The sequence below is a fragment of the Carassius gibelio genome, chromosome A5 (genome assembly GCF_023724105.1).
Source record: "Carassius gibelio isolate Cgi1373 ecotype wild population from Czech Republic chromosome A5, carGib1.2-hapl.c, whole genome shotgun sequence".
Classification (NCBI taxonomy): Eukaryota; Metazoa; Chordata; class Actinopteri; order Cypriniformes; family Cyprinidae; genus Carassius; species Carassius gibelio.
The window spans coordinates 2354732-2498910 of NC_068375.1; positions in this window are offsets into that span (position 1 = coordinate 2354732).

Here is a 144179-nt window from a genome sequence, read left to right on the forward strand (position 1 = left end):
TCAGGAGCAGTTTATAAATACAGCTATAAATAGCTTGCCCTTGGTTTATAAGCACATTTATTAAAAAAGAGAGTAAAGGGTCAGTTATCTTCCTATGAAAAATAAAAGAAAAAACTAAACAAACAACAACACAGATTTATACAGAACTCAGAAATGTTATTGCGGATTTATGATAAAATCAGCTTGTAAATTAATTCATACTCCTCCTCATACTACTCCATACTCCCTTTTCAACATGATGCCAATATACTGAGATGTTAAATTGTGAATGGGTTTAGGATAGCTTAAATGGTGTTGCCATAGAGATTTATTAAAGTAACATAAAAAAATACAATAGTTATTTTACTATATCTTTAAATTTTTTCATTCTAACTCTTCATAATTTTTCATATAAGTAGAAGTCCTCATTTGAAGGAAGCACAGTAAGTTTCATAGCTTTATCATTTTCAAGAGCCAGCATAAAATTAAAACTATCATAACTTATAAATCAAGCTTGCAATTCTTAGTACCAATAATGGCCACCAGATGGAGATATAGGATTACTTTTAAATAATTATTGTAGAAACGAGTATGATTTAAATCATTTATAGAAATCTTTCAAATAAAATAATATGTATTTTAGGAATTTTACTGATAAAAATGACCCTCACTTAATTAGAATAACAAGCTGAAGTATTGTGAACTGTATATTAAGAATAATTCTTTATAGGCTTTATGGACAGATACGTTTTGAGTGACTCTTGAAGGTTCAGCACCACATCCTCTTTTACCACTGTTTAAATAATTTATCTTACAGAACAGGTGCGAATGAATTTTGGATAGCTTGAATGGTTTTGTCGTGGTGATTTTTTGAAATAATAGTAAAAAAGGAACCAGTAAATGTCTTTTTATTTTTTTAAAGTGCAGCTTCTAAACACTTCAAAAAAAAAAAATGTACACATAGAAGACCAGTCATTCTGAGGCATATTTCCTCAGAATGACAGGTCTCATGACAATAGTTTCATGACTATACAACACTATATTGATGATAGAAAATTAAAAAACTATCATACATCTGATGTCACTCAGTCCCACTGTCACTGTGGGTAATGTGTGTGTGTGTGTGTATGTGTGTGTGTTAAGTGAATTAGGTGTGAAACTATCAGGGAGCATTTAGTCTCCAGCGCCAACATTTTACAGAACTGCCACTTTCCTGGAGTCTCCAGAATTACTCGGTGTCAGGCTCTCAGAGACTTAAGATTCCAAAAAATGATTTAATTCGAATACCATGAAGTATTGTGAAATACTATATATTAAGGCTTTATATATAGGCTTTATGAACAGATTAGAGTGACTCGTGAAGGACCAGCACCACCTCCTCTTGTCCGATAGTTTGAGGAATATATCTTCCAGAATCCAGGATTAAGATTTAGGAGCTCAATTTTATTCCACCTCCTTTCCTGAAAGTCTGTCTTGCAGAATTGACTAAAAATTAATCTTCACATTAATTCCTAATTATTTTGCAATTCTTTTTGTCAGTTCTTCTTGACCTGTTTTTCTCTTCCAGCTTTCCTGGACTATTGTATAGCACTCATAAATGGTTAAATAAAAAATAATGGTAGTTATTAAGATTGATATGGTTTGGAATTGGTAAAATGTGCTTGGAAAAAAATCACAATAAAACAATGTTTTAATGTTTAAGTTTGGAATATTAACTGACATGAATGAATGCTATATAAATATTGTTCATGTTAACATAATGTTTATAAATGGAATCTTATTGTAAAGTGTTACTAAAGTTATATATATATATATATATATATATATATTGTTCTGTGAATGTGATTTTAAAGTCTAGATGATTCGGATTAACCCTTTAACTGCCATATCCTTTAAAACCTCACTGCCAGAGGGATATTGTGAATGCATGTGCCCGCTGGGCACAGTTTACCTGATGCCACCGGGGTGGCGATGGCATTGGTGGCTTGAGCCCGCCATCGCTGCTTGCAGCTATATTTAGGGCTCAAGCCTGGAGGGCGAGAGCCCTATTGTTTTCCTTAGGATTATTTTTAGGGCTCAAGCCTGGAGGGCGAGAGCCCTATTGTTTTCCTTAGGATTATTTGTTATTATTATTATTTTTCTTCAAGGTTTCGGGGGCTTTTGGGGCCCTTAACATGCTTAAAAAGTCTTGAAAATTGGCACATACATTGGAACCTGCGGCCATTAGGGCCGGGCAGAGACTGATACACGGGCGTGGCACAGGGGCTCTACAGCGCCCCCTGGAATACTGAGGGCCATATATCATACATACTTGCACGTAGACACACGAAACTCGGTACACATGTAGATCTCATCAAACCAAACAACTTTTGTACTGCATGTCATAGGCTCCGCCCAACAGGAAGTTGGATATTTAGGGTTTAGTATTCATATTTTTCGTCAAAGTTGTGGGGGCTTTTGGGGTCCTTAACATACTCAAAAACTCTTGAAAATTTGCGCACACTTTGGAATCTGTGGCCTTTAGGAGCCTGCAGAGGCTGGGACCCGGGCGTGGCACAGGGGCTCTATGGCGCCCCCTGGAACACAGTCATAAATGTTGATGTATAGCTCACACATACTTGCTCGTATTAATATGAAACTCAGTACACATATAGAGCTCATCGTGCTGAACAACTTTCGTACTGCATGTCATTCGGCTCCGCCCAACAGGAAGTCAGCTATTTAGAGTTATGTAAAAAGCGCATGCTCTGGAATTTGAAATACTTGTCATAGGTTTTTTTGCCGATTGCCACCAAATTCGGTCAACATGATCTCAAGACATTGGGGATGAAAAATTGCCAGGGGATTTTTGATATCTCGAACGGTTTGCTCGTGGCGAGGTGTTGAAATTATGGCGAGAAATGAGAAACAGGAAGTGTCTAATACCATCCACATACATTTCCTGATTTTAATCAAACTGCATCAGATTATTCGTTGTATGATGTCGATTGCATATATGTGACTATTAGGAGTCAAAGTTATAGCGCCACCAACTGGCAGCAGGAAGTGTGTCATTTTCAAAATGATTTGAATTCAGCATCTTATTTTTACTCTATTTGCTTCAAACTTCATCAGAATAATGTTAAAACACAGCCGATATAAATCTGCTGGGGGGATATTGATATCTAAAAATATTGTTGCCGTGGCAACATGTTAAACTGGAATACTTCTCAGGTGATTTTGAGGCATATAACATGCTTAGAATTTCATCAAACTCAGAACACATATCAGTATTTATGATAACTAGACACTGGCAAAAGTTCATAAGAGGGCGTGGAAGAGGCACTCTATAGCGCCACCTTTTGTCAAAAGTGGCGGGGTTAGTTTTAGCTACAGACACCAAACTCGGTACAAAAATTTTTCTTATCAAGACGGACAACTTTCTAATTCACAGTCATCAGCTACGATCAACAGGAAGTCAGCTATTTTGATTTGAATGTGGATTTTTTTTACATTTAGCTGTGAATTAATGCATACTGCTCAGAGGAGAGTAACACTATACACACCAAACTTTGTCTACATGATGCCAAAACATTTTAAACAACTTAAATTGCCAATGGATTTTGGATAGCTTAAACGGTTTTGTCGTGGTGATTTTTTTAAATGACAGTAAAAATGGAATTATTAATTTTCCTGCATTTTTAAATTCCAAACACTTCAAAACCTTTTTTCGTACAGAAAAAAAGTCATTCTGAGTAAATATGGATAGTTTCACGACTTTACAACACTGTATGGATAACAGAAAATTAAAAAACTGTCAGACATCTCATCTCACTCTGTCCCTCTGTTTGAGTATATGTGCTTCAGACTTCCATTGTCTGAGAGAAATAGCGCCCCTACAGGTTCAATTCCCGGACTTTTACTTTCACTTTTAAATCGGTTAAAAATACAAATAGATACTTAGATTTAATTCACACTGACAAGCTAAACCAACATATCTGATTATTACCGGTTCAGGGCTCATGGATAAATTATTTCTGGCCAGAGATACGTGAGAAATAGGAGAGATGAATCACCGCTGTGATCACGAGCGTCTGGAGTAAAGAGCTCAGAGAAAACGAATTTATTCCTGTTTTAAAGCTTTTAAAAATAAATTATTACAGCGATATCACACAATCAACCAATTAGAACACACCAAGAGCTAAATTCAGATGTTTTTGAACTGTTTGTGTGAAAATGAAATATTTGTGGCTGCCTATCTGAAACCACAGCTCCGATCAGCGCGTACAGTGTCGAGCTCAAAACAAACGAATTTATTCTTGTTTAAGAGCTTTTTTAAATAAAATATTACCACAAATGCACACAATAAACCCATTGTAACACTACAAGAGCTAAATGCAGGTGTTTGTGACCCGTTTAAGTGTGCAAGACTATTTGAAAGCGCGACTGGCAGAATAACACATCTCTCGAGCTGCAGGATTCTGCCTTTCGTCGTACGAACGAACACATCACGGACAAGATTATTTCAAAATACATAATAGCTTGGCGACCATAAACAACAACAGCCACGTGAACATAAACTGTTGAGAAATATATCTGAAACGGATCTACTGGATTTTAATATTAAGTGACCGCATATACCAGCTGCTTCTGTCTTCAATTTTAATCTATATAAAAAATGAAATTCATTCATCTTGGGTGCTTTTTTAATGTGTGTACGTATTTATTTATTTATTATTTTGCTCTAACAATAATTAATCTATATTTAATTAAATCAATTACATTTTATTTTACATTTGATTTGTCAATTTCTGCATCTAAACGCCTAAACACATAAAACATGCTCTATTATACTATTGTTAGCAATTTCTTTATCGTCCAATTTATCTGGTGTACACACTTTTATTTTCATAATAAACTTGTTTGTTAGATTATACACAGTTACAGTGGTCTATAATAAATATTAACAGGTTTTAGTCAAGCTGTTTAGAATGATTGCAGTAGGCTATTTTTTTTTAATGTAAATCCCAAAAAAAAAAAAAAATAAATAAATAAAAAACATTGGAAAACAATAACTGTTGTACTTTTTTATACATTTTGTATAATTTCATAGTTTATGCATTATAGTTATAAAAACAAATAAATTTAGCCACTCACATAGAAATCTTAGGCCTTATCCTTTTCTGACAGTTTTAGGGATTTTTAAAAATCCCAAAAAACCTTATTTGTGCTGCAAATAATAATTTCAAACTCAAAAAGTAAATAGTCAGTTCATGCTTTATAAAGCCTTGTCCCAATATTAATAGTCAGTAGTAAGCAGTTTATAAATACAGCTATAAATAGCTTGTTTTTGGTTTATAAGCACATTTATTAAAAAGGAGAGTAAAGGGTCAGTTATCTTCCTATGAAAAATAAAAAAATAAAAATAAACAAACAACAACACAGATTGATACAGAGCTCAGAAATTCTATTGTGGATTTATGATAAAATCAGCCTGTAAATTAATTCATACTCCTCCAAGAAGACACAAGTAGTTCACACCAAACTTTTTTTTTAACATGAAGCCAATATACTGAAAATGTTAAATTGCGAATGGGTTTAGGATACCTTAAATGGTGTGGCCATAGCGATTTATTAAAGTAACATAAAAAAATACAATAGTTATTTTACTATATCTTTAAATTTTTTCATTCCAAACTCTTCATAATTTTTTATATAGGTAGAAGTCATCATTTGAAGGAAGCACAGTAAGTTTCATAGCTTTATCATTTTCAAGAGCCAGCATAAAATTAAAACTATCATAACTTATAAATCAAGCTTACAATTCTTAGTACCAATAATGGCCACCAGATGGAGCTATAGGATTACTTTTAAATAATTATTGTAGAAACAAGTATGATTTAAATCATTTATAGAAATCTTTCAAAGAAAAATAATATGAATTTTATGTATTTTACTGATAAAATGACCCTGACTTAATTAGAATAACAAGCTGAAGTATTGTGAACTGTATATTAAGAATAATTCTTTATAGGCTTTATGGATAGACATGTTTTGAGTGACTCTTGAAGGATCAGCACCACATCCTCTTTTACCACTGTTTAAAGAATTTATCTTACAGAACAGATGCAAATGAATTTTGGATAGCTTGAATGGTTTTGTCGTGGTGATTTTTTGAAATAACAGTAAAAAAGTAACCAGTAAAAAAAAGTGCAGCTTCTAAACACTTCAAAAAAATGTACACATAGAAGACAAGTCATTCTGAGGAAATATGCATAGTTTCATGACTATACAACATTATATGGAAAACAGAAAATTAAAAAACATACATCTGATGTCACTCTGTCCCTCTGTCACTGTGTGTGTGTGTTTGTGTGTGTTTTAAGTGAATTAGGTGTGAAACTATCAGTGAGCATTTAGTCTCCAGCGCCAACATTTTACAGAACTGCCACTTTCCTGGAGTCTCAGAATTACAATGTGTCAGGTTCTGAGAGATCTAAGATTCCAAAAAATTATTTAATTAGAATACCATGAAGTATTGTGAAATACTATATATTAAGACTTTATATATATGCTTTATGAACAGATTAGAGTGACTCGTGAAGGACCAGCACCACCTTCTCTTGTCCGATGGTTTGAGGAATATATCTTCCAGAATCTGGGATTAAGATTTAGGAGCTCATTTTTATTCCACCTCCTTTCCTGAAAGTCTGTCTTGCAGAATTGACTAAAAATTAATCTTCACATTAATTCCTAATTCTTTTGCAATTCTTTTGTCAGTTCTTCTTGACCTGTTTTTCTCTTCCAGCTTTCCTGGACTATTGTATAGCACTCATAAATGATTAAATAAAAAATAATGGTAGTTATTAAGATTGATATGGTTTGGAATTGGTAAAATGTGCTTGGAAAAAAATCACAATAAAACAATGTTTTAATGTTTAAGTTTGGAATATTAACTGACATGAATGAATGCTATATAAATATTGTTCATGTTAACATAATGTTTATAAATGAAATCTTATTGTAAAGTGTTACTAAAGTTATATATATATGTATATATATTGTTCTGTGAATGTGATTTTAAAGTCTAGATGATTCGGATTAACCCTTTAACTGCCATATCAAGTTCAAGTTCTAGTTCAAGTTCAATTTATTTGTATAGCGCATTTACAACAGCCTCCTGGCTGACCAAAGTGCTTTAACATAAGAGCAAGAATATTACACATACATAAAAATAGACCAGACAAAAAATTTAAAACCACCCATTTCAAAATGTAGCATAACACAGTAGTCAGTACACTAAGGAAAATAAAAAAGTTTTTAGCAAAGATTTAAAAATAGACAAGGAAGGGGCCAGTCTGATCTCTAAAGGCAGGGTATTCCAGAGTCGTGGCCCAGCCACTGCAAATGCACGCTCCCCTCTACGCTCCCCTCTATCCTTTAAAACCTCACTGCCAGAGGGATATTGTGAATGCATGTGCCCGCTGGGCACAGTTTACCTGATGCCACCGGGGTGGTGATGGCATTGGTGGCTTGAGCCCGCCATCGCTGCTTGCAGCTATATTTTATTATTATTATTATTTTTTTCCAACGTTACGGGGGCTTTTGGGGTCCTTAACATGCTCGAAAACTCTTGAAAATTGGCACACACCTTGGAACCTGCGGCCATTAGGGCTGGGCAGAGACCGATACATGGGCGTGGCACAGGGGCTCTACAGCGCCCCCTGGAATACTGAGGGCCATATATCATACATACTTGCACGTAGACACACGAAACTCGGTACACATGTAGATCTCATCAAACCAAACAACTTTCGTACTGCATGTCATAGGCTCCGCCCAACAGGAAGTTGGTTATTTAGGGTTTAGTATTCATATTTTTCGTCAAAGTTGTGGGGGCTTTTGGGGTCCTTAACATACTCAAAAACTCTTGAAAATTTGCGCACAGTTTGGAATCTGTGGCCTTTAGGAGCCTGCAGAGGCTGGGACCCGGGCGTGGCACAGGGGCTCTACGGCGCCACCTGGATCACAGTCAGAAATGTTGATGTATAGCTCACACATACTCACACATATGCATATGAAACTCAGTACACATACAGATCTCATCGTGCCGAACAACTTTCGTATTGCATGTCATAGGCTCCGCCCAACAGGAAGTCAGCTATTTAGAGTTATGTAAAAAGCGCATGCTCTGGAATTTGAAATACTTGTCATAGGTTTTTTTGCCGAATGCCACCAAATTCGGTCAACATGATCTCAAGACATTGGGGATGAAAAATTGCCAGGGGATTTTTGATATTTCGAACGGTTTGCTCGTGGCGAGGTGTTGAAATTATGGCGAGAAATGAGAAACAGGAAGTGTCTAATACCATCCACATACATTTCCTGATTTTAATCAAACTTCATCAGATTATTCTTTGTATGATGTCGATCGCATATATGTGACTATTAGGAGTCAAAGTTATAGCGCCACCAACTGGCAGCAGGAAGTGTGTCATTTTCAAAATGCTTTGAATTCAGCATCTTATTATTACTCAATTTGCTTCAAACTTCATCAGAATAATGTTAAAACACAGCCGATATAAATTTGCTGGGGGGATATTGATATCTAAAAATATTCTTGCCGTGGCAACATGTTAAACTGGAATACTTCTCAGGTGATTTTGAGGCATATAACATGCTTAGAATTTCATCAAACTCAGAACACATATCAGTATTTGTGATAACTAGACACTGGCAAAAGTTCATAAGAGAGCGTGGAAGAGGCACTCTATAGCGCCACCTTTTGTCAAAAGTGGGGGGGTTAGTTTTAGCTACAGACACCAAACTCGGTACAAAAATTGTTCTCATCAAGACAGACAACTTTCTAATTCACAGTCATCAGCTACGATCAACAGGAAGTCAGCTATTTTGATTTGAATGTGGATTTTTTTTTACATTTAGCTGTGAATTAATGCATACTGCTTAGAGGAGAGTAACACTATACACACCAAACTTTGTCTACATGATGCCAAAACATTTTAAACAACTTAATTTGCCAATAGATTTTGGATAGCTTGAATGGTTTTGTCTCTGTGATTTTTTTAAATGACAGTAAAAAGGGAATTATTAATTGTTCTGCATTTTTAAATTCCAAACACTTCAAAACCTTTTTTCATACAGAAAAAAAGTAATTCTGAGTAAATATGGATAGTTTCACGACTTTACAACACTGTATGGATAACAGAAAATTAAAAAACTGTCAGACATCTCATCTCACTCTGTCCCTCTGTTTGAGTATGTGTGCTTCAGACTTCCATTGTCTGAGAGAAATTGCGCCCCTACAGGTGCAATTACCGGACTTTTACTTTCACTTTTAAATCGGTTAAAAATACAAATAAATACTTAGATTTAATTCACACTGACAAGCTACAACAACATATCTGATTATTACCGGTTCAGGGCTCATGGATAAATAATTTCTGGCCAGAGATACGTGAGAAATAGGAGAGATGAATCACCGCTGTGATCACAAGCGTCTGGAGTAAAGAGCTCAGAAAAAACGAATTTATTCCTGTTGTAAAGCTTTTAAAAATAAATTATTACAGCGATATCACACAATCAACCAATTAGAACACACCAAGAGCTAAATTCAGATGTTTTTTAACTGTTTGTGTGAAAATGAAATATTTGCGCTGCCTATCTGAAATCACTGCCTCCGATCAGCGCGTACAGTGTCGAACTCAAAACAAACGAATTTATTCTTGTTTAAGAGCTTTTTTAAATAAAATATTACCATGGGTTAATGCACACAATAAACCCATTGTAACACTACAAGAGCTAAATGCAGGTGTTTGTGACCCGTTTAAGTGTGCAAGACTATTTGAAAGCACGACTGGCAGAATAACATATCTCTCTCGAGCTGCAGGATTCTGCCTTTCGTCGTACGAACGAACACATCACGGACAAGATTATTTCAAAACACATAATAGCTTGGCGACTATAAACGAAAACAGCCACGTGAACATAAACTGTTGAGAAATAAATCTGAAGTGGATCTACTGGATTTGAATATTAAGTGACCTCATATACCAGCTGCTTCTGTCTTCAATTTTAATCTATATAAAAAATGAAATTCATTCATCTTGGCTGCTTTTTTAATGTGTGTACGTATTTATTTATTATTTTGCTCTAACAAGAATTAATCTATATTTAATTAAATCAATACATTTTATTTTACATTTGATTTGTCCATTTCTGCATCTAAACGCCTAAAAACATAAAACATGCTCTATTATACTATTGTTAGCAATTTCTTTATCGTCCAATTTATCTGGTGTACACTTTTATTTTCATAATAAACTCGTTTGTTAGATTATACACAGTTACAGTGGTCTATAATAAATATTAACAGGTTTTATTCAAGCTGTTTAGAATGATTGCAGTAGGCTAATTTAATTAAAAAAAAAAAAAAAATAATAAAAAACATTTGAAAACAATAACTGTTGTACTTTTTTATACATTTTGTATAATTTCATAGAAATATGCATTATAGTTATAAAAACAAAAATAAATTTAGCCACTCACATAGAAATAGCTTAGGCCTTATCCTTTTTCTGACAGTTTTAGGGATTTTTAAAAATCCTAAAAAAAAAACTTATTTGTGCTGCAAATAATAATTTCAAACTCATTTGATACTGACCTATGACATCCTGTGACATTATATTTATTTTAACTTACATAATCTCATGGATGTAACAGTAAATCTGTTCAGCTCACAGATCAATACTAAGCTGTAATGCAAGCAGAACTTTCACAAATGCTTATGAGTCATTTAAGGATTTGATAACACTGTAAAATAATGTCTAATTTGTTAACATTAGCAAATGCATTGATAACACTTTATAATAACTGCACTCATTAGTAAATAGTCAGTTCATGCTTTATAAAGCCTTGTCCCAATATTAATAGTCAGTAGTAAGCAGTTTATAAATACAGCTATAAATAGCTTGTCCTTGGTTTATAAGCACATTTATTAAAAAAGAGAGTAAAGGGTCAGTTATCTTCCTATGAAAAATAAAAGAAAAAACTAAACAAACAACAACACAGATTTATACAGAACTCAGAAATGTTATTGTGGATTTATGATAAAATCAGCTTGTAAATTAATTCATACTCCTCCTCATACTACTCCATACTCCCTTTTCAACATGATGCCAATATACTGAGATGTTAAATTGTGAATGGGTTTAGGATAGCTTAAATGGTGTTGCCATAGAGATTTATTAAAGTAACATAAAAAAATACAATAGTTATTTTACTATATCTTTAATTTTTTTCATTCTAACTCTTCATAATTTTTCATATAAGTAGAAGTCCTCATTTGAAGGAAGCACAGTAACTTTCATAGCTTTATCATTTTCAAGAGCCAGCATAAAATTAAAACTATCATAACTTATAAATCAAGCTTGCAATTCTTAGTACCAATAATGGCCACCAGATGGAGATATAGGATTACTTTTAAATAATTATTGTAGAAACGAGTATGATTTAAATCATTTATAGAAATCTTTCAAATAAAATAATATGTATTTTAGGAATTTTACTGATAAAAATGACCCTCACTTAATTAGAATAACAAGCTGAAGTATTGTGAACTGTATATTAAGAATAATTCTTTATAGGCTTTATGGACAGATACGTTTTGAGTGACTCTTGAAGGTTCAGCACCACATCCTCTTTTACCACTGTTTAAAGAATTAATCTTACAGAACAGGTGCAAATGAATTTTGGATAGCTTGAATGGTTTTGTCGTGGTGATTTTTTGAAATAATAGTAAAAAAGGAACCAGTAAATGTCTTTTTATTTTTTTAAAGTGCAGCTTCTAAACACTTCAAAAAAAAAAAATGTACACATAGAAGACCAGTCATTCTGAGACATATTTCCTCAGAATGACAGGTCTCATGACAATAGTTTCATGACTATACAACACTATATGGATGATAGAAAATTAAAAAACTATCATACATCTGATGTCACTCAGTCCCACTGTCACTGTGGGTAATGTGTATGTGTGTGTGTGTATGTGTGTGTGTTAAGTGAATTAGGTGTGAAACTATCAGGGAGCATTTAGTCTCCAGCGCCAACATTTTACAGAACTGCCACTTTCCTGGAGTCTCCAGAATTACTCGGTGTCAGGCTCTGAGAGACTTAAGATTCCAAAAAATGATTTAATTAGAATACCATGAAGTATTGTGAAATACTATATATTAAGGCTTTATATATAGGCTTTATGAACTGATTAGAGTGACTCGTGAAGGACCAGCACCACCTCCTCTTGTTCGATGGTTTGAGGAATATATCTTCCAGAATCCGGGATTAAGATTTAGGAGCTCATTTTTATTCCACCTCCTTTCCTGAAAGTCTGTCTTGCAGAATTGACTAAAAATTAATCTTCACATTATTTCCTAATTATTTTGCAATTCTTTTTGTCAGTTCTTCTTGACCTGTTTTTCTCTTCCAGCTTTCCTGGACTATTGTATAGCACTCATAAATGATTAAATAAAAAATAATGGTAGTTATTAAGATTGATATGGTTTGGAATTGGTAAAATGTGCTTGGAAAAAAATCACAATAAAACAATGTTTTCATTTTTAAGTTTGGAATATTAACTGACATGAATGAATGCTATATAAATATTGTTCATGTTAACATAATGTTTATGAATGGAATCTTATTGTAAAGTGTTACTAAAGTTATATATATATTGTTCTGTGAATGTGATTTTAAAGTCTAGATGATTCGGATTAACCCTTTAACTGCCATATCCTTTAAAACCTCACTGCCAGAGGGATATTGTGAATGCATGTGCCCGCTGGGGACAGTTTACCTGATGCCACCGGGGTGGCGATGGCACTGGTGGCTTGAGCCCGCCATCGCTGCTTGCAGCTATATTTATTCTTATTCTTCCGCTTCTCCAAAATGAATCGCATTTTTGAGGGCTTAAAAATGCTCAAAAAGTCATGAAACTTTGCACACGCATAAAACCAGGTGAAAATTTTCGTCTGATATAGGATTCAGAAGAGGGTGTGGCAACACCAATACCTGTAACACACCAATACCTACAAAAACGACTCTTGGAGCAAAATTCTAAAACCAACAGGAAGTCGGTTATTTGTAATATTATGAGCAAATTTTGTGTAATTTTGGTCATTTCCATATGTTGTATTTTAACGAACTCCTCCTAGAGATTTCTTCAAATCAACACCAAATTTGGTATGCCTAATCTAAAGGCCTTTGCGATTTTAAATTGCGAAGATCTTGAGTTTTCGTTGAAGGGCGTGTCCGTGGCCGCCTGGCGAATTTCGATGATTCGCCATGAAAAATGAAGTTGCTATAACTCAAACATACAATGTCCAATCTGCCCCAAACTTCACATGTTTGATGAGACTCCAAACCTGAACAGATTGACATGCCCATATTCAGTTTTAGTCATAGCGCTGTAAGGGAAACAGGTCAATTTAGCTCAAAGGGAATCATTTAAGATTTTAAAGGGAATTTGAACAGAATCACTGTTTCACGGCTGTTCACGGAGACGCGCCTGCGGTTCAGTGAACGAGCCGTTTAACATCAAATCTGCGCTGGATACTAATATCCAAACTATAGTGAAAACACTATCAATTAGCACAGTAACAAGATCGGCAGTTTAAGACATTAACTTGTAAGCACAAAACACAAGATACTTCTCTTTTCAATATGAATAAGGCTTTATTAGATAAATCTAAGACATATAAACTAATCTAACATAAACGCACGCACACACACATTCACACAAGTTGCAGGAAGGTCAAAAGTTAGGGAAAGATGAGTTTAAGAGAATGGAAATATGGAATCCCAAGTTAACAGCAATACGTTAAATTGCATAAACATGAACAACCATCAATCACGTAATTAGCCCTTGCATTGAGTTCCTCAATGTGACTAAAATTATATTAGATACACCAGCACAACAAATATCTGGGGATACGTTGCCTTAGTTTCCTGTGAAAGGGACTCCCGTTGAAAGGGTATCCCGGTGTCGCTGATTGGCTGGAAGTTCAGTTGGCTGAAGTGACGTCTTGGGGAGCCCGTGCTTGGGCGTTGGCTGAAGCTGGAGTTGTGTGGCTGGTCGGAGTTCAAACGCGCAGACGAGGTCGACGTTACAAAACTTAACTCAGAACACGAAACTCTCAAACGGAAAAGAAAAGAAATAAAGTTTGACGAGACTAGGTTGTGTTCCTTCTCATTGTGGCATAAGTAGCAGCAGGCAGGCACGCTGGAACCGCGCTCGAAGAACCATGATGACTAACCACATGGCTAGATGCTACAAGCTAAAGCTAGGTAGCAAAGCTACAAGCTAAGAGCAGGCATGACTGATAGCACGAGCAAGGCTGGAACTAAAAGCCGACATGGCTAATAGCAGCAGGCAGACTAGAACTAAAAGCAGACTAAAAGCAAGGCATGACTAAAAGCTAAATTACATCGTGTCCAAAGTATTTAAAACTTCCTGTTGGCCACCCCTCAAATGTTGCCTTGACCAATCAGATATGTTCTTGGGGTGGGTATCATAAATCATTTGTTTATCTTACCAAGCATGTGGTTCTTGCCTCACAGGGTCTAATTTTGGACATGATTCCTATAACATGATTATGATATATTTTACAAATAAATGATTGTCAGGACAATATCAAGCAAGAAAATGCGATTATTTGAATACTAGACATGACTAGGTATCCTATAGTTATCAAAAGACATACACAATAAGTGATTATACATGATAGTCAAATGTGTGGGTTACACGTAAATGAATATGGAGTTAAGCAATGGAATGATTCATTCATAAGTCTTTTTTGAGTTCATTCTGGTCCATATATAATGTATAAAAAGGGTTTCTTTGCCATTCTCTGGCAAAGGACTTTTCTGTGAAGACAAAGGTTTAAAGCCCTTCCCCCTTAGGAATTTCAGTCTGGTTTCACTGGCTGGGGGGGAAGTCAATGCAAGTATTTAACTTGATCTCCTGGGTTTACATGTGATGTCCAGCGTTGCATTCCAATCACGAACAATAAATTTGACAATCTCTTCTTCGAATTAAAATTGTCAATAATTGTTCTATTGGTGTTAATGTTGAAAGCTGTTGTGTGAACAAGTTGGTTCCTGTGGCACTAGAACTGATTTATGACTTCCTGAGGAATTCAGCTCATGTTTCAATGCACACAGCTCTGATAGACTCTTGGATTTGTCTGATTTGACTCATTTCTGCTACAGCGCCACCTATTGGCAACAGGAAGTGACATATTTTACGCTGTGACGAACTACTACTATAAATTTTTTGACATCAATGTCTTTTTTGTGGTCAGTCTAATCTAAAGGCCTGTGCGATGTTCAGTTGTGAAGATCTTGAGTTTTCGTTAAAAGGCGTGTCCACGGCACCATGGCGAAGTTCGATGTCTCGCCATGTGAATAAAAGATGTTATAACTCAGGCATAAAATGTCCGATCTTCCCCAAACTTCACATGTGTGATAAGAGTCCTATCCTGAACAGATCTGCAGGCCAATATTCCACCGGGTGTGGCAGAATGGCTCGATAGCGCCACCTATACACTTTCAACGGAGTGTGCCTCGAGCTATGTTTCACGTACATGTACAAAAATTGGTACACACATGTAAGTCACCAATATCTACAAAAAAGTCTCTTGGTATGAAATCCGAATCCCAACAGGAAGTCGGTTATTTTGAATTTTTCCTGCAAAATTGGTGTTGTTTTTGACATTTTCAGGGGTTGTACTTTAACGAACTCCTCCTAGAGATTTATTCAGATCAACACCAAACTTGGTCAGTGTAATCTAAAGCCATTTGCGATGATAAATTGCGAAGGACTTGAGGTTTCGTTAAAGGGCATGTCCATGGCAGCCTGACAAATTTCGATGTTTCGCCATGAAAAAGGAAGTTGCTGTAACTCAGACATACAATGTCCAATCTGCCCCAAACTTCACATGTTGGATGATACTCTTGACCTGAACAGATCTACATGCCCATATTCAGTTATAGTCATAGCGCCACCTATTGGCAACAGGAAGTGACATATTTTACACTGTGACAGACTATTTCTAGAAATTTTATGACATCAATGCCTTTTTTGTGGTCAGTCTAATCTAAAGACCTGTGTGATGTTTAGTTGTGAAAATCTTGAGTTTTTGTTAAAAGGCGTGTCCATTGCGCCGTGACGAAATTCGATGTCTCGTCATGGGAATAAAAGATGTTATAACTCAGGCATAAAGTGTCCGATCTTGCCAAAACTTCACATGTGTGATAAGGGTCCTAGCCTGAACAGATCTGAAGGCCAAAATTCCATTGGGTTTGGCAAAATGGCTCGATAGCGCCACCTATAAACTTTCAACGGAGTGCATATGCACATTCAATGGAGTGAGCCTCGAGCTATTTTTCAAGTACATGTACAAAAATCGGTACACACATGTAACACACCAATACCTACAAAAATGTCCCATGTTACGAAATCCAAATCCCATCAGGAACTCGGTTATTTAGAATTATCTCTGCAAAATTGGCGTTGTTTTTGCCATTTTCAGGGGTTGTACTTTAACAAACTACTCCTAGAGATATATTCATATCAACACCAAACTTGGTCAGTTAAATCTAAAGGCGTTTGCGATGTTAAATTGTGAAGATTTTGAGGTTTCGTTAAAGGGCGTGTCCATGGCGGCCTGACAAAATTCGATGTTTCGCCATGAAAAAGGAAGTTGCTGTTACTCAGACTTACAATGTCCAATTTGCCCCAAACTTCACATGTTAGATAAGACTTCTGCCCTTAACAGATCTAAATGCCCATATTTAGTTATAGTCATAGCGCCACCTGCTGGCAACAGGAAGTGACATGTTGTATGCTATGACAAACTACTCCTAGAATTTTTTTGAGAATAATGTATTTTTTGTAGTCAGTCTAATCTAAAGGCCTGTGCAATGTTAACTTGTGGAGATCTTGAGTTTTTGTTAAAGGGCATGTCCATGGCGTCATGACAAATTTTGATGTCTCGCCACAGCAAGAGAAGTTGTTGTAACTCAGGCATAATTTGTCCGATCTTCCCCAAACTTCACATGTTCGATAAGAGTCCTGCCCTGAACACATCTGAGGGACAATATTCAATTATAATGATAGCACACCCTGCTGGCAACACAAAGATTGGCACAAATATGGAGTAAACTTTGATATATTCCACTTATGTTTATGAGTTTCAATGCATGTTTCTCACCGTTCACCTATTTACTGAAGCCACTCGCTGCCGGTGAGCCCGTGTGCGAGGGCCCATTCATCGCTGCTTGCAGCTTTAATTAGGGCTCAAGCCTGGAGGGCGAGAGCCCTATTGTTTTCCTTAGGATTATTTTTTTTTTTTTTTTTTTTTTTTATTCTTCTAATTTTTTTCTAAGGTTTCGGGGGCTTTTGGGGTCCTTAACATGCTCAAAAACTCTTGAAAATTGGCACACACCTTGGAACCTGCGGCCATTAGGGCCGGGCAGAGTCTGATACACGGGCGTGGCACAGGGGCTCTACAGCGCCCCCTGTAGTACCGATGGCCATATATCATGCATACTTGCACGTATACATATGAAACTTGGTACATATATATAACTCATCAAACCAAACAACTTTCACACTGCATGTTATAAGCTCCGCCCAACAGGAAGTTGGCTATTTAGGGTTTTATGAAAAACACATGCTCTGGAATTTGATATACTCCTCTGAGGAACTCCACCCGTTCAACACAAAACTCGGTGAACACGATCTCAAGACATTGGGGATGCTAAATTGCGAAGAGATTTTTGATATCTCGAACGGTTTGCCCGTGGCGAGGCGTTGAAATTATGGCGAGAAATGAGAAACAGGAAATGTATAATAACATCCACATACATTTGCTGAATTTTATCAAACTTAATTGGTTTGTTCGCTGTATGATACCGATCGTATATATGTGACTATTAGGAGTCAAAGTTATAGCGCCACCAACTGGCAGCAGGAAGTGAATCATTTTCAGAACGCTTTGAATTCAGCATCTTATTTTTACTTGATTTGCTTCAAACTTCATCAGAATAATGACAAAACACGGCCGAAGAAAATCTGTCGTGGGGATATTTATATCTAATATAGTGTTGCCATGGCAACGTGTCAAACTTGAATGTTCTGTTCTGGTGATTTTTAGGCAGATAACTAGCTCAGATTTACATGAAACTCGAAACAGATATCAGTATTAAAGGTAGCTAGACCATGGCAAAAGCTTTTAAAAGGGCGTGGAAGAGGCACTCTATAGCGCCACCTTTTGTCAAAAGTGGGGGGGTTAGTTTTAGCTACAGACACCAAACTTGGTACTTAAATTGTTCTTATCAAGACGGACAACTTTCTAATTCGCAGTCATAAGCTACGACCAACAGTAAGTTGGCTATTTTGACTTGAATATGGATTTTTGGGAATTTTCTTTTGTGAATTAATGCATACTCCTCCCAGGGGAAGTACACTATACACACCAAACTTGGTCTACATTAAGAAAAAACATTGAGGAACTTAAATTGCGAATGAATTTTGGATAGCTTGAACGGTTTTGTCGTGGTGATTTTTTGAAATAACAGTAAAAAGTTAAACATTAATCGTCTTGTATTTTTAAATTGCAGCTTCCAAACCTTTAAAAAACATTTTTCATTTAGAAAACCAGTGATTCTGAGGAAATATGCATAGTTTCATGACTTTACAGCACTGTATGATTAAAAGAAAATTAAAAAACTGTCAGACATCTCAACTCACTCTGTCCCTCTGTTTGAGGAATGTATGTGTGCTGACTGTGTGTGTGTGTGTGTGTGTGAGTGTGAGTGGGGGAGAGGTGTGAGGTGTGAGGTGAGTGGCAGACAAGACCGGGAGAGAGAGAGGGACTTAAACATCTCTTTAATCACCAGAAAAAAATATTATTTTAAATTGTTATTTTTTTGTTGTTGTTGCTAATTGTGCTGTTTTCATTACAGCTTAAGAAATATCTTAGGCCTTATCCTTTTCTGGCAGTTTCAGGGATTAAAAAAAATTCTAAAAATACTTATTTTAGCTGCAAATAATAATTTCAAACTTATTTGATACTGACCTCTGACACCCTGTGACATGAGATTTATTTGAGTTTACATAATCTCATGGATGTAACAGTAAAACTGTTCAGCTCACAGATGAAGACTAAGCTCTGATGCAAGCAGAACTATTTCACAAATTCTTAAAGGTTAATGAAATCATAACAAAACACTTTTAAATTATTTAAGGATTTGGTAACACTTTAAAATAATGTCTCAATTGTTAACATTAGTAAATGCATTGGTAACACTTCATAATAGCTGCACTCCTAGCTAAGCATTAGTAAATAGCCAGTTCATGCTTTATATATCCTTCTCCCAAAATTAATATTTTAGTAAGCATTTTATAAATACAGCTATAATTAAATTGTTCATAGTTTATATGCACATTTATTTTGAGGAGATTAAAGGCTGTTATCTTCCAAAATAAAAAAAAATACAAATAAACAAACACAGAACTAAAAAGGGAATCATTAATTGGCTTGTATTTTTAAATTGCAGCTTCCAAACATTTCAAAGCATTTTTTCATACAGAGATCAAATCATTCTGAGGAAATATGCATAGTTTCACGACTTTACAACACTGTATGGACAACAGAAAATTTAAAAACTGTCAGACTTCTTAACTGACATGATCTCACTCTGGCCACTCTGTCTGTGTGAGGGAAGGGAGGGGGAGAGGGAGGGGGAGTGTGAGGGGGTTGGTGACTGACTGCATTTTTGGTGACTGACAGTGTGTGTGAATTGTAGGGAGGGGAGGGGCTATCTGGCAGAGAGAGAGAGAGAGAGAGACCTAATCATCTCTTTAATCATCAGGGGGGAAAAAATCAGTATTTTAAATGTTTATTGTTTTTGTTGTTGCTAATGGTGGTGTTTTTTTTCCCTTTCATTACAGCTTAAGAAATATCTTAGGCCTTATCCTTTTCTGACAGTTTTAGGGATTTAAAAACATCCTAAGAATCCTTATTTGTGCTGCAAATAATAATTTCAAACTCATTTGATACTGACCTATGACATCCTATGACGTGACATGACATATATTAATCTCATGGATGTAACAGTAAAACTCTTCAACTGACAGATTAAGCTGCAATGCAAGTAAAACTATTTCACAAATGCTTATAGGTCATTAAAATAATTTAAAAACACTAATAAATTATTAAAGGATTTGGTAACACTGTATAATAATGTCTAATTTGTTAACATTAGTAAATGCATTGGTAACACTTTATAATAACTGCACTCATTAGCTAAGCATTAGCAAATAGTTCATGATTATAAAGCCTTTTCCCTAAATAATAGACATTATTAAGCAGTAATACATCTATAAATACATTGTTCTTGATTTAAAAGCACATATATTACAACGGAGATTAAAGTCTCAGTAAAGTCTCAGTCTCATGCAATAAAAAGGAAACTGTACACTTGAAAAGGTTTTGAGCGATTCTTGAAGGACTAGCATCACCTCCACTTGTATGATGGTTTAAGGAATATATCTTCCAGATAGTACCGCCACTCCCTATATGCAGAGTATGCAGTCTTCGTAGAGCACCAACTCCCAGAGGGGGCACCATCCCAGTTGCTCAAAAAAAACAAAAAAACAAAACAAATATGCGCCATTCTCCCATCCGCGCTCGCGACCACTCAATAGCATTTGAGAAGAAAGATTTCCAGTCACAAAACAATTGTAATGTGTTCATATAGGTGTCAGCTACAATGCACACCTTATAAATCTTTTATAAATTTTAAAATAAAGTGTTACTAAAGTTATATATATTGTTCTGTGTATGTGATTTCAAAGTCTAGATTGGTCGGATTAACCCATTAACTGCCACATCCCTTAAAACTTGATTGTCAGAGGGTTACTGTAAATGCTTATGCCCGCTGGGCACAGTTTTCCCGATGCCACCAGGGTGGCGTTACACTGACGGCTTGAGCCCGACATCGCTGCTTGCAGCTATATTTATTATTATTATTCTTCTTCTCCAAGATGAATCGCATTTTTGAGGGCCTAAACATGCTCGACAAGTCATGAAACTTTGCACACACCTCAGAACTGGCGAAAATTTACGTCTGATATGGGTTACAGAAGTGGGTGTGGCAAAATGGCTCTACAGCGCCACCTATACACGTTCAACGGTGTGCGCCTCGAGCTACGTTTCATGTACATGTATGAAAATCGGTATAAACATGTAACTCTCCAATACCTACAAAAAAGTCTCTTGGAGCAAAATCCAAAACCCAACAGGAAGTCGGTTATTTCTAATATTATGAGCAAATTTTGTGTCATTTTTGTCATTTCCATGCGTTGTATTTTAACGAACTCCTCCTAGAGATTAATTCAGATCAACACCAAATTTGGTATGCCTAATCTAAAGGCCTTTGCGATGTTAAATTGCGAAGCTTTTGAGTTTTCGTTGAAGGGCCTGTGTGTGGCTGCCTGGCGAATTTCGATGATTCGCCATGAAACAGGAAGTTGCTATAACTCAGACATACAATGACCAATCTGCCCCAAACTTCACATGTTTGATGAGACTCCTGTCCTGAACAGTTTGACACGACCATATTCAGTTATAGTCATAGCGCCACCTATTGGCAACAGGGAGTGATATATTTTACACTGCGACAAACTACTCCTAGAAATGTTTGACATCAATGTCTTTTTTGTGGTCAGTCTAATCTAAAGGCCTTTGTGATGTTAAATTGTGAAGATCTTGAGTTTTCGTTAAAGGGCGTGTCCATGACGACCTGACAAAGTTCGATGTCTTGCCATGGGAATAAAATATGTTATAACTCAGACATAAAATGTCCGATCTTCCTCAAACTTCACATGTGTGATAAGAGTCCTGGCCTGAACACATCTGAAGGCCAATATTCCAACGGGTGTGGCAAAATGGCTCAATAGCACCACCTATACACATTCAATGGAGTGTGCCTCGAGCTATGTTCCACGTACATGTACAAAAATCGGTACACATATGTAACACTCCAATACCTACAAAAAAGTATCTTGGTACGAAATCCGAATCCCAACAGGAAGTCGGTTATTTAGAATTTTCTCTGCAAAATTGGTGCTGTTTTTGCCATTTTCAGGGGTTGTACTTTAACGAACTCCTCCTAGAGATTTATTCAGATCAACAGCAAACTTGGTCAGTTAAATCTAAAGGCCTTTACGATGTTAAATTGCGAAGATCTTGAGGTTTCGTTAAAGGGCGTGTCCATGGCGGCCTGACAAATTTCGATGTTTCGCCATGAAAAAGGAAGTTGCTGTAACTCAGTCATACAATATCCAATCTGCCCCAAACTTCACATGTTAGATAAGACTTCTGCCCTTAACAGATCTACATGCCCATATTCAGTTATAGTCATAGCGCCACCTGCTGGCAACAGGAAGTGACATGTTTTACGCTGCGACAAACTACTCCTAGAAATAGTATGACATTAATGTTTTTTTTTTTTTTGTGGTCAGTCTAATCTAAAGGCATATGCAATGCTAATTTATGGAGATTTTTTTTTTTTTTTTTATGTTCGATAAGAGTCATGCCCTGAACACAACTGAAGGCCAATATTCCATTATAATGATAGTGCCACCTGCTGGCAACAGGAAGATTGGCACATATGTGGAATAACTTTGATATATTCCACTTATATTTATGAGTTTAAATGCATATTTCTCACCGCTCACCTATTTACTAAAGCCACTCGCTGCCGGTGAGCCCGGGTGCGAGGGCCCGTTCATCGCTGCTTGCAGCTTTAATTATTATTATTCTTCTTCTTCTTTTCCCGAATGAATCGCATTTTTGAGGGCTTTAACATGCTCAAAAAGTCATGAAACTTTGCACACGCTTTAAACCTGGTGAAAATTTTCGTCTGATATAGGATTCAGAAGAGGGTGTGGCAAAATGGCTCGACAGCGCCACCTATACTAAGACAATCAACAGCCTTCCAGCTATGTTTCACGTACATGCACGAAAATTGGCACACCTATGTAACACACCAATACCTACAAAAAAGACTCTTGGAGCAAAATTCTAAACCCAACAGGAAGTCGGTTATTTTTAATATTATGAGCAAATTTTGTGTAATTTTGGTCATTTCCATGTGTTGTATTTTAATGAACTACTCTTAAATCAACCCCAAATTTGGTATGCCTAATCTAAAGGCCTTAGCGATGTTAAATTGCGAAGATCTTGAGTTTTTGTCGAAGGGCGTGTCCGTGGCGGTCTGGTGAATTTCGATGATTCGCCATGAAAAATGAAGTTTCTATAACACAGACATACAATGTCCAATCTGCCCCAAACTTCACATGTTTGATGAGACTCTAAACCTGAACATATTGACATGCGCATAATCAGTTATAGTCATAGCGCCACCTATTGGCAACAGGAATTGACATATTTTACACTGCGATGAACTACTCCTAGAAATTGTATGACATCAATGTCTTTTTTGTGGTCAGTCTAATCTAAAGGCCTGTGCGATGTTAAGTTGTGAAGATCTTGAGTTTTCGTTAAAAGGTGTGTCCATGGCGCCGTCACGAAGTTCGATGTCTCGCCATGGGAATAAAAGATGTTATAACTCAGGCATAAAATTTCAGATCTTCCCCAAACTTCACATGTGTGATAAGAGTCCTGACCTGAACAGATCTGCAGGCCAATATTCCACCTGGTGTGGAAGAATGGCTCAATAGCGCCACCTATACACTTTCAATGGAGTGTGCCTCGAGCTATGTTTCACGTACATGTACAAAAATTGGTACACATGTAACTCACCAATATCTACAAAAAAGTCTCTTGGTCCGAAATCCGAATCCCAACAGGAAGTCGGTTATTTTGAATTTTCCCTGCAAAATTGGTGTTGTTTTTTTCCATTTTCAGGGGTTGTATTTTAACAAACTCCTCCTAGAGATTTATTCAGATCAACACCAAACTTGGTCAGTGTAATCTAAAGCCATTTGTGATGTTAAATTGCGAAGGACTTGAGGTTTCGTTAAAGGGCGTGTTCATGGCGGCTTGACAAATTTCGATGTTTCGCCATGAAAAAGGAAGTTGCTGTAACTCAGACATACAATGTCCAATCTGCCCCAAACTTCACATGTTGGATGAGACTCTTGACCTGAACAGATCTACATGCCCATATTCAGTTATAGTCATAGCGCCACCTATTGGCAACAGGAAGTGACATATTTTACACTGTGACAGACTATTTCTAGAAATTGTATGACATCAATGTCTTTTTTGTGGTCAGTCTAATCTAAAGACCTGTGTGATGTTTAGTTGTGAAGATCTTGAGTTTTTGTTAAAAGGCGTGTCCATGGCGCCGTGACGAAATTCGATGTCTCGTCATGGGAATAAAAGATGTTATAACTCAGGCATAAAGTGTCCGATCTTGCCCAAACTTCACATGTGTGATAAGGGTCCTGGGCTGAACAGATCTGAATTCCAATATTCCATTGGGTGTGGCAAAATGGCTCGATAGCGCCACCTATAAACTTTCAACAGAATGCATATGCACATTCAATGGAATGCGCCTCGAGCTATTTTTCACGTACATGTACAAAAGTCGGTACACACATGTAACACACCAATACTTACAAAAAAGTATCTTGGTACGAAATCCGAATCCCATCAGGAAGTCGGTTATTTAGAATTTTCTCTGCAAAATTGGCGTTGTTTTTGCCATTTTCAGGGGTTGTACTTTAACAAACTACTCCTAGAGATATATTCAGATCAACACCAAACTTGGTCAGTTAAATCTAAAGGTATTTGCAATGTTAAATTGCAAATATTTTGAGGTTTGTTAAAGGGCGTGTCCATGGCGGCCTGACAAATTTCGATGTTTCGCCTTGAAAAAGGAAGTTGCTGTTACTCAGACTTACAATGTCCAATCTGCCCCAAACTTCACATGTTAGATAAGACTTCTGTCCTTAACAGATCTACATGCCCATATTCAGTTATAGTCATAGCGCCACCTGCTGGCAACAGGAAGTGACATGTTGTATGCTGTGACAAACTACTCCTAGAATTTTTTTGAGATTAATGTATTTTTTGTAGTCAGTCTAATCTAAAGGCCTGTGCAATGTTAACTTGTGGAGATCTTGAGTTTTTGTTAAAGGGCATGTCCATGGCGTCATGACAAATTTTGATGTCTCGCCACAGCAAGAGAAGTTGTTGTAACTCAGGCATAATTTGTTCGATCTTCCCCAAACTTCACATGTTTGATAAGAGTCCTGCCCTGAACACATCTGAAGGCCAATAGTCCATTATAATGAGAGCAACACCTACTGGCAACACAAAGATTGGCACAAATATGGAGTAAACTTTGAAATATTCCACTTATATTTATGAGTTTAAATGCATGTTTCTCACCGTTCACCTATTTACTAAAGCCACTCGCTGCCGGTGAGCCCGAGTGCGAGGGTCCGTTCATCGCTGCTTGCAGCTTTAATTAAACTTATTATTAAGTTGGCTTGAGGAAGCCAACTTACTGATCTGCTATTTAAGCTTCTTTTTATTAAGTTGGCTTGAGAAAGCCAACTTACTGATATTCTATTTAAACTTATTATTATTATTATTATGTTGGCTTGGCAACAAGAATATTATTATTCTTATGAGACTAAATTCCAAACGTATCTCCTCCTAGGGCTTTAAAGCCACAAGCCCCAAACTCGGCAGACACCTGCGGGATAGAGCGGTGCTTTTTTGCTATATCTTTTCAGACTGATCAGATTTAAAGTTTTTTTTTTATTATTTTTTTAATGTAAAAATACATTACCCATAAACTTACATAATCTGAGAAAAATTGCGCCCCTACAATTACAATGCATGGGATAGATTAAGGCCCAATAGTATGTTCCTGCACAACCGGAGGCTGCAGATTCAGGACCGCAGATCTGTGCCGCAGTTCTAGGACCCCTAGTTTTTCGTGACAGCGCCACCTACCGTACTGGACGATATAGCGATGGCTGCAGTTTCAGGACCGTTCTAGTACCCTGTTGGTTTAGTTTGCAGTCACGTTACTTTGTATATAGCATCAATATATTAATCTCAGAAGTATTTGTTTTTAAATGTGATTTTTGATTCAAAATGCAGCAGATTTTAATTACTAAGTGTGCTTTGAGTCACAATTTTAAATTTAAACATGAATTTACACAAAATATAAATGAAATATCAATTTTGTATAATTTATGTATATCAATTTTAAAACAATTGTAAAAAATAAAGAACCTTAAAAGTCGTAGTCTCTTGAATTATACAGTATACTGATTAACCTGCTTGAGGTGAATTAGCTCATTATCAGGTAAGTTAAAGTTGGAATCAGCGTATGGAGTCACTAAATTACTGCCAATATTTTAAAAGTTGTTGAGAGGCAAGACAAGACACAAGAATGATTCAATAATGTTTATTTACATATATATATATATATATATATATATATATATATATATATATATATATATATATATATATATATATTAGTGCTGTCAATCGATTAAAAAAAATTAACTAATTAATCGCACAATTTTTTTTAAATTAATTGCGATTAATCGCGATTAATCGCAATTAAAAGACTGAAACTTTTTGGATATGTAAATGCAAAATGTAAATAATTAATGTAAACTCAAGACAAAGAAACTATTTAAATTCAAAATATGATTGTTTATTGGAATGTTTGTTTAACTTGTAACACAGATTTTCTCATGTAAACAACATACCTGCAATAAACCATCAATATCCTCCAAATTAACTGTTGGCTTGAAAGCCACATTTATTACAGAAATAAAAACACAGGCATGTAAGTACCATTTGAATTTCAAAACAATCAATGCCAATAAAAAACAAAAATGATTTCCATGTTGAATTCTAAGTGGACTGCAAAAAAATTCCAAAGTATAGTAATTGCCAGTGCTTTAAGTGGGCCTGTATCAATCAATCAATCACCTTTATTTATATAGTGCTTTAAACAAAATACATTGCGCCAAAGCACTGAACAACATTCATTTGGAAAACAGTGTCTCAATAATGCAAAATGATAGTTAAAGGCAGTTCATCATTGAATTCATTGATGTCATCTCTGTTCAGTTGAAATAGTGTCTGTTTTAATTTGCAATCAAGTCAACGATATCGCTGTAGATGAAGTGACCCCAACTAAGCAAGCCAGAGGCGACAGCGGCAAGGAACCGAAACTCCATCGGTGACAGAATGGAGAAAAAAACCTTGGGAGAAACCAGGCTCAGTTGGGGGGCCAGTTCTCCTCTGACCAGACGAAACCAGTAGTTCAATTCCAGGCTGCAGCAAAGTCAGATTGTGCAGAAGAATCATCCGTTTCCTGTGGTCTTGTCCTGGTGCTCCTCTGAGACAAGGTCTTTACGGGGGATCTGTATCTGGGGCTCTAGTTGTCCTGGTCTCCGCTGTCTTTCAGGGCAGTAGAGGTCCTTTCTAGGTGCTGATCCACCATCTGGTCTGGATACGTACTGGATCCGGGTGACTGCAGTGACCCTCTGATCTGGACACAGACTGGATCTGGTGGCCATGGTGACCTCGGAACAAGAGAGAAACAGACAAATATTAGCGTAGATGCCATTCTTCTAATGATTGTAGAAAGTACGGTGTTATGTGAAGTGTTCCGGTTCCAGTTTATCTAATTAATGCAGCCTAAAAATCCTTTAACGGATTTGGATATTAAAAGCATATTAGTATGTTATGTGTATGCCAGGTTAAAGAGATGGGTCTTTAATCTAGATTTAAACTGCAAGAGTGTGTCTGCCTCCCGAACAATGTTAGGTAGGTTATTCCAGAGTTTAGGTGCCAAATAGGAAAAGGATCTGCCGCCCGCAGTTGATTTTGATATTCTAGGTATTATCAAATTGCCTGAGTTTTGAGAACGTAGCGGACGTAGAGGAGTATAATGTAAAAGGAGCTCATTCAAATACTGAGGTGCTAAACCATTCAGGGCTTTATAAGTAATAAGCAATATTTTAAAATCTATACGATGTTTGATAGGGAGCCAGTGCAGTGTGGACAGGACCGGGCTAATATGGTCATACTTCCTGGTTCTAGTAAGAACTCTTGCTGCTGCATTTTGGACTAGCTGTAGTTTGTTTACCAAGCGTGCAGAACAACCACCCAATAAAGCATTACAGTAGTCTAACCTTGAAGTCATAAATGCATGGATTAACATTTCTGCATTTGACATTGAGAGCATAGGCCGTAGTTTAGATATATTTTTGAGATGGAAAAATGCAGTTTTACAAATGCTAGAAACGTGGCTTTCTAAGGAAAGATTGCGATCAAGTAGCACACCTAGGTTCCTAACTGATGACGAAGAATTGACAGAGCAACCATCAAGTCTTAGACAGTGTTCTAGGTTATTACAAGTAGAGTTTTTAGGCCCTATGATTAACACCTCTGTTTTTTCTGAATTTAGCAGTAAGAAATTACTCGTCATCCAATTTTTTATATCGACTATGCATTCCATTAGTTTTTCAAATTGGTGTGTTTCACCGGGCTGCGAGGAAATATAGAGCTGCGTATCATCAGCATAACAGTGAAAGCTAACACCATGTTTCCTGATGATATCTCCCAAGGGTAACATATAAAGCGTGAAGAGTAGCGGCCCTAGAACTGAGCCTTGAGGTACTCCATACTGCACTTGTGATCGATATGATACATCTTCATTCACTGCTACGAACTGATGGCGGTCATATAAGTACGATTTAAACCATGCTAATGCACTTCCACTGATGCCAACAAAGTGTTCAAGTCTATGCAAAAGAATGTTGTGGTCAATTGTGTCAAACGCAGCACTAAGATCCAATAAAACGAATAGAGAGATACACCCACGATCAGATGATAAGAGCAGATCATTTGTAACTCTAAGGAGAGCAGTTTCAGTACTATGATACGGTCTAAATCCTGACTGGAAATCCTCACATATACCATTTTTCTCTAAGAAGGAATATAATTGTGAGGATACCACCTTTTCTAGTATCTTGGACAGAAAAGGGAGATTCGAGATTGGTCTATAATTAACTAGCTCTCTGGGGTCAAGTTGTGGCTTTTTTATGAGAGGCTTAATAACAGCCAGTTTGAAGGTTTTGGGGACATGTCCTAATAACAATGAGGAATTAATAATAGTCAGAAGAGGACCTATGACTTCTGGAAGCACCTCTTTTAAGAGCTTAGATGGTATAGGGTCTAACATACATGTTGTAAGTTTAGATGATTTAACAAGTTTATACAATTCTTCCTCTCCTATAGTAGAGAATGAGTGGAACTGGTCCTCAGGGGGTCTATAGTGCACTGTCTGATGCGAAACTGTAGCTGACGGCTGAATGGTTGCAATTTTATCTCTAATAGTATCGATTTTAGAAGTAAAGTAGTTCATAAAGTCATTACTGCTGTGGTGTTGGGAAATGTCAACACTTGTTGAGGCTTTATTTTTCGTTAATTTAGCCACTGTATTGAATAAATACCTGGGGTTATGATTGTTTTCTTCTAAAAGAGAAGAAAAGTAATCAGATCTAGCAGTTTTTAATGCTTTTCGGTAGGATATGCTACTTTCCCGCCAAAATAATACGAAATACCTCTAGTTTTGTTTTCCTCCAGCTGCGCTCCATTTTTCGGGCTGCTCTCTTTAGGGTGCGAGTATGCTCATTATACCATGGTGTCAAACAGTTTTCCTTAACCTTTCTTAAGCGTAAAGGAGCAACTGTATTTAAAGTGCTAGAAAAGAGAGAGTCCATAGTTTCTGTTACATCATCAAGTTGTTCTGAGGTTTTGGATATGCTAAGGAATTCGGATACATCAGGAAGATAACTTAAAAAGCAGTCTTTTGTGGTAGAAGTGATGGTTCTTCGATACTTGTAACAAGAAGTAGAATTTACAATTTTGGCTATATGAAGTTTACACAGAACTAAATAATGATCTGAGATATCATCACTTGGCTGAATAATTTCAACACTATCAACATCAATTCCATGTGACAGTATTAAATCTAGAGTATGATTTCGACAATGAGTAGGTCCTGAAACGTGTTGTCTAACACCAATAGAGTTCAGAATGTCTATAAATGCTGATCCCAATACATCTTTTTCATTATCGACATGGATATTAAAATCACCAACTATTAAGACTTTATCTGCAGCCAGAACTAACTCGGATGTAAAATCACCAAACTGTTACTCAGACTTACAATGTCCAATCTGCCCCAAACTTCACGATTAATCGCAATTAAAAGACTGAAACTTTTTGGATATGTAAATGCAAAATGTAAATAATTAATGTAAACTCAAGACAAAGAAACTATTTAAATTCAAAATATGATTGTTTATTGGAATGTTTGTTTAACTTGTAACACAGATTTTCTCATGTAAACAACATACCTGCAATAAACCATCAATATCCTCCAAATTAACTGTTGGCTTGAAAGCCACATTTATTACAGAAATAAAAACACAGGCATGTAAGTACCATTTGAATTTCAAAACAATCAATGCCAATAAAAAACAAAAATGATTTCCATGTTGAATTCTAAGTGGACTGCAAAAAAATTCCAAAGTATAGTAATTGCCAGTGCTTTAAGTGGGCCTGTATCAATCAATCAATCACCTTTATTTATATAGTGCTTTAAACAAAATACATTGCGCCAAAGCACTGAACAACATTCATTTGGAAAACAGTGTCTCAATAATGCAAAATGATAGTTAAAGGCAGTTCATCATTGAATTCATTGATGTCATCTCTGTTCAGTTGAAATAGTGTCTGTTTTAATTTGCAATCAAGTCAACGATATCGCTGTAGATGAAGTGACCCCAACTAAGCAAGCCAGAGGCGACAGCGGCAAGGAACCGAAACTCCATCGGTGACAGAATGGAGAAAAAAACCTTGGGAGAAACCAGGCTCAGTTGGGGGGCCAGTTCTCCTCTGACCAGACGAAACCAGTAGTTCAATTCCAGGCTGCAGCAAAGTCAGATTGTGCAGAAGAATCATCCGTTTCCTGTGGTCTTGTCCTGGTGCTCCTCTGAGACAAGGTCTTTACGGGGGATCTGTATCTGGGGCTCTAGTTGTCCTGGTCTCCGCTGTCTTTCAGGGCAGTAGAGGTCCTTTCTAGGTGCTGATCCACCATCTGGTCTGGATACGTACTGGATCCGGGTGACTGCAGTGACCCTCTGATCTGGACACAGACTGGATCTGGTGGCCATGGTGACCTCGGAACAAGAGAGAAACAGACAAATATTAGCGTAGATGCCATTCTTCTAATGATTGTAGAAAGTACGGTGTTATGTGAAGTGTTCCGGTTCCAGTTTATCTAATTAATGCAGCCTAAAAATCCTTTAACGGATTTGGATATTAAAAGCATATTAGTATGTTATGTGTATGCCAGGTTAAAGAGATGGGTCTTTAATCTAGATTTAAACTGCAAGAGTGTGTCTGCCTCCCGAACAATGTTAGGTAGGTTATTCCAGAGTTTAGGCGCCAAATAGGAAAAGGATCTGCCGCCCGCAGTTGATTTTGATATTCTAGGTATTATCAAATTGCCTGAGTTTTGAGAACGTAGCGGACGTAGAGGAGTATAATGTAAAAGGAGCTCATTCAAATACTGAGGTGCTAAACCATTCAGGGCTTTATAAGTAATAAGCAATATTTTAAAATCTATACGATGTTTGATAGGGAGCCAGTGCAGTGTGGACAGGACCGGGCTAATATGGTCATACTTCCTGGTTCTAGTAAGAACTCTTGCTGCTGCATTTTGGACTAGCTGTAGTTTGTTTACCAAGCGTGCAGAACAACCACCCAATAAAGCATTACAGTAGTCTAACCTTGAAGTCATAAATGCATGGATTAACATTTCTGCATTTGACATTGAGAGCATAGGCCGTAGTTTAGATATATTTTTGAGATGGAAAAATGCAGTTTTACAAATGCTAGAAACGTGGCTTTCTAAGGAAAGATTGCGATCAAGTAGCACACCTAGGTTCCTAACTGATGACGAAGAATTGACAGAGCAACCATCAAGTCTTAGACAGTGTTCTAGGTTATTACAAGTAGAGTTTTTAGGCCCTATGATTAACACCTCTGTTTTTTCTGAATTTAGCAGTAAGAAATTACTCGTCATCCAATTTTTTATATCGACTATGCATTCCATTAGTTTTTCAAATTGGTGTGTTTCACCGGGCTGCGAGGAAATATAGAGCTGCGTATCATCAGCATAACAGTGAAAGCTAACACCATGTTTCCTGATGATATCTCCCAAGGGTAACATATAAAGCGTGAAGAGTAGCGGCCCTAGAACTGAGCCTTGAGGTACTCCATACTGCACTTGTGATCGATATGATACATCTTCATTCACTGCTACGAACTGATGGCGGTCATATAAGTACGATTTAAACCATGCTAATGCACTTCCACTGATGCCAACAAAGTGTTCAAGTCTATGCAAAAGAATGTTGTGGTCAATTGTGTCAAACGCAGCACTAAGATCCAATAAAACGAATAGAGAGATACACCCACGATCAGATGATAAGAGCAGATCATTTGTAACTCTAAGGAGAGCAGTTTCAGTACTATGATACGGTCTAAATCCTGACTGGAAATCCTCACATATACCATTTTTCTCTAAGAAGGAATATAATTGTGAGGATACCACCTTTTCTAGTATCTTGGACAGAAAAGGGAGATTCGAGATTGGTCTATAATTAACTAGCTCTCTGGGGTCAAGTTGTGGCTTTTTTATGAGAGGCTTAATAACAGCCAGTTTGAAGGTTTTGGGGACATGTCCTAATAACAATGAGGAATTAATAATAGTCAGAAGAGGACCTATGACTTCTGGAAGCACCTCTTTTAAGAGCTTAGATGGTATAGGGTCTAACATACATGTTGTAAGTTTAGATGATTTAACAAGTTTATACAATTCTTCCTCTCCTATAGTAGAGAATGAGTGGAACTGGTCCTCAGGGGGTCTATAGTGCACTGTCTGATGCGAAACTGTAGCTGACGGCTGAATGGTTGCAATTTTATCTCTAATAGTATCGATTTTAGAAGTAAAGTAGTTCATAAAGTCATTACTGCTGTGGTGTTGGGAAATGTCAACACTTGTTGAGGCTTTATTTTTCGTTAATTTAGCCACTGTATTGAATAAATACCTGGGGTTATGATTGTTTTCTTCTAAAAGAGAAGAAAAGTAATCAGATCTAGCAGTTTTTAATGCTTTTCGGTAGGATATGCTACTTTCCCGCCAAGCAATACGAAATACCTCTAGTTTTGTTTTCCTCCAGCTGCGCTCCATTTTTCGGGCTGCTCTCTTTAGGGTGCGAGTATGCTCATTATACCATGGTGTCAAACAGTTTTCCTTAACCTTTCTTAAGCGTAAAGGAGCAACTGTATTTAAAGTGCTAGAAAAGAGAGAGTCCATAGTTTCTGTTACATCATCAAGTTGTTCTGAGGTTTTGGATATGCTAAGGAATTCGGATACATCAGGAAGATAACTTAAAAAGCAGTCTTTTGTGGTAGAAGTGATGGTTCTTCGATACTTGTAACAAGAAGTAGAATTTACAATTTTGGCTATATGAAGTTTACACAGAACTAAATAATGATCTGAGATATCATCACTTGGCTGAATAATTTCAACACTATCAACATCAATTCCATGTGACAGTATTAAATCTAGAGTATGATTTCGACAATGAGTAGGTCCTGAAACGTGTTGTCTAACACCAATAGAGTTCAGAATGTCTATAAATGCTGATCCCAATACATCTTTTTCATTATCGACATGGATATTAAAATCACCAACTATTAAGACTTTATCTGCAGCCAGAACTAACTCGGATGTAAAATCACCAAACTGTTACTCAGACTTACAATGTCCAATTTGCCCCAAACTTCACGATTAATCGCAATTAAAAGACTGAAACTTTTTGGATATGTAAATGCAAAATGTAAATAATTAATGTAAACTCAAGACAAAGAAACTATTTAAATTCAAAATATGATTGTTTATTGGAATGTTTGTTTAACTTGTAACACAGATTTTCTCATGTAAACAACATACCTGCAATAAACCATCAATATCCTCCAAATTAACTGTTGGCTTGAAAGCCACATTTATTACAGAAATAAAAACACAGGCATGTAAGTACCATTTGAATTTCAAAACAATCAATGCCAATAAAAAACAAAAATGATTTCCATGTTGAATTCTAAGTGGACTGCAAAAAAATTCCAAAGTATAGTAATTGCCAGTGCTTTAAGTGGGCCTGTATCAATCAATCAATCACCTTTATTTATATAGTGCTTTAAACAAAATACATTGCGCCAAAGCACTGAACAACATTCATTTGGAAAACAGTGTCTCAATAATGCAAAATGATAGTTAAAGGCAGTTCATCATTGAATTCATTGATGTCATCTCTGTTCAGTTGAAATAGTGTCTGTTTTAATTTGCAATCAAGTCAACGATATCGCTGTAGATGAAGTGACCCCAACTAAGCAAGCCAGAGGCGACAGCGGCAAGGAACCGAAACTCCATCGGTGACAGAATGGAGAAAAAAACCTTGGGAGAAACCAGGCTCAGTTGGGGGGCCAGTTCTCCTCTGACCAGACGAAACCAGTAGTTCAATTCCAGGCTGCAGCAAAGTCAGATTGTGCAGAAGAATCATCCGTTTCCTGTGGTCTTGTCCTGGTGCTCCTCTGAGACAAGGTCTTTACGGGGGATCTGTATCTGGGGCTCTAGTTGTCCTGGTCTCCGCTGTCTTTCAGGGCAGTAGAGGTCCTTTCTAGGTGCTGATCCACCATCTGGTCTGGATACGTACTGGATCCGGGTGACTGCAGTGACCCTCTGATCTGGACACAGACTGGATCTGGTGGCCATGGTGACCTCGGAACAAGAGAGAAACAGACAAATATTAGCGTAGATGCCATTCTTCTAATGATTGTAGAAAGTACGGTGTTATGTGAAGTGTTCCGGTTCCAGTTTATCTAATTAATGCAGCCTAAAAATCCTTTAACGGATTTGGATATTAAAAGCATATTAGTATGTTATGTGTATGCCAGGTTAAAGAGATGGGTCTTTAATCTAGATTTAAACTGCAAGAGTGTGTCTGCCTCCCGAACAATGTTAGGTAGGTTATTCCAGAGTTTAGGCGCCAAATAGGAAAAGGATCTGCCGCCCGCAGTTGATTTTGATATTCTAGGTATTATCAAATTGCCTGAGTTTTGAGAACGTAGCGGACGTAGAGGAGTATAATGTAAAAGGAGCTCATTCAAATACTGAGGTGCTAAACCATTCAGGGCTTTATAAGTAATAAGCAATATTTTAAAATCTATACGATGTTTGATAGGGAGCCAGTGCAGTGTGGACAGGACCGGGCTAATATGGTCATACTTCCTGGTTCTAGTAAGAACTCTTGCTGCTGCATTTTGGACTAGCTGTAGTTTGTTTACCAAGCGTGCAGAACAACCACCCAATAAAGCATTACAGTAGTCTAACCTTGAAGTCATAAATGCATGGATTAACATTTCTGCATTTGACATTGAGAGCATAGGCCGTAGTTTAGATATATTTTTGAGATGGAAAAATGCAGTTTTACAAATGCTAGAAACGTGGCTTTCTAAGGAAAGATTGCGATCAAGTAGCACACCTAGGTTCCTAACTGATGACGAAGAATTGACAGAGCAACCATCAAGTCTTAGACAGTGTTCTAGGTTATTACAAGTAGAGTTTTTAGGCCCTATGATTAACACCTCTGTTTTTTCTGAATTTAGCAGTAAGAAATTACTCGTCATCCAATTTTTTATATCGACTATGCATTCCATTAGTTTTTCAAATTGGTGTGTTTCACCGGGCTGCGAGGAAATATAGAGCTGCGTATCATCAGCATAACAGTGAAAGCTAACACCATGTTTCCTGATGATATCTCCCAAGGGTAACATATAAAGCGTGAAGAGTAGCGGCCCTAGAACTGAGCCTTGAGGTACTCCATACTGCACTTGTGATCGATATGATACATCTTCATTCACTGCTACGAACTGATGGCGGTCATATAAGTACGATTTAAACCATGCTAATGCACTTCCACTGATGCCAACAAAGTGTTCAAGTCTATGCAAAAGAATGTTGTGGTCAATTGTGTCAAACGCAGCACTAAGATCCAATAAAACGAATAGAGAGATACACCCACGATCAGATGATAAGAGCAGATCATTTGTAACTCTAAGGAGAGCAGTTTCAGTACTATGATACGGTCTAAATCCTGACTGGAAATCCTCACATATACCATTTTTCTCTAAGAAGGAATATAATTGTGAGGATACCACCTTTTCTAGTATCTTGGACAGAAAAGGGAGATTCGAGATTGGTCTATAATTAACTAGCTCTCTGGGGTCAAGTTGTGGCTTTTTTATGAGAGGCTTAATAACAGCCAGTTTGAAGGTTTTGGGGACATGTCCTAATAACAATGAGGAATTAATAATAGTCAGAAGAGGACCTATGACTTCTGGAAGCACCTCTTTTAAGAGCTTAGATGGTATAGGGTCTAACATACATGTTGTAAGTTTAGATGATTTAACAAGTTTATACAATTCTTCCTCTCCTATAGTAGAGAATGAGTGGAACTGGTCCTCAGGGGGTCTATAGTGCACTGTCTGATGCGAAACTGTAGCTGACGGCTGAATGGTTGCAATTTTATCTCTAATAGTATCGATTTTAGAAGTAAAGTAGTTCATAAAGTCATTACTGCTGTGGTGTTGGGAAATGTCAACACTTGTTGAGGCTTTATTTTTCGTTAATTTAGCCACTGTATTGAATAAATACCTGGGGTTATGATTGTTTTCTTCTAAAAGAGAAGAAAAGTAATCAGATCTAGCAGTTTTTAATGCTTTTCGGTAGGATATGCTACTTTCCCGCCAAGCAATACGAAATACCTCTAGTTTTGTTTTCCTCCAGCTGCGCTCCATTTTTCGGGCTGCTCTCTTTAGGGTGCGAGTATGCTCATTATACCATGGTGTCAAACAGTTTTCCTTAACCTTTCTTAAGCGTAAAGGAGCAACTGTATTTAAAGTGCTAGAAAAGAGAGAGTCCATAGTTTCTGTTACATCATCAAGTTGTTCTGAGGTTTTGGATATGCTAAGGAATTCGGATACATCAGGAAGATAACTTAAAAAGCAGTCTTTTGTGGTAGAAGTGATGGTTCTTCGATACTTGTAACAAGAAGTAGAATTTACAATTTTGGCTATATGAAGTTTACACAGAACTAAATAATGATCTGAGATATCATCACTTGGCTGAATAATTTCAACACTATCAACATCAATTCCATGTGACAGTATTAAATCTAGAGTATGATTTCGACAATGAGTAGGTCCTGAAACGTGTTGTCTAACACCAATAGAGTTCAGAATGTCTATAAATGCTGATCCCAATACATCTTTTTCATTATCGACATGGATATTAAAATCACCAACTATTAAGACTTTATCTGCAGCCAGAACTAACTCGGATGTAAAATCACCAAACTCTTTAATAAAGTCTGTATGGTGCCCTGGTGGCCTGTATACAGTAGCCAGTACAAACATAACAGGGGATTTATCATTAACATTGGTTTCTCTGGATAATGTTATATGAAGCACCATTACTTCAAACGAGTTATACTTGAAGCCTGCCCTTTGAGAAATCCTGAAAACGTTATTATAAATTGAAGCAACACCTCCCCCTTTGCCTTTTAGACGCGGCTCGTGTTTATAACAATAATCTTGGGGGGTGGACTCATTTAAAATAATGTAATCATCAGGTTTTAGCCAGGTTTCTGTCAAGCAGAGCACATCTATATTATGATCAGTTATCATATTATTTACAAAAAGTGTTTTCGTAGAAATGGATCTGATATTCAATAAGCCAATCTTTATCATTTGTTTATCCATATTGCATTTGTTTTTTATTTGTTGAACCTCAATTAAATTGTTAACCTTAACTTGGTTTGGACGTTTTTTGTATTTTCTAGTTCGTGGAACAGACACAGTCTCTATAGTGTGATATCTAGGTGAAAGAGTCTCTATGTGCTGAGAATTAACTGACCTCTGTGACGGGAGGCAGCTAGCAGACAGTCGGTTTAGCCAGTCTGTCTGCTTCCTGACCTGGGCCCCAGTTAGTCAAGTATAAACACTAAGACTATTTGCCATATTTCTAGACAGAAGAGTGGCGCCACCCCAGGAGGGATGAAGACCATCTCTTTTAAACAGGTCAGGTCTGCCCCAAAAGCTCGTCCAATTGTCTATATTACCTATGTTATTCTGTGGGCACCACTTAGACATCCAGCCATTGAGTGATGACAATCTGCTATGCATCTCATCACCACGGTAAGCAGGGAGGGGACCAGAGCATATTACAGTGTCTGACATCGTGCTTGCAAGTTCACACACCTCTTTAAAGTTATTTTTAGTGATCTCCGACTGGCGAAGTCGAACATCATTAGCGCCGGCATGAATAACAATCTTACTGTATTTACGTTTAGCATTAGCCAGCACTTTTAAATTTGCCAAGATGTCAGGCGCTCTGGCTCCCGGTAAACATTTGACTATGGTGGCTGGTGTCTCTATATTCACGTTCCGTACAATAGAATCGCCAATAACTAGAGCACTTTCATCAGGTTTCTCAGTGGGTGCATCACTGAGTGGGGAGAACCTGTTTAATGTTTTGATCGGAACAGAAGAGCGGTGTTTTGACCCACGACTACGCTGCCTCACCGTCACCCAGTTGCCCTGCTGCAGGGGCTCTGCTGGAACCGGACAATGTACAGGAATCCCTGAGCTAGACGCATCCAAAGCCATATCTAGAGCCCTAACATTCTTACTGTCCTCAATTAAAGTTTGGATGCGTGTCTCTAATTCTGAAATCTTCTCTGTCAGCCTAACTGTTTCCCTGCATTTATCACATGTGAATCCCTCATCAGCGACAGAGATAGATAAACTGTACATGTGGCAAGAGGTGCAAATAACAATTGTAGGAGAAGCCATTACTCACCGTGCTTGATGAAATATTCTTACTGCGGTTGTTTGATGAACTTGTGGAAAACTGCCTGCACCAGTACTCAGTACCGCCACTTCCAAATATAGCTCTTGAGCTTACCGCCACCTCTCCATGCGCCCAGAACGTGCTTTTAGCTTACCGGTACGCTCATTTGTGGACATCTGTTTTAATAGAGGTTATAATCTTTTACCTGCACTGCCGATTTTCAGAACGCCCTTCACAATGCAAGCTTCCTAATTCATCCCACCCAGAGCAGAAACTACATTACCCATTCACCCTTAAGTTATACAAGTGAATAGCGCATGTGTCGCTTTTCCCACTGTTAAGTGTCAACAACTCAACGTGGCCGGAGAAGGTGTGTGAAACTTGTTGTGAGTTACACTAAAGCAAAATCTTGAGTATTTATTGTCTGATAAACATTAAAAACTGTCTGCGGAGGTTGGGTCGTCCTGCAGCCCCCGCTGGCTGCTCATTGGCTGCAGCATCTTTTTTCTAAGTTCTAAACAAATACAGTAGACGGCAAGGCACAAATTTAGATATTCATTTATCTAATTAATCTATAGCCTATGCACAAAGACAATATGATCTTTTTGTTCCCTTTTTGTTTTAAAGCTTGATGAAGAGAGAGAGCGCAAGTTGCTGCAGCTGCGAGGAGGACAGTGATGCACGCGTACAGGAGTGATTGACAGTTCGCGGCACTGTGTACAAAAAATACTCCGCTACACAATTATTTCGTCATTTTCGTTTAAGCTTATTAACGTTAGCGTTACAGAAAGGTCTGATTTACGCACTGTTACAGTCATTGTTTTTTTTTTTTTTTTAAACAATGACATTTGATTTCATGATTTTAATGTTAATGTTTCTTGTGGCAGACTAAATGAAGAGTAATGTTTCTTGTGGCAGACTGAAGAGTAATCCGGCAGAGTTTTATACTGAAACTTTCCGTCTAAAAGTCCTTCCTTGGTCTTATCCATATTTCTTTGCACGTTGAACACACATAGGCCACAACTGGAAATAAAAAAAACTGCAACCGCGTTAATTGCGTTATTTTTTTTTAACGCGTTAAATATTTCAAATTAATCGAATGCGTTAACGCGCTAATTTTGACAGCACTAATATATATATATATATATATATATATATATATATATATATATATATATATATATATATATATATACACAGTACAGACTAAAAGTTTGGACACCTTCTCATTCGAAGAATTTTCTTTATTTTCATGACTTTTGAAAAATTGTAGAGTCACACTGAAGGCATCAAGGGCTATTTGACCAAGAAGGAGAGTGATGGGGTGCTGCGCCAGATGACCTGGCCTCCACAGTCACCGGACCTGAACCCAATCGAGATGGTTTAGGGGTGAGCTGGACCGCAGACAGAAGGCAAAAGGGCCAACAAGTGCTAAGCATCTCTTGGGGAACTCCTTCAAGACTGTTGGAAGGACATTTCAGGTGACTACCTCTTGAAGCTCATCAAGAGAATGCCAAGAGTGTGCAAAGCAGTAATCAAAGCAAAAGGTGGGTACTTTGAGGAACCTACAATATGACATAATTTCAGTTGTTTCACACTTTTTTTGTTATGGATATAATTCCATGTATAATTCCACATGTGTTAATTCATAGTTTTGATGCCTTCAGTGTGAATCTACAATTTTCATAGTCATGAAAATAAAGAAAACTCTTTGAATGAGAAGGTGGGTCCAATCTTTTGGTCTGTACTGTATATATATATATATATATATATATATATATATATATATATATATATATATATATATATATATATGTCATTTTTGCGACAACAGCACCAAAGTGAACCCCTTTTCCATCAGTTGCTGGATGGCAGAGGTGTCAAGTAACGAAGTACAAATACTTCGTTACATTACTTAAGTAGAAATTTGGAGTATTTATACTTTACTTGATTAATTATTTTTCAGCCGACTTTTTACTTCTACTCCTTACATTTTCAACAAGTATCTGTACTTTCTACTCCTTACATTTTAAAAATAGCTTCGTTACTGCTATTTAATTTCGGCTTGTGTTTTCAGTCAAGCTTGTCATCATTCAGAAAAAAAAAAAAAAAAAAAAAAAACAAACTAACCAGATAAATCGCGCCATCCGGATGAAGTGAACTTGAGAAGTATAAACAGATACCATTCCGACAAACTATTGGTTTGTACGCGATCGCACCTGCACCTGCACATGACACAGATCACATCACACTCCAGCAAGGACATAGGCAGTGTTGGGTTCGTTCAAAATCGTACTGGATTATTTTTTAAATTAATGGCAAACTGATATTTCCTACTGACACACTACAGCAAAATATATAAATAACTGGCTTAAAACCCTTTTGGGGGTGAAAATACTAATGTGCCTAAGACTTTTGCACAGTACTGTACTTTAAAAACGACATTGTAGCTAATTTATAAAGACTAACCATACAGTAATTCACAGAACTAATTGAAGACAGTGACAGACAGCACTCATCTTAACTAAATATCAGAGAGATTGACAGAGATACAGTAGAAACGTTATGTGTGGTTTTGTATTAAATAATGAACCAGATAATGAACCCCACACTGAACATAGCAGACGTATGTACCGAATACAGGAAGCTATCAATCAAGAAGGTATCAGGACTATGAGTTATTTTTCATTTTTTGTTTTTGATTAATAACTTGGATTAATCTTTCATTTTGACAGCAAAATAATTTTTATTGTATATATAGACAACCACCCAGGAGTAATTGTTACTAAGCCTGCACCAATGTTCTTGTCCATTACCCTCGCAGATTCCTGCAGCTTAGCTTGGATGTACATTTACATTCCATTAAAGGGGGGGGTGAAATGCTCGTTTTCACTCAATATCCTGTTAATCTTGAGTACCTATAGAGTAGTACTGCATCCTTCATAACTACAAAAAGTCTTTAGTTTATTATATTCATAAGAGAAAGATAGTCTGTACCGATTTTTCCCGGAAAAACACGACCGGCTGGAGGCATGATGTGTGGGCGGAGCTAAAGAATCACGAGCGCCAGTAGGCTTTTGCGTTGAGAGCGTCTGGAAGCTGTGACACTGATCCCGAGGCTGAAATTTAACAAGAGCAGCATCAGCAAACGACGTCTCTATGTGGTATGTACTAAAACTGTATATATTTGCTTAACGGTTTTGGAAAATGACTAAGTTCCACTTTATGTCGTCTTTTTTTTTTTTTTTTTTTTAAGCTGTACATGTGGAAAGTGCAGTTTGATGACAACATCGCATGTTGTTTACTTGATGTGCTTACGCACCGATAGCTAAGTTAACAACACAGAGATATTTGAAGCAGTTTTACTCACCGCATGCGGTTCCAACACACGATCGTGACCCTTTTTCGTTGGGACTGCATTATCCTTAAGAAATAAACGATGTGCAAACCCGGCGTCAAACTGGGCCTTGTTTGTAAAACAAGCATCTTCGAAATGCAGGGAACAAACAAAAATACGTGCACAACTCCGTTGATGCTCTGTAAAAATAAACTCCATCCACTGGTTCCTTAATGCTGTTTTTTTTTTTTTTTTTGGTAATCTGTGTAGGGTTGTCTTGCCCTGGCAACCAAAAACTCACTTCTGTGACATTTTGCGACGCTCTCGCTCTGATCAGTGAGTCTGTGCTCAGCCTCTCAGTGCTCTGCTATACGGGAGCACGCGCTCTTCCGGCAGAAGTGTCCTTAGGACCCATATAAGGAAATTCCGCTCCATCTAACGTCACACAGAGCCATACTCGAAAAAAACTTTCCGAAACTTGTGACAAACCGGAAGGAGTATTTTTGGAACAAAAATACTCCTTCAAACGTACAAATAATTTTTTAAACTTTGTCCATGTTTAGCATGGGAATCCAACTCTTTAACAGTGTAAAAAACTCAGTATGCATGAAATAGCATTTCACCCCCCCTTTAAAGGTTATTGATGACATGCCTCTGGAGTTTGAATTTTTGCACAATACCTAAAGGCAACTATTCATCATATCTCTAATCCTTTAATGTATTTGCATTATACTAAAATGCGTTCATTTTCAAAGGGCATATGCGGCTGATAAAGGTAGCCTAGTGCATCCCAAGGAGGAGGTGGGGTAGTGCACAATAGGCCCATGTGGCACGGCCTAAGCTTTTGTTCTTAATGGCATTTTTTTTTCTTACATTACTTTTACTTTTATACTTTAAGTAGTTTTTTAAACCAGTACTTTTACACTTTAACTTGAGTAAAAAGCTTGAGTTGATACTTCAACTTCTACAAAAGTCTTTTTAAAACCTAGTATCTATACTTCTACTTGAGTAATGAATGTCAATACTTTTGACATCACTGCTGCATGGATAGAATGGCTGTAGGCTGTAATATATATATATATATATATATATATATATATATATATATATATATATATATATATATATATATATATATATATATATATATATATGAAAAATGAAAGTCCTAGCAGCATATGGTGCATCTCTTCAATTCGGGCAGGGATCTCCCTTTTTGTATTGCTATATGTATCTTGAAAAAGGGAGAGCCTACTTGTTAGAATATTTTGAGATCATGAAAATATCCCTAGTGCCTTTTTTAAATCATCTGTCCTACAATGAACCTAACCAAATCCATAAAATCACTTCCTATTGGCCATGCAAAACATGACAGAAACTAACACATGAAAACAATGGTCTGTATGTGGAGTAGACCTGCAGATTAGGCCAAATTGTAACAAGCTATTAAAATTGCCAAACGCCACATTCATCATTGCAAAACAATGCCAAAACAACAGGCTAACACAGTGCAACTAGGCAGTCAGTGCAGTTTAATAATGAAATATATTTTATACAAAAATATGGTAAAACTATGACTATTAAGCCAGTATTCACACTAATACATTAAGCTGAAGGTAAATCTTACAAACCTTACATCAACCATGCTCTTGTCATCTGACAAGTTTAATTAATGTGCAGGCTAGATTCACTTATAATACTTTGTCATTAAAACTCAACAAGGATTTATGAAATCATGGCCTTGAATTAGCGTCGTAGTAATTAATAAAACTAGCTCACAAATTCTTAATTTGGTGGGAATTAATTATTAATTCATAGTTAGCAGTTCTCACTATGTAAACTTTGCACCGTTTAAAAGTTATAAAATGAAACTTAATTAAATATCGGTACCATCTTTAATTAGTGTTGATCCAGTACAGTAGGTGGCGCTGTCACAAAAAAACTAGGGTGCTAAAGCTGCGGTCCAAGAGTTGCGTTTACTGAAACTGCAGCCTCCGGTTGTGCAGGAATACCCTTCTCGATTAAGGGAGTAGTCGGGTTTTGTCTCACTTTTAAATCGGTTAAAAATACAAGTAAATAATAAAATTTCCCTCAAACTGACAAGCTAAACCAACATATCTGATTATTACAGGGGTCAGGGCTCATAAATAAATGATTTTTGGGCAGAGAGCAGTCAGAAAGACGAGAGAAGAATCACTGCTGGTTAGCTCAGGCATTGTCTCCTCGGAGCTCACAATGAGCAAATTTATTCTTATTTAAGACCTTTTAAAAATAAAATATTACGGCAATTGCATGCAATACCCATTAGAACACACCAAGAGCTAAATTCAGATGTTTCTGAACTGTTTAAAGTAAACGCATGATATATTCGCGGCAGCCAACTGCCCGTGAGCTCGCGATGTATTTCTCTGAACACTTGAAGTCCACATAGAGAATTTACAGCCTTTTACATCAAAACACTGCAGCGAAACGGCACAAAACAATTAGAAGAATATATTATACACATGAAAATTAGTGTTTATATGTGCTTGTGAGATTTTATATGTCAGGCTGAATGTCACATGAATAGCTATCCATCGTCACAACATGGTAAAGTCATTTATATATATTTTTAAGAGCTTCTTAAAATAAAATATTAATGCACACAGTCCACTCATTAGAACACAACAAGAGCAAAATCCAGGTGTTTGTTGAGCTGTGCAAAACAAAATATTATTTGACATCGAGGGAAAAAAAGTCACATGACAGCAGCGTTTCTGGGCGAGATCGGATAAATAAATACACATTTCATTCACACTGCCAAGCTAAACCAACATATTTTATTATTACCAGATCGGATCTCATTAATAAATTATGTCTCAGGCCAAACAATGTCACGGTTGGTAAACCGTGATCTCGGGTTGTTTACACTTTGTGGTGAATTCTGTGTGTTCCGCGTGTTTTAGGTCACCCCTGGTTGTTCAAACATAATCCACGAGTGGAGTGGGGTTCTAACACTGTCACATTGTGGAGTGAAAGTTGTCATTAGTCTTGTCTGGTTTCTGCTTGTCCTGTTGTTCCTGTTTCTGCATTTCAGAAGGAGACCATGGTTTTGCCAAACGTGCCCGTTGAATTCTGTGTGTTCCGCGTCTGCACTGATTAGTTGTGGGCGTCTCCGTTAATTGTATCAGCAACAGCTGCCACTCATTACTCATCCACTATATAATGGCTTGTCTCACGTCCTGTGTTTGTGAGATTGTTGTTCTATTTCGATGTGTTTACCCCCCCGTCTGGCTTCAGTGTTGTTTTGCATTTGGATGTCTGTGTTTCCCCAGAACCTCATCCACTCTTCGCACGTTCACTCAGCCACGGACACTTACCTTCGGCTCTATTCCCCGCAGTTCCTGTGCCACTCTCTCCTGCTGCCTCACGCCGTCAAAATCCGGATTTCTCACCTTCTCTCCACCACCGTCTGGACTTCTCACCACTACACCATCCCTTCGGAGTGTCGCTGGTTCATCGTCATTGTTTGTTTATGTACCATCGACATATCTTCTCATTAAAACCTTTAACTCGCTATTGTTTCCAGACTGTCCTTTCACCAGCCGTCACAAAGAACCGAGAGAAAGACGAGAGAGAAATAATGAACGCTTCATCAGCCAGCCTATTTGACAGCGTGATACAGCTTATGAAAACTGGAAGGAAAAAAAGTCATGACAGCCTTTTTAATTGAAACAGTGCAGCGAATCAACACAAAACAACTAGAAGAATATATTATAGAGATCAAAATGAGTGCTTGTATGATCTTTTTGTCTTAGGTGAAAATAACATCCATCTCTCCAGCTTCAGAGGACAGTGATTCTGGCTTTTCATCAGTAGATCGGACAAATCAAGTACATGATTATTTCAAATTTCATAATAGCTTGGCAAATATAAACGAAAACAGCCACGTGAACATAAACTGTTGAGAAATAAATTGAAAATGGGTATTAATGCTGGATTGAATATTAAAACCCCTTTACTTGCAAACATCCCCGATGGCCCCAGTTTATTATCGTTTCACTTTCACAGCACGTTAAACATCACTCTTACTTTATCTAGACAAACTGTGCATCAGTTGAAAGTTTAAAGAAACCATCTTCGATATTTGATCAATGTTTTGATAAAACATTGTTGCAGTGACAGTTATTTAGTAATTTATGTCAGGAGTGCAAAATAATAAATCCGTATTGCCACATTTTGAATAGAAATTCACCACTCATTCATTTTCAGTCACGTCAGCAGCGGTTTATTTGTGTTCACATAGACTCACTGAACAGCGTCAATAAGGATTTATAGACCAAAGATGCATATCCGCGGAGATATATGGATATATTTACTGATGTTTACTTCATATTTCTTCAGACAGAGTCGTCATTTCTATTCATTTTCCACTGATTTACGCGATCTGATGATAAACAGCCTAAGGTCGGTAAGAATTTTGAAAGAAATCGGCCACTAGTTGGCGCTAACGAGTTTTATGGCTCTGTAATCACGTGGTGTTTCACATATTAACACAATATGCATATCATTTGATAGATCTCCTCATAATGCACAACTTTGCCTCAAGAACCATTGCTGTCAATCAAATCGTTCAATTGTTATTCACAAATATGTTAAAAAGCTACTTTTGCGAACTAGTCCTAGGTTTTTTGCCCGATCGGAAATCAAACCACTGCAGTAATATTCTGGGGACTCTCTAGATCAATAATTATCAAAAAATGTTGAATTTTGTCCTTTGGTTAGCTGTAAAGGGGTAATTTAGAAAAAGGGGTGTGGCCAAACATACCCCAAAGCCTATAAAACCTAAATGAAAACTCAAAACTTTATGAAACTCAGAGTAATCATGTAACAGGTGACTCTTAACAAGCATGCAACGTTTTATGGAGATCAGACCATAGGTGGCGCTATAACAGTAGAAAAGGTCTCAAAACACAAGATTTATATGGTAAATGGCCTCAAATTGTTTGAAAATGCTCATATATTCACTTAAAAACACTAGATCTTCATATCATATGATAGATCTCCTCATTTTGAACAACTTTGCCTCTGGGACCAATGTTGTCAATAAAGCTGTTAATTAAATATTCAAGATTATTTTAAAAAGTTACTTTGGCAAACTAATGATAGGGTATAAGCTGAAAATCAATAAAACCACTGAAGTACAATTCTCTAGACTCTGAAGGTCAATAATTATCAAAAACATGTTGAACAATTGCATTTAGACAACTATAAACCAGTAATTTTATAATATGTTATTTGCATAGTGGACACAAAGGCCTATTAATACAAACAGAAAGCCCACAAATTATCAAAACTGTGTAAAATAATGCATCATTTCATTCGTAACAAGCATGCAAAATTTAAGAGAGATTGGGCAAAAAAATAACACTATAACAGTTATGTTTAAAAACACAGTGTTGTTTGAGTAAACGCAATTTATAACCACTAGATGGCAGCGGAAGACCATTAATGGGCTCATTCAGTTAAGTTAAACAGTACTGTTTTCATGAATTCATGCCAAAACATTAAGAAATTAACTGTTATAACATTTTTAATCTCATTGAATTGATGTTTTCCATTTTGTTCATACAGATGTATCAGTTTTTACAATTTTGCCACATTATGATTACAGTTTAACCTGAAAATGACATCTAAACTCTAAAAAAGAGAATACTTGCAATAAGTTTATTGTCACCTATCACTTATTACAAATACCTATATCTGCAACAAAATGTGTGTCCATGTATATGTGTGTCTTTGTGTGTGTGTGTGTGTGTGCATATGCTTATAGAGTATACATATATTAGTCTAATCATTTGCTTTCAGTGTGTGTGTCTGTCTGTTAGCCTGTTCTCCATTTTGGATGTGTTTAACGGTCATCCATGCATCCAGGTTGGCTCTGACCACCTCAGATGCCTTAAATGCTTGAACCCCGGTAAAATGCTGCTTGCAGCATTAATTATGTTTGAGCTTATATATCTCTATTATCATAGCAGTCTGAGTGATTCTGATTTCTGAACAGTAAACTTTGAAGTGTCAGCTTTGTGGACAAATGTTGATTTTGTATCTAGTCAGAAAGAATCATGAGCAAAAACATTTTTATTTTGGGTATGTCATTTCTGTCTCCATGCCAAAAATGGGGGGTGACTGGTAAGGAGAGACTGCATTTACCAGCTGCTTTTAGTAAATTAGATTTTAATGGGAAATGAAGGCCACATTGCTTATGTCCACACGATGATGCCACAGGATAAATACTAAATACTTCAAGATATAGTCAGAGACGAAGCAGTTGGTAAATGAAATCACTTTAATATTCAAATCCGGTATCATGATCAACTTCCAATTTATTTCTCAACAGTTTATGTTCAATAGCCAAATCTGTCGAATCTATTGTCATAGTCTAGGCTTTTTATTAGAACAGAAGACAGCAAGGGTCCATAGAAAATTGCTTGGTGAATAGAAACGAAAACAACCATGTGAACTTAAACCTTTGATATATAAATCGGAAGTTGATCATGATACCGGATTTGAATATTAAGGTAACTTTATCAGTGGAGCACAGGATTCTGCCTTAGTTTCACTTTTAAATCGTTTAAAAATACAAGTGAATACATAAATTGCCTCTTTTCAAGTAAATTATGAGTCCTTCTCTGAGTACTTTTATAAGCACAATATGAAAATAGATAACTTATATAGTGTCCCCTCTTTAATTTTTCAGTAATGTGTGATAACTTGAGAAATATGTTGTCAGTACTATAGTTTATAGGAGATTATAGTTGTTGCATTATTACTATATTGGTCCTTATTGAAATTATTGAAATGTATAAAAAAAAAGAATATTTATATTTTTTTTATTTATGCACATAAATAAATTAGAAATATTACATGAGTTTGAATGAGTTTAAATTGATTAGAAATAGTTCATAGAGGCAAAGTTTGATTGAGTCTAATGGGATTTGGAGCTTGGTTCATCTGAACATCCTGTCAATTAAAGTCTAGGATTTTTATGATTTTTAATATTTATTTTTATGAAAATGGTAAGTCCAATCAGTTAGAAAAGATATAGCACACCTCATCTGTTCAAAGACTTGAAAAATTTTTCATTTATGTGCATGAATAAAAAAAGAATAAATATTCATAATTTTTTATAAACTTTCATAAAACCCAATATAGTAATTATGCAAAAACGATCATCTCCTAAATACCATTATATTTGATCATATTTTAATAGTATTGCCAATATATTTATCAAGTTATCACACATTACTGAAAAAGTGAAGAAGGGACAATATAATAGTTATCTATTTTCATGTTGTGCATATAATAGTACTCACAAAAGGCCTCATAATTTACTTGAAAAGATACACGTCCATTGTGCAACTGCATCATCTATACAAACCATTGTTCCTGGACCCCTTATGATCACCTTGATTTAAACCGCATTGTTTCAGTCATCTTGTGTGTCGTTGCCCACAACGCGATACGTCACAGCGATTACTCAGCGTTGCATAACATGGTAAAGCAGGGAACTACACTGCGACAAAAATGGTCGCATATGCATAACTGATTATTTTTGTACCTACTTATGTGTTATGCTATGATTTAATATGAGCCTTTATTAAAACAGAAATGTGTATTTTTAGAATACGTTTTATAACGTGCTCCGAGCATTCAACACATCAAGTTGGCTTCAGCACGGTGATGCGGGAATCACTGAGCTGAGCAGCTGGTGACTCACACTGTGTTCGGTGCGAGAGAGAGAGCCCCATCTCGCGAACAGCAACACTGAACCGAGCTCTCCTTCAGGACGTTCACGTCCTCCTGCACCTGAACGAACGAACAAATACAAATCGCACTTTAAATAAACAGAAAAAAAGAGCGAATAGCGAAATAGCTCAATTCAGCACCGCGGTGTTCTGGTGTTCTGGAAGCAAGCAGAGATCGCGTTTCAAAGTCTTCTTGCTTTTGTACTGACAACAAATACATACAAAATATGTCTAAATACCCGTCTTGGAAAGTTTGTTCGAAAAAGTATGTGGTTATGTCTTAAGTGAAAGTAAAGAGTTGCAAAAAAATCGGATGAGTATCATTATAATGGATTCGTTTGTCTCTTAAGGTGACCGTGCCTAATTTACTAGCTATGCTGTCAGAGTCTTTAATGTATGAAAATGAAAGTAAATCAATCACTGCTCTTGATTGAATTACCTTGTAGTACAAGAATTTATCCAAAGTCAATCCAAAAATCAGATCTGTTTTACTAGTGGGTGCAGGCCAATAGTTCATTTATGTAAGTGAGTTTGGCAAAATAGTGATCTTTGAAATATTATATCCAAAAATTCTTCATACTGTAGGCTACCAGTGAAATTGATGAAAAAAAATAAAATAAAAATTAAGGACCTGCCCATGTTTTGCTCAAATGTTTCTTTCTTTAATTGCTAATGCAACCTTTTCACACCACAGACTGAACCAAATTAAGCATTGCTTGCTTGGTAACTGCTCAACAAAGTATTGATAGTTGTGCAAATATTGTCATACTGACAGTTGTCTGAAGTTTTGGTTGATTCCATTACATATCTTTTTATCAAAGTTATCCGACATTATCAAGATGAATTTGTTCTGAGTTATTGTCATATTTTATCACCAACTTCTAAACTACAGCAAAAAAAACTGTGATAATGTGAAAAATGCTGAAGGTGTCTGAATACATTTTGGTTTGATTGTGAATTTTATTTTACAGTGAAGACTATGCAGTGCTATTTTAAATTAACAAAAACAAACTTAAAAATTTAAACATTATGTAAATAGCACAAATAAATAAATAGAATGAGCATACAGTACAAATTAAACTGTAGGGGAATTTACAGCTAAAACCCAAGGACCAGATAGTTGGCAATGAAGACCAGGAGTCAGAGATGAGTTCAATTAATAATAATAATTTTACTTGAAGAAAATAGTTTGCAATTTCATCAGCAGAAGTCAGCTTCAATACTCTCAACGGATTTCATAGGCCGCCCCCCGTACAACTCAAAATCAAACCCAGTTATACCCTGACAGAGGATACTAATTGCATCAATACATAAGTCATCAAAATTCTGATTGGTTCCAAAACCTAGATAAACTCTCCAAAGACATATATCTGATACGCTGGACACTGGCAGTTGATCGTTTGTCCTGGGACTGTCTGAGCTTCTCCCTGTTCAGACAGATACTAACACACATACAGATAATTTATCTAAAATTCAAGGCTTTCTAGCACTGGCAAGTGTCTTATCATTACGGTTGGATACACACACATAATATGTGGACATTAATCTTGAGGAAAAGAAATACAGGGTAGAACAGGATTCTTTAATATCTCATAAGCGCACATAAGGTTAAACATTTCACTATTGCCATAACTTAATTAATAGTCAAACAAGAAATCATGTAATAATGTAATTAATATCAGAATGAAAGATATGGCAACTCGGCATCCACTCCTTCAGTCCCCTGTTTTAGATCAATGTGGGGTCTAATACCCCACATCTGGTCTAATAAATGAGGTCAGGTGTAGTTGTGATGCATGCTAAGAATGCAGGCTGTTGGTCAACTTAAGCAGGTGCATATACTTAACATCTCTGATACTGTCTGACATTTCTACAGGGTTTCTGCAGGGTTTAATCAGTCGAATGTAAGACTTTTTAAGACCTTTATATGACCATTAGGATTTGAATTTATGACCTACACGAATTACGATAAATAACTTCAGTCATTAAAATTCCTTTCAAAAGTTTTTATTATTATTGACTTTCATTGAAAGTAACAAGTTTTATTATTTAAAGAGTTATTCTATTATTTCTTAAAGGGGGGGAGAAATGCTATTTCATGCATACTGAGTTTTTACACTGTTAAAGAGTTGGATTCCCATGCTAAACATGGACAAAGTTTCAAAAATTAAGTTGTACGTTTGAAGGAGAATTTTTGTTCCAAAAATACCTCTTCCGGTTTGTCACAAGTTTCAGAAAGTTTTTTTCGAGTATGGGTCTGTGTGACGTTAGATGGAGCGGAATTTCCTTATATGGGTCCTAAGGGCACTTCTCCCGGAAGAGCGCGCGTTCCCCTATAGCAGAGCAGAGGAGGAGAGACATTCACTGATCAGAGCGAGAGACCGAATTGTCACAAAAGAAGTGTGTTTTTGGTTGCCAGGGCAAGACAACCCTGCACAGATTACCAAAAAAAAACAGCATTAAGGGACCTGTGGATGGAGTTTATTTTTACAGAGCATCAACGGAGTTGTGCAAGTGTTTTTGTTTGTTCCCTGCATTTCGAAGATGCTTGTTTTACAAACAAGGCCCAGTTTGATGCCGGATTTGCATATCGTTTATTTCTTAAGGATAATGCAGTCCCAACGAAAAAGGGTCACGATCGTGTGTTGGAACTGCATGCGGTGAGTAAAAATGCTTCAAATATCTCTGTGTTGTTAACTTAACTATCGACGCGTAAGCACATCAAGTAAAGAACATGCAATGTTGGCATCAAACTGCACTTTCCACATGTACACCTTAAAAAAAAAAAGACGACATAAAGTGGAACTTAGTCATTTTCCAAAACCGCTAAGCAAATATATACAGTTTCAGTACATACCATATAGAGACGTCATTGCTGATGCCGCTCTTGTTAAATTTTAGCCTCTGGATCTGATTCTGGATCATAAATATACGGCTGAATCTGACTGTTAGCCATGGTTTGTTTTGTATGATGGTTTTTTCCTCACGGTAATGTCACAGCTTCCAAATGCTCTCAGCGCAAAAGCCTACTAGCGCTCATGATTCTTTAGCTCCGCCCACACGTCACGCCTCCAGGCGCTCGTGTTTTTCCGGGAAAAATCGGTACAGACTATCTTTCTCTTATAAATATAATAAAACTAAAGACTTTTTGGAGTTATGAAGGATGAAGTACTACTCTATAGGTACTCAAGATTAACAGGATATTGAGTGAAAATTAGCATTTCACCCCCCCTTTAAGATTAAGAAACTGAAGCCTTCGCCTTCTTTTTCTTGAGTAGCAAGAATTCAGGAACATTTAACAATTGTTTTATGGCATTACTTTCCAAAATAAAAAGTGTTATTGGTGTTTGGTCACAGTATTCAACACCCACAGGCAGGCCGTAGCTGGGGTCAGCGGGGCCACGCTGAAGGTTGTACAGTGGGCCCTGTTTGAAATTGTTTAATTTGTATGTTCGTTCCTTTTTATTTATTTTTGCTATTTACACAATGTTTATGTTTTTTTTTTTTTTTTTTAAGTTTGTAGGTGTCCAGGTACAGAAACCAAATAATTAAATGTAAAATAGCACTGGAAAGTCTTCAATGTAAAAATTAAATATACAATCAAACCAAAATTTATTCAGACACCTTGAACATTTCTCACATTATTAGTTTATTTGCTATTGTTATAAAATATGACAAGATAGAGTTAAACTCTGCCAGAACAAATTCGTCTTGATAATGTCATAACTTTGATAGAAATGTACGTAATCAACCAAAACTACAGACAACTGTTATTATGATAATATTTACACAACTATCAATACTTTGTTAACCAATTACCAAGCAATGCTTCATTTTGTTCAGACTGTGGTGTGAAAAGGTTGCATTAGCAATTCAGAAGAAAAAAAAACACATAAGCAATGCATGGTGCTGAATAATTCCCAATTTTATATATAGATAGATAGATAAAACATTTATATCTATCTATTTCACTAGTAGTTCACTGTATGAAGATTATTTTATTGGGTATAATATGTCACAGTTTGCTTATACTCACTTACATAAATGTATTAGTGTCCTGTACCTACTAGTAATATATTTATATCAAAAATTATATATGGAGTCTGGATAATTTTTGGTTTGAATGTGCATAAATTCTTGTTAAAACTACAAAGTAATGCAGTCAAGAGCAGTGAGTGATTTTTCTTTCATTTTCTTGGATTAACATTACAGCAGCTAGTATCTAAATTAGGCGCGGTCACTTTAAGAGACGATGAACGCATCTTTTTCCTCAACTGTTTACTTTCACTTAAGAAATAACTGACAAATAAATAATTTTTTCCGAGCATACTTTCCAAGGCGGATATTTTGACATATTTTGTATGTATTTGTCGGCACAAGAGCAAAAAGAAGCAAATTCGGTGTAAGTTACAAGAGTTTTGAGACGCCTTTCTCAGCGTGAGCCCTGAACACCGTGGTACTGAATTGGGCTCTTTCAAATCTTTTTTTTTTTTTTTTTTTTTTCAAAACTGCGATTAGTATTTGTTCGTTCATGTGCAGGAGGGACTGTCCATGATACACGGCTCTCTCTCCACACCGAACACAGCGCGAGAGTAATCAGCTAACGTTACTCAGTTTAACTTTTCAGCGTGTTGTGTTTGGATGCTTGATACCGATTGTAAGCGACGGGCTTGAGCCAGCTACTAAACGCACCGTCTTCGAGCAATAGATTGTTAAAGGTACATTTTCCCATTGTGATAGCCAGGATGATTTCAATTAATCTAAGCAGTGACTCATTATGATACAGAATGTTCGGAGTTCGCGCGGGTTTCTGTGAAAGTCCTTCTGACAAGTCTGTATGCTGCCGCATGGACCTTGTAGTTCTGGAACACTGTGATACCAGTGTGATCCCACCCAGATTCCTCATACAGAACTACAATAGCCAAACAAGAACAAAGAATAACAAATTAATGGACTGGCATATCAATTTAAGACGTGGCTAAATGTTTTTTATGACCTTGTATGGAAAATCCAGACGTTTTTATGACTTTTTATGGCCTTAAATTATTATTGTTAAATTTATGACTTTTTATGACTTTTTATGACCCCGCGGAAACCCTGTTTCTAGTAATAAACACATTATTTTGTACAAAATACTTCCCATATACTTTCTCACTTCCCATATACATTCATCTACTTACTTAATCCCACAATATCTGCACTTGCACTAGTCTTTATTCACATAATGTCTTTTCCAGTGAATCATTCTGTGTGTCCCTCTACCTGGAAAAGTGTCCTCCATCCATATATACTCTCATCAACATACCTTTGTAAATACCTCTCTTCCTACTACAGCTACTTCACACGCACCCTCTAAAACAAAACATTTATCCAACAACCTTAAGACTAAATTTGCATATTCATTAACCAGATTTAACAAATCATTAAAGAAAACCGCATATAGTATAACCAATTCATTTTTTTTAAGTTTAAATCCTTCCGATTTAACACCATAAGCAAATCTTTAGTGTCCCTTCTTTAATTTTTCAGTAATGTGTGATAACTTGAAAAATATGTTGTCAGTACTATTAAAATAAGATCAAATTGAATGGTATTTAGGAGATTATAGTTTTTGCATTATTACTATATTGGGCCTTATTAAAGTTTATAAAAAAAATAATGAATATTTATAAATGTTTTATTTATGCACATAAATAAATTTGAAATATTACATGAGTTTGAATGAGATTAAATTGATTAGAAATAGTTCATAGAAGCAAAGTTTGATTGAGTCTAATGGGATTTGGAGCTTGGCTCATCTGAACATCCTGTCAATTAAAGTCTATGGGATTTTTATGATTTTTAATATAAATTTTTATGAAAACCGTAAGTCCAATCAGTTAGAAAAGATATTGCACACCTCATCTGTTCAAAGACTTGAAAATGCTTTATTTATGTGCATAAATAAAAAAAGAATAAATATTCATCATTTTTTATAAACTTTCATAAAACCCAATATAGTAATTATGCAAAAACGATCATCTCTTAGATACCATTAAATTTGAACATATTTTAATAGTATTGCCAATATTTTTTATCAAGTTATCACACATTACTGAAAAAGTGAAGAAGGGACACTATGATATGATATGATATGATATGTCATTAACCACAACGCGACGGTGACAGGACTGTGAAATAGCAAACACGAGAAAAATAGGCATGACTTATTTTGCATCCAGCTAGACAACCCTGCCGTAGCTGTTATCATAGCCTAGGCTTTTTATTAGAAAAGAAAACAGCAAGGGACCATGGAAAACAAATATTACAGGTGTATTTTTTTATTATTACAATTTGTTTTTGTGTTTTTGCAGCGGGGCAGCTCAAGAATGTTGGGCATACAAGTACTGTGGCTCTTTTGCCCCATGGCCAAGCCAACATCAAAGTTAGTTCACTAACTTTTAATTCTAGTTAAACTTCTTCTTTTTATTATTATTATTATTTTTCTGACACTAAACGTATCTCCTCTTAGGGCTTTAAAGCTACAAGCCCCAAACTCGGCAGACACCTGCAGCATAGGGGGGTGCTTTATGCTATATCTTTTCAGACTGATCAGACTTAAAGTTTTTGTTTTATTAAGGGTCTCTTAAGGTGTCCGCGCCTAATTTACTAGCTCTGCTGTCAGTGTCTTTAATGTATGAAAATGAAAGTAAATCACTCACTGCTCTTGATTGAATTAATTTGTAGTTTTAACAGGAATTTATCCAAAGTCAATCCAAAAATCTGATAGAATAGTTTTACTAGTGGGTGCAGGCCAATATTTCATTTATGTAAGTGAGTATGGCAAAATAATGATCTGTGAAATATTATACCCAAAAATTCTTCATACTGTAGGCTACCAGTGAAATTTATTAAAAAAATAATAATAATTAGGGACCTGACCATGTTTTACTTAATTGTTTCTTTCTTTAATTATTAATGCAACCTTTTCACACCACAGACTGAACCAAATTAAGCATTGCTTGCTTGGTAACTGTTCAACAAAGTATTGATAGTTGTGTAAATATTGTCATACTGACAGTTGTCTGAAGTTTTGGTTGATTCCATTACATATCTTTTTATCAAAGTTATCCGACATTATCAAGATGAATTTGTTCATAGTTATTCTATATTCTATATTCTATAGTCATATTTTATTACCAATTTCTAAACTACAGCAAATAAACTGTGATAATGTGAGAAATGTTGAAGGTGTCTGAATACATTTTGGTTTGATTGTGTATTTTAATTTACAGTGAAGACTATGCAGTGCTATTTTAAATTAACAAAAACAAACTTAAAAAATGTAAACATTATGTAAATAGCACAAATAAATAAACAGAATGAACATACAGTACAAATTAAACAATTTTAAACAGGGCCCACTGTACAACCTGCACCAGGGCCCCTCTAACCCCAGCTACAAGACGGAGCAATGCACTGTGTGTACTGTAAGAAATAGAACAAGGCATGTGGTTTAAAAGATGGCAAGTAAAACAAAGAGCACATCTGTATGCAATACAGTTTCATTATTGTTCATTATTATCCAGTAATTACTATAAATATCTTGTGCGACCAAATCATGTTTTGCGCCAGTAACTGAAAAAGTTAGTAGCACAAGTGCCACCAGTGGAAAAAGTTAGTGTAGTTCCCTGTGGTAAAGTCATTTATATATATTTTTAAGAACTTCTTAAAGTAAAATATTACTCTGAAGGCACACAATCCACCCTTTAGAACACAACTAGAGCAAAATCCAGGGGGTTTTGAGCCGTGTGTGTGTGCAAAATGCAATATTTGACATTGCGAAGGGAAAAAAAAGTTATTATTATCGGGTCAGATCTCATTAATAAATTATGTCTCTGGCCAAAGAACCGACAGAAAGACGAGAGAGAAATGAGCGCTGCATATCAGCCAGCCTAGTTGTCACTACGAGCTCAGAATAAAAGCATTTTTATATTTTCTAAGAGCTTTCAAAAATAAAATATCACAGTGAGTGCCACAATCCACCCATTAGAACACAACAAGAGCAGAAGTCAGGTGTTTTTGAGCTGTGTATGTGTGCAAAATGAAATGTCAGAAGATACAGCTTATGAATACTGGAAGGAAAAAAAAGTCACAAATTTCACAAATGAAAATTAAAACAGTGCAGCGAATCAACACAAAACAATTAGAAGTATATATTATAGAGATCAAAATGAGTGCGTGTGTGATCTTTTTTTCTTAGGTGAAAATAACATCCATCTCCAGCTTCAGAGGACAGTGATTCTGGCTTTTCGTCAGTAGATCGGACAAATCAAGTACATGATTATTTCTAAATTCATAATAGCTTGGCGAATATAAACGAAAACAGCCACGTGAACATAAACTGCTGAGAAATAAATCGAAAATAGGTATTGATGCTGCATTGAATATTAAAAGAGGCTGCATTTACCAGCTGCTTTCAGTCTGTTGTCCACACGATGGCGCCACAGGATAAATACTTCAAGATATATTCAGAGACAAAGCAGTTCATACAAGTGAATACATAAATTGCCTCTTTTCAAGTAATCTATGAGTCCTTCTGTGAGTACTATTATATGCACAACATGAAAATAGATAACTTATATAGTGTCCCTTCTTTAATTTTTCAGTAATGTGTGATAACTTGAGAAATATGTTGTCAGTAATATTAAAATAAGATCAAATTGAATGGTATTTAGGAGATTATAGTTTTTGCATTATTACTATATTGGGCCTTATTGAAGTTTATTAAAATAATAATGAATATTTATAAATGTTTTATTTATGCATATAAATAAATTTGAAATATTACATGAGTTTGAATGAGTTTAAATTGATTATAAATAGTTCATAGAAGCAAAGTTTGATTGAGTCTAATGGGATTTGGAGCTTGGCTCATCTGAACATACCGTCAATTAACGTCTATGGGATTTTTATGAATTTTAATATTTATTTTTATGAAAACCGTAAGTCCAATCAGTAAGAATAGATATAGCACACCTCATCTGTTCAAAGACTTGAAAATGCTTCATTTATGTGCATAAATAAAAAAAGTCATAACAAATATTAATATTTTTATAAACTTTCATAAAACCCAATATAGTAATTATGTATATAATAGTAATTATTTTTATCAAATTATCACACATTACTGAAATGTGAAGAAGGAACACTATGATAGTTATCTATTTTCATGTTGTGCATATAAAAGTAGTACTCACAAAAGGACTCATAATTTACTTGAAAGATACATGTCCATTGTGTAACTGCATCATCTATACAAACCATTGTGCTTGGACCCCTTGTGATCACCTTGATTTAAACTGCATTGTTTCAGTTATCTTGTGTGTCGTTGCCCACAACGCGATGATGACAAGACTGTGATATAGCAAACATGAGAAAAATAGGAACATATTTGATTATTAAAGGGGTTAGGGCTCATTTATAATTTATTTATGGGCAGAGAGCAGTCAGAAAGATGAGAGAAGAATCACTGCTGGTTAGCTCAGGCATTGTCTCCACGGAGCTCACAACGAGCGAATTTATTCTTATTTAAAAATAAAATATTACAGCGATTGCACGCAATCCACTCATTAGAACTCACACCAAGAGCTAAATTCAGATGTTTCTGAACTGTTTAAAGTAATAACATGAATAACATGATGACTGAGACTATTAACCGCAATATGGATAACATCACAGTGAAGCTCACGGCTTTGGAAGGGAAATTGGAGGATTTGGAGACCAAAAGGGACAATCATAGTGACCGTTAAATTGGAATGCGGCTACTAGACCAAAACAACTGGTATCTTATCTTCTTTCGGCTCCACTACCAGCTTGGCCTTGGCTGGAAAACAAATTTCTCCTTGGAAAGCACGGCAGCGAGAGACTCTGCGTTCCTCACCCGTTTCCCCCCACACCTGTTGATTGTTGACTCTGTCTAGGACCTGACCAAGGCTGTCTCCATGGCAACTTGCTGTGACGCTGTATAATCTGCGGACTGAGGCATCTAGAGAGAATTGCAATTCTCCAGGCCTACAAATACACAAACTCTTACACATATACAGATATGCACTCACCCCACACCCCCATCCCTCGCCTTCGCCGCTTTGTTCCGCCAGTCTGGCAAGCGGGCCTGTGACCAGCGCTGTAATGGCTGTTGGACCGGATGCTGATTGCCTGGACTGGATCACCTCGACCCCCCAAATTTCCATCCCCAGTTGCTAGTCGTGTGTTTATGGTGTATTGATTATGTGCATTTGTGCTGTGGTGTTTTTACTGTTCTCAAACGGTGCTCCCATAGGAGCACAGTCTGGGTGCTGGTTTTTTTTCTCCTCTCTTTCCCAATGTTTTGCTGTTATCTCTTCCCCTGTCCACTGTATTTCGTTGCCTTGTGCCCACATGTGCAATGACAATAAAGTTGAATCTGAATCTGAATCTGAATCTGAATGATACATTCGCGGCAGCCAACTGCCCGCAAGCTCACAATGTATTTCTCTGAACACTTGAAGTCCACATAGAGAATTTACAGCCTTTCACATTAAAACACTGCAGTGAAACGGCACAAAACAATTAGAAGAATATATTAAACACATGAAAATGAGTGTTTATATGTGCTTGTGAGATTTTCTCTGTCAGGCTGAACGTCATAGCAATTGATCAGCGCTGCATAACATGGTAAAGTCATTTATATATTTTTTAAGAGCTTCTTAAAATAAAATATTACTCTGAATGCACACAATCCACCCATTAGAACACAAGAAGAGCAAAATCCAGGGTTTTTTGAGCCATGTATGTGTTCAAAATGCAATATTTGACATTGCGAAGGAAAAAAAAAAGTCACATGACAGTCGCGTTTCGGGGTGACATCGTACAAATAAATACACATTTCATTCACACTGACAAGCTAAACCAACATATGTTATTATTACGGGGCCAGATCTCACATAATAAATTATGTCTCTTGGCTACAGAACCGAGAGAAAGACGAGAGAGAAATGTGCGCTTCATCAGCCAGCCCAGTTATCACTACGAGCTCAGAATAAAAGCATTTTTATATTTTTTAAGAGCTTCCAAAAATAAAATATCACAGCGAATGCACACAATCCACCCATTAGAACACAACAAGAGCAGAATACAGGTGTTTTTGAGCTGTGTGTGTGCAAAATGAAATATCATTTAGACAGCGTGATACAACTTATGAATACTGGAAGGAAAAAAAGTCACGACAGCTTAAATGAAGTAGCTTTATCTCACTGAGAGAGAAGATTTTGGGCTAGATTTGGGCTAGATTTCACTTCATTTAAACAGAAGCACTATTTCAACATTAGTAGTCTCAGAATCCTGAAAACTGACAATCTTGAGCATTGAAGCTCTAACATAAGTTTTTGTGCATAAAACTTCTAACACATTAAAAACTGTCTTACAGCATTGTAGGACCTCGGTGAACAGTCACGGCCAAAGTAATTATAAGAGCCTACTTCCTCCAATCTGTGATCTGAACACAGTTAATGATTAGCTGAGGAAAACAATGCTCAAGATTGTCTCGACCCATTTTTGTCAGGGTAACAAATGGCTAAAGGACATTGCGACATTAAGCGAAGTGATAACGTGATCATACAACAGAGGAAAGGTCTGTTGCAAAATGCCCCCGCTCATGAGGAAACTAATGGTACATTGACATCCTGAGTCCCTAAAAAGGAGCTGATTTAATTAACTCTTTTTACAAGATACAAGGACCCTGTGTATCACAGCATCACATGATCCCAATGTATGGAAATGCCCCAGGAATTGTTAATAATTAGTGGACCTCAACACAAAGAACCAATACAGGATCATCCCATGACTTTGCTTCCTGCTTGCTTGAAAATCTTGCTACGAACTGAACTTTTCAACAAACTATCTCAAAAGGACAACCATTAAGGAATCTGAAGGTTTAACTAGATTCACAAATAATGTTTTATGTCCTGTAATTGTTTGATGTGTTCAATGTAATCTGTGTAACTTTAATCATTGTTTTTATAACCGATAGTGATATTAAATGTGTGTAAGATATGGAAAGTTTAGTATTGAATGAAAGCTCACGTTATTTATCTAAACTTGGAGCAAATGAAAATTCCAGATTCTGTATTGTGTGTATATTATGACACTTTATAAGGTATTAACCCAAAGATCCATCCCACATGACAATGCCACATGATGTTTAATCGAGAAACAGTACGGGGCCTGTCTAAGCTCTGCAACAGCATCCCATTGGGAGATTGCATCGTGGGATGGACCAAATCTGCTTTGATAAAACCCCAATGCTCCAGTCTAGTCTCTAGTCTAGTCTCCAAGTGCGTCATCTCTTGTCGAGGGTGGTGTCGTGTATCGTGTCGCTTAAATGCGGTGTGCTGCGCTACGCTGCTCTTCCATCTAGGCCATGGCTTGAACTACCAACACGCTGCTAGCGTTCTTGCCACCCAGAACTCAAAACCACTCCGTTGAAACTTTGTGACAGCGAAACCATGCTTGCTTGCCCCTCTTCAACCCTGGCTTCTAGCCATCAGCGTGCTTGCAAGTCATAAAGAACTTAAACTTTCCGTGACAGAATCTTCAAAGCTCACGCCGCGCAAACGAGAGGACTCGGAAGAAACTTTGTCCACCGTCAAGGCAAGAGCTGTTGAATCTCTCAAAATCGCCGGGCAGTCAACCAACCAATCGAGGCAAAGGGCATCCCCAGACATCATCTACGCAACCACGAATCCCAGCCGGGATTCCCCTTTCAGCTCAACGCGAGCCAAGGAGACGAAATGACACCGCGGCCAGCAGCACAACCACAAGTAAAGGCAAACAAATCTCTATCTATTGCTGAAATGGTGCAAGGTCGTTGTTAAGTTGTAAAGATAAACTAGGGCTCTGCTTTTATTGATTCTTGATACGCCTATGAATTAGGTAGAGATTTTCTCATTAACTTTGCTCATAAATCCGTTGCAACTGTGTTTGTATGTGTATGTATGTGTGTGTGTGTTCATTTAGTTTTAGATCCATATAATCTATAGAATAGCTCAATAAAGTCTTGTTTCATTTATATAAGTATTGTCTTGCGTGGTCTATTTTAAGATTAAACTTTGCCCAGATCCTGTGCTACCTAGCCTGTAGCGTATAAATTATCTTTCTGTTTATATGAAGTAAACTTAAACAGAAATTTAAGGATATACTGAATTGTAAGTTCGGTGGACGAACCGTTAATGAAGTATAACTAAATCAATTTGGACTCAGTTCAATTAAAGCAATTCGAATCTTTAGATTTGATTCTTCTCAAAATAAATGAGCTAATATTTCCTTACATATGGTGGAGAATGAAAGCAGGCAAATTTGACCTAAAAATACACAATACCAAAACATTTTGCATTGTATTTGTTCTATTTTATCCGGAAGAATAGATCAAAGACAGAGAAACAGTTTGTTGTGCTATTATAGGTACTTTATTATGGCATGCCAGTGTGTGAATGAATGACTGCAGTAAAGCATTTAATTGTCCTCCGAGACAAAATAAGTTGCCCTAAAGCGCATAAGAAAGAAGCAAGCGTGTTCCCTGTTTTCCTTTCTTTTAAGATAAAGGCCTCCATAGTTCAATTTGTTTGTGCGTGTCCCAAATCAAATTCGTCTATGTTATCTCCCCGGTTGGAGACATGAATCTAGCTAATTAATGTTCTCTTGCCAGTTAATTCACTAAAAATAGTGAATTTGGGAACGCGGTGCTCAGAGAGAGTGTCTGAACGTTATGTTATAGGAGAATTATGAAATCTTGATCAAGTAAATCATTGTGGTTAAATCCGTTTGTGTTTTTGTCTGTGGACTTAAACAAATGCTGAGATCCGCCGAGATCTTAATAACGTATTTTATTAATTACAGTAAATCTGTAGATTAGTTTACCTCACTGTAAAGAGCTGAGATGGTTCAGCGCTCAGTATACATTGCCATAGTAACAGCCGTAGCCCGGAAGTTCTAAGAAACTTTTACCGGGGCAGTTTGAGCTATTTTTAAAGAAATAGCATAGCATGAGCTAAGCTATCTGAAGCTAGAGCCTTTTCATTGAAGCATATGCAAACGTCAATAGCCTAGAAGGCTAGCAGTTAGCACGTAGCATTTCTGTGGGTTTAAATGCAGTGTGTTTCGCAGTGTTTGAAGTGTTGAAGTGACTTTACCCTTATCTGAACTTTTACCTCATTTTCACCTCATTCTTTCTCTTTTACCTTCATTAATCTCCCTTTTCCTCTCCTCCCACTGGCAAGAATATTGACAGATACAAAATTAATAAATGCTAGTTTGTTTACTCCTATCAATTGAAACGCTGTTGTTTTATTAATAATTAATGATGGTTCTCATCCTCATTGTTTTAATGATGCGTTTTGATTAATTCAGCTATAACATTTATAATTTGAATAACATCAGCAGATATTATGAAGCTAAGCAATTATGGTTTTGAAATTTTAATTTAATTTCATATTTAATTATAGATTTGGAATTTTATTTAATTTCATAAATTAATTTCAGTTCCTGCTTTGACATAGAAACAATATTTGCTGATAATTGAATTATAATTGCTCTTATAATCTAATGAAAACAACATTAAAGATTTTTAAATACTTAAGCTGTCATTATTGCTCTGAAATTGTAAATTCTTCTGCAATTTAGTAGCGTTTGGGCTACCCTGTTTCAAGATACTTATTGATTAATTTAATTTGTATTGCTCTTAGCAGCTTTTAAAATTTAATTAATCAAATGTTAATTAGGAAATACCTTTACTAATTTGAAATTTGAATTTAATTTGCAATTTAGTTTTGGGTCTATCTGCTTGGACTTCTTTTCCCTTTCAGTAATTTAATTTCTATATAAAATTTTCATAGGTTTGCCCATTTGGCTTAAGCCTATTAGTGGCAAAACCCCAAAAGGAAAATAAGGATTTTCCTCAATACTTAGGTTAGTTAGTGTTATCCCTGCTAACACAGTAAAACCAACCTCTAGGTGTATCGACTCAACAGTGCTACCAACATTGGGAGCAAAAACTCTCTTTTCTCTCTTTCTCAGCTATCCTCTTCTGATTTGACTACCGTTGCCATTTTGGGTTGTACCTGTGAGAATCATAAAAGCAGAGAACTATAGAAACATTTAATCAAAATTTTTTGTGAAATTGAACACTTCATTTCAAAATTGTCTGACTTTCACCGTACCTTCCCTTCTCACCCTGGGAGCCCTACCCAGCCAAGGCTAACGTAGGTCAACAAGAGAACCGATAGTCGTCCGCCAAATATTGAACACGCAGCTAGAAACGCTCTGATTTATGTTTGGTTGTCAATCCTACTTGCTGAGAAACCAATACGGTCATTGCTATTGTTCTCTTCCGCACTGAGGAATTTTAATATCAATTAGTCCTGGTATTTAGAAATTCCCATTTCAAAAGCCCTGTCTAGAAGCATCCTTCTAAATCAAACAAATTATTATTATTTTTATTTTTATTTTATTTTTTATTTTTATTTGTCCTCATTCTGTACCCAGAAAAGGGCATTTTGTGTTGTCTTCCTCACTTTCATCTTACCATTGGCTCTTATCTTTCTTTACAAGAAAAAGAAAACCCTTTCTTTTATAGGCAAAGTGGAAGCTGACAAAAAGTATTTTGTTCCTTGCTCTGTTTTTTTTTCTTCTTTTATCTCTCTGTTCTCTAGCTGTTCTATCTTTGTGTGCTCATTTATTTTCCCCACAGAAATTACAAATTAGAAGCACACCCACCAGAGATTCACAGTCACTGAGAACTACGCTCACCTGCCCATCACACACTCCACATCAACCAACACTTGACATTGCACCTTTACACCTCTGTTGTCTTTGTTTTGTTTTCTCCTCTTCAAGTTCTGTGTCAGTCTAGGTTCTAGATCTCCCTAAAAGCGGCAAAACATGTCTCGCACAACAGACCCTGTTGGCCACTGGGAGGACCTCGAGACTTGGCTAAGTGTCACAACAGACAGCCTCCTACCTAAGGCTGCTGAAACACTGAAACATCAGACACAGGACCAGCTGGATGACCACATAACAAGCCTCATGAGACAAGACCCAAGTCAAAGCTACAGTCACAAAGAACTAGCCAAGATCACTGGCTCCTTAAGCCACACACTCATCGCTACCCTCAAGCTGAGCGACAGGCATGCCGCCAATCTCTAGCAGGAGCTAACACGCGCACAACGACGCATCACGCAGCTAGAACTGGAGGCTCAGGAACAACAGGAAGAACCAGATGAAGTGGAACAAGGCACAGAGGAGGAGATCACCAGGCTAAAAGAGACACTAGTAGCTACTACAAAAGAAATGGAACAATGGCGCTGCATTCTGAACCTCCAAGGACACAATGGGCACCAGTCTCACCCCTGCCAAGCAGGCCTGGGTCCCCTGTTCCTGGACTGACGCGTGATAAAAAGGGGGAGGGGGCAGTGCCGAAACACTCACCAGCTCCCTCTGAAGAACTTCACGTAACGTCAAAGCTGAAAGAAATGGCTCCAGCCAGCCATAGATCATCACGTGGCTTGGACCTCAAGGACCTCGACAAACTCGCCAGGAACATTGGCAAGTTTACCCCAAATGGGCCAGGCAGTCAGGGGATCAAAGGATATCTGCAAGATGTCGACTTTCATCTGGAAATGAGACCCAGCGTCACTGACAAAGATAGACCTCATCAGACAAAAGAGAAGCCCTCATCAAAGAATTAGCTGACCCTGAGTCTGAACAAGGACTAGTGGCTGCCCTGGAGACGAAACAAGGTCGCCAGGGGCCATCCCAGTTGTTTTATGGCAGACTCAGACAAGCCTACTTCGGGACTCGCAATGAACAGAATATCGAGGAGGATGAAAATTTTAAAACCCTCTTCCTGAGGAATCTTCATCCCGGGGTAAGCCTAACGTCAAGATCATGCCAAGGCAACACCCAGAGAGTGGAATGCATCCTCGTCCAACAGAGAACGGGACTCCCACACCGGTACACAACCTAAACAAAGGAAAAACCACTGGGGTGGACCGCATGGGCGACAATGCTCACATGGATGTCACTGGGAAAACTCATGGGACCAAACAAGACCTCATGAGAGACATAGGGAAAGATCGTGGAACCAGCCAAGCTCATCTGGAAACTCAAGAGATAAAAACTCATGGGAATTCAACGGAAACTCCAAGGGAAAATGACAAACACACCCTGGAGCAACCAGCCTAAGGAATCGACGAAAAAACTCACAAAGATCCCTAGCTGACCGAGCTCAACCTGAATCCACACAAGAACAAAAGACTTCACCGTGCTTTGACTCCCAAGAGCTGATGAAGATAATGATGAAAGAGTTCTTCCATCGAAAGGAGGAAGACCGAAAGTGGGAAAAGAAAGAGAAACGAGATACACCCTGACTAGCGGCCGGACGAGAAGACAGCGACCACCTGACCCAACAAACCACAGAGAACAGCACTCCTTCACCTCACTCTCAAAGAACTATAACTACCCTAACTTCAGATGGACAAGCAATCGTACCTGAAAACCCAGCCACAGAGTTAGTCCCTAACTCAACACCTGATGCTCCAGATCATAGCAGAGCTCAACAAACCCCTGCTGACGAAACCTCTCAAGTCCCTGAAAGTGCTGTCTTGGTCGTCTGCCACTCCTCCGAAGAGCACCCAATCAGTCCTGACATCTTACCTGTTTCCTCCCAAACTCCAGTCCCTCAACTCCTAGGTGACCTCATTGAGAAAGGTATAGCAAGAAAGTTTTACCTCTCCATCATCATTGAACGCCACATCAAAGTCGAAGCTCTTCTCGACACGAGAGCCGAGATCACTCTAATGTCATCAGAACTCCTTGAAGAAGTCCAAGAAAGAACAAAGAGGTCTAGTAGCACCCTCAAACTTCAAAGGTGTGAACTGAACCTCCAGGCATATTCCCACACGGGCCTAAAACTAAAACATGTGGTCCCAACTGTGGGACCAATGGATCTCGTCCACCCAGTGTACGTTTCACCACTCAACACCTATCCACTCCTCATCGGGAAAGACCTGCTTAATCGCTTTGAACCTTTGATAGACTTCAAGCACCTGAAGATCTGGACTCAAGTCCGCAAGCCTCTGCCCTTCCAGTCGGTAAACCCCAACGAGTCACAGTGTCAAGCCACGGACACCGCCCCCCATTCACTGACTCAAAGGCAAGAGCAAGCTCAACTCCGAGTAGCAAGAACCAAAACCCTTTCCTCTGCTCATTGCAAGCATCTGACTCAGACTCAGGTTCTCTTCAAATCATGACTGCCATAAACGTCCAAGACACACCAGTGTCTGATGCAGCACTAGCCCTGTGGTCTGAAAACTCAGCCATCAGCCTAAAGCTTTTCAAAACATTAAAGCAGAGACATCAGAGCCTACCACATGTCTCAAAGCACAGCCGCTTCCCTCTCAGTCCATGGTCAACAACCATGGCTACCTCAAAGATTGTCTGCGCTGTAGACCTACGCTGGAAAAACAGACTCTTGAGTCACTACTTCCTCGTTGTCCCAAACCTACATCATGACATCTACATAGGAGCAGACATCATGGTTCGTCTCAATGCCTACATTGACACAGTGAACGACGTCATATGGGCTCCCCCATCACAGCAACTGACCACTTCAGTCAATCTCAAGAACCTTCGATCTGGCCAAACAATCCCAGATGTGTGCGCAATGATCAGTGAGCAAGAGGTCACAATACCTGCGTACAGCAAGAGTGCCAGCGTACGCCTCAACATGCGACCTGGCCAAACTCTCAACAGTAAGCTAGGTTTCTTCCAACCTTCCAGGACCTACCTAAGACTAGGACTGACCTTGGAAGCCACACCTCTCATGGAAGTATCATCTTGTGCCGTGTATGTGTTGATCAACAACTACGGCCAAGGACATCAACATTCCCAAAGCCAGTCACCTGGGATGGCTCATCAACCAAGCGTTCCTTTGAGCTAGCAGTACCTATCATTGGTCCCATACCAGCCGAACTAATGTCGGATGAATGCGACGACACTGTAACATTCACAGAGCCCCACGAAGTCATTGCCATCACTTGTGTTCTGCCAGTGTCCAAAGAAAGTGTCTGTCGATCAGAACTAACAGACGACACTCATCTTGCTGTCTATGCTGTCTCAACGCAGTCTGCGACAGAATCAACTGAACGGGGGATCACTGAGGCCCAGAGTACCTCAAATGATTCAACAGAGGAACCCTACACCGGGTTCAATGCGCAAGTCCAACAAATCCTGAGTGAGGCGGATGCCCTCCACAGTGAAATGGATCGCCAAGGACTTCGAGAGGTTCTATGCGAATACAAGGACTCCTTCGCAAAGGATTCCCTGGACTGTGGCTTGTACGATATCCACATGGTGCTCATCCCAACACATCCAAATGCACCACCCACATTTGTGCGGCAGTACAAAATTCCGATAGCGTCCTACGAATCGATCCAGGAGATCATTGACTCCATGTTGGAAAAGGGGGTTATCCGGCCTTGTAACAGCACCTACTCTGCCCCAATATGGCCAGTCCTAAAGCCCAATGGCAAATGGCGGCCCACCATAGACTATCGCAAGTTGAACCAACAAGTTCCCTTATCGCGATGGCCCATGACCTCAGTTGGACCAAGAGATTCCCAAAATTAAAGGCTCAATGATCCTGTCCACACTGGACGTTGCTTCCGGATTTTGGACAATCCCTGTCCACCCTGATGACCAACACAAACTGGCATTCACTTTTGGCAATCGACAGTACACCTTTACACAGTGCCCTTTCGGCTATGCCAACTCACCAGCTGAATTTAACATCTTCCTAAACAAAGCATGCCCTGATGCCAGAGCCAGAGGTAACCTTGTTTACGTGGATGATGTCCTTATGAAGAGCTCAAATGTGGCAGACCACCTCAAAGAAATTGACCACGTCCTGAACCAGCTGACAACAGCAAGAGCAAAAATTGCCCTACACAAAGGACAGTGGTGTAAAACTAAGGTAAATTATGTTGGCTTGCTCATCGGACGTGATGGCATCGAACCACAGTCCAGCCGTACACAAGCTATCCAAAAATTCAATGGAAACCAAAGAACTGTCACAACCACCGGTGACAAACTATAGGTACTTCGAGGAGAATATGTGTGAAGGCATGCCCACAGCATATGTTGATGGCTGTTCTTACAATCAACAGGGCAACTTGAAGGCTGGAGCTGGTGTGGTCTGGCTCAACAACGACCCTTGCCCACCACAACAATTCAGACTGGGCCCTCAATCATCACAATATGCTGAAATAGCAGCCATCCTCATCACACTACAACTTGCTGCATCCCACAACATCAGAGAACTCCTCATCTGTACCGACTCCAACTATGCCCGTCTAAGCTTCACATGCCATCTATCTGTATGGAAACAGAATGGATTCAAGACAACTAACAACAAGCCAGTCAAACATCAGGAACTCTTCCAAGCATGTGATACCATTGTCACCGACCATGACATGATCGTTTATTGGAAAAAGGTCAGAGGTCACTCACGTCAACCAGGAAAAGACAAAGATCTCAATGACCAAACTGATGCCCTCTCCAAAGCAGGTGCATTACATGGAGAGTCCTGGACATTTTCTGCCCTCCCACCCACCCCATCAGTGGCGGCCATAACCCGCCACCAGCACGCCACTGGTGCGCAAACCCCCACCTCCTCCCAAATTGAACTCTCACCTCAATTCACTTCTGATGATCTCCTCACCCTTCAAGCATTGGATCCAATCCTACAAACCATTGCCACTCACATTTCTGACCCACTAACTCATCCATTTCCTCCTCCGACCTATCCAATTCATCCGATCTCCGCCAACTTCACTCAATCAAGCACATGTTGCATCTCAAAGACGGCGTTCTCACATATGTCCCTGAGCCCCTAACTCGTAGTTCCTCAAGGCCAAAGGGGGATGATGCTGGCACACTCCCACAATGCACCATGTGCTGGACACCACGGTGCCAAGGCCACCTACGAAACGCTCAAGCAAGTGGCGTACTGGCCTAGCATGCAGCAAGACGTGGCGGAATATGTTAAAGGATGCCTGGTGTGTTGCCAGTTCCAACTGGCAAATCCAAACCACCGAGCGCCACTACAACGGAAGGGAATGACGTATCCATGGTCAGACCTCCAAATAGATTGGGTAGGACCCCTCCCACGGTCAACACGAGGTAACAAATATTTCCTCACTGTGGTTTGCGAATTCACAAAGTGGGTAGAGTGTCTCCCAGCTCCTAACGACACAGCAGAAACAACAGCCTGCCTGTTAATGAACCACATCTTCTCAAGATTTGGACTGCCTTTAAGAGTCAACTCCGACCGAGGAACCCACTTCACCGCCGAAGTTATGCAGGAAGTATGGAAACTCCTGGGCATACAGGCCAGGCTTCATATGAGCCATCACCCAATTTCCTCAGGTCAGGTCGAACGAGTCAACAGGACGGTGGCAAGCATGTTGAAGAAGTATGTGTCTGCCAATCAAAAGGATTGGGATGTCAAGCTTCCTCTTGTACTGATGGCCATCAGGGCCACCCCTCATCGGTCTACTGGAGTACCCCCATTCGAAATGATGACGGGACGGCAAATGACACTACCGTTACACCTGCTGTACCAACCTGGTGACATGAACCTCATCACCGCCTACACCACTCACCAGTACCTGGACGAGTTGCATCAGCACCTAAGAGCGACTTTCGCCTTCGCACAACAAAACCTCCAAAGAAGCGTGGAAGGTCGAAAAGCCTACTATGACCAAAAGGCCTCTCACCAGGAACTCTGTGTCGGAGACCGAGTGTGGTACTGCAGGTTCGCCCAACCAAGGCACAATGCTCCTCATCGCCTGTCAAAGAAATTCCTACCTCACTGGACAGGACCCCACAAGATTGTAGACAAGCTCTCACCTGTTGCCTATCGGATCAAAATCAGACAAGGGCGCAGTGAGCCAGTCCTTCGATGGGTCCATCGAAATCAGATAAAGAGGCACCAGGGCTCCAACCGACAGGAAAAGGGGGAGATCAAACCAACTGACATAGACTAACAATCTATACCCCCTATACAACATGCTCTATACCCCCTAGTTATAACTATCCTTTTAAAGAAACATATAGTTTCATTTAACACACAAAACCTACACACTCCTCCACAGCACTGCTAGAACCAACTCCTAGTGGAGAGGAGTCGCTGCACACTTAACTCCTAACTCAGTGTCCTTGTGTCCCTCTTTGGTTTATTTTTTTTTTTTTTCTCCTTCTCTGTGTGTTTCTCCCTTTTTTTTCTTACTATTACTTCCTTTCCTTTCAGTCCCCTTCAGGAAATCTCTTAGATGGTCCAGATCTAGAGATAACAGGATTGACTCCTTTCACCCAAATTCTTTTTTACTAAATCATTGTGAAAAGCTGTCTACATCTAAATTAAGGTAACCCAAACCAAAATTGTCAGAAAACGATGGCTAGTCAACACCTACAGCTACCGTCATCTACGAGCAATTATCTCGCCTAACCTAAACTTTATGGATCAATGTCACTAAGGGCTCAATCCACTATATCAATGATCTAGCATTATATCACCTCAACGACGATGAGTATTAGGCTGAACTCGAAATCTCAATGTTCTTCAAACCGCATTCCTTTGTCCTTGATCCATAATTGGGAAAATGATCAGGTAGGAAGGAACACAACTGATTGATTTGACTCCCGCGGATGCAGCCTTAGAAGCTATAGCGTGCTTTCCGCCCACTGGTAAGCCAATCGTTCAGTCTTTGTCTGTTGCTGACACAGCGCTTCGCATCTCTACTATCGTAGGATGTATTGTGACCTTGATACTAGCCTTCCTCCTGCACAAGAGAGTGAATGCCGTACAAGTGTCTCTCAGTTAACGCACGTCTGGCGTCCTAAGAATTTTCTTTTTTTCGACCTGTTAAAACTGACCAGGAACCGTATTGAAGAACCCAACCAACCTGATTGAGATTACGCCCATACTGCTTTGTCGAACCACTGACAGTTAGATCGATTGAAAACCCAATTACAACTAATCCTAAACAATGCACCCCTATGTCACTTGAAGTGTTCTTAACCCATCTATCCCAAGTTACCCAAGTCCAGGACCAGAATTCAGCAAGTCATTGAGATTGTTTGTTGTTTGTGACTTGTGCATGTGTGTGCCTGTTCTCTCTGTCTCTTGTTCTAGTGCCCGTCGATGTTCGCACCAGGAACATCACCGCGCATAAGGGGGACTGTAGGACCTCGGTGAACAGTCACGTCAATAACTGCAGAATCGGCTGCTTCGGCCAAAGTAATTATAAGAGCCTACTTCCTCCAATCTGTGATCTGAACACAGTTAATGATTAGCTGAGGAAAACAATGCTCAAGATTGTCTCGACCCATTTTTGTCAGGGTAACAAATGGCTAAAGGACATTGCGACATTAAGCGAAGTGATAACGTGATCATACAACAGAGGAAAGGTCTGTTGCAAAATGCCCCCGCTCATGAGGAAACTAATGGTACATTGACATCCTGAGTCCCTAAAAAGGAGCTGATTTAATTAACTCTTTTTACAAGATACAAGGACCCTGTGTATCACAGCATCACATGATCCCAATGTATGGAAATGCCCCAGGAATTGTTAATAATTAGTGGACCTCAACACAAAGAACCAATACAGGATCATCCCATGACTTTGCTTCCTGCTTGCTTGAAAATCTTGCTACGAACTGAACTTTTCAACAAACTATCTCAAAAGGACAACCATTAAGGAATCTGAAGGTTTAACTAGATTCACAAATAATGTTTTATGTCCTGTAATTGTTTGATGTGTTCAATGTAATCTGCGTAACTGCGTAATCATTGTTTTTATAACCGATAGTGATATTAAATGTGTGTAAGATATGGAAAGTTTAGTATTGAATGAAAGCTCACGTTATTTATCTAAACTTGGAGCAAATGAAAATTCCAGATTCTGTATTGTGTGTATATTATGACACTTTATAAGGTATTAACCCAAAGATCCATCCCACATGACAATCCCACATGATGTTTAATCGAGAAACAGTACGGGGCGTGTCTAAGTTCTGCAACAGCATCCCATTGGGAGATTGCATCGTGGGATGGACCAAATCTGCTTTGATAAAACCCCAATGCTCCAGTCTAGTCTCTAGTCTAGTCTCCAAGTGCGTCATCTCTTGTCGAGGGTGGTGTCGTGTATCGTGTCGCTTAAATGCGGTGCGCTGCGCTACGCTGCTCTTCCATCTAGGCCATGGCTTGAACTACCAACACGCTGCTAACGTTCTTGCCACCCAGAACTCAAAACCACTCCGTTGAAACTTTGTGACAGCGAAACCATGCTTGCTTGCCCCTCTTCAACCCTGGCTTCTAGCCATCAGCGTGCTTGCAAGTCATAAAGAACTTCAACTTTCCGTGACAGAATCTTCAAAGCTCACGTCACGCAAACGAGAGGACTCGGAAGAAACTTTGTTCACCGTCAAGGCAAGAGCTGTTGAATCTCTCAAAATCGCCGGGCAGTCAACCAACCAATTGAGGCAAAGGGCATCCCCAGACGTCATCTACGCAACCACGAATCCCAGCCGGGATTCCCCTTTCAGGCGGCCAACAGCACAACCACTAGTAAAGGCAAACAAATCTCTATCTATTGCTGAAATGGTGCAAGGTCGTTGTTAAGTTGTAAAGATAAACTAGGGCTCTGCTTTTATTGATTCTTGATACACCTATGAATTTGGTAGAGATTTTCTCATTAACTCACGTCATAAATCCGTTGCAACTGTGTGTGTATGTGTATGTATGTGTGTGTGTGTGTGTGTGTGTGTGTGTGTGTGTGTGTGTGTTCATTTAGTTTTAGATCCATATAATCTATAGAATAGCTCAATAAAGTCTTGTTTCATTTAAAAAGAAGTATTGTCTTGTGTGGTGTATTTTAAGATTAAACTTTGCCCAGATCCTGTGCTACCTAGCCTGTAGCGTAAAAATTATCTTTATGTTTATATTATCTTGTTCATGAAGTAAACTTAAACAGAATTTTAAGGATATACTGAATTTTAAGTTCGGTGGACGAACCGTTGATGAAGTATAACTAAATCAATTTGGACTCAGTTCAATTAAAGCAATTCGAATCTTTAGATTTTATTCTTCTCAAAATAAAAGAGCTAATATTTCCTTACAGCATCACAAAAACATTGTATTTCATAGCACATGAGCATCTTTCAGTTTGGAAAGATTTGCACTGAACATTGAATACAGAAACTTTCTCTCGCTGAGAGAGAAGCTTTTGAGCAGATTTGGGCTAGATTTCACTTCATTTGAACAGAAGCACTATTTCAAAATTAGTGGTCTCAGAAACCTGAAAACTGACAATGTTGAGCATTGAATCTCTAACTTAAGTTTTTGTGCATAAAACTTCTAACACTCTCTTAAAGCATTGCAAAAACATTGTATTTCATAAGACATAAGCATCTTTCAGTTTGGCAAGATTTGCACTTAAACGGCTCGTTCACTGAATCGCAGGGCATCTCAGTGACCAGCCGTGAAACAATGATTCTGTTCAAATTCCCTTTAAATTATTAAATTATTCCCTTTGAGCTAAATTGACCTGTTTCCGTTACAGCATTCTGAGAACACTAATGCTGAAATAGCGTTTCTGTTGAAATGATGTGGAAACAAGCCCAAATATGCAAAAAAACCATCTCTCTTATTTAGATAATGTTGCTTCATTCAATGATAAATACAAATCTTGCCAAAATGAAAGATGCCTCTGTCTTGTGATTAGAAATGCTTTTTGCAAGACAGAAAGACAGTTTTTAATATGTTAGAATGCCTATGCACATAAACTTATGTTAGAGCCTCAATGCTCAGGTTTGTCAGTTCACAGCATTCGGAGAACACTAATGCTGAAATAGTGTTTCGGTTTAAATGAAGTGGAAACAAGCCCAAATATGCTAAAAACCCTCTTTCTCAGATAGATAATGTGGCTTCATTCAATGATAAATACAAATCTTGCCAAAATGAAAGATGTAGAGCTGTAGTCAAGTCCGGCTTTGTCGAGTCCAAGTCAAGTCCAAGTCCAAAAGTTTCGAGTCCAAGTCCAAGACCTAGTCCAAATGAAAGAAAAAAGGGTCCTCTTCAAGACCACATACTTAACTACTGATAATGTTTGTGATGCGAGAGAAAGCATATCTCCTATTCTAAGAAAATCATTTTACATTATTATTTGTAATGATCAAAAAGCATGTGCAAAGTAACAACTCTGTAGGACAGGGGTCTCCAAACTACATCATGGATGGCCAATGTCCTGAAAAGTTTAGCTCCAACTGGCCTTAAAACACCTGGAAGATTAGTGTGTCTAGTAAGAGTTTGATTAGGTTCAAGTGTGTATAATTAGGGTTAAAGCTAACAGGGGCGTTAAACAAGATCCTGGGCCCTATGCATAGGCAGTCCTGATGGGCCCCCATGGCCCCCACCCATGAAAATATCCAGGTAAAAAATACATATTTCAGATTCATACTTTTCAAGGGCCCTCTCTTCCTTTGGGGCCTTGCTAATGAGTACTGGTTTTACCCCCAGTCCGACCCTGGGAAATAAACTACAAGTTTGGAACTGTAAGGTCAAATAATTTGTATGTACTTTATTTTTTGTTGACATTATATCTGTGATCAAAAATGTATATGACTATGCCTAATTGGCACAGTGCATAGACACACGCAAAGCTCGGGATATGACAAATGCGCGCAGCAAGGCTAGAATGGATACGTTTGGCTCTACTGGACATGCGCACATAAATACAGCGAAATTTTTGTCATACTGTACTAGGGCTTGCATAGACTAGTCGGAAACAATCGACTACTCCAGCATGCATTAACCATAATGCATACAAAGTGTTTGCAAGTACGACGTGAATTTTAGAATTACAATATTGCGTGGAGCTGTTACTATATGACCTTATCTATGTTGCATGTAAAAATAAAATATGTAATGTAATAATTAGGGTTGTGCCTGAAGCCGAATACCTTATTCGGAATGGCACGGATAATGTCTTAAAAACGAATAACGCTCAAGGAATAATTCTGCCTGAATACTCGGCTAAAGCTGACAGAGTCTGGTGTTTGCTAGATAACAGGTGAGCCAGGGCATCAGCGCCAGAAGTGAATGAATGTAAACTTTATGAGTGAAAAGAGAGCAAATCAAACACCGCATTGTTGTTGCCTCTCTGTTTATCTCTCAGAAATCAGAGCGTTGCAAGAGTAATTTTACCTATAATAATACATCATAGCTACACGTTATATTATTTGTATATATTTAAAAGGCAAATATTGAAAGCTTAGGCTACCATGATACGAATGAATGGAACAAGCACAGCGCGCTCACCAATCAAACAGCCGCGCTGCGCGTCTCAGTCTCTCAAAAACCAAATCAGTTCTCTCTCAAGAGTAGGCTAATAATCAGCTTCGATACGGATACATTGTCTACTTGTCCTACATGTTTGCATATTTACCTTTTGCTGGTTTGGGTGGAACACACACATCTGTTTAGTGAAGTTCATTAACATAAAGACTCGCTCAAAGTGTTCTGCGTAATGAGAATGTGTGCATTGAATGGATTCAGTCGTGTTCAAATGATCACTAAATGTTTGTCATGACATCTCTCTGCTTGCATGATAAATATTATTTTAGAAATTAAGAATTATTTCAGTTTAACACGACATACTTGTTCAGTGATAACTACGAAAAAATATATAAAAAGTCATAACAGTCTTATCAAGTAACTGTACGATGTTGTATCCGAATGCAGATAGGAAAAATTCTGTGATTGTTACAGATACAAATACTGGCTGTTACATGAAAATGTAAATATGTAATGTCATATATAAAGTTTTTAAAATTTACATATGTAATTGTTGCATAAGGCTATACATTAATACGTGTTTATTGATAAAATAAGGCCATCTAGGTGTAGACGTAAATAAAACACAATCTAACAGGTTGAAAATTAAATTAGAAACATCTAAACTTTTCAGGTCGCAGGAAGTGCACCACTGGTCATGCACATCCTTTCCCGGAACAATACTGAAAGCTAAGGCAAGATGGAGAAACAGATGATCATAGTTGTACAAGGATAGCCATTTTTTAAATGAATCTATTAGCAGAGCTACTGCAAGTGATTTTAAGTGCTGGAATTCCATTTATTCTTTGCTGAAACTTCTGCGTCTTCATGGAGAGCGGGTCATGGTTGCCCAGCAACAGCAGACGCCACTGGAGCGCAAGAGCAGGCTACAGAGTGCTTTGGAAATAAGGAGAGCGGCGCGCCTAGCGTTTTCCACACATTTTCAGTCGCGACATCATGCAAATGTGGTTTTGTTTTTTGAAGGAGAAATTTTTTATTTTATTTTTTTGCTGGACTCGGTCGAGACCAACTAGAAGACTTGGCGAGTCCAATGGCCAAGTCCGAGACAAGTCCGAGTGCAAATTCAACGAGTCCGAGACAAGTCCGAGACGACAGAAAAATGTCTCGAGTCCGGACTCGAGTCCAAGACCGGACTCGAGTACTACAGCCCTAGAAAGATGCCTCTGTCTTGTGATTAGAAATGCTTTTTGCAAAACAGAAAGACAGTTTTTAAGCATTCTGCATTCTGAGAACACTAATGCTGAAATAGTGTTTCTGTTGAAATGAAGTGGAAACAAGCCCAAATATGCTAAAAACCATTTCTCTCAGTTAGAGAATGTTTCTTCATTCAATGTTAAATACAAATCTTGCCAAAATGAAAGATGCCTCTGTCTTGTGATTAGAAATGCTTTTTGCAAGACAGAAAGACAGTTTTTAATGTGTTAGATTGCCTATGCACATAAACTTGTGTTAGAGCCTCAATGCTCAGGTTTGTCAGTTCACAGCTGTAAGGGAAACAGGTCAATTTAGCTCAAAGGGAATCATTTAAGATTTTAAAGGAAATTTGAACAGAATCACTGTTTCACGGCTGTTCACAGAGACGCCCTGCGATTCAGTGAACTAGCCGTTTAACATCAAATCTGCGCTGGATACTAATATCCAAACTATAGTGAAACACTATTAATTAGCACAGTAACAAGATCGGCAGTTTAAGAGATTAACTTGTAAGCACAAAACACAAGATACTTCTCTTTTCAATATGAATAAGGCTTTATTAGATAAATCTAAGACATATAAACTAATCTAACACATAAACGCACGCACACACACACATTCACACAAGTTGCAGGAAGATCGAAAGTTAGGGAAAGATGAGTTTAAGAGAATGGAAATATGGAATCCCAAGTTTACAGCAATACGTTAAATTGCATAGACATGAACAACCATCAATCACGTAATTAGCGCTCGCACTGAGTTCCTCAATGGGGTTAAAATTATATTAGATACACCAGCACAACAAATATCTGGGAATACGTTGCCTTCGTTTGCTGTGAAAGGGACTCCAGTTGAAAGGGGTATCCCGGTGTCGCTGATTGGCTGGAAGTTCAGTTGGCTGAAGTGACATCTTGGGGAGCCCGTGCTTGGGCGTTGGCTGAAGCTGGAGTTGTGTGGCTGGTTGGAGTTCAAATGCGCAGACGAGGTCGACGTTACAAAACTTAACTCAGAACACGAAACTCTCAAACGGAAAAGAAAAGAAATAAAGTTTGACGAGACTAGGTTGTGTTCCTTCTCATCATGGCATAGTAGCAGCAGGCACGCTGGAACCGCGCTCAAAGAACAATGATGACTAACCGCATGGCTAGATCCTACAAGCTAAAGCTAGGTAGCAAAGCTACAAGCTAAAAGCTAAGAGCAGGCATGACTGATAGCACGAGCAAGGCTGGAACTAAAAAGCCGACATGGCTAATAGCAGCAGCTAGGGACTAAAAGCAGACTAAAAGCAAGGCATGACTGATAGCACAAGCAATGCTAGAACTAAAAGCAGACTAAAAACAAAATTTCATGGGGTCCAAAGTATTTAAACTTCCTTGTGGGCCACCCCTCAAATGTTGCCTTGACCAATCAGATATGGTCTTGACTCGGGGGAGTTATCAAAAGACATACACAATAAGTGATTATACATGATAGTCAAATGTGTGGGTTACACATAAATGAATATGGAGTTAAGCAATGGAACGATTCATTTATAAGTCTTTTTGAGTTCATTCTGGTCCATATATAATGTACAACAAGCAGTTTCTTTGCCATTCTCTGGCAAAGGGACTTTTCTGTGAAGACAAAGGTTTAAAGCCCTTCCCCCTTAGGAATTTCTGTCTGGTTCTGCCTGATGGGGGAAGTCAGTGCAAGTATTTAACATGATCTCCTGGGTTTACATGTGATGTCCAGCGTTGCATTTCAATCACGAACAATAAATTTGACAATCTCTTCTTCGAATTAAAATTGTTAATAATTGTTCTATTGGTGTTAATGTTGAAAGCTGTTGTGTGAATAAGTTGGTTGGTTGGTTATCTTGCTTGGTTCTTGTGGCACTAGAACTGATTTATGACTTCCTGAGGAGTTCGGCTCTCGTTTCAATGCACACAGCTCTGATAGACTCTTTGATTTGTCTGGTTCGACTCATTTCTGCTACATATATCCCCCTTTCGATCGGCGAGGTCTTTAGGTGAAGATATCGTCGATCGCTGGAGAAACAAAGGCAGAAGAAGCAGACAAACACAGCAAACAGCAAGACAACACCTCCATGACAGTTACTGTACTGGTGCAGGCATCAGGTTATTTAGGTACACGTGTTTAAGTTCAATTAGTCAATGTAGTTTAGCACATTGAGGATAGTTTAGATTGTCTTGGAAATTGTTTTTATTTTGATTCATCAATCAAATTTGTGGTTAACTTTGTTTCTTCTAGGTTGTCTTACTTTACATGTTTACCATTAGTTTTCTAGTAATTTCATTTTCAATTCAATGGATTGACCTATCATGCATGGAGCTCTCTGGCTTCCATTCAGTTTAAAGTGGCTGGCGGATATTAGGTGTTGCGAGTCAATCCTAATATCAGACCTTCAACCCTCGCAGGGTGTCTAGGCGTTTCACCTACTCAGGAAAGAGGGGAAGGAGAAGGATAGGTAAAAGAAGAACAAAACAAAACAAGGCTGCTGTGGGTTTTCCTAGCATGTGTTACAACTACTATTGACCTAGGATGTCAGGTGCAGCTAGTGTGTCGTGAACCTTAACTTAGTGTCAGGTGTTCTACCTATTGTGAGGATGGCTGCACATTTCTTCATGGTGGGTATGTGTAACTTTGTTATGCTAAAAGTTGGATATTCTACCTGTGGGAAGAATATGTTTGTTGACTGTGTTATCAGTAGATGTGTTTACCTCTGGGTGTAGGTAATGTTGTGTGTTACTGGTGTAGTGCATGTGTGGTCAGATCTGTTCAAGTCTGTGTTGTCTCCCCCTTTTTCTATCATGTCACTGAAGACTGGCTCTCAGCATCCTTGGCTTGGATGAGGGCGTGTCCATGGTCTAATGAGGGTCAGTCCAGCAAGGCAGGAAGTTCTTTAGCAGACAGTCGGAGGCAGTTTGGCATGGCTGTGTGAAGCTGAGTTGCAAAACTTTGTCTCCTATGTTGCATTTCTTCTTGTGATGCCTTCTGTCTGTAGCAGACTTTCTGACCTTCTGTGCTCTGGTGGTTGCTGTTGCACAGACAGGGAGTTTGGTACTTGGATTTGGAGTTAATTTGTTCTTGTTCTTGTGACTTGTTCGTTCTGGGTCGTTGTTGAACAGGTGCTTGTCATCTCTTATGTGGTGCACCAGGTGATCACCGGCCTTCCGTTCTGTCGCTGGTCACAGCAAGCATGACTCAAATTTGTGGTCACCTGCATGTAAATTGTCTTGAAGGAACTCTCTTAGTTGTTCCATGACTTGTTCCGTGTCTTCTAATGGTAAGCGGTTATGTTCTTGTGCATACTCAGCACTGTGCATGTCTGGTGTTGTGATGCCACTGGGTGTCGTCCAGTGCAAGGCTTGAGTCTTTGTTGACAGAGTTCAAGAGTGTGGATGTTTTGTTACCTTTCTTTGAGGCCAACTTCTGTTTGTTATAGGCCTTCTGTGTAAGGTCACGCAACAGTTGGATGGTCATGGAGTTCGGACAGGCCATGACACCTAGATGGTGACTGAGTCCAGGGTGCAGATTTCTTAGGAAGAGGCTTTTGAAGTTCACATCCTCTTCAAGGTCAGGGCTGTTGTGTGCACCGAAGTAGGCTTGTCGGAGTCGGTTGTAGTAAGCTTGTGGAGTCTCTTGACGACCTTGTTTGGTTTCCAAGGCAGTTAACAGTCTATGTTCAGACTCTGGGTCTGTAAACTCTTTAATCAGGACCTCACGAAGTCGCTGGTAGTTTGACTTTGTTTGACTGGGCTGTCGATCTAGAAAGTTTCGTACCTCGGGACTGGACGTGGCTCTAAGGAGGTATAACCAGTCTCTGTCAGTCACATGAGGTCTCACTTCCAGGTGAAATTCGATATCTCGCAGGTAAGCTTGGATGTCGGGGCTCTCTGTGGAGTTCAGGTTGAACCTGCTGATGTTTTTAGACAGCTTGTTGAGGTCTTTGATTGTCATCCCGTGTGCAGCTTCAAGGCCTTGGACGGGAGGTTTTCTTTCATTGGCAGGAAAGGGTTGTGTGGCGAAGGCAGGTGAGGTTTTGGGTTGTGGCCCTTCGCTCCTTTCGTCATATGCCAGTTCTTGGACGTGGGACTCTGCTCTGCTCAGCAGTGATGAGGCTAAGAGATGTTTCTCTTTTCTTGGCTCTAGTTTGTGCTTGTAAGCATTTTGGAGTTCTTTTCTGACCATGTAGAGCTCATCGTTGGTATCATCTAGTTGTTGGGTCAGATTGTCCATTTCAGTTCTGTACCTTTCAAGGTACTATTTCAAAGCACTGATTTCAGAATTCTTGTTTCTGATGTCTATCTTGGCTTTCTCCAGTAGCTGTTCGGCATACTGGAGTCTGTTTACCAGGTCTTTCTGAGCAGCCGTTGCATGTTGCTGGTCGAGCTGTGCTGCTGCCAGGGCTGCTAGGAGCTTCATAACTTGTTCTGTTGTATCCTGCTCCCTCTCGCTGGGTGCTTTGAGTTGATTTTGAACTTTCACTTCCAGCTTGTCTATGCGACGTTGAGCACGTGTCAGCTCCTCTTGAAGGTGGGTGATGTGCTTGTCGCTCAGTTTCAGCTGGGTTGTGAAGGCATAGCTTAGTGAGCTCGTGATCTTGACTAGCTCCTCGTGGTTGTTGTTCTGGCTTGAATCTTGTGTCAGGAATCTTCTCAGGATTAGGATTATTATTAAAAATAATAACAGTTCAAATGTCTTTGGAGTGAGGCTGTCTGTTATGCCTCTCAGCCAAATGTTCACATCTTCCCCATCGGAAATGGAGTCTGCAGTCTGCGGCATGTTGGCACGCTGGGGAGAAGAGAGACTGACACAGATCTGTGTGGAGTAAAAGCCTATGTGTGGTGGGACAACTAAGTGTTGTATCAGTGATTGTGAACCACTAGTGAAATGTGGTGATGACTGTGTTGGTCTCAGGGTGTCTAAGTAGACTAGAGATGCGAAGACTTTGTCACTCTAATGAAGAAGAGGAAAAGAGAGAGAGAGGTGAAAAACAAATTCAAATGACAAGCAAAATTTCTGTTTTTCAAATGAGGAAAATTATTTTTTCCAATTAAATGTTATCCAAATGTAGGGAGGTTAGGAAGAACAAATGAGAGGATGATTACAATCAAATTCATAAGGATGATTCGTCGTCTTTGGCACGATTGTGTATTTAATTCACTTAGAATTGATTGATGGTTCTTACATGTCCTACAAATGTAAAAAGAGAAGAGGAAAGTAAAGGAGAGAGAGGACGGAGATGGTAAGTCTCAGTAGCGGTTATCTGAACTACAAGGAGAGCGTTGTGTTAGTTGCTGCACAACTTATCAAACAAAATAAACTTTAAGTGAAAGAGAGTTGTCTTTCTAATTTATTTGAACTCGTAGTGAGGGATAACAATGTCTCCTTTTAGGGCTCAGGTTTGTCATTCCCAGGCTAGGATACACAAAGTAAAGAAATGGTAAGAAAAAGTAAAATTAAAAAATTAATAAATGGGCAAAATATGCAAAAATTAAATTAAAAAGAGGAAATCAATAAGTAAAACAATAGTGGTTAAGTGTATAACCAAAATAGGAAGAGGGGTAAAACGCATTCAAATAAGTAAAGGTCTGAATAGCATATATTCAGATGGGTAATAAATAAATTAGGAAGAATAAGTTTACTTAACTTCCAAAGTTCAAGGCTTATTCATTCCTAAAATAATTAGGCCCAAAAGAGAATACTAGAAATAAAAGATCATATGAAATGATCTTAGAGGGAAATTTTAAATGATTCAAAATAAATTTAAATTTGACAATTAGTAATTGTGAGTCAGTATTTCCCTTTCTAGTAAAATGAAAATAAGTGGTTTAGTGAGGAAAGAGAGCACTAAAGAGAAAGAAACTAACAAGTGTTAGTTAAGATGTTTAAAATGGTTAAATCACGTCAGTGTTGCCCAAACACACATTATTCTACCACTGGATGGTAATGCTAACGGCTAACCTTTGAGGCTAGTGGCTTTAGTATAGACTTCAATGTAAATGCAATGGTTTCGTTAGCTTAGCGCCACCGCGGAGTTTGTGCGCTGCGCGTGCACAGTTCAGAGTTGCTCCGGAAGTACGTTAAGGCTTCCGGGTAACGGTCGTCACTATGGCAACCAAAACACATTCTAGTGGATTAGCACATGAATCGTTGCATTGTTGCAAATACAGTTAAGCATGTTACATGAAATGTCGGCTCATTTCAACACTGTACAAATAACAACACCGCCTTTCAGTTGGTTTTGCGATGTGGCACTTAAACTCTCAGTTTGTATAGAGTTAAATTTATCTTAATTCAAATAGCAGCTTCCTGCTGTAGTTATTATATCAATCTCAGCAATTGGAATCTCCGTGCCAGTTTTTCTGGACACAAACATAAAAGTTTTCCTTCGCTGTTGGTACACAGTTAAAATTTACTTGATCAAGCTTTTAAAACACTCTCATTCAAATTACTCTCGGACACACGCAGTGTTACGGGAGATTGCATTCACTTTGTGAACGGATACAAATGGGCAAACATTGTTCTCTAATGTTTAACGTTAACTTAGGGGAGTCGAATATCAATATGATTCGGCAGTGGAACACGCACTGGCAATTAAACTATATGAAATATGAATACGGGGACTTTGATAAATAGATTGAGGAACCCACTCAAAACTATTCTTTATTCACCGATTTATATCCCTTTTGAAACACTAACAGTTTAGCTCCGTTCAGCAAACAGTGACTGAGATAGCGTTTGAGACACTGGAACACGCAGTGAAATCAAATCAGCTATAAAACAAGGCATTACACAAATGAGGAACACGCTCAATTTCTACCTTATTGTACGATCTCAGATGTTTACTTTTAAGTTCACTTACTGCTGTTAACAATGAAGAGAAGGACTTGAGTTCTACAATCTCTTCTGGCTGCTTTCATTCATTTGAGGGGGGGGGGCTGCTTACGTCACGCGTCACACAAACACACTCACGTCTTGCTAGCTTCTCATCTTTCATTCCTTTAGCAAAATCAAAGATTAAAATATAGCTGCAAGCAGCGATGGCGGGCTCAAGCCACCAATGCCATCGCCACCCCAGTGGCATCAGGTAAACGGTGTCCAGCGGGCACATGCATTCACAATATCCCTCTGGCAGTGAGGTTTTAAAGGATATGGCGGTTAAAGGGTTAATCCGAATCATCTAGACTTTAAAATCACATTCAAAGAACAATATATATATATATATTTACTAACACTTTACAATAAGATTTCATTTATAAACATTATGTTAACATGAACAATATTTATATAGCATTCATTCATGTCAGTTAATATTCCAAACTTAAACATTAAAACATTGTTTTATTGTGATTTTTTTTCCAAGCACATTTTACCAATTCCAAACCATATCAATCTTAATAACTACCATTATTTTTTATTTAATCATTTATGAGTGCTATACAATAGTCCAGGAAAGCTGGAAGAGAAAAACTCCTTATATTCATGTGCAGAATTATTAGGCATGTTTTCTTTTACAGATGAAATGCGCTAAAAAAGAGTTTTAACTCAAACTGTTTTAACTCAAAGTCGAAAATTATGAAATAACCATGAGAAATATCAAACACAAATGCAATACAAAAATGGATAAGTTAAGACTTGACCATTGTACAAAAATGCTGACTGGGTCATGAGGTCCGAAAAGAAGAAGAAAAAAAAAAACAGGTCAAGAAGAACTGACAAAAATAATTGCAAAATAATTAGGAATTAATGTAAAGATTAATTTTTAGTCAATTCTGCAAGACAGACTTTCAGGAAAGGAGGTGGAATAAAAATGAGCTCCTAAATCTTAATCCCGGATTCTGGAAGATATATTCCTCAAACCATCGGACAAGAGGAGGTGGTGCTGGTCCTTCACGAGTCACTCTAATCTATTCATAAAGCCTATATATAAAGTCTTTATATATAGTATTTCACAATACTTCATGGTATTCTAATTAAATCATTTTTTGGAATCTTAGATCTCTCAGAACCTGACACATTGTAATTCTGAGACTCCAGGAAAGTGGCAGTTCTGTAAAATGTTGGCGCTGGAGACTAAATGCTCCCTGATAGTTTCACACCTAATTCACTTAACACACACACACACACACACACACACACACACACACACACACACACACACACACACACACAGACACATTACCCACAGTGACAGAGGGACAGAGTGACATCAGATGTATGATAGTTTTTTTAATTTTCTATCATCCATATAGTGTTGTATAGTCATGAAACTATGCATATTTCCTCAGAATGACTTGTCTTCTATGTGTAAATTTTTCTGAAGTGTTTAGAAGCTGCACTTAAAAAAATAAATGACATTTACTGGTTACATTTTTACTGTTATTTCAAAAAATCACCACGACAAAACCATTCAAGCTATTCAAAATTCATCCGCACCTGTACTGTAAGATACATTCTTTAAACAGTGGTAAAAGAGGATGTGGTGCTGATCCTTCAAGAGTCTCTGAAAACGTATCTGTCCATAAAGCCTATAAAGAATTATTCTTAATATACGGTTCAATACTTCAGCTTGTTTTTCTAATTAAGTGAGGGTCATTTTATCAGTAAAATACATAAAATTCATATTATTTTTCTTTGAAAGATTTCTATAAATGATTTAAATCATACTTGTTTCTACAATAATTATTTAAAAGTAATCATATAGCTCCATCTGGTGGCCATTATTGGTACTAAGAATTGCCAGCTTGATTTATAAGTTATGATAGTTTTAATTTTATGCTGGCTCTTGAAAATGATAAAGCTATGAAACTTACTGTGCTTCCTTCAAATGATGACTTCTACGTATATAAAAAACTTATGAAGAGTTGGAATTAAACATTTTAAAGATATAGTAAAATAACTATTGTATTTTTTTATGTTACTTTAATAAATCGCTATGGCCACACCATTTAAGGTATCCTAAACCCATTCGAAATGATGAAGTTTGAAGCAAATCGAGTAAAAATAAGATGCTGAATTCAAAGCATTTTGAAAATGACACACTTCCTGCTGCCAGTTGGTGGCGCTATAACTTTGACTCCTAATAGTCACATATATGTGATCGACATCATACAATGAATAATCTGATGAAGTTTGATTGAAATCAGGAAATGTATGTGGATGGTATTAGACACTTTCTGTTTCTCAAATCTCGCCATAATTTCAACGCCTCGCCACGAGCAAACCGTTAGTGATATCAAAAATCCCCTGGCAATTTTTCATCCCCAATGTCTTGAGATCATGTTGACCGAGTTTGGTGGTAAATGAGTAAAAAACCTATGACAAGTATATCAAATTCCAGAGCATGCGCTTTTTACATAACTCTAAATAGCTGACTTCCTGTTGGGCAGAGCCCAATGACATGCAATACGAAAATTGTTCGGCACAATGAGATCTATATGTGTGCTGAGTTTCATATGAATATGTGCAAGTATGTGTGAGCTATACATCAACATTTATGACTGTGTTCCAGGGGGCGCCGTAGAGCCCCTGTGCCACGCCCGGGTCCCAGCCTCTGCAGGCTCCTAAAGGGCACAGATTCCAAAATGTGTGCAAATTTTCAAGAGTTTTTGAGTATGTTAGGGACCCCAAAAGCCCCCACAACTTTGACCAAAAATATGAATAATAAACCCTAAATAGCCAACTTCCTGTTGGGCGGAGCCTATGACATGCAGTACGAAAGTTGTTTGGTTTAATGAGATCTACATGTGTACCGAGTTTCATGTGTCTACGTGCAAGTATGTATGATATATGGCCCTCAGTATTCCAGGGGTGCTGTAGAGCCCCTGTGCCACGCCCGTGTATCAGTCTCTGCCCGACCCTAATGGCCGCAGGTTCCAATCTGTGTGCCAATTTTCAAGAGTTTTCGAGCATGTTAAGGACCCCAAAAGCCCCCGTAACGTTAGATAATAATAATAATAATAATAATAAATAATCCTAAGGAAAACAATAGGGCTCTCGCCCTCCAGGCTTGAGCCCTAATAACTTGGTTTATGCTCACAATTTAGATTAAACTGCCCGCGTTCTCCACCATTCATGTAAGGGAAACAGGTTAATTTAGCTCAAAGGGAATCATTTAAGATTTTAAAGGGAATTTGAACAGAATCACTGTTTCACGGCTGTTCACGGAGACGCCCTGCGATTCAGTGAACTAGCCATTTAACATCAAATCTGCGCTGGATACTAATATCCAAACTATAGTGAAACACTATTAATTAGCACAGTAACAAGATCGGCAGTTTAAGACATTAACTTGTAAGCACAAAACACAAGATACTTCTCTTTTCAATATGAATAAGGCTTTATTAGATAAATCTAAGACATATAAACTAATCTAACACATAAACGCACGCACACACACACACATTCACACAAGTTGCAGAAAGATCGAAAGTTAGGGAAAGATGAGCTTAAGAGAATGGAAATATGGAATCCCAAGTTTACAGCAATACATAAAATTGCATAGACATGAACAACCATCAATCACGTAATTAGCGCTCGCACTGAGTTCCTCAATGGGGTTAAAATTATATTAGATACACCAGCACAACAAATATCTGGGAATACGTTGCCTTCGTTTGCTGTGAAAGGGACTCCAGTTGAAAGGGGTATCCCGGTGTCGCTGATTGGCTGGAAGTTCAGTTGGCTGAAGTGACGTCTTGGGGAGCCCGTGCTTGGGCGTTGGCTGAAGCTGGAGTTGTGTGGCTGGTTGGAGTTCAAACGCGCAGACGAGGTCGACGTTACAAAACTTAACTCAGAACACGAAACTCTCAAACGGAAAATAAAAGAAAAAAAGTTTGACGAGACTAGGTTGTGTTCCTTCTCATCGTGGCATAGTAGCAGCAGGCAGGCACGCTGGAACCGCGCTCAAAGAACAATGATGACTAACCGCATGGCTAGATGCTACAAGCTAAAGCTAGGTAGCAAAGCTACAAGCTAAAACCTAAGAGCAGGCATGACTGATAGCACGAGCAAGGCTGGAACTAAAAAGCCGACATGGCTAATAGCAGCAGCTAGGGACTAAAAGCAGACTAAATGCAAGGCATGACTGATAGCACAAGCAATGCTAGAACTAAAAGCAGACTAAAAACAAAATTTCATGGGGTCCAAAGTATTTAAACTTCCTTGTGGGCCACCCCTCAAATGTTGCCTTGACCAATCAGATATGGTCTTGACTCGGGGGATCATAAATCATTTATTTATCTTACCAAGCATGTGGTTCTTGCCTCACAGGGTCTAATTTTGGACATCATTCCTATAACATGATTATGATATATTTTACAAATAAATGATTGTCAGGACAACATCAAGCAAGAAAATTCGATTATATCAATACTAGACATGACTATGTATCCTATAGTTATCAAAAGACATACACAATAGTCAAATGTGTGGGTTACACATAAATGAATATGGAGTTAAGCAATGGAACGATTCATTTATAAGTCTTTTTGAGTTCATTCTGGTCCATATATAATGTACAACAAGCAGTTTCTTTGCCATTCTCTGGCAAAGGGACTTTTCTGTGAAGACAAAGGTTTAAAGCCCTTCCCCCTTAGGAATTTCAGTCTGGTTCTGCCTGATGGGGGAAGTCAGTGCAAGTATTTAACATGATCTCCTAGGTTTACATGTGATGTCCAGCGTTGCATTTCAATCACGAACAATAAATTTGACAATCTCTTCTTCGAATTAAAATTGTTAATAATTGTTCTATTGGTGTTAATGTTGAAAGCTGTTGTGTGAACAAGTTGGTTGGTTGGTTATCTTGCTTGGTTCTTGTGGCACTAGAACTGATTTATGACTTCCTGAGGAGTTCGGCTCTCGTTTCAATGAACACAGCTCTGATAGACTCTTTGATTTGTCTGGTTCGACTCATTTCTGCTACACAGCATTCTGAGATCACTAATGCTGAAATAGTGTTTCTGTTGAAATGAAGTGGAAACAAGCTCAAATATGATAAAAAACATATTTCTCAGTTGGAGAATGTTGCTTCATTCCATGTTAAATACAAATCTTGCCAAAATGAAAGATTCCTCTGTCTTATGAATTGAAATGTTGTTTGCAATACAGAGAGACAGTGTTTAATGTGTTAGAATTCCTATGCACATAAACTTATGTTAGAGTCTCAATGCTCAGGTTTGTCAGTTCACACAATTCTGAGAACACTAATGCTGAAAGAGTGTTTCTGTTGAAATGAAGTGGAAACAAGCCCAAATATGCTAAAAACCCTCTTTCTCAGTTAGATAATGTTGCTTCATTCAATGATAAATACAAATCTTGCCAAAATGTAAGATGCCTCTGTCTTGTGATTAGAAATGCTTTCTGCAAGACAGAAAGACATTTTTTAATGTGTTAGAATGCCTATGCACATAAAGTTATGTTAGGGCCTCAATGCTCAGTTTTGTCAGTTCACAGCATTCTGAGATCACTAATGCTGAAATAGTGTTTCTGTTGAAATTAAGTGGAAACGAGCCCAAATATGCTAAAAACCATCTCTCTCAGTTAGAGAATGTTGCTTCATTCAATGTTAAATACAAATCTTGCCAAAATGAAAGATGCCTCTGTCTTGTGATTAGAAATGCTTTTTGCAAGACAGAAAGACAGTTTTTAATGTGTAAGAATTCCTATGCACATAAACGTACTCTGTTACTAACGTAACCTCGGTTCCCTGAAAAACGGGAACGAGTACTGAGTCGAAGACGCATATGGGAAAAAACCCTTTTTTCTCCTGAACTGAAGCCTTATTCAATCACGCAGTGAAATTGCACAGCCATTGGTTCGTGCAGTGTTATTAAAACAAACCAATGGCTTGGCAGCAGTGCTGCACGAACCTATGGCGGCGAAGCCCTGCCAAAGCTTGCCGAAATGGGCGGGGAATCTGGCTATATATTGGCCGCTTCGCCACAGGAATTCTGGTTACTTCGACTGAAGCGACGACTGAGTTGTGCAGCCTTTTTAGCATGGCAAGGAACGCAGTACTCATTCCCGTATTTCAGGGAACCGAGGTTACATTAGTAACCGAGTAAGTTCCCTTTTAATACTTCACTCGTACTCCGTCGAAGACGCATATGGGAACCCAGTTCAATCACGCCATGCTAAGAAGGGAGGACGACCAACGCAATCATACTTGATCTGTGAAACGAAGATATGACAATATTAACTAGGAGCAGAATAAGCTCAATGAGGTTACGTCTGGCGTAGCCTGATCATCCCGTGTTCGTATCGCCTCAGTACCAAAGGGACCGAGTGCATACGAGTAGAGTTTGAGCCTTGGGCAAGAATGGCCAAGAGCATGCACATGAGGAACAAGAAGGTGACCTTCACAGAGAAAGTACCCTAGCATGAAGCGCCAGGACGTCTAGATTATAAAATCTAGCAAATGTGGACGGCGAGTTCCAGCCAGCCTCCTCACAAATTTCTGCGATAGTCACACCACTAGACCATGCCCAAGACGAAGACACTGCTCTCGTCGAATGGGCTCCCCTTACGAAAATTAACCATGGTTTTACTACAAATAAAACCAAAAAACCATGGTTACTGTAGTTAAACCATGGTAACCACAAATTAACCATGGTTTTGCTATATTAACCATAGTTTTACCATGGTATTTGTAGTAAATCTGTGGTTTTACAAATGGCAGTCAATACGCCAAAAAACCATTGGTTACTACAGTTTTACTATAATAAAACCATGGTTATTTTTCATAAGGGTCTTACTCCAATTGGGCTTTGCAGGCCCAGAGAAGAGTAGGCTAGCTGGATTGCATCAACAATCCACCTTGAAAGTCTTTTCTTTGAGACCGGTAACCCTCTTGTGCGGTTTCCAAAGCATATGAAGAGCTGTTCTGATCGCCTTATTGGCGCAGAACGCTCTATGTAGACTTTTAGAGCCCTCACTGGGCAAAGTAGATTCAGCCCTGGATCCTCCTCTGTGTTTTGTAACGCAGAGAGGGTGACCACTTGTTCTCTAAAAGGTGTGGAGAGCACCTTTGGCACATAGCCATGCCTCGGTTTCAGGACGACCCTCGAGTCGTTAGGCCTGAATTGTAGGCAATTAAGGCTTATCGAGAATGCTTGCAAATTGCCCACACGCTTAACAGATGCTAGTGCCAACAGCAGAGTGGTCTTTAGCGACAGGGCCTTAAGGCCTATGGACTGTAGCGGTTCAAAGGGGGCCCCCTTCAGGGCTCTCAGCACCGTGGGCAGGTCCCATGAAGGGACGGTGGGAGGGCAAGGTGGATGAAGCCGTCTGGTACATCTCATAAATCGGACAACTAAGTCGTTTCTGCCCACCGACTGGCCTGCTATAAGGGCGTGTGACGCCGCTATAGTTGCTACGTAGACCTTGAGCGTGGAGGGGGATCGTCCCTTCTCCAAGAGCTCTTGCAAAAATGACAGTATCACTGATACGTCACAAGAGGTAGGGTTTTCACCATGGTCTGAGCACCATGTGGAGAACACAGACCATTTGGAGGCATAGAGGCATTGTGTAGATGGAGCTCTAGCCTGTGAAATTGTGTCTAGCACACGCTCAGGGAGTCCCGCGGGCTCCCGTCGAGCGACCAAAGGTGGAGAGACCACCTCTCTGGGTGTGGATGCCAAATCGTCCCGTCCGCCTGAGAAAGGAGGTCCCGTCTCATGGGAATGGGCCATGGGGCCGCAGTCAGCATCTGTGACAGGTCGGCTATCCAGTGCTGATTTTCCCAGAGTGGGGCTACAAGCAGAACCCTGCATCTCTGGTCCCTGACCTGCCTCATTACTTGGGGAATCAGAGGAACCGGAGGAAAAGCATACAGAAGATGGTTGGGCCAGTCCTTGGACAACGTGTCCTTGATCTTGGAAAAATATGTTGGGCAATGAGAGTTGTCTTTTGAGGCAAAGAGGTCTATTTCCGCTCTGCCAAAGACCTCCCATATCTTCTGAACCATCTGCGGGTGGAGTCTCCACTCTTCTGAGGAGACTCCGCTTCTTGACAGCATATCCGCACCCTTGTTCAGCTTGCCCGGAAGATGCACTGCTCTCAGGGACCCCAAATTGCTTTGGGTCCATTCCAGCAGTCGCGATGTCAGTCTGAAGAGACACGTCGATGACAGCCCACCTTGGTGATTTATGTAAGAGACCACCGTCATGCTGTCTGATCTGACCAGCAAGTGGTGGCTTTAGGTCTGAAAGGAAGCTCTGGCAGGCTCGTTGAACTGCAATCATCTCGAGGCAGTTGATGTGAAGCCTGCTCTCCTCTTTCGAGCATGGGCCGAAAGCGGGTTTCCCTTCGCACAGCGCATCCCAACCCTTGTTGGACGCGTCTGTGGAGATCACTTTCCTTCTGCAAACCATACCAAGTGGAGCACCCTGTTCCATCCATTGCATGTTCCTCCAAGGGGTCAGGGCCGAAATACAGTCCTGACTCACCTTGATATTCAAGCGTCCGTGACGCCATGCATGAGGTGGAACACGCAGTTTCAGCCAATATTGGAGGGGGCACATACGTAGCAGCCTGAGCTCCAGCACCGGTGATGCCGCCGCCATGATACCCAGCAGCTTCTGGAATGTCTTTAGGGGTCGAGAGGCACCGATTTTGAAAGAGGCTGCAAGTCGCTGTAGAGCTGCAGCGCGCTCCTTCACCATTGTTGCCCTCATCGTCACTGAGTCTAACACTGTTCCCAGAAAGGATATCCGTCAGCTGGGGGACAGTGAGCTCTTGACAAAAAATCACCCTGAGCCCCAGGCATTCCAGATGGCTGAGGAGCACATTTCTGTAACCCAATGCCTCCCCCTCTGACTGAGATAGTACTAGCCAGTCGTCGAGGTATTGAGAATGCGGAGTTCCTTCTGCCTGAGAGGGGAGAGATCCGCATCCATGCACTTTGTAAACATGCGAGGCGCCAGAGACAGCCCAAAGGGAAGGACCTTGTATTGGTAAGCCACGCTCTCGAAGGCAAATCTCAAGAACGGCCTGTGACGGGGGGCTATCTGGATGTGAAAGTAAGCGTCTTTCAGATCCAGCGAAAAGAACCAATCCCCTGAGCGTATTTGCGAGAGGATTTGTTTCAATGTGATCATTCTGAAGCGCCGTCTCATGAGGGCACGGTTCAGATGTCTTAAATCGAGGATGGGGCGCAGCCCGCCATCCTTCTTGGGAACTAGGAAGTAACGGCTGTAAAACCCTGAGTCGCGGTGTGCTGGGGGAACGATTTCTATAGCTCCCTTCACCAGCAGATTTTCCACTTCGGCACGAAGAACGTGAGCGTTCTCGTTGTGCACCGAAGTGGTGACCGCCCCGCGAAAGCGTGGTGGCCGTCGTGTGAACTGAAGGGAATAGCCGTGTTTTATTATTCCCATGACCCAATCTGATACCCCGGGAATCGCTTGCCATTGTGAGGCCCAGATGGACCTGTTTTATTAACTCGAGTGATTGACCGCCGTGAGGGGACATAGCACTCGTGAGTGTTGTGTGAGGAAAACTGCTCTTTTTGTGAAGGAGTGTGTTTTTTATTTTTTTGCACTTTAACAGCACTTTGCTGTCTGGGCACTAACAAGGGCCCATTTTTTGCAGCAAGAACAACTTCGTCGACATCTGGAGATGGACGGTAGAACACACGGGGCAACTTGGGGGGTGGTCCGGCTGTGGCGAGACATAGCCCCCTCCTCTTTCTTTCCTGTCAATCAGGATGACGGCGGTGGCACGGGGTCCAGCACTATCTTGGGCCGGGGTCCCATGCGCTTAGGGAACTGATACCGCCTGGTGGCCGAGCGAGAATGGTGTCGAAGCTCGGGTTTCACCGGCTGGGCAGCAGTGGTAGCAGCGGGCGCTTGCTTAGGAGGCTGGCGAGTCGGCACCTGTCTGGGGCGACTGGCATCAGCAGATAAAGCGCGCTTTGGCAGGAAGTGTTGCATTGCCTGGGACGACTTCTGCGCCTCTGTGAAACGCTCGGCGAATCCCTGGGCTCTGGAAGCATCCTTGATCTCCGTGAGGTTAAGCCATAAATGGCGCTCCAGGACGACCAGGTTAGCCATCTTGGTAGCACGCAACGCCAAGTCTGTTGCACTTCTCAGCTTCCTGAGCGTGGCGACATCCGGGCCAGACTCGTCGGTGCCGATGAGTAGGCATGCCCGGCGAGCGCCGATGTCATATGGCAGGGTTTGGATGGATGGTTGGCCTTGGCTTTCCATCCAATAGCTGCTGGCGGGCAGAGATGCACGGCCACAGACTCGTCCAGCGGCAGCAGTCGTTCGTATCCTCTTTCTGAGTAGGGGGCGCGCCATGATTTAGTGAGCTCGTCGTGGACCTCCGGGAAGAACGGAGCAGTTCGCTGACGAGGGGCTTGCTGGCACCCCGGCAGAAACCATTCATCCAGACGGCTACGGGCTGGTTACTCTGGAGGAAACCAATCCAGACCCGGCTCATCCACTGCCCTGGAGAGAACGCGGATAAGCTCGGCGTCCATCCCGAGTTTCGAGCGGCTGGGTTCAGATGACATCGAGGGGACTGGGTCCGGCGAGCCCGACAGCTCCTCAGCATCTGAAGCGGCTAGAGACATGCTGTCCTCTAGCAGTTCCTCCTCAGTCCCTCCAAACAAAACCAGATCACTCACGGCAGCAGAGGGACACTGGTCTGGCTGTACAAAGAGGACTGGGGAATCCCCTCTGGGCAGAGAAAACAAGGCACGCGGGGGCTGAGCCGACGTGAGCTCGCTTTCATCCTGCTGCTTTGATCCTCTGCCCCGCCTTTTCTTCCTCGCCGGCTAGCGGGAGGAAGAAAAAGGGAGGGCGCGAGGAGCGAGATCGCTCTCTGAAAAGAAAGCGTTTTGCGAGCGCAGAGAGGCGATATTCATGTTCTCGCAATGTGAATCTGAATTCCTGTGGCGAAGCGGCCAATATATAGCCAGATTCCCCGCCCATTTCGGCGGGCTTTGCTGCCATAGGTTCATGCAGCACTGCTGCCAAGCCATTGGTTTGTTTTAATAACACTACACGATCCAATGGCTGTGCAGTTTCACTGCATGATTGAACAAGGCTTCAGTTCAGGAGAAAAAAGGGGTTTTTCCCATATGCGTCTTCGACGCAGTACGAGTGAAGTATTGAAAGGGAACTTATGTTAGAGCCTCAATGCTCAGGTTTGTCAGTTCACAGCATTCTGAGAACACTAATGCTGAAATAGTGTTTCTGTTGAAATGATGTGGAAACAAGCCCAAATATGCTAAAAACCATTTCTCTCATTTAGATAATGTTGCTTCATTCAATGATAAATACAAATCTTGCCAAAATGAAAGATGCCTCTGTCTTGTGATTAGAAATGTTTTTTGCAAGACAGAAAGACAGTTTTAATGTGTAAGAATTAGGGCCGGGACTCGATAAAAAAAAAAAAAAAAAAAAAAAAATCTAAATAGAGGCTTTGTAATTAATTAATCAAAATTAATCGCATTTTAATCGCATATAAATATTTGACCTGAGAACAGTGAGCAGTAATTTTTTTTCAGATGGATTTATAGTATACCATTGAATAATGACTGAATACATAAGCTTAAGCAACAAAATATTGTTTATTTTTGTTCAACCAAGTCTAGCAGACCAGTGCAATTTTTGCCATTAAGTGTAGCAATAGCATATTTAGAAACAATTTAGAAATAGCAAATTTCAGAAATTCAGGTAGCTTATAGGTGCTGGAACCTTCTGTAAAGTGTTTTTTAAGTAATACACAATACTGTCAATTACATTCAGAACATTGGAAACCCTGACTATTAGAAAACATCTCTCTGTTGCTTCAGAGGCCATTACATACTAAGTCCAACTCTCAATAACCTTGGCCAAAACAAAGAGTTCAACATAAACTGCCAGTTGCACCAACAAAATAATACATAGTTCAACATAAAGTGTAAAGTCCATGCTAGCTGCTATATGTTTTGCGTTGAGGTGATACTTAAGGCTCGATGTGCTGCGGTGATATGCGAACGCTAGTTGGTGCTTCAGTATAATCGGTCCACCGAAACTCATCCAGTGAGAAACGTTCCGCGGTGCAAAAATAAGTTATTAAAAATGCGGGAATTTTTTTTTAATTAATCTTATTAATCTAATTAATTAATCTTAATTAACGCGTTATTTTTTGTGTAATTAATTAATCTCAATTAACGAGTTAAAGTCCCGACCCTAGTTAGAATGCCTATGCACATAAACTTATGTTAGAGCCTCAATGCTCAGGTTTGTCAGTTCACAGCATTCTGAGATCACTAATGCTGAAATACTGTTTCTGTTGAAATGAAGTGGAAACAAGCCCAAATATGCTAAAAACCATCTTTCTCAGTTAGAGAATGTTGCTTCATTCCATGTTAAATACAAATCTTGCCAAAATGAAAGATGCCTCTGTCTTGTGAATAGAAATGCTTTTTGCAAGACAGAAAGACAGTTTTTAATGTGTTAGAATTCCTAGGCACATGAACTTATGTAAGAGTTTCAATGGTCAGGTTTGTCAGTTCACAGCTTTCTGAGAACACTAATGCTGAAATAGTGTTTCTGTTGAAATGAAGTGGAAACAAGCCCAAATATGCTAAAAACCATCTTTCTCAGTTAGAGAATGTTGCTTCATTCCATGTTAAATACAAATCTTGCCAAAATGAAAGATGCCTCTGTCTTATGAATTGAATTGTTTTTTGCAAATGCAGAGAGACAGTTTTTAATGTGTTAGAATTCCTATGCAAATAAACATGTTAGAGCCTCAATGCTCAGGTTTGTCAGTTCACAGCATTTTGAGAACACTAATGCTGAAATAATGTTTCTGTTGAAATGAAGTGGAAACAAGCCCAAATATGCTAAAAACCATCGTTCTCAGTTAGAGAATGTTGCTTCATTCCATGTTAAATACAAATCTTGAAAAAATGAAAGATGTCTCTGTCTTGTGAATAGAAATGCTTTTGGCAAATAGAAAGACAGTTTTTAATGTGTTAGAATTCCTATGCACATACACTTATGTAAGAACCTCAATACTCAGGTTTGTCAGTTCACAGCATTCTGAGAACACTAATGCTGAAATTGTGTTTCTGTTGAAATGAAGTGGAAACAAGCCCAAATATGCTAAAAACCATCTCTATCAGTTAGATAATGTTGCTTCTTTCAATGTTAAATACAAATCTTGCCAAAAAGAAAGATGCATTTGTCTTGTGATAAGGGAATGCTTTTTGCAAGACAGAAAGACAGTTTTTAATGTGTTAAAACTCCTATGCACATAAACTTATGTTAGATCCTCTATGCTCAGGTTTGTCAGTTCACAGCATTCTGAGATCACTAATGCTGAAATGGTGTTTCTGTTGAAATCAAGTGGAAACAAGCCCAAATATGCTAAAAACCACCTTTCTCAGTTAGAGAATGTTGCTTCATTCCATGTTAAATACAAATCTTGCCAAAATGAAAGATGACTCTGTCTTATGAATTGACTTGTTTTTCAATGCAGAGAGACAGTTTTTAATGTGTTAGAATTCCTATGCACAATAAACATGTTAGAGCCTCAATGCTCAGGTTTGTCAGTTCACAGCATTCTGAGAACACTAATGCTGAAATAGTGTTTCTGTTGAAATTAAGTGGAAACAAGCCCAAATATGCTAAAAACCATCTCTCTCAGTTAGATAATGTTGCTTCTTTCAATGTTAAATACAAATCTCGCCAAAAAGAAAGATACCTCTGTCTTGTGATTAGGAAGGCTTTTTGCAAGACAGAAAGACAGTTTTTAATGTGTTAGAACTCCTATGCCCATAAACTTATGTTAGAGCCTCAATGCTCAGGTTTGTCAGTTCACAGCATTCTGAGATCACTAATGCTGAAATAGTGTTTCTGTTGAAATGAATTGGAAACAAGCCCAAATATGCTAAAAACCATCTTTCTCAGTTAGAGAATGTTGCTTCATTCCATGTTAAATACAAATCTTTCCAAAATGAAAGATGCCTCTGTCTTGTGAATAGAAATGCTTTTTGCAAGACAGAAAGACAGTTTTTAATGTGTTAGAATTCCTAGGCACATGAACTTATGTTAGAGCTTCAATGGTCAGGCTTGTCACTTCACAGCATTCTGAGAAAACTTAATGCTGAAATAGTGTTTATTTTTAAATGAAGTGGAAACAAGCCTAAATATGCTAAAACCCATTTCTCTCAGTTAGATAATGTTTCTTCATTCAATGTTAAATACAAATCTTACCAAAATGAAAGATGCCTCTGTCTTGTGATTAGAAATGCTTTTTGCAAGACAGAAATAATTTTTTTAATGTGTTAGAATTCCTATGCACATTAAAGGTATGGTAGAGCTTCAATGCTCAGGTTTGTCAGTTCACAGCATTCTCAGAAAACTTAATGCTGAAATAGTGTTTCTGTTGAAATCAGAATCAGAATCAGAAAGAGCTTTATTGCCAAGTATGCTTGCGCATACAAGGAATTTGTTTTAGTGACATAAGCTTCCTTTACAGAGAGACACAAACACACAGACAAAAAATAAAAAAATAAATAAAAATAATAAAAATAAAAAAATTGTAGGCAAATAAATAAGTGTATAAACAATTGTTCTATAAATTATAATGGAATATGATTGAATAAGATGCAGGGATGTACTAGGATGGAGGGTAACAAATAAATATAAGGATATTGCATTTTTTTTTTTTTTTTTTGCATAAGCATAAGTGGGGAACATTTAACTGTTCATGAGGTAGATTGCCTGGGGGAAGAAACTGTTTTCGTGCCTGACTGTCCTGGTATTTGCGGCTCTGAGGCGGCGGCCAGATGGCAAAAGTTCAAAAATGGGGTGACTTGGATGTGAGGGATCCAGAGTGATTTTATGAGCCCTTTTTTCCTCACTCTGGATGTATACAGTTCTTGAAGGGTGGGCAGGGGAGCACCAATAATCCTTTCAGCAGTCCGAACAGTTCTCTGTAGTCTTCTGATGTCTGATTTTGTTGCTGAGCCAAACCAGACAGTTATAGAAGTACACAGTACAGACTCAATGACGGCTGAGTAGAACTGTTTCAGCAGCTCCTGTGGCAGGTTAAACTTCCTTCGCTGGCGAAGAAAGTACAACCTCTGCTGGGCCTTTTTCACAATGGAGTCAATGTGATTGTCCCACTTCAGGTCATGAGAGATGGTGGTTCCCAGGAATCTGAATGACTCCACTGCAGTCACAGTGCTGTTCATGATGGTGAGTGCGGAAAGTGCAGGGGGGTTTCTCCTAAAGTCCACGATCATCTCCACTGTTTTGAGCATATTTGGGCTTGTTTCCACTTAATTTAAACAGAAACACTATTTCAGCATTAGTGATCTCAGAATGCTGTGAACTGACAAACTTGAGCATTGAGGCTCTAACATAAGTTTATGTGCATAGGCATTCTAACACATTAAAAACTGTCTTTCTGTCTTGCAAAAAGCATTTCTATTCACAAGACAGAGGAATCTTTCATTTTGGCAAGATTTGTATTTAACAATGAATGAAGCAACATTTGCTAACTGAGAAAGATGGTTTTTAGCATATTTGGGCTTTTAAACAGAAACACTATTTCAGCATTAGTGTTCTCAGAATGCTGTGAACTGACAAACCTGAGCATTTAGGCTCTAACATAAGTTTATGTACATAGGCAATCTAACACATTAATAACTGTCTTTCTGTCTTGCAAAAAACATTTCTAATCACAAGACAGAGAGATCTGTCATTTTGGCAAGATTTGTATTTATCATTGAACAACCCATTCTCACTCCAAAGGCGCCAAAAACCGAAGCATGGTCAAGCGCCCCTAGCGTCACTTTTATGACGCCAAATGTGCCTCTCAGCGTCGAATATCGAAGCACTACGACCTTCATTGCTTTCAGTGGGAAACTTTTGGCGTCAGAATTCGACACGGGACATGAGATGTTTATCGCTATTTAGTCTCATTCAGCACACATCGTGATACTTGCTATCAGTTCCACAGTTTGGGTGAGTAGTCGTAAATACGCTCTTTTAATGCCTTTTATAAAATGTATTCTGTCTTCTTTATTAATCAGATTAGTGCCATATGTTTAATCGCTGTATTATATGAGTCATCCGCGGCTGTCTTTGAGTTTCATTGCGTTTAAATAAATGAACAAAGCTGCTAATTAGTGTGATTAAACTCTATCTGTCACATGACGTGCCATAGACTTTCAATCCGTTTTATATTATTATTAATTTCAGGATCAATGATGTAAGTTGTATTTGTAGTAAAATCATGGTAATCACGACACTTACAAAAGTAATAAATGAAATGTGAAGTTAAAACACAGTAAACGGGACATTAGTAACTATAACTGTAGTTTTACTATGGTATATTAATAATCAATGCAACAATACAATAATCACCAAACCAGCTATGTTTGTATCACTGTAATGTTAGTGTTTTTATGTGCTTTTATATGACAGATATCACAGTAATCATATGTTCTGTACAATGCTTTTAATACCTTTTAATGTAAATCCAAAAAAAAATTATAAATGAATAAAAAATTAATTTTTTCATCTTGCAGTTCATTCATATCAGTTTATATCTAAATATTATGCTCACAGATCATTATTAACATTCTGTATATAATTTAATTTTATTTTCTCTCCCCTTTTTTATTATTTATTATTTTTATTTTTATCTGAAAAGACGTAAAGGAAGCCCAGTGGTGTTTCTGGAGAGGGATTCCTTCAGAAATGGAGAAGAGAGAAAGCTGCGGAGGCAGATATTTGCAGCAATAAGTCTGTGATAGTTTGTCTCTTTTATCAAACATTCCTGCTGTTATAATTTGTACAGCATTTGTTGTTTCTTAAACTGTTGCACTGTCCAAATACCCACACTTGCCATCTTTGCACTTGACCACTTGATTACTTATTTGACGTCTTTCCTGTATTTGGCCTAGTGTTCAAGTGAGCATGATGACCACAATGTGTGTCGAACTTTTCATGACCTGATGACTGTGTTTCCCAATCCTGATCCTGGAGAACCCCAGCACTGCACGGTTTTGGTGTCTCTCTTATCTGCCTTGGACTCTTCACTGATGAGCTGATGAGTTGAATCATGTGTGTTTGAATAGAGAGACATCTCAAATGTGCAGTGTTGGGGTTCTCCAGGACCAGGATTTGGAGCCACTGCCTTATGGGACCCTTATGTGTTTACAGAGATTTTTAATATCTAATTATCAATATTTCACATACTGTACATTGGACAGCTTTCCGTGACATCTTGTGAGATCTCGGCAAAAAGTCTGACAATTCATTCCAAAACATGATGCATGATGGGATACACTAAGCTTTGTATAGCGCTCCGGAGCAGTATTCGAGAATTTTAGTGTGTGTTAAGGACGCTGTGCTCTGGCATTATTAAGACCGGGGACAGTCTCGTTCACACACTGTCACGTACACACACTCTCAAGTGGCCAAGACTGCAAGTGTGGGTATCTGGTGTAGCAGAAATGAGTCGAACCAGACAAATTAAAGAGTCTATCAGAGCTGTGTGCATTGAAACGAGAGCCGAACTCCTCAGGAAGTCATAAATCAGTTCTAGTGCCACAGGAACCAAGCAAGATAACCAACCAACCAACTTGTTCACACAACAGCTTTCAACATTAACACCAATAGAACAATTATTAACAATTTTAATTCGAAGAAGAGATTGTCAAATTTATTGTTCATGATTGAAATGCAACGCTGGACATCACATGTAAACCCAGGAGATCATGTTAAATACTTGCACTGACTTCCCCCATCAGGCAGAATCAGACTGAAATTCCTAAGGGGGAAGGGCTTTAAACCTTTGTCTTCACAGAAAAGTCCCTTTGCCAGAGAATGGCAAAGAAACTGCTTGTTGTACATTATATATGGACCAGAATGAACTCAAAAAGACTTATAAATGAATCGTTCCATTGCTTAACTCCATATTCATTTATGTGTAACCCACACATTTGACTATCATGTATAATTACTTATTGTGTATGTCTTTTTATAACTATAGGATACAAAGTCATGTCTAGTATTGATATAATCGAATTTTCTTGCTTGATATTGTCCTGACAATCATTTATTTGTAAAATATATCATAATTGTGTTATAGGAATCATGTCCAAAATCAGATCCTGTGAGGCAAGAACCACATGCTTGGTAAGATAAACAAATGATTTATGATACCCAAGACCATATCTGATTGGTCAAGGCAACATTTGAGGGGTGGCCAACAAGGAAGTTTAAATACTTTGGACCCCATGAAATTTAGCTTTTAGTTCTAGCATTGCTTGTGCTATCAGTCATGCCTTGCTTTTAGTCTGCTTTTAGTCCCTAGCTGCTGCTATTAGCCATGTCGGCTTTCAGTTCCAGCCTTGCTCGTGCTATCAGTCATGCCTGCTCTTAGCTTTTAGCTTGTAGCTTTGCTACCTAGCTTTAGCTTGTAGCATCTAGCCATGCGGTTAGTCATCATTGTTCTTTGAGCGCGGTTCCAGCGTGCCTGCCTGCTGCTACTATGCCACGATGAGAAGGAACACAACCTAGTCTCGTCAAACTTTAATTCTTTTCTTTTCCGTTTGAGAGTTTCGTGTTCTGAGTTAAGTTTTGTAACGTTGAGTCTCCGACGCCTGACCTCGGATGCCCATTCAACTTCGACCAGCGCACACGACTCTGCACTTTCAGCCAACGCCCAACAACCACGGGCTTCCCAAGACACTTCACTACTGAACTTCCAGCCAATCAGCGACACCGGGATACCCCTTTCAACGGGAGTCCCTTTCACAGGAAACGAAGGCAATGTATCCCCAGATATTTGTTGTACTGGTGTATCTAATATAATTTTAGTCACATTGAGGAACTCAATGCAAGGGCTAATTACGTGATTGATGGTTGTTCATGTCTATGCAATTTAACGTATTGCTGTAAACTCGGAATTCCATATTTCCATTCTCTTAAACTCATCTTTTCCTAACTTTCGATCTTCCTGCAACTTGTGTGAATGTGTGAGTGCGTGCGTTTATGTGTTAGATTAGTTTATATGTCTTAGACTTATCTAATAAAGCCTTATTCATATTGAAAAGAGAAGTATCTTGTGTTTTGTGCTTACAAGTTAATGTCTTAAACTGCCGATCTTGTTACTGTGCTAATTGATAGTGTTTTCACTATAGTTTGGATATTAGTATCCAGCGCGGATTTGATGTTAAACGGCTCGTTCACTGAACCGCAGGCGGGTCTCCGTGGACAGCCGTGAAACAGTGATTCTGTTCAAATTCCCTTTAAAATCTTAAATGATTCCCTTTGAGCTAAATTGACCTGTTTCCCTTACATGAATGGTGGAGAAAAATGCGGGCAGTTTAATCTAAATTGTGAGCATAAACCAAGTTATTTAATCTTTGATTTTGCTAAAGAATGAAAGATGAGAAGCTGGCGAGACGTGAGTGTGTTTGTGTGACCCGTGACGTAAGCAGCGCGCGCCCTCCCGCTTGAATGAAAGGAGCTAGAGGAGACTTTAACTCAAGTCCGTCTCTTCAATGTTAACAGCAGTAAGTAAACTTAAAAGTAAACATCTGAGATCGTACAATAAGGTAGAAATTGAGCGTTTCTCATTTGTGTAATGCCTTGTTTTATAGCTGATTTGATTTCACTGCGTGTTCCAGTGTCTCAAACGCTATCTCAGTCACTGTTTGCTGAACGGAGCTAAACTGTTAGTGTTTCAAAAGGGATATAAATCGGTGAATAAAGAATAGTTTTGAGCGTGTTCCTCAATCTATTTATCAAAGTCCCCGTATTCATATTTCATATAGTTTGATTGCCAGTGCGTGTTCCACTGCCGAATCAAATTTGATATTCGACTCCCCTAAGTTAACGTTAAACATTAGAGAACAATGTTTGCCCATTTGTATCCGTTCACAAAGTGAATGCAATCTCGCGTAATCCTGCGTGTGTCCGAGAGTAATTTGAATGGGAGTGTTTTAAAAGCTTGATCAAGTAAATTTTAACTGTGTACCAACAGCGAAGGAAAACTTTTATGTTTGTGTCCAGAAAAACTGGCACGGAGATTCAAATTGCTGAGATTGATATAATAACTACAGCAGGAAGCTGCTATTTGAATTAAGATAAATTTAACTCTATACAAACTGAGAGTTTAAGTGCCACATCGCAAAACCAACTGAAAGGCGGTGTTGTTATTTGTACAGTGTTGAAATGAGCCGACATTTCATGTAACATGCTTAACTGTATTTGCAACAATGCAACGATTCATGTGCTAATCCACTAGAATTTGTTTTGGTTGCCATAGTGACGACCGTGACCCGGAAGCCTTAACGTACTTCCGGAGCAACTCTGAACTGTGCACGCGCAGCGCACAAACTCCGCGGTGTCGCTAAGCTAATGAAACCATTGCATTTACATTGAAGTCTATACTAAAGCCACTAGCCTCAAAGGTTAGCCGTTAGCATTACCATCCAGTGGTAGAATAATGTGTGTTTGGGCAATGCTGACGTGATTTAACCATTTTAAACATCTTAACTAACACTTGTTAGTCTCTTTCTTTTTATCGCTCTCTTTTCTCACTAGACCACTTATTTTCATTTTAATAGAAAGGGAAATACTGACTCACAATTATTAATTGTCAAATTGAAATTTAATTGAAACATTAAATTTATTTTGAATCATTTAAAATTTCCCTCTCAGATCATTTCATATGATCTTTTATTTCTAGTATTCTCTTTTGGGCCTAATTATTTTAGGAATGAATAAGCCTTGAACTTTGGAAGTTAAGTAAACTTATTCTTCCTAATTTATTTATTACCCATCTGAATATATGCTATTCAGACCTTTACTTATTTGAATGCGTTTTACCCCTCTTCCTATTTTGGTTATACACTTAACCACTATTGTTTTACGTATTGATTTCCTCTTTTTAATTTCATTTTTGCATATTTTGCCCATTTATAAAAAAATTTAATTTTACTATTTCTTACCATTTCTTTACTTTGTGTATCCTAGCCTGGGAACGACAAACCTGAACCCTAAAAGGAGACATTGTTATCCCTCACTACGAGTTCAAATAAATTAGAAAGACAACTCTCTTTCACTTAAAGTTTATTTTGTTTGATTAGTTGTGCAGCAACTAACACAGCGCTCTCCTTATAGTTGAGATAACCGCTACTGAGACTTACCATCTCCTTCCTCTCTCTCCTTTACTTTCCTCTTCTCTTTTTACATTTGTAGGACATGTAAGAACCATCAATCAATTCTAATTGAATTAATTACACAATCGTGCCAAAGACGACGAATCATCCTTATGAATTTGATTGTAATCATCCTCTCATTTGTTCTTCCTAACCTCCCTACATTTGGAAACGCAATCCAAGTTTTAGCATCTCATCCAACGTTGAGATCAATTTAATAGAGATACTTGTTGAACAACTGTCGCCTTCGCAGCCTCCCTGGTGAGCGGTCCAACTGAAAGGTGTACGGTGTCAATCCTGTCAGACTAAGAAAAGAGATATCAGAATTATTATTGTATTCTTTTGTCCAAAGCAAGAAATATAATAATATTGTTTAAGTTTTTGATAACATTTAATTGGAAAAAAATAATTTTCCTCATTTGAAAAACAGAAATTTTGCTTGTCATTTGAATTTGTTTTTCACCTCTGTCACTCTTTTCCTCTTCCTCATTAGAGTGACAAAGACTTCGCATCTCTAGTCTACTTAGACACCCTGAGACCAACACAGTCATCACCACATTTCACTAGTGGTTCACAATCACTGATACAACACTTAGTTGTCCCACCACACATAGGCTTTTACTCCACACAGATCTGTGTCAGTCTCTCTTCTCCCTAGCGTGCCAACATGCCGCAGACTGCAGACCCCATTGCCCATGGGGAAGATGTGAACACTTTCCTGAGAGGCATGACAGACAGCCTCACTCCAAAGACATTTGAACTGTTATTATTTTTAATAATAATCCTAATCCTGAGAAGATTCCTGACACAAGATTCAAGCCAGAACAACAACCACGAGGAGCTAGTCAAGATCACGAGCTCACTAAGCTATGCCTTCACAACCCAGCTGAAACTGAGCGACAAGCACATCACCCACCTTCAAGAGGAGCTGACACGTGCTCAACGTCGCATAGACAAGCTGGAAGTGAAAGTTCAAAATCAACTCAAAGCACCCAGCGAGAGGGAGCAGGATACAACAGAACAAGTTATGAAGCTCCTAGCAGCCCTGGCAGCAGCTCAGCTCGACCAGAAACATGCAACGGCTGCTCAGAAAGACCTGGTAAACAGACTCCAGTATGCCGAACAGCTACTGGAGAAAGCCAAGATAGACATCAGAAACAAGAATTCTGAAATCACTGCTTTGAAAGACCACCTTGAAAGGTACAGAACTGAAATGGACAATCTGACCCAACAACTAGATGATACCAACGATGAGCTCTACATGGTCAGAAAAGAACTCCAAAATGCTTACAAGCACAAACTAGAGCCAAGAAAAGAGAAACATCTCTTAGCCTCATCACTGCTGAGCAGAGCAGAGTCCCACGTCCAAGAACTGGCATATGACGAAAGGAGCGAAGGGCCACAACCCAAAACCTCACCTGCCTTCGCAACACAACCCTTTCCTGCCAACGAAAGAAAACCTCCCGTCCAAGGCCTTGAAGCTGCACACGGGATGACAATCAAAGACCTCAACAAGCTGTCTAAAAACATCAGCAGGTTCAACCTGAACTCCACAGAGAGCCCCGACATCCAAGCTTACCTGCGAGATATCGAATTTCACCTGGAAGTGAGACCTCATGTGACTGACAGAGACTGGTTATACCTCCTTAGAGCCACGTCCAGTCTCGAGGTACGAAACTTTCTAGATCGACAGCCCAGTCAAACAAAGTCAATCTACCAGCGACTTTGTGAGGTCCTGATTAAAGAGTTTACAGACCCATAGTCTGAACATGGACTGTTAACTGCCTTGGAAACCAAACAAGGTCGTCAAGAGACTCCACAAGCTTACTACAACCGACTCTAAAGAATCTGCACCCTGGAGTCAGTCACCATCTAGGTGTCATGGCCTGTCCGAACTCCATGACCATCCAACAGTTGCGTGACCTAACACAGAAGGCCTATAACAAGCAGAAGTTGGCCTCAAAGAAAGGTAACAAAACATCCACACTCTTGAACTCTGTCAACAAAGACTCAAGCCTTGCACTGGACGACACCCAGTGGCATCACAACACCAGAGTCTTCCATCAAGAGCACAGAGAACGTGACACCCAAATCCACGACTGCTTTCAGCCCAACTGCTGGAAAAATCCATGGGACCAGCCACGCTTCTCAAGAAACCAAAAGGATAACATCTGGAAACCTAACCAAATATCCAAAGGTAATCACCTGACTCATCCAAGAGCAACTCGTGTGGGTAAGCGACAACAAAACCCACCTCAGCACCACTCAGACATGCACAGTGCTGAGTATGCACAAGAACATAACCGCTTACCATTAGAAGAGACAGAACAAGTCATGGAACAACTAAGAGAGTTCCTTCAAGACAATTTACATGCAGGTGACCACAAATTTGAGTCATGCTCGCTGTGACCAGCGACAGAACGGAAGGCCGGTGATCACCTGGTGCACGACATCAGAGATGACAAGCACCTGTTCAACAACAACCCAGAACGAACAAGTCTTTCACGGCCAACTGTTGATGAAAAATCTGAGGTACTAAAGGACATCACCTCAGACACCTAACACAGTCACTAACAAACTGTCAAATTAACTCCAACTCCAAGTACCAAACTCCCTGTCTGTGCAACAGCAACCACCAGAGCACAGAAGGTCAGAAAGTCTGCTACAGTCAGAAGGCATCACAAGAAGAATGCCACATAGGAGACAAAGTTTTGCAACCCAGCTTCACACAGCCATGCCAAACTGCCTCCGACTGTCTGCCAAAGAACTTCCTGCCTTGCTGGACTGACCCTCATTAGACCATGGACACGCCCTCATCCAAGCCAAGGATGCAGAGAGCCAGTCTTCAGTGACATGCTAGAAAAAGGGGGAGACAACACAGACTTGAACAGATCTGACCACACATGCACTACACCAGTAACACACACAACATTACCTATACCCAGATGTAAACACATCTACTGATAACACAGTCAACAAACATATTCTTCCCACAGGTAGAATATCAAACTGTTAGTGTAACAAAGTTACACATACCCACCATGAAGAAACGTGCAGCCATCCTCACAATAGGTAGAACACCTGACACTAAGTTAAGGTTCATGACACACTAGCTGCACCTGACATCCTAGCTCAATAGTAGTTGTAACCCATGCTAGGAAAACCCACAGCAGCCTTGTTTTGTTTTGTTCTTCTTTTACCTATCCTTCTCCTTCCCCTCTTTCCTGAGTAGGTGAAACGCCTAGACACCCTGCGAGGGTCGAAGGTCTGATATTAGGATTGACTCGCAACACCTAATATCCGCCAGCCACTCTAAACTGAATGGAAGCCAGAGAGCTCCATGCATGATAGGTCAATCCATTGAATTGAAAACGAAATTACTAGAAAACTAATGGTAAACATGTAAAGTAAGACAACCTAGAAGAACCAAACAAAGTTAACCACAAATTTGATTGATGAATCAAAATAAAACCAATTTCCAAGACGATCTAAACTATCCTCAATGTGCTAAACTACATTGACTAATTGAACTTAAACACGTGTACCTAAATAACCTGATGCCTGCACCAGTACAGTAACTGTCATGGAGGTGTTGTCTTGCTGTTTGCTGTGTTTGTCTGCTTCTTCTGCCTTTGTTTCTCCAGCGATCGACGATGTCTTCACCTAAACACCTTGCCGATCGAAAGGGGGATATATGTAGCAGAAATGAGTCGAACCAGACAAATTAAAGAGTCTATCAGAGCTGTGTGCATTGAAACGAGAGCCGAACTCCTCAGGAAGTCATAAATCAGTTCTAGTGCCACAGGAACCAAGCAAGATAACCAACCAACCAACTTGTTCACACAACAGCTTTCAACATTAACACCAATAGAACAATTATTAACAATTTTAATTCGAAGAAGAGATTGTCAAATTTATTGTTCGTGATTGAAATGCAACGCTGGACATCACATGTAAACCCAGGAGATCATGTTAAATACTTACACTGACTTCCCCCATCAGGCAGAACCAGACTGAAATTCCTAAGGGGGAAGGGCTTTAAACCTTTGTCTTCACAGAAAAGTCCCTTTGCCAGAGAATGGCAAAGAAACTGCTTGTTGTACATTATATATGGACCTGAATGAACTCAAAAATACTTATAAATGAATTGTTCCATTGCTTAACTCCATATTCATTTATGTGTAACCCACACATTTGACTATCATGTATAATCACTTATTGTGTATGTCTTTTTATAACTATAGGATACATAGTCATGTCTAGTATTGATATAATCGAATTTTCTTGCTTGATATTGTCCTGACAATCATTTATTTGTAAAATATATCATAATTGTGTTATAGGAATCATGTCCAAAATTAGATCCTGTGAGGCAAGAACCACATGCTTGGTAAGATAAACAAATGATTTATGATACCCAAGACCATATCTGATTGGTCAAGGCAACATTTGAGGGGTGGCCAACAAGGAAGTTTAAATACTTTGGACCCCATGAAATTTTGCTTTTAGTTCTAGCATTGCTTGTGCTATCAGTCATGCCTTGTTTTTAGTCTGCTTTTAGTCCCTAGCTGCTGCTATTAGCCATGTCGGCTTTTAGTTCCAGCCTTGCTCGTGCTATCAGTCATGCCTGCTCTTAGCTTTTAGCTTGTAGCTTTGCTACCTAGCTTTAGCTTGTAGCATCTAGTCATGCGGTTAGTCATCATTGTTCTTTGAGCGCGGTTCCAGCGTGCCTGCCTGCTGCTACTATGCCACGATGAGAAGGAACACAACCTAGTCTTGTCAAACTTTATTTCTTTTCTTTTCCGTTTGAGAGTTTCGTGTTCTGAGTTAAGTTTTGTAACGTCGAGTCTCCGACGCCTGACCTCGGATGCCCGTTCAACTTCGACCAGCGCACACGACTCTGCACTTTCAGCCAACGCCCAACAACCACGGGCTTCCCAAGACGTCACTTCACTACTGAACTTCCAGCCAATCAGCGACACCGGGATACCCCTTTCAACGGGAGTCCCTTTCACAGGAAACGAAGGCAACGTATCCCCAGATATTTGTTGTGCTGGTGTATCTAATATAATTTTAGTCACATTGAGGAACTCAATGCAAGGGCTAATTACGTGGTTGATGGTTGTTCATGTTTATGCAATTTAACGTATTGCTGTAAACTCGGAATTCCATATTTCCATTCTCTTAAACTCATCTTTTCCTAACTTTCGATCTTCCTGCAACTTGTGTGAATGTGTGAGTGCGTGCGTTTATGTGTTAGATTAGTTTATATGTCTTAGACTTATCTAATAAAGCCTTATTCATATTGAAAAGAGAAGTATCTTGTGTTTTGTGCTTACAAGTTAATGTCTTAAACTGCCGATCTTGTTACTGTGCTAATTGATAGTGTTTTCACTATAGTTTGGATATTAGTATCCAGCGCAGATTTGATGTTAAACGGCTCGTTCACTGAACCGCAGGCGCGTCTCCGTGAACAGCCATGAAACAGTGATTCTGTTCAAATTCCCTTTAAAATCTTAAATGATTCCCTTTGAGCTAAATTGACCTGTTTCCCTTACACTGGACAAGGTAAAAGTCTTAAAAATGATCCTTAAACACAGTCGCACATCACAGTCTTAATAATCCAGTTTAACACTTGTATGATATTGTACAAGCCCCAAGACGGTCTCATCTGACACTATCAAAAGAATTCATATGACTATAGCTTGCTATTAATTACTTGCTTTCAATAATGGATGCATTTAACATTATTTATACAGCATCTCTACAGAGGTGTAATGTACAAGTTGCATGTAAATAATATTTCCTTCCTTCTGTCTTACAGGATTTTTTGCAGATGATGCTGTTCTTCTTTTTCAGGTCTAAAATATGGAGCTCAACAACTCTTTTAAGAGCCAACCCTCACAAACCTTCCTAAAAACTATAAAGAGCTATTACTGAGTCTCAGTGAATCTTGCCATGATCAGCTCTTCCCAGGTACATTTGTTTAGAATATTTTTTAATCAACATTTACTCATCAAATGCTCTGGTCTGAATCTTACTTTAAATTAACTTAATTATGTTTAATGAGCAATGTTAATTGCACACAGAGTAAGTAGAGATTATCTTGTTTCACAGAAGAGAAGGAAGACCAAGGAAATGATTTGCTCAGGATGAGGAATGAAGATGGCCATCTTGTGCTCAAACAAACAGAAGTCCTCTGGTATGTGTGTGTTGAAGCAATGTTATACAACATTTTATGATGATCTCTCACAGAACTATTCATGTCAGCCTTGATTTCTTTTTATACTATTACAATTACAGCATGTTAGCAAAGTGTGACTGGACATTTTTAATATTATGTTTTTAAAAACACACCACCTGTTTTAAAAGTAGACAAGTATCATGAAATTGGTTTAGTTGATATAAACACCAATTGACATTATTTCATTGTTTTGTAAATGTTATGTTATAAATTGTGAATTGATAGTTGATTGGTTTGAAGCCAGGCCTTACGCTGCACAGACTAAAACACATTTGTGAGAGAAGTCAGGAACTTTGGAGAAAGATTCTAGAGGAAGAAAACACATTTACTGCAACAATAGATGAATTGTAGAGTCTATGAGAACTACACATGCTAATGGAGTCTCATGAGCAAGACCTTTGCCTCTGTAACTTTTTCTTAATTCTTGCAGAATGACATTTTTATTGCAGTATTTTAATTTGTACAGGTGATCTCATCAGCCAAATGAGGGGTTTTGACCAAGTGATGCTCTTTAAAGGAGTGGAAGAAGAGGATGTGGTAAATTGTCTTCAGAGAAAAAGCTTCTCAAAAGGTCTCAAAACAGCTTGAAGAATGGTAAGTGTACAGTACTGCAAGGGTCATAGTTGCTCACCCTGCTAAAATCACACAGAACATAAGCTGAGCTCTCTGTCCATTAAACAACTTCATCTGGATTGTTTGTTTCACTTTGTTCTGTCTGAAAATGGGATCTTAGGACTGAGATATCCTCTGGCTTAGAAAACGCTACACCACATCAGTGCTGGATATCAACCACAAACTGTTTCCAGACGCGAGAGAAGAAGATCATGATGGGGAGATGAAACCTGTTTTGATGTGTTGATGGGAATCATTATTTTCTGGAACAGTATCACATGTCTTATATGTATCACATGATCTGTATCACAGTTGACTGAATGGGACTGTGTGACTTTTAAGGACATTTCATCACTCATCTGTGTGAACTGATTAATATATAAGGTTAATGTATTTTTGATGATAATTATTTTCATCGAATCTTATTTGTCTTGATGCTACTTTATCAACTTTATAGTCTATGCTTCAATAAAATGAAAATGGTGAATATTGTGTTCTGAAGATTCTTGGTAAATACATAATTTTACTAGGTAGGCTCATATGTGTTTATTTTAGACTTGGAAAAACTACATATTAATTATTGGGATTATTTTTTATTTAAGACATAAACATTTTTGATCGGATTAATAACATCTGGGACATCAGTACACAAGAAAGTAATTTTGTATATATTAGTAGCAAATATGCACATTTTTTGTGAAATAAAAGGAGTTACGAGATTAATTATTCTGCATTACAAGATGGTGCCATGGGCTTTATAGTTACAAACACTTGAGGGATAACTGAGAATGTAGCAGGAATGATCAACGTGGATCTTGTACTGTATTAAAACCAAGAGCAGGCACATTACTGATGTCCAGCACCTGAGGAGCAAGATACAGGGGTGAGGAGGACATTTTTACACAGATTTTTGCTAATTAGTTATATATGTGTAATAGTGAAGTATCACAATGTGTATACATTGTCCTTGATTACTGCTTTACAGTGGGGTATAGATCATGGCAAGTTGTTGCAGGTTCATCCATTATATTTCTTGCCATTTACTTCAAAAATCAAAGAAATAATCTATTATTTTCATTATTAAATAATTTCTTTCTAATTTTTCCATGTTCCATCAGATGGCCTCACAATGTCCTGTCAAAAGGTATAATAGCCATGATGAATAGAATAGAAAACAGAGGACTGTGAAAACTGTCAGATATAAATGTGACTCAGCTCAGTTTGTTGCCCATGATGAGGAGAATACATGCATGTAGGTTTTACTGCCCTTCTACCCCCAGAGGCCCAGTAGCACCCCCCGGAAGATTCCAAAACTGTACTTTTCAAATGGCTGTCAATCAGAGTCCAATTAACAAATCAAAGAGAAAATGGGCAGGATTATTACTTATGCTATGCTGATAAAATAATGTTGAGCTCAGTTTTCAGAAATAAATGGAGAGCTGGCATAAAGGCATTTTAAATATTGCTCACTGTAAAATACCACATTTCAGCCTGCCTCTCAAATATATCATAGAGGCTTGCACAATGAACATATTTAGATATCCAGTTTTCCTTAAAATAAATAATTTATTTCGTTTCGTTAATAAAAAGTTTTAAACTACATTACCCACAAGCCTCCGTCATTCTATCTATGGAAAGGCAACACTAGGGGGCTGTTTTTTGTAGTTCATTGAAGTTATGCTTAGAGTTAGGATTAGGATCTCGCTAAAGATGTCATTTTTCTCAAGATAGCAACACTTCATTGTTGACTTGATATATTACTAATGTGATGATAGCAGCAAAACATACTTTTTAACAAGATGCGCTGTTTAATAGGGCTGTCAAAAATAGCGCGTTAACGGCGTTAATTAGTTGTTTGTCGTTAATTACGTCAAATTTTTTAACGCATTTCACGCATGCGCAGTGTGACAAATTATTCAGGTTAGGAAAGTCTCGTCGATCTCTGAATTCTCAAGATAGTAAAAAACAGCGGCGAGCGCCGCGACGAAAACACCGAAGAAGCTTAAGGTTTTATACCCCATTTACTCTCAAATACATTCATGCCAAGCTCGATAAACACAGACGACTTTGGTAGTTGATACGCTGGAGCTTCTTCTTTCTGTTATAGCAGTGATCCTCATCTGGCTCGCGAGTTTCCTGCAGAGTTTAGCGCAGACTCCAATTAAACACACCTGCCTGTGATTTACTAATGATCCTAAAAACACTGATTAGCAAACTCATGCGTGTTTGATTAGGGTTAGAGCTAAACTTCGCAGGAAAGTGGATCTCGCGAGCCAGATTTGAGGATCACTGTGTTATAGAGTCCTGTGTTTCACACTGCGCATGCGCAGAATGCCTACATGCAATGCAGCGAAAATTACAGCTGTTTGGGAAAGCATATGCATTTTTACTTGGTTTTACTGACACTCGAAGCCTTCAGAACGTGAAAATATCAATCCTAAAGTATTGTGGCAGAGCAAATGAACAGCTCCCAAAAACAAGAGTGCCCAGAGTGCTGCTTATGTGATTGTGGCGCATGTTTTTGTTTCTGAGTTCATTCTTTTGAGTTTCTCTATCCATAATTTCATAGATATGTGGCTATATTTAACCAGTGGTTAACCTAAAACTCTTACACTATCTGTAGTTAAATGGCATGGTTTGATATAGTGCTCCGGTAAATTTGATCTAAGTAAATGTTAAACTTTTGAAATTCAGAAAAAAAGAATCACATGATGAAACAATACATGAAAATTATGTATCTGTGTCCTGTTATTTATCTTTTGGTATGCATTTCAGAAAAAAAAATGGTTAGGATTCAGGTGTAGTTGCAAATAGGGATTAATCATGATTAATCCACTGAAAATTCTGATTAATTTGATTAAAAATGTTTATCATTTGACAGCCCTAGTTAAAAGATAGTCCAACCACAGACTGTCCTGAAAATTCATAGCCAATGACATCAAAGCTGAGCAGCAGCGTCACATTTCCTTATCCATTTATGACCGATGTCTTTCGTTTTTCGGCTGAAGGGATAGATTCGGTTAACAATAGATTAAGCTTGCTACTTATTAGATTCTGTTTTATTAACGTCTTCACCTTCCTCCATTGTTCAGCTTGACAAAAATTGGGCAATATTGATGTGCACATGCCCAGCAGTCGCAGTTGTATCAAACAGATAGATTCCTCTCATTAAATATAAGACACATTTTTAAGATTTATTTTTTTTTTTTACCAAAGACAAATATATTTACTAATCAAATGATGTGCTTCTAAAATTTACATTGTATATTACATTGTGTTTTAAAGTTAAAATTGCTCACATTTGTGTTTCTGTGATTTACCACTCTCTACCATTTGAACTCTAGGAATACAAACAGAAATGATAAATGAATGAATGAATGAATGAACAAATAAATACATAAAGCATAATAAACATGCATATTTATGTAAGGATCTTCCATTATTTATTGATATGTCAAACTCATTTAAAGATGACATGCCCAAATTACTACACTGCATCCTCTGTCACCAAGCTCGTTTTTGCCACCATAAAGAATAAAAAGGCAGTTATGTTGTAAACATTAACTATTTTCAGTATGCAAATCAAAATGCTTTTATTAAAAAACAAAACAGTAAATACAGTATGTCTTTCAGAGAACACTGGAAAAAGATAAATTTTCTTAAAAATTAAATTGACCAAAATGTTATACAACACAATGTAAATGTTTCAAACTCACAAAAAAAAAAAAAAAAAAAAAAAAAAAAACACCATGAAGACATGCATGTCAAGTGTGCAATATCATCTATAAAACTCTATCAGCACAGCATCAAATAAACACTGATTGTCTGAACAATGAAAGACAGAGAAAGTGTTCAGGAAAACAAACACCTGCTAGCTTTAACAATAACATTATGAATTCACTTCATGACTGGAGCTAGGGGATGACTGTGTATGAATATCTCCTTTACTAAAACTCTTAATTAAAGTCTAAAAAGTTTACTGTATGAAGCTTGAAAAAGAGAACAAAATGCTTTATCAATACGAAAAATACTATTTAACTATTGTTTTCATCACTGGTTCTGTAATGTATTCATTATGAGCTTATAATTAAAACAAAGTTACATCTTCTGCAAAAATCAAAACACTGCAAAGTCTAATCACTGATCCAGGGACCATTTCTGTGTGTGCGGGGGATAAAGAGTTAACGAGGTGAGTCCTTGTGCATGATGGAGAACTGCAGGGTTACCAGCAAACAATCCAGTAAGACAGAAAGGAAGGAAATATTACATTACATTCAACTTATACATTACAATGTGTTTTGTTTAGACCATAAAAGCAGCCTCTGTAGAGATGCTGTGTAATTAAATGTTAAATGCATCCATTATTAAAAGCAAGTAATTAATAGCAAGCTATAGTCATATGAATTCTTTTGATAGTGTCAGATGAGACCGTCTTGGGGCTTGTACAATATCATACAAGTGTTAAACTGGATTATTAAGACTGTGATGTGCGACTGTGTTTAGGTATCATTTTTAAGACTTTGACCCTGTCCAGATACTCACACTTGCAGTCTTGGCCACTTGAGAGTGTGTGTACGTGACAGTGTGTGAACAAGACTGTCCCCGGTCTTAATAATGCCAAAGCACAGCGTCCTTAACACACACTAAACTTCTCGAATACTGCTCCGGAGCGCTATACAAAGCTTAGTGTATCCCATCATTTTTGCCGAGATCTCACAAGATGTCACGGAAAGCTGTCCAATGTACAGTATGTGAAATATTGATAATTAGATATTAAAAATCTCTGTAAACACATAAGGGTCCCATAAGGCAGTGGCTCCCAATCCTGGTCCTGGAGAACCCCAACACTGCACATTTGAGATGTCTCCCTATTCAAACACACATGATTCAACTCATCAGCTCATCAGTGAAGAGTCCAAGGCAGATAAGAGAGACACCAAAACCGTGCAGTGCTGGGGTTCTCCAGGATCAGGATTGGGAAACACAGTCATCAGGTCATGAAAAGTTCGACACACATTATGGTCATCATGCTTACTTGAACACTAGGCCAAATACAGGAAAGACGTCAAATAAGTAATCAAGTGGTCAAGTGCAAAGATGGCAAGTGTGGGTATTTGGACAGTGCAACAGTTTAAGAAACAACAAATGCTGTACAAATTATAACAGCAGGAATGTTTGATAAAAGAGACAAACTATCACAGACTTACTGCTGCAAATATCTGCCTCCGCAGCTTTCTCTCTTCTCCATTTCTGAAGGAATCCCTCTCCAGAAACACCACTGGGCTTCCTTTACGTCTTTTCAGCTAAAAATAAAATAAAAATAATAAAAAAGGGGAGAGAAAATAAAATTGAATTATATACAGAATGTTAATAATGATCTGTGAGCATAATATTTAGATATAAACTGATATGAGTGAACTGCACGATGAAAAAATAATTTTTTTAATCATTTATTTATTTTAATTTTTTTTTTTTTGGATTTACATTAAAAGGTATTAAAAGCATGGTACAGAACATATGATTACTGTGATATCTGTCATATAAAAGCACATACAAAAACACTAACATTACAGTGATACAAACATAGCTGGCTTGGTGATTATTGTATTGTTGTATTGATTATTAATATACCATAGTAAAACTACAGTTATAGTTACTAATGTCCCGTTTACTGTGTTTTAACTTCACATTTCATTTATTACTTTTGTAAGTGTCGTGATTACCATGATTTTACTACAAATACAACTTACATCATTGATCCTGAAATTAATAATAATATAAAACGGATCGAAGGTCTATGGCACATCACGTGACAGATAGAGTTTAATTACACTAATTAGCAGCTGTGTTCATTTATTTAAACGCAATGAAACTCAAAGACAGCCGCGGATGACCCATATAATACAGCAATTAAACATATGGCACTAATCTGATTAATAAAGAAGACAGAATACATTTTATGAAAGAGCGTATTTACGACTACTCACCCAAACTGTGGAACTGATAGCAAGTATCGCGATGTGTGCTGAATGAGACTTCTTGAACGTGATTTTATAGCGATAGACATCTCATGTTCCGTGTCGAATTCTGACGCCAAAGGTTTCCCACTGAAAGCAATGAAGGTCGTAGTGCTTCGATATTCGACGCCGAGAGGCACTTTTGGCGTCATAAAAGTGACGCTAGGGGCATTTGACCATGCTTCGGTTTTTGACGCCTTTGGAGTGAGAATGGGTTGCATTGAATGAAGCAACATTATCTAAATGAGAGAGATGGTTTTTAGCATATTTGGGCTTGTTTCCACTTCATTTCAACAGAAACACTATTTCAGCATTAGTGTTCTCAGAATGCTGTGAACTGACAAACCTGAGCATTGAGGCTCTAACATAAGTTTATGTGCATAGGCATTCTAACACATTAAAAACTGTTTTTCTGTCTTGCAAATAGCATGTATAATCACAAGAAAGAGGCATCTTTCATTTTGGCAAGATTTGTATTTAACATGGAATAAAGCAACATTCTCTAACGGAGAAAGATGGTTTTTAGCATATTTGGGCTTGTTTCAACTTCATTTCAACAAAAACACTATTTAAGCATTAGTGATCTCAGAATGCTGTGAACTGACAAACCTGAGCATTGAGGCTCTAACATAAGTTTATGTGCATAGGCATTCTAACAAATTAAAAACTGTCTTTCTGTCTTGCAAAAAGCATTTCTAATCACAAGAGGCATCTTTCATTTTGGCAAGATTTGTATTTAACATGGAATAAAGCAACATTCTCTAACGGAGAAAGATGGTTTTTAGCATATTTGGGCTTGTTTCCACTTCATTTCAACAGAAACACTATTTCAGCATTAGTGATCTCAGAATGCTGTGAACTGACAAACCTGAGCACTGAGGCTCTAACATTAGTTTTTGTGCATATAACTTCTAACACATTAAAAACTGTCTTACAGCATTGCAGAAAACATTTTATTTCAAAAGATATAAGCGTCTTTCAGTTTGGCAAGATTTGCACTGAATATTGAATGAAGCAGCTTTCTCTAATAGAGAGACAAGCTTTTGAGCACATTTGGGCTAGATTTCACTTCATTTGAACAGAAGCACTATTTCAACATTACTGGACTCAGAAACCTGTAAACTGACAATCTTGAGCATAGAAGCTCTAACATTAGTTTTTGTGCATATAACTTCTAACACATGAAAAACTGTCTTACAGCATTGCAGAAAACATTTTATTTCATAACACATAAGCATCTTTCAGTTTGGCAAGATTTGAACTGAACATTGAATGAAGCAGCTCTAACTCACAGAGAAAACAAGCTTTTGAGCAGATTTGGTCTAGATTTCACTTCATTTGAACAACAGCACTATTTCAACATTACTGGACTCTGAAACCTCTAAACTGACAATCTTGAGCATTTCAAGTCCTAACATTAGTTTTTGTGCATATAACTTCTAACACATTAAAAATTGTCTTACAGCATTGCAGAAAACATTTTATTTCATAAGACATAAGCGTCTTTCAGTTTGGCAAGATTTGCACTGAATATTGAATGAAGCAGCTTTCTCTATCAGAGAGACAAGCTTTTGAGCACATTTGGGCTAGATTTCACTTCATTTGAACAGAAGCACTATTTCAACATTACTGGACTCAGAAACCTGTAAACTGACAATCTTGAGCACAGAAGCTCTAACATTAGTTTTTGTGCATATAACTTCTAACACATTAAAACTGTCTTACAGCATTGCAGAAAACATTTTATATCATAAGACATAAGCATCTTTCAGTTTGGCAAGATTTGCACTGAACATTGAATGAAGCAGTTCTAACTCACAGAGAAACAAGCTTTTGAGCAGATTTGGGCTAGATTTCACTTCATTTGAACAGAAGCACTATTTCAACATTACTGGACTCAGAAACCTGTAAACTGACAATCTTGAGCATAGAAGCTCTAACATTAGTTGTTGTGCATATAACTTCTAACCCATTAAAACTGTCTTACAGCATTGCAGAAAACATTTTATATCATAAGACATAAGCATCTTTCAGTTTGGCAAGATTTGCACTGAACATTGAATGAAGCAGTTCTAACTCACAGAGAAACAAGCTTTTGAGCAGAATTGGGCTGGATTTCACTTCATTTGAACAGAGGCACTATTTCAACATTACTGGACTCAGAAACCTGTAAACTGACAATCTTGAGCATAGAAGCTCTAACATTAGTTGTTGTGCATATAACTTCTAACCCATTAAAACTGTCTTACAGCATTGCAGAAAACATTGTATTTCATAAGGCATAAACATCTTTCAGTTTGGCAAGATTTGCACTGAATACTGAATGAAACAGCTTTCTCTAATAGAGAGAAAAGCTTTTGAGCAGATTTGGGCTTGATTTCACTTCATTTGAACAGAGGCACTATTTCAACATTACTGGACTCAGAAAGCTGTAAACTGACAATCTTGATCATGAAGTCCTAACATTAGTTTTTGAGCATATAACTTCTAACACATTAAAAACTGTCTTACAGCATTGCAGAAAACATTTTATTTCATAAGACATAAGCATGTTTCAGTTTGGCAAGATTTGCACTGAATATTGAATGAAACAGCTTTCTGTAATAGAGAGACAAGCTCTTGAGCAGATTTGGGTTTGATTTCACTTCATTTGAACAGAGGCACTATTTCAACATTACTGGACTCAGAAAGCTGTAAACTGACAATCTTGATCATTGAAGTCCTAACATAAGTTTTTGTGCAAATAACTTCTAACACATTAAAAACTGTCTTACAGCATTGCAGAAAACATTTTATTTCATAAGACATAAGCATGTTTCAGTTTGGCAAGATTTGCACTGAATAGTGAATGAAACAGCTTTCTCTAATAGAGAGACAAGCTTTTGAGCAGATTTGGGCTTGATTTCACTTCATTTGAACAGAGGCACTATTTCAACATTACTGGACTCAGAAAGCTGTAAACTGACAATCTTGATCATTGAAGTCCTAACATAAGTTTTTGAGCATATAACTTCTAACACATTAAAAACTGTCTTACAGCATTGCAGAAAACATTTTATTTCATAAGACATAAGCATGTTTCAGTTTGGCAAGATTTGCACTGAATATTGAATGAAACAGCTTTCTCTAATAGAGAGACAAGCTCTTGAGCAGATTTGGGCTTGATTTCACTTCATTTGAACAGAGGCACTATTTCAACATTACTGGACTCAGAAAGCTGTAAACTGACAATCTTGATCATTGAAGTCCTAACATAAGTTTTTGTGCAAATAACTTCTAACACATTAAAAACTGTCTTACAGCATTGCAGAAAACATTGTATTTCATAAGGCATAAACCTCTTTCAGTTTGGCAAGATTTGCACTGAATACTGAATGAAACAGCTTTCTCTAATAGAGAGAAAAGCTTTTGAGCAGATTTGGGCTTGATTTCACTTCATTTGAACAGAGGCACTATTTCAACATTACTGGACTCAGAAAGCTGTAAACTGACAATCTTGATCATTGAAGTCCAAACATTAGTTTTTGAGCATATAACTTCTAACACATTAAAAACTGTCTTACAGCATTGCAGAAAACATTGTATTTCATAAGGCATAAACATCTTTCAGTTTGGCAAGATTTGCACTGAATACTGAATGAAACAGCTTTCTCTAATAGAGAGAAAAGCTTTTGAGCAGATTTGGGCTTCATTTCACTTCATTTGAACAGAGGCACTATTTCAACATTACTGGACTCAGAAAGCTGTAAACTGACAATCTTGATCATTGAAGTCCTAACATTAGTTTTTGAGCATATAACTTCTAACACATTAAAAACTGTCTTACAGCATTGCAGAAAACATTTTATTTCATAAGACATAAGCATGTTTCAGTTTGGCAAGATTTGCACTGAATAGTGAATGAAACAGCTTTCTCTAATAGAGAGACAAGCTCTTGAGCAGATTTGGGCTTGATTTCACTTCATTTGAACAGAGGCACTATTTCAACATTACTGGACTCAGAAAGCTGTAAACTGACAATCTTGATCATTGAAGTCCTAACATAAGTTTTTTGTGCAAATAACTTCTAACACATTAAAAACTGTCTTACAGCATTGCAGAAAACATTGTATTTCATAAGGCATAAACCTCTTTCAGTTTGGCAAGATTTGCACTGAATACTGAATGAAACAGCTTTCTCTAATAGAGAGAAAAGCTTTTGAGCAGATTTGGGCTTGATTTCACTTCATTTGAACAGAGGCACTATTTCAACATTACTGGACTCAGAAAGCTGTAAACTGACAATCTTGATCATTGAAGTCCAAACATTAGTTTTTGAGCATATAACTTCTAACACATTAAAAACTGTCTTACAGCATTGCAGAAAACATTGTATTTCATAAGGCATAAACATCTTTCAGTTTGGCAAGATTTGCACTGAATACTGAATGAAACAGCTTTCTCTAATAGAGAGAAAAGCTCTTGAGCAGATTTGGGCTTGATTTCACTTCATTTGAACAGAGGCACTATTTCAACATTACTGGACTCAGAAAGCTGTAAACTGACAATCTTGATCATTGAAGTCCAAACATTAGTTTTTGAGCATATAACTTCTAACACATTAAAAACTGTCTTACAGCATTGCAGAAAACATTGTATTTCATAAGGCATAAACATCTTTCAGTTTGGCAAGATTTGCACTGAATACTGAATGAAACAGCTTTCTCTAATAGAGAGAAAAGCTTTTGAGCAGATTTGGGCTTGATTTCACTTCATTTGAACAGAGGCACTATTTCAACATTACTGGACCCAGAAAGCTGTAAACTGACAATCTTGATCATTGAAGTCCTAACATAAGTTTTTGTGCAAATAACTTCTAACACATTAAAAACTGTCTTACAGCATTACAGAAAACATTGTATTTCATAAGGCATAAACATCTTTCAGTTTGGCAAGATTTGCACTGAATACTGAATGAAACAGCTTTCTCTAATAGAGAGAAAAGCTTTTGAGCAGATTTGGGCTTGATTTCACTTCATTTGAACAGAGGCACTATTTTAACATTACTGGACTCAGAAAGCTGTAAACTGACAATCTTGATCATTGAAGTCCTAACATAAGTTTTTGTGCAAATAACTTCAAACACATTAAAAATTGTCTTACAGCATTGCAGAAAACATTGTATTTCATAAGGCATAAACATCTTTCAGTTTGCCAAGATTTGCACTGAATACTGAATGAAACAGCTTTCTCTAATAGAGAGAAAAGCTTTTGAGCAGATTTTGGCTTGATTTCACTTCATTTGAACAGAGGCACTATTTCAACATTACTGGACTCAGAAAGCTGTAAACTGACAATCTTGATCATTGAAGTCCTAACATTAGTTTTTGAGCATATAACTTCTAACACATTAAAAACTGTCTTACAGCATTGCAGAAAACATTGTATTTCATAAGGCATAAACATCTTTCAGTTTGGCAAGATTTGCACTGAATACTGAATGAAACAGCTTTCTCTAATAGAGAGAAAAGCTTTTGAGCAGATTTGGGCTTGATTTCACTTCATTTGAACAGAGGCACTATTTCAACATTACTGGACTCAGAAAGCTGTAAACTGACAATCTTGATCATTGAAGTCCAAACATTAGTTTTTGAGCATATAACTTCTAACACATTACAAACTGTCTTACAGCATTGCAGAAAACATTGTATTTCATAAGGCATAAACATCTTTCAGTTTGGCAAGATTTGCACTGAATACTGAATGAAACAGCTTTCTCTAATAGAGAGAAAAGCTTTTGAGCAGATTTGGGCTTGATTTCACTTCATTTGAACAGAGGCACTATTTCAACATTACTGGACTCAGAAAGCTGTAAACTGACAATCTTGATCATTGAAGTCCTAACATAAGTTTTTGTGCAAATAACTTCTAACACATTAAAAACTGTCTTACAGCATTACAGAAAACATTTTATTTCATAAGGCATAAACATCTTTCAGTTTGGCAAGATTTGCACTGAATACTGAATGAAACAGCTTTCTCTAATAGAGAGAAAAGCTTTTGAGCAGATTTGGGCTTGATTTCACTTCATTTGAACAGAGGCACTATTTCAACATTACTGGACTCAGAAAGCTGTAAACTGACAATCTTGATCATTGAAGTCCTAACATAAGTTTTTGAGCATATAACTTCTAACACATTAAAAACTGTCTTACAGCATTGCAGAAAACATTTTATTTCATAAGACATAAGCATGTTTCAGTTTGGCAAGATTTGCACTGAATATTGAATGAAACAGCTTTCTCTAATAGAGAGACAAGCTCTTGAGCAGATTTGGGCTTGATTTCACTTCATTTGAACAGAGGCACTATTTCAACATTACTGGACTCAGAAAGCTGTAAACTGACAATCTTGATCATTGAAGTCCTAACATAAGTTTTTGTGCAAATAACTTCTAACACATTAAAAACTGTCTTACAGCATTGCAGAAAACATTGTATTTCATAAGGCATAAACATCTTTCAGTTTGGCAAGATTTGCACTGAATACTGAATGAAACAGCTTTCTCTAATAGAGAGAAAAGCTTTTGAGCATATTTGGGCTTGATTTCACTTCATTTGAACAGAGGCACTATTTCAACATTACTGGACTCAGAAAGCTGTAAACTGACAATCTTGATCATTGAAGTCCTAACATAAGTTTTTGTGCAAATAACTTCAAACACATTAAAAATTGTCTTACAGCATTGCAGAAAACATTGTATTTCATAAGGCATAAACATCTTTCAGTTTGCCAAGATTTGCACTGAATACTGAATGAAACAGCTTTCTCTAATAGAGAGAAAAGCTTTTGAGCAGATTTTGGCTTGATTTCACTTCATTTGAACAGAGGCACTATTTCAACATTACTGGACTCAGAAAGCTGTAAACTGACAATCTTGATCATTGAAGTCCTAACATTAGTTTTTGAGCATATAACTTCTAACACATTAAAAACTGTCTTACAGCATTGCAGAAAACATTTTATTTCATAAGACATAAGCATGTTTCAGTTTGGCAAGATTTGCACTGAATACTGAATGAAACAGCTTTCTCTAATAGAGAGAAATGCTTTTGAGCAGATTTGGGCTTGATTTCACTTCATTTGAACAGAGGCAATATTTCAACATTACTGGACTCAGAAAGCTGTAAACTGACAATCTTGATCATTGAAGTCCAAACATTAGTTTTTGAGCATATAACTTCTAACACATTAAAAACTGTCTTACAGCATTGCAGAAAACATTGTATTTCATAAGGCATAAACATCTTTCAGTTTGGCAAGATTTGCACTGAATACTGAATGAAACAGCTTTCTCTAATAGAGAGAAAAGCTTTTGAGCAGATTTGGGCTTGATTTCACTTCATTTGAACAGAGGCACTATTTCATCATTACTGGACTCAGAAAGCTGTAAACTGACAATCTTGATCATTGAAGTCCAAACATTAGTTTTTGAGCATATAACTTCTAACACATTACAAACTGTCTTACAGCATTGCAGAAAACATTGTATTTCATAAGGCATAAACATCTTTCAGTTTGGCAAGATTTGCACTGAATACTGAATGAAACAGCTTTCTCTAATAGAGAGAAAAGCTTTTGAGCAGATTTGGGCTTGATTTCACTTCATTTGAACAGAGGCACTATTTCAACATTACTGGACTCAGAAAGCTGTAAACTGACAATCTTGATCATGAAGTCCTAACATTAGTTTTTGAGCATATAACTTCTAACACATTAAAAACTGTCTTACAGCATTGCAGAAAACATTTTATTTCATAAGACATAAGCATGTTTCAGTTTGGCAAGATTTGCACTGAATATTGAATGAAACAGCTTTCTGTAATAGAGAGACAAGCTCTTGAGCAGATTTGGGTTTGATTTCACTTCATTTGAACAGAGGCACTATTTCAACATTACTGGACTCAGAAAGCTGTAAACTGACAATCTTGATCATTGAAGTCCTAACATAAGTTTTTGTGCAAATAACTTCTAACACATTAAAAACTGTCTTACAGCATTGCAGAAAACATTTTATTTCATAAGACATAAGCATGTTTCAGTTTGGCAAGATTTGCACTGAATAGTGAATGAAACAGCTTTCTCTAATAGAGAGACAAGCTTTTGAGCAGATTTGGGCTTGATTTCACTTCATTTGAACAGAGGCACTATTTCAACATTACTGGACTCAGAAAGCTGTAAACTGACAATCTTGATCATTGAAGTCCTAACATAAGTTTTTGAGCATATAACTTCTAACACATTAAAAACTGTCTTACAGCATTGCAGAAAACATTTTATTTCATAAGACATAAGCATGTTTCAGTTTGGCAAGATTTGCACTGAATATTGAATGAAACAGCTTTCTCTAATAGAGAGACAAGCTCTTGAGCAGATTTGGGCTTGATTTCACTTCATTTGAACAGAGGCACTATTTCAACATTACTGGACTCAGAAAGCTGTAAACTGACAATCTTGATTATTGAAGTCCTAACATAAGTTTTTGTGCAAATAACTTCTAACACATTAAAAACTGTCTTACAGCATTGCAGAAAACATTGTATTTCATAAGGCATAAACCTCTTTCAGTTTGGCAAGATTTGCACTGAATACTGAATGAAACAGCTTTCTCTAATAGAGAGAAAAGCTTTTGAGCAGATTTGGGCTTGATTTCACTTCATTTGAACAGAGGCACTATTTCAACATTACTGGACTCAGAAAGCTGTAAACTGACAATCTTGATCATTGAAGTCCAAACATTAGTTTTTGAGCATATAACTTCTAACACATTAAAAACTGTCTTACAGCATTGCAGAAAACATTGTATTTCATAAGGCATAAACATCTTTCAGTTTGGCAAGATTTGCACTGAATACTGAATGAAACAGCTTTCTCTAATAGAGAGAAAAGCTTTTGAGCAGATTTGGGCTTCATTTCACTTCATTTGAACAGAGGCACTATTTCAACATTACTGGACTCAGAAAGCTGTAAACTGACAATCTTGATCATTGAAGTCCTAACATTAGTTTTTGAGCATATAACTTCTAACACATTAAAAACTGTCTTACAGCATTGCAGAAAACATTTTATTTCATAAGACATAAGCATGTTTCAGTTTGGCAAGATTTGCACTGAATAGTGAATGAAACAGCTTTCTCTAATAGAGAGACAAGCTCTTGAGCAGATTTGGGCTTGATTTCACTTCATTTGAACAGAGGCACTATTTCAACATTACTGGACTCAGAAAGCTGTAAACTGACAATCTTGATCATTGAAGTCCTAACATAAGTTTTTTGTGCAAATAACTTCTAACACATTAAAAACTGTCTTACAGCATTGCAGAAAACATTGTATTTCATAAGGCATAAACCTCTTTCAGTTTGGCAAGATTTGCACTGAATACTGAATGAAACAGCTTTCTCTAATAGAGAGAAAAGCTTTTGAGCAGATTTGGGCTTGATTTCACTTCATTTGAACAGAGGCACTATTTCAACATTACTGGACTCAGAAAGCTGTAAACTGACAATCTTGATCATTGAAGTCCAAACATTAGTTTTTGAGCATATAACTTCTAACACATTAAAAACTGTCTTACAGCATTGCAGAAAACATTGTATTTCATAAGGCATAAACATCTTTCAGTTTGGCAAGATTTGCACTGAATACTGAATGAAACAGCTTTCTCTAATAGAGAGAAAAGCTCTTGAGCAGATTTGGGCTTGATTTCACTTCATTTGAACAGAGGCACTATTTCAACATTACTGGACTCAGAAAGCTGTAAACTGACAATCTTGATCATTGAAGTCCAAACATTAGTTTTTGAGCATATAACTTCTAACACATTAAAAACTGTCTTACAGCATTGCAGAAAACATTGTATTTCATAAGGCATAAACATCTTTCAGTTTGGCAAGATTTGCACTGAATACTGAATGAAACAGCTTTCTCTAATAGAGAGAAAAGCTTTTGAGCAGATTTGGGCTTGATTTCACTTCATTTGAACAGAGGCACTATTTCAACATTACTGGACCCAGAAAGCTGTAAACTGACAATCTTGATCATTGAAGTCCTAACATAAGTTTTTGTGCAAATAACTTCTAACACATTAAAAACTGTCTTACAGCATTACAGAAAACATTGTATTTCATAAGGCATAAACATCTTTCAGTTTGGCAAGATTTGCACTGAATACTGAATGAAACAGCTTTCTCTAATAGAGAGAAAAGCTTTTGAGCAGATTTGGGCTTGATTTCACTTCATTTGAACAGAGGCACTATTTTAACATTACTGGACTCAGAAAGCTGTAAACTGACAATCTTGATCATTGAAGTCCTAACATAAGTTTTTGTGCAAATAACTTCAAACACATTAAAAATTGTCTTACAGCATTGCAGAAAACATTGTATTTCATAAGGCATAAACATCTTTCAGTTTGCCAAGATTTGCACTGAATACTGAATGAAACAGCTTTCTCTAATAGAGAGAAAAGCTTTTGAGCAGATTTTGGCTTGATTTCACTTCATTTGAACAGAGGCACTATTTCAACATTACTGGACTCAGAAAGCTGTAAACTGACAATCTTGATCATTGAAGTCCTAACATTAGTTTTTGAGCATATAACTTCTAACACATTAAAAACTGTCTTACAGCATTGCAGAAAACATTGTATTTCATAAGGCATAAACATCTTTCAGTTTGGCAAGATTTGCACTGAATACTGAATGAAACAGCTTTCTCTAATAGAGAGAAAAGCTTTTGAGCAGATTTGGGCTTGATTTCACTTCATTTGAACAGAGGCACTATTTCAACATTACTGGACTCAGAAAGCTGTAAACTGACAATCTTGATCATTGAAGTCCAAACATTAGTTTTTGAGCATATAACTTCTAACACATTACAAACTGTCTTACAGCATTGCAGAAAACATTGTATTTCATAAGGCATAAACATCTTTCAGTTTGGCAAGATTTGCACTGAATACTGAATGAAACAGCTTTCTCTAATAGAGAGAAAAGCTTTTGAGCAGATTTGGGCTTGATTTCACTTCATTTGAACAGAGGCACTATTTCAACATTACTGGACTCAGAAAGCTGTAAACTGACAATCTTGATCATTGAAGTCCTAACATAAGTTTTTGTGCAAATAACTTCTAACACATTAAAAACTGTCTTACAGCATTACAGAAAACATTTTATTTCATAAGGCATAAACATCTTTCAGTTTGGCAAGATTTGCACTGAATACTGAATGAAACAGCTTTCTCTAATAGAGAGAAAAGCTTTTGAGCAGATTTGGGCTTGATTTCACTTCATTTGAACAGAGGCACTATTTCAACATTACTGGACTCAGAAAGCTGTAAACTGACAATCTTGATCATTGAAGTCCTAACATAAGTTTTTGAGCATATAACTTCTAACACATTAAAAACTGTCTTACAGCATTGCAGAAAACATTTTATTTCATAAGACATAAGCATGTTTCAGTTTGGCAAGATTTGCACTGAATATTGAATGAAACAGCTTTCTCTAATAGAGAGACAAGCTCTTGAGCAGATTTGGGCTTGATTTCACTTCATTTGAACAGAGGCACTATTTCAACATTACTGGACTCAGAAAGCTGTAAACTGACAATCTTGATCATTGAAGTCCTAACATAAGTTTTTGTGCAAATAACTTCTAACACATTAAAAACTGTCTTACAGCATTGCAGAAAACATTGTATTTCATAAGGCATAAACATCTTTCAGTTTGGCAAGATTTGCACTGAATACTGAATGAAACAGCTTTCTCTAATAGAGAGAAAAGCTCTTGAGCAGATTTGGGCTTGATTTCACTTCATTTGAACAGAGGCACTATTTCAACATTACTGGACTCAGAAAGCTGTAAACTGACAATCTTGATCATTGAAGTCCTAACATAAGTTTTTGTGCAAATAACTTCAAACACATTAAAAATTGTCTTACAGCATTGCAGAAAACATTGTATTTCATAAGGCATAAACATCTTTCAGTTTGCCAAGATTTGCACTGAATACTGAATGAAACAGCTTTCTCTAATAGAGAGAAAAGCTTTTGAGCAGATTTTGGCTTGATTTCACTTCATTTGAACAGAGGCACTATTTCAACATTACTGGACTCAGAAAGCTGTAAACTGACAATCTTGATCATTGAAGTCCTAACATTAGTTTTTGAGCATATAACTTCTAACACATTAAAAACTGTCTTACAGCATTGCAGAAAACATTTTATTTCATAAGACATAAGCATGTTTCAGTTTGGCAAGATTTGCACTGAATACTGAATGAAACAGCTTTCTCTAATAGAGAGAAAAGCTTTTGAGCAGATTTGGGCTTGATTTCACTTCATTTGAACAGAGGCAATATTTCAACATTACTGGACTCAGAAAGCTGTAAACTGACAATCTTGATCATTGAAGTCCAAACATTAGTTTTTGAGCATATAACTTCTAACACATTAAAAACTGTCTTACAGCATTGCAGAAAACATTGTATTTCATAAGGCGTAAACATCTTTCAGTTTGGCAAGATTTGCACTGAATACTGAATGAAACAGCTTTCTCTAATAGAGAGAAAAGCTTTTGAGCAGATTTGGGCTTGATTTCACTTCATTTGAACAGAGGCACTATTTCATCATTACTGGACTCAGAAAGCTGTAAACTGACAATCTTGATCATTGAAGTCCAAACATTAGTTTTTGAGCATATAACTTCTAACACATTACAAACTGTCTTACAGCATTGCAGAAAACATTGTATTTCATAAGGCATAAACATCTTTCAGTTTGGCAAGATTTGCACTGAATACTGAATGAAACAGCTTTCTCTAATAGAGAGAAAAGCTTTTGAGCAGATTTGGGCTTGATTTCACTTCATTTGAACAGAGGCACTATTTCAACATTACTGGACTCAGAAAGCTGTAAACTGACAATCTTGATCATGAAGTCCTAACATTAGTTTTTGAGCATATAACTTCTAACACATTAAAAACTGTCTTACAGCATTGCAGAAAACATTTTATTTCATAAGACATAAGCATGTTTCAGTTTGGCAAGATTTGCACTGAATATTGAATGAAACAGCTTTCTGTAATAGAGAGACAAGCTCTTGAGCAGATTTGGGTTTGATTTCACTTCATTTGAACAGAGGCACTATTTCAACATTACTGGACTCAGAAAGCTGTAAACTGACAATCTTGATCATTGAAGTCCTAACATAAGTTTTTGTGCAAATAACTTCTAACACATTAAAAACTGTCTTACAGCATTGCAGAAAACATTTTATTTCATAAGACATAAGCATGTTTCAGTTTGGCAAGATTTGCACTGAATAGTGAATGAAACAGCTTTCTCTAATAGAGAGACAAGCTTTTGAGCAGATTTGGGCTTGATTTCACTTCATTTGAACAGAGGCACTATTTCAACATTACTGGACTCAGAAAGCTGTAAACTGACAATCTTGATCATTGAAGTCCTAACATAAGTTTTTGAGCATATAACTTCTAACACATTAAAAACTGTCTTACAGCATTGCAGAAAACATTTTATTTCATAAGACATAAGCATGTTTCAGTTTGGCAAGATTTGCACTGAATATTGAATGAAACAGCTTTCTCTAATAGAGAGACAAGCTCTTGAGCAGATTTGGGCTTGATTTCACTTCATTTGAACAGAGGCACTATTTCAACATTACTGGACTCAGAAAGCTGTAAACTGACAATCTTGATTATTGAAGTCCTAACATAAGTTTTTGTGCAAATAACTTCTAACACATTAAAAACTGTCTTACAGCATTGCAGAAAACATTGTATTTCATAAGGCATAAACCTCTTTCAGTTTGGCAAGATTTGCACTGAATACTGAATGAAACAGCTTTCTCTAATAGAGAGAAAAGCTTTTGAGCAGATTTGGGCTTGATTTCACTTCATTTGAACAGAGGCACTATTTCAACATTACTGGACTCAGAAAGCTGTAAACTGACAATCTTGATCATTGAAGTCCAAACATTAGTTTTTGAGCATATAACTTCTAACACATTAAAAACTGTCTTACAGCATTGCAGAAAACATTGTATTTCATAAGGCATAAACATCTTTCAGTTTGGCAAGATTTGCACTGAATACTGAATGAAACAGCTTTCTCTAATAGAGAGAAAAGCTTTTGAGCAGATTTGGGCTTCATTTCACTTCATTTGAACAGAGGCACTATTTCAACATTACTGGACTCAGAAAGCTGTAAACTGACAATCTTGATCATTGAAGTCCTAACATTAGTTCCTCTTCGGGAACTCGAGCTGCGTCGATCGCATTTGGGGAACGCCTTTGGCAAGAACAACTCTGAATATCGTGTGCAATCAGTTCAATGGAAGAGCGTGACGTCACGGACGGGGTGACGTAGCGACCAGGAAGCTATAAAGGCACGTGCCACGCAGCTGGCTTCAGCTTCGCGTCTTTCAGCAAGCGCTCTGTGTGTGCATGTTCATAAGTCTGTCTTGTAAGTCTTATTTACTGTTGTCTGTCCAGTTCAGTAGACTAAAATGCCTAAGTCCAAAGCAAAGACTAGACATTTGAAGGGCGAAACCAAATCGCGCTATAAACTGTGTGTTCCTCCATGCCAGCGCTACATCACGGCTGGAGACACACATGATTTATGCGTGGTTTGCCTGGGGTCGAAGCACGCTGAGTCAGCTCTCGAGGGAGCTGACTGTCCGCATTGTGAACGATTGCCAATGCGGACGCTTCGATCCCGGAGGGCTCTCTTCGAGGAGGGAGCCTTCGCCAGCGTTCCCCGCGGTTCTGGCCCCGCTTCTGCTGAGGCAGAGCGGCTGCTGCACTCGTGGGGTTCGCAGGTAGATCTGGCAGAGGGAATGGAGACGGGCACGTCCTTATCTCCTTCCTCATCTGCTAGATCTGGCGCCCAAACCCTGGGATCGGAAGCACGCTCGTCGGTTTCTTCCGCCCAGGGCGAGGGGTCGACACTCCACCTCTCTTCGTCTGATGAGGTGGATGTGGAGACAGTTGGCAGGGATTCGCCACCCCTTTCGCCCCAGTATGAGGAGCTGCTGGAGGTGGTTACTCGCGCAGTCGAGAAGTTAAAAATAGACTGGCCCCCACAAAAATCACATGAACCGCAGAGAAGTAAATTAGATGAGCGGTATCTCAGGCCCAGACAACCACCTCCAGCCCGGAGCCTTCCCTTTTTTCCCGACCTCCATGATGAGATAGCGAGGTCGTGGAAACACCCATATTCCACCCGTCTTTTCGGCCCTGATTCGCAGTATTATGGGAATGTGACAGGGCTCGATGAGCGTGGTTACAGAGCGATGCCACGGGTTGAACAGACGCTTGCGGGCTATCTGTCACCCGGTTCGGCGTCGTCTCTGAAGGCTCCGGCCTTGCCTACTAAAGCATTGAGAACGACATCAGGGTTAGTGGGCAAGGGCTATGTGGCAGCAGGTCAGGCAGGGGCGTGCCTTCACACCATGGCCGTCCTTCAAGCATATCAGGCCGACCTGTTGAGAGATGTAGACGAGGGAGAGGGGATCAAGTCCGACGATATTGCAGAGCTTAGACGGACCGCTGATCTCTCCCTCCGCGCCACCAAAGAGACCGCTCGCGCAATTGGGCGGTCTATGGCAGCCTTGGTGGCCGCGGAGAGGCATTTGTGGCTGAACCTGTCCCAAATTAAAGACCGTGACAGGTTCTGCCTCCTGGACGCCCCGCTCCAAGCCTCGGGCCTGTTCGGCGACACAGTCAATACTGTCGTCGACAGGTTCCAGGAGGCCCGTAAACAGGCGGCGGCGTTCCAGAGTTTCCTCCCTCGTCGCTCTTGTGGGTTATCTGGACGGGAGATACCCACGCCACTAGCAGGCTCCTCATACCGCGAGGCTCAAAAGCAGAGCGTCGCCACTCGTGCTCCCCCACGCCGGGACCGAGGGTCTAAGCGACGCTCTGAGTCGGGGGCTCCTAGATTAAAATCAGATCTTCGTACTATTATCGAAGCTAGGAAGTCCTCGACAAAGAGGTCCTGACGCCATGCTACCAGTGACCTCGAGGGTAGCCCCTACGGGGTCAGAGCGGTTCCCACCTCAGTATACGGTGCCCGCCTCTCCCCGGTACCCTCCGGAGGCCGGTCTGCCAACCCTGCCAGTGTTTCAGGGCGCAGCGGTCTCCCGCGAGCGTCCCTCCCAGTTATTTCCGCCCGTGAGCGTAGCGGAGCTGGGAAGCTCGCCTCCCCTTCGGGGGCCTCTTACACCAGAGGTCAGTCTCGAGAGACTGATTCCCTTAGTACATTTTCGAGCAGCGTGGAAACTTCTGCCAAATGTTTCTCAATGGGTCCTGCACACAGTAGAAAGAGGCTACGCTATTCAATTCGGCCGTCCACCGCCGAAATTCAATGGGGTTACACCGACAGTCGTCGGCCCCCAGCAGGCTCTGGTTATGGAACAAGAAGTGAATACCCTATTAAGGAAGGAGGCCATCGAGGTGGTCCCTCCTCTAGACAGGGAATCCGGGTTCTACAGCCGGTATTTCATAGTTCCAAAGAAGGATGGGGGGTTGCGTCCGATCTTAGACCTACGTCAGTTAAACCTCTCAGTTATGTCACTGAAGTTCAAAATGCTTACTGTCAAACAGGTTGTAGCTCAAATCAGATCCGAGGACTGGTTTGTCACGATAGATCTCAAAGACGCATACTTCCACATATCCATCCTTCCACAACACAGGAAGTTTCTGAGGTTCGCTTTCGGGGGCAAAGCTTATCAATATCGAGTACTTCCATTCGGCCTTGCACTCTCACCCCGCACGTTCACGAAGTGTGTAGATGCGGCTCTGGTACCCCTCCGTATGCAGGGCATCCGCATTCTAAATTATATCGACGATTGGTTGATCTTAGCTCAATCAGAGCAGATGGCGGTTCGACATCGAGATGTCGTTCTCGCACACATGGGGGAGCTGGGTTTGAGACTGAATGCCAAGAAGAGTGTACTTTCTCCAGTTCAGAGAACCACCTATCTAGGCGTAGTATGGGATTCGACCACGATGCAGGCACGTATGTCTCCTGCTCGGATCGAGCCGATCCTCACATCAGTCAAGAGAGTCAGAGAAGGCCAGTCACTCACTGTGAAGCAGTTTCAGAGACTGTTAGGGCTCATGGCAGCTGCGTCCAACGTGATACCTTTTGGTCTCCTGCACATGAGGCCCCTTCAGTGGTGGCTCAAGACCAAGGGGTTTTCCCCGAGGGGAAATCCTTTCCGAACTATTCAGGTCACGCGGCGATGCCTTCGTGCCTTAGACATATGGAAGAAACCTTGGTTCTTGAATCAGGGCCCGGTGCTGGGAGCTCTTGGTCGCCGTGTAACGCTAGCGACAGATGCGTCCCTCACCGGTTGGGGTGCGGTCATGAGTGGCCACCCTGCCCGCGGTCTGTGGAGCGGTCGCCATCTAACATGGCACATCAATTGTCTAGAAATGCTAGCAGTGTATCGAGCTTTAAAATATTTCCTCCCAGACCTGAGAGGCTGTCATGTGTTAGTGCGCACCGACAACACAGCGGTAGTCTCTTATATCAATCACCAGGGGGGTCTGCGTTCACGCCCCTTGTACAAGCTGGTGTACCAGATCCTCCTGTGGTCCCAGGGCAAACTCCTCTCGTTAAGAGCAGTGTATATTCCTGGGCGATTGAATGTGGGAGCAGACATGCTGTCGAGACAGGGGCCGAGGCCCGGGGAATGGATGCTCCATCCCGAGGTGGTGAAGCAGATATGGCAGATATTTGGCAAAGCTCAGGTGGACCTCTTCGCGACTCGAGAGACATCGCAATGTCCCCTCTGGTTCTCTCTAGTTCACCCAGCTCCACTGGGACTAGATGCCATGGCACAGACTTGGCCGAGGCTTCGTCTGTATGCTTTTCCCCCCATCGCTCTGCTCCCGGGAGTTCTGGCGAGAGTACGCCGGGACGGGGTCCGTCTGTTGTTAGTAGCCCCGTTCTGGCCGGGCCGAGTATGGTTCGCAGATCTGATTTCTCTCCTCGACGGCTCTCCATGGCAGATTCCGATCAGGACAGATCTACTCTCTCAGGCGCAGGGCAAAATAATTCACCCTCGCCCGGAGTTGTGGAAGCTGTGGGTGTGGCCCCTGAGGGGGCACATCTGTTAGCAGCTGGTCTCTCAACCGAGGTTGTTGAGACCCTACTCCAATCCAGAGCTCCCTCTACGAGGAAACTGTACGCCCTGAAGTGGAAACTCTTCACTTCATGGTGCAGAGATCGCCACCTTGACCCTGTTAACTGCCCAGTTGGTACAGTTCTGGAGTTTTTACAAGCTAGGCTCTCTGCGGGGTTGACCCACTCCACCTTAAAGGTGTACGTGGCGGCCATAGCTGCTTACCACGTCCCTTTCAGTGACCAGTCACTGGGTAGACACCCCCTAGTTACACGTTTCCTCCGAGGTGCACTGAGGCTGAGACCTCCAGTACGGTCCCGTATTCCCCCATGGGATCTGGTTGTGGTGTTAGAGGCTCTCTGCAAAGCTCCATTCGAGCCAATTCAAGAAATATCAGACAGACATCTGACACTTAAGACTGCCCTATTATTGGCTATTACTTCTCTAAAGAGAGTTGGAGATCTCCAGGCCCTCTCGGTGGCCCCTAATTATCTAGACTTTGCCCCTGGTATGGCCAAAGCATTTCTTTACCCTCGAGCGGGTTATATTCCTAAAGTTCCCTCTGTCACACCACAACCTGTCGTACTGCAGGCCTTCTGTCCTCCTCCCTTTCGGGAGCCAGACCAGGTGAAGCTAAATTGTATGTGTCCAGTGCGAGCACTGGACGCATACGTCCACAGAGCTGCCCTGTGGAGAAAATCCGACCAATTGCTTGTATGCTACGGTCCTACTAACAGGGGTTCTCCTGCCTCTAAGCAGACCCTTAGCCGTTGGATAGTCGAGGCTATCAACGAGTCATATGAGTCCTCTGGTCTTCCCCTTCCTTTGGGAGCCAAGGCTCACTCTACGCGGAGTATGGCTGCCTCTAAGGCCTTCCTGGCAGGTGTGTCCCTCTTGGACATCTGCAACGCTGCGGGGTGGTCCACGCCCTCTACATTTGCCAGATTTTACAATCTCGATATGCGAGCCGCTCCTGGCTCTTCTGTCCTCTCGTCCTAAGCTGTGCTCTACGGATACACACTAGGCAGGGGTTTGGTAGTCTGGCAGCGTTGGCACATCGTTCCCCAAATGCGATCGACGCAGCTCGAGTTCCCGAAGAGGAACGTCCCTAGGTTACGTATGTAACCCTAGTTCCTCGAGGGAACGAGACGCTGCGTCGCCGAGCCATACTCCCGGCACCCCTGCCTGCGCTTGCTTCCCTACTCGAAGCTGAAGCCAGCTGCGTGGCACGTGCCTTTATAGCTTCCTGGTCGCTACGTCACCCCGTCCGTGACGTCACGCTCTTCCATTGAACTGATTGCACACGATATTCAGAGTTGTTCTTGCCAAAGGCGTTCCCCAAATGCGATCGACGCAGCGTCTCGTTCCCTCGAGGAACTAGGGTTACATACGTAACCTAGGGACGTTTTTGAGCATATAACTTCTAACACATTAAAAACTGTCTTACAGCATTGCAGAAAACATTTTATTTCATAAGACATAAGCATGTTTCAGTTTGGCAAGATTTGCACTGAATAGTGAATGAAACAGCTTTCTCTAATAGAGAGACAAGCTCTTGAGCAGATTTGGGCTTGATTTCACTTCATTTGAACAGAGGCACTATTTCAACATTACTGGACTCAGAAAGCTGTAAACTGACAATCTTGATCATTGAAGTCCTAACATAAGTTTTTTGTGCAAATAACTTCTAACACATTAAAAACTGTCTTACAGCATTGCAGAAAACATTGTATTTCATAAGGCATAAACCTCTTTCAGTTTGGCAAGATTTGCACTGAATACTGAATGAAACAGCTTTCTCTAATAGAGAGAAAAGCTTTTGAGCAGATTTGGGCTTGATTTCACTTCATTTGAACAGAGGCACTATTTCAACATTACTGGACTCAGAAAGCTGTAAACTGACAATCTTGATCATTGAAGTCCAAACATTAGTTTTTGAGCATATAACTTCTAACACATTAAAAACTGTCTTACAGCATTGCAGAAAACATTGTATTTCATAAGGCATAAACATCTTTCAGTTTGGCAAGATTTGCACTGAATACTGAATGAAACAGCTTTCTCTAATAGAGAGAAAAGCTCTTGAGCAGATTTGGGCTTGATTTCACTTCATTTGAACAGAGGCACTATTTCAACATTACTGGACTCAGAAAGCTGTAAACTGACAATCTTGATCATTGAAGTCCAAACATTAGTTTTTGAGCATATAACTTCTAACACATTAAAAACTGTCTTACAGCATTGCAGAAAACATTGTATTTCATAAGGCATAAACATCTTTCAGTTTGGCAAGATTTGCACTGAATACTGAATGAAACAGCTTTCTCTAATAGAGAGAAAAGCTTTTGAGCAGATTTGGGCTTGATTTCACTTCATTTGAACAGAGGCACTATTTCAACATTACTGGACCCAGAAAGCTGTAAACTGACAATCTTGATCATTGAAGTCCTAACATAAGTTTTTGTGCAAATAACTTCTAACACATTAAAAACTGTCTTACAGCATTACAGAAAACATTGTATTTCATAAGGCATAAACATCTTTCAGTTTGGCAAGATTTGCACTGAATACTGAATGAAACAGCTTTCTCTAATAGAGAGAAAAGCTTTTGAGCAGATTTGGGCTTGATTTCACTTCATTTGAACAGAGGCACTATTTTAACATTACTGGACTCAGAAAGCTGTAAACTGACAATCTTGATCATTGAAGTCCTAACATAAGTTTTTGTGCAAATAACTTCAAACACATTAAAAATTGTCTTACAGCATTGCAGAAAACATTGTATTTCATAAGGCATAAACATCTTTCAGTTTGCCAAGATTTGCACTGAATACTGAATGAAACAGCTTTCTCTAATAGAGAGAAAAGCTTTTGAGCAGATTTTGGCTTGATTTCACTTCATTTGAACAGAGGCACTATTTCAACATTACTGGACTCAGAAAGCTGTAAACTGACAATCTTGATCATTGAAGTCCTAACATTAGTTTTTGAGCATATAACTTCTAACACATTAAAAACTGTCTTACAGCATTGCAGAAAACATTGTATTTCATAAGGCATAAACATCTTTCAGTTTGGCAAGATTTGCACTGAATACTGAATGAAACAGCTTTCTCTAATAGAGAGAAAAGCTTTTGAGCAGATTTGGGCTTGATTTCACTTCATTTGAACAGAGGCACTATTTCAACATTACTGGACTCAGAAAGCTGTAAACTGACAATCTTGATCATTGAAGTCCAAACATTAGTTTTTGAGCATATAACTTCTAACACATTACAAACTGTCTTACAGCATTGCAGAAAACATTGTATTTCATAAGGCATAAACATCTTTCAGTTTGGCAAGATTTGCACTGAATACTGAATGAAACAGCTTTCTCTAATAGAGAGAAAAGCTTTTGAGCAGATTTGGGCTTGATTTCACTTCATTTGAACAGAGGCACTATTTCAACATTACTGGACTCAGAAAGCTGTAAACTGACAATCTTGATCATTGAAGTCCTAACATAAGTTTTTGTGCAAATAACTTCTAACACATTAAAAACTGTCTTACAGCATTACAGAAAACATTTTATTTCATAAGGCATAAACATCTTTCAGTTTGGCAAGATTTGCACTGAATACTGAATGAAACAGCTTTCTCTAATAGAGAGAAAAGCTTTTGAGCAGATTTGGGTTTGATTTCACTTCATTTGAACAGAGGCACTATTTCAACATTACTGGACTCAGAAAGCTGTAAACTGACAATCTTGATCATTGAAGTCCTAACATAAGTTTTTGAGCATATAACTTCTAACACATTAAAAACTGTCTTACAGCATTGCAGAAAACATTTTATTTCATAAGACATAAGCATGTTTCAGTTTGGCAAGATTTGCACTGAATATTGAATGAAACAGCTTTCTCTAATAGAGAGACAAGCTCTTGAGCAGATTTGGGCTTGATTTCACTTCATTTGAACAGAGGCACTATTTCAACATTACTGGACTCAGAAAGCTGTAAACTGACAATCTTGATCATTGAAGTCCTAACATAAGTTTTTGTGCAAATAACTTCTAACACATTAAAAACTGTCTTACAGCATTGCAGAAAACATTGTATTCCATAAGGCATAAACATCTTTCAGTTTGGCAAGATTTGCACTGAATACTGAATGAAACAGCTTTCTCTAATAGAGAGAAAAGCTTTTGAGCAGATTTGGGCTTGATTTCACTTCATTTGAACAGAGGCACTATTTCAACATTACTGGACTCAGAAAGCTGTAAACTGACAATCTTGATCATTGAAGTCCTAACATAAGTTTTTGTGCAAATAACTTCAAACACATTAAAAATTGTCTTACAGCATTGCAGAAAACATTGTATTTCATAAGGCATAAACATCTTTCAGTTTGCCAAGATTTGCACTGAATACTGAATGAAACAGCTTTCTCTAATAGAGAGAAAAGCTTTTGAGCAGATTTTGGCTTGATTTCACTTCATTTGAACAGAGGCACTATTTCAACATTACTGGACTCAGAAAGCTGTAAACTGACAATCTTGATCATTGAAGTCCTAACATTAGTTTTTGAGCATATAACTTCTAACACATTAAAAACTGTCTTACAGCATTGCAGAAAACATTTTATTTCATAAGACATAAGCATGTTTCAGTTTGGCAAGATTTGCACTGAATACTGAATGAAACAGCTTTCTCTAATAGAGAGAAAAGCTTTTGAGCAGATTTGGGCTTGATTTCACTTCATTTGAACAGAGGCAATATTTCAACATTACTGGACTCAGAAAGCTGTAAACTGACAATCTTGATCATTGAAGTCCAAACATTAGTTTTTGAGCATATAACTTCTAACACATTAAAAACTGTCTTACAGCATTGCAGAAAACATTGTATTTCATAAGGCATAAACATCTTTCAGTTTGGCAAGATTTGCACTGAATACTGAATGAAACAGCTTTCTCTAATAGAGAGAAAAGCTTTTGAGCAGATTTGGGCTTGATTTCACTTCATTTGAACAGAGGCACTATTTCATCATTACTGGACTCAGAAAGCTGTAAACTGACAATCTTGATCATTGAAGTCCAAACATTAGTTTTTGAGCATATAACTTCTAACACATTACAAACTGTCTTACAGCATTGCAGAAAACATTGTATTTCATAAGGCATAAACATCTTTCAGTTTGGCAAGATTTGCACTGAATACTGAATGAAACAGCTTTCTCTAATAGAGAGAAAAGCTTTTGAGCAGATTTGGGCTTGATTTCACTTCATTTGAACAGAGGCACTATTTCAACATTACTGGACTCAGAAAGCTGTAAACTGACAATCTTGATCATTGAAGTCCTAACATAAGTTTTTGTGCAAATAACTTCTAACACATTAAAAACTGTCTTACAGCATTACAGAAAACATTTTATTTCATAAGGCATAAACATCTTTCAGTTTGGCAAGATTTGCACTGAATACTGAATGAAACAGCTTTCTCTAATAGAGAGAAAAGCTTTTGAGCAGATTTGGGCTTGATTTCACTTCATTTGAACAGAGGCACTATTTCAACATTACTGGACTCAGAAAGCTGTAAACTGACAATCTTGATCATTGAAGTCCTAACATAAGTTTTTGAGCATATAACTTCTAACACATTAAAAACTGTCTTACAGCATTGCAGAAAACATTTTATTTCATAAGACATAAGCATGTTTCAGTTTGGCAAGATTTGCACTGAATATTGAATAAAACAGCTTTCTCTAATAGAGAGACAAGCTCTTGAGCAGATTTGGGCTTGATTTCACTTCATTTGAACAGAGGCACTATTTCAACATTACTGGACTCAGAAAGCTGTAAACTGACAATCTTGATCATTGAAGTCCAAACATTAGTTTTTGAGCATATAACTTCTAACACATTAAAAACTGTCTTACAGCATTGCAGAAAACATTGTATTTCATAAGGCATAAACCTCTTTCAGTTTGGCAAGATTTGCACTGAATACTGAATGAAACAGCTTTCTCTAATAGAGAG